At 38.9% G+C, this 121,896-nt stretch overlaps 1 protein-coding gene across 3 annotated transcripts; it reads right to left on the bottom strand.

Annotated features, from left to right (window-relative positions):
* Positions 1–343: 343 nt before the first annotated feature.
* On the bottom strand, positions 344–100,440 carry SLC25A13 (solute carrier family 25 member 13). Of its 3 annotated transcripts, XM_057432899.1 has the most exons (19): positions 100,337–100,419; positions 98,105–98,119; positions 76,183–76,236; positions 72,395–72,537; positions 66,001–66,116; positions 50,371–50,510; positions 43,692–43,838; positions 42,001–42,139; positions 41,082–41,175; positions 40,824–40,908; positions 38,578–38,662; positions 37,970–38,128; positions 31,028–31,080; positions 29,903–29,983; positions 17,525–17,665; positions 6,510–6,648; positions 2,637–2,795; positions 2,467–2,557; positions 344–1,561 (listed from the first exon to the last, which is right to left on the bottom strand). In XM_057432899.1, exons 1-19 carry the CDS (start codon positions 100,346–100,348, stop codon positions 1,372–1,374), a joined length of 2,043 nt encoding a protein of 680 aa, XP_057288882.1. In that variant the 5' UTR covers positions 100,349–100,419; the 3' UTR covers positions 344–1,371. The 3 variants fall into 3 exon arrangements, with proteins under 3 accessions (XP_057288882.1, XP_057288885.1, XP_057288884.1); XM_057432902.1 differs by lacking the exon at positions 98,105–98,119 and having other exon boundaries at positions 100,337–100,440; XM_057432901.1 differs by lacking the exons at positions 98,105–98,119; positions 100,337–100,419 and adding an exon at positions 94,305–94,346.
* Between the last annotated feature and the right edge of the window lie 21,456 nt (positions 100,441–121,896).

Genomic DNA, 121,896 nt, shown 5'->3' with positions numbered 1-121,896 from the left:
TCCCCCCAGAAGTAAAGGTCACAGAGTCACAGAATTGTTAAGGCTGGAACAGACCTCTGGAGATCATCTATTCAACCCCCTGCCAAGCAGGGTCAACATATCACACCTTAGCCCAATCCTGGCTTTTGACTGAGGAGAGGTTTCTTTTTTTCAGTGTCACCTACACCAACAGATGTCTTTTCTACAGAGGGGAACTCAGGAATTTGTTCTCAAGCTGCAGGTGTTTTTGTAGGCTACATGTTCCAAACATTAACTTCATCTTAACCTAACTTTGTAATTGAAGTTGAACAAGACATTTGATGTACTATGCTATTTCTGTAACAGAATACCTACCATGTGTGCATCTGTTCGAAAGGTTTATTTCTATCTTCATAAATACATAATTTTCTAAACACTGTGCAAGGCACCAAAAAATTAAGTAAAATCTTTTCTGTTAGAGTATTTTAATCTCTTTAAACTCAATGAAGTAAATAAGAATCTGAAACCACCTATTTGCCAATTACAAGCCAGCAGTTAAGGCAGGTACCATTGATACAGTGCATGAATTTTCTATTGCAGTTATTTAAACAAGCAGCGTTTTACTATAGAAGTGCATATACAAACTGAATTCCAAACACCAGCAACCCAAGATAGGCACCTAGTTATGAAATTTCCTTGTACGTGTAGTAGAATGCCAAAAGTTCTGCCATAAAGTGCAAAGACTATGGAGAATAACACTTTCTTTTGAGCATTTTGATACCAGTAACATAATACAACGGCTAAACATTTATAAATGTGGTTTCCATTACAAAAACATGTTCCACATAAAAGCTTCATAATACAATCCAGAAACAGACCTTGTGCGTGTACATATTTGAAAAGTCAAAGCTGTACTGGCATACTTAGGTACCGGGTATATATTTGCTGACCTCTACAGACACACACTGAGTTTATCACTGATTTCCATGTACAGTTGAAACCATTCCACTCTGAGCACCGTGATATCCACTGAGTTCTTCCATCTGAGTGACGATGTGCGACATCCGCCCTGGTGATCTGCAGTGGAGCACTGTCTATAAAATGATCTGGTTCACAGCTCTCACCCAGCCCTCCCTAGCAAACAGAACCTAAAATTAGTGTCTTCCCAATGCAAGCACATGTCAGATGTGGACAAATACATTCATGGTCCCAAACTTAAAACAACTGGTAAGAATTTCACAGTGATCTGGTTAAGGAAGCACAAAGACAAATGATTACATTTCAGATGAAAATTATCTTAAAACTCAAATGAAGCTAAACTGTTACATGATGAGAAGCTAAAGGAATAAAGTATTTACCAATTAGAAAAGTGGCTCTTTCCCAACTAATAACAAAAAACCTACGGCAATAAACTTAGGGTCCTACTGCTGCAGCAGCCTTTGAGGTAGGTGGTGATGGCTTAAATCGAGGTAGGTAAAGTCCAAACTTGTTTTCAATCCCTGCAAAAGTGGCAACTGCCAATTTATAACCACCAACATGGTCAGGGTTAGGAGCAGGGAGCGTGATCCTAGATTTAGGAACTGGCTCTGATCCAGCTGGTTTTCTGCAAAATAGTAAAAATAATAAATTAATTTCCGTGGAGTAAAATCAGTGCCCACAAAAAATCTCCTCCATAAACTAAGCTGAATGGGACATCTGAGTGTACCTCCCAGTAAGTAATTAAATTAAATGCTAAAATGCAATGAGAAATACCCTGGTTTAAAACCTTTCATTACAATTAGGCACCTTCATGTTGATTGAGTATGGTCAGATCTAGGTAAAATTTGTACTGCATTAAGCAAAAGTGCAATGTAGGGGAGCAGGGGTTTGTACGTCTCTGCTGCAGTGCACAACCAATCCAGGAACCCAGTAGAGTTTAAGTAATTTTTGTGGTGGCTTTCAAATTACCGTCCCCAAAGATTCATAAATGGCCTGAAGCTGCTCTCGGGATCACACTGAACAGCAATATCATCAACAAAGACAGGAAGCAGAGCTGAAGCTCCAGTAAACAGGTTTTGGTCTTGATAACACCTGTAGACTTTTTTGGATCTCAAATGCCCTGCCTAATGAGGGGCACAGCTCCTCCCCCAAACTAATGAGGACTAATGCAGAGCATATCCTGACCTGGCAGGCATCACAAAGGAAGTAGGGAAAAATTGCCAGCTTATGTTTCCCCTGCAGTTAAATCCTCAGCCCATTATTTAGCCTCTCACTGTCTCTGTTTACACTAGTACAGGTCCTCAACTTGAAATGGTGACGTAAAACACGGCAATGTTTTGCTGTGAAGCATGTACTGGAATATCATCCTCACCTCCACAAGTGTAGTGGCTTAAACAGTATTTACAAAGCCTTTGCCACATGTCCTCTGTAATAGCAAGACCCTGACTTTGACAAGCTGAGGAGCACCAAGACTCACAGTACCAAGCACAGCCTCAGGGTACCAGGCAGATTCAGACACCACATACTTACACTCCTCCGAAGTCCACATAAAACCATCTTTGCAGTAGCTCATAAGTCACCAGAGTTACACCAAACTGAGGAGAAGATCGAAACACACGAGCTTGAAAGAAAATAAAAGAGGTCCTCAGTGACAAAACCCACAACTGGAAATCCCTTTGTAACCAAAGCTCTTTACACACCTCCTGCTCCTTTCCACAGAGCCTTCGGACCTTCCTCTCGAAGGATCTTGGCAAAGCAGTCCACCACGCCGCTGTAGGTAGTCTGTCCTGCCCGGGCAGCCACCTGCAGTCTTGTTTTGATGACGTCTGCAGGGGTCACCAGGGAGGCTGCCGGCATACCTGCACAACACAGAAACCATCAGCGGGCATTCACCGACTTGCCACATACGCTACACGTCATTCACCCAGGGGTATCCCTGCCTTTCATTCTTATGTCAGGAGAATCCAGCCACACTGAGTTAAGCAGAAGCTGAGAAGGAGAACGAGCAACAAGAGGCAGTCACTGTGGATGTGGCTTCATCCAAAAGGAGCTTCTCCTAAAGGAACAGCCATATCTATCACATGCTTCCTGCCGAGCTGGGAGGCACTGGCTGGGTTTTTCAGTGCTAACCATAAACTTGCATAGTCAATAAGCACAAAGTTTTTGGAGGTGAGGTCGATCTTCCCCTTTCCTTTTCATGCCTCTCTGTGGCTTCCGGCATTCCGGCTGCACACTGTGCTAGAATTGCCTGCGCACACACACACATACCCCAACCCCTCACACAGCAATGTCACCGAGAACCAGATAATGCTGTGCATGCTCAGCAAGGCATGAGAGCGAAGGTTTAAAGAAAGGGTCATTCTTCTCATTAGGCATGGCAGACTGCTCGGCTGCAAAGCCACAGCTCAGATTCTCAGCAGAACACTTGGAGGAAGATTTAAATTTACACTGGCAGATAATCAACTGACAGCAAGAAAATACAAAATTGCCAATGGGTGGTATTTCTAAAACCATCTCTAGCCCAACAGGGGCTGCCCATGTTTAGAACTGAAAAAAAAGAAGCCAAAAGAAAAAATAAAGCACCAGGGCTGTACCCAGAAGACACTGTCTCTTATGGTTTTATTACTTTTCCATTCTGCATCTGTTCCAAACCAACTTGGTCAGATGTAGATGCATAAATCTTCTTTGCTTTTTTTTTTTTTTTAGTCTTAATAATTCTGTACCAACGTCTGTCCAAACCAGCATGGTCTGGCTTCAAGCACCAGAGCACCCTTCCTGCAGGCTGCTCTGAGAAATGTAAGCGTGTGCAGATCAACAAATAAGAACTCCTCCCCCTCCTCTCCCGGACCCCCCAAAATAACTCACATGCTGAACTTGCACAGCGGTCAGCCTGGCAGGCAAGTGCTAAAACCTGGCAAAGGTTTCTGAACTCCAGAAACACTGAAATTCCCTTCTGCTTAGCCTTACCCACACCAGGATACTGGTTGACTCTTCAATTTAAAGCCGGACTTTTGTCCTTCAAAAGCCAACCGGTGTTTTCAAGGAAAACCAAAGGACACACTTAGAAACTATTCTGTTCACTACATGTTGACTTTCGTCTCCTTATTCCTCATTCCTTATTACTGAGGATACGTTGCAGTTAAAAATGTTTTAATTCCTATTTTTAGGAGCTACGTGTACGGAAGACTTTACAGACCAACAGGAATTTACAGGTCACTGCCATGAGAAGCTTAGAATCACAGTAAGAAAAATGGCAGAGCAGGAGCTGACAATAAAAAAGAAGAGCAAGGGGAGGAAGTTAATGGAGGCAATAGGAAGATACAGCGAATCAATGAGAGATCCTGTAGCTGATGTTAGAATCACCTCAGAAAATGCCGCGTCACAATAGGTTGAGACATCCAGCTAACAGTGGGAAACCAGAAGCTAGATGACATGCATGTTGTATGTGTCCTTAACAGCAATGAAAAGGAAGAAAATACACTCAACACAAGCAACGCCCACTGGCAGAGGATGCAGGTGCACATCTGAGCACGGCCAGCTTGAATATCCCAGCAGCAGGGGCTGTGGAAAGGAGGAGTTTCCCACGCCCGGACAGAGCTCACACACACCTCTGAAGTCCATTGACCAGGCGAGATCCTCGGCCAGAGCAAAGACATCAGCCCAGGGACCAAGCCAGCGTTTCAGAGGTGATGAGGCTTTTGGTTCATCTTCCCCTTGACTTTCTCGTGACCAAACAACGCACACATACACCCCCACCATGCTTCACTTGTACCCAATAAAATAAATTCCTTGGTTTTGTAAACAGTACGATGAGTTTTGTATCTTTAACACTGTAATTTGTTCATGAGAGTTAACCTCGGATGGGATTCACAGGAAGCACTGGATAAAATTCACATTAGAGCTAGTTTGGTAAGCCATATCAGCAACAATAAAGACTGCTTCTGTGCCTGAACTTCAAAGGGATGGTTATCTCAGTCTGCAATCACCTGACAATGGCTAGAAAGAGAAAAATAGGAAAATCTAAGAAATGACTTGGCTTAAAAATGCCATCTTATGTTTCAAGTCTGTAAATATGATCTGAAGTTCAAAAATAGTTTTGTTCCATTAAAATGGGTGAGAAATAAGCTGGCTCTAAGCTCCTGTTGGGGGCTTGGAGGCTGGCTCTGGTTTGGGGTGGGGGAGGGGACAGGACAAGGGGTTTTTAGGCAGCAGTCTTTGAACACGGTTGGTTTTCCTAGCGTCAGGTCGATTCCTCTGGACTATGAGCTACTGAATACAGAGTTCTGTGCTTCAACAACACAAACCAACTGACCTTAGCTCTATTCTAAGCCCTGATACTGGCTATAAAAGGCCCCTGCTCCTTAAGAGACACAGCCCTGTGTATCTTGCCCACTAGCAGTTTCCCCCGGGAGAAGAAAGCTTAAATCAAATGAGAACACATAACTCAAACATCTCTCTATGCTGGATTTATGCCACTCCATCATTTTCCTCATCTGGCAGGTCACAGCAGCCTGTCAAGGGATCATGCTGGAGAACTCAGCTGCTGCTTGGAGAGACCAAGCAGCCCCCAAAGAACACAATAGAAATACCTGCAGATGGGACCCTCCTGCTTGCTACACGCTCCCACAAGGGTCCTGATGCACAAATTTTTCAATCCCATTTGCTTCCTAAGGGGAAAACCATGGGCACAGCAGGAGCAGGACTCTCAAGCTGCACATTCCAGAAGGCAGCTACCAAATGGTGGTCCCCTTTGGGAGCAGCAGCTGGGTGCCATGCCAGGAAGCATCTATGCAGCAGATGCAAAGTCAAGAAAAGGGTACAAAGAGTGTCTGTGTCTTTTCCCTTAGGCTCTGGTGCACTCAAGTTAAATGCATCTGTGACAAGTTAAGCATGATTTTGCTCTCCTATCTGCTGTGTAGCAAACTAAACCAAGTAAGTGCTCAAGATCACACTGGTACCTTTGTCGCATCTGAGTATGCCAGGACTCAGCAACCCGTGGCACAGCAGAAATGTTTTCAAGCTTCTCTGTTTTAGTATTTAAAAAACTGGTAAGGGTAAAATTCTCACGAAACCAAGTAATTGCATGGGATACTGTAGGTAGCAAGTAACTGTCATCATTTTGTCACGTTATGTCATGTACTCAGAGAGCTGTACTGCTAGCATGGCTTTTAGACTCCATGCACCAAAATTCAAGATTCCTTTGATCAAAGAATTTCACAAATGCCATGATTTTATTTATAAACCTTTTGAAAAAAACTTTCACATGTCAGTCAGACATAGCCAAAACCAGCACAGTAGCTTCATGAGGAACGATGTTATATGATAGCAAAACATCAGCACTTACATCTTTCCCTTTCTTTTGACTCCTGAATGTTATGATTATACCAGGATCTGACAGTATATTTTTAACCTCAGCTCAATCTACAGCATGGAAGCTTGCTGCTATTTGAGCACAAGATTGCAAAATTCAGTACAACTGCATATAGTTCTGAGCTTTTCCAAGTTCTCACTGCTGTAACTATTGCACTGCAGGTGCAATACAGTGCCATGCAGAAAAAAATTTGGGCACTTACCAGCTATTGATCCAGCCAACAGCAGATTTCCAGGGCTAACCCTCCCATCTTCATTTGCAAATGAAGCTTTCAAATGAGCATAACAAGGGAAGTAAATGGCAGAGAAGGGGATATCACGCAAAAAACACGCCTTAGCACCCTGCGTTGAAAAAGAGGACAAGTTTGGAGAATGATTAAATTTAACACAGTAAACTGAGTATCAGAGAACAGAGCAATATTGCAATTTTTTGTTTTGTTGCAAAGGGCTTATAGAAAAAGCAATTTATCCTCTCAAAATTTTGAGAGATTCATGTATTTCACCCTCTTGAGGAAAGCCTGTGTATTGTTTCTTGGTTCAGTAATTTCTGTCATTGTATTTATCTTGTCTACTTGTTCTCCCTCACTCCCTAGTATTGTAGTTATTTGCTGGTAACAGAGAAAATGTCATGTGTCAGAGTAAACTCTGATAACACCTTTGCAGAGTGTTAAATAGCTGACACTGCAGGCATACACCTGTAGTGGACGTTCAGGATGTGTCTGAAGTAGACTGAGCCACAGGACAGGTCTGTCCCCTTTCATTCCCACTTACAATAAATACTTCAGGGAAAATAGCGCCCTGTCCATGTATTTGCACAGGCATTGCAATTGAAAATGCAACAAGTATTGTAGGAAAGAGGGAAGCAAGAGAGAGGAGGGCCATAACACTAACCCTTTCATAGAACACTAACAGGATCGTTTACTTGTGATTTTTAAATTACAAGTTATCTGGGATACAGTTTGTTTCAAGCAAGTTTCAGCTCTTACTGTTAAATTTGCCTTACTACCAATTTGTCTAAGTGGTAGAAACAGCCAGTAATGTTACAAGTAATACAGCTGGTCTCAAGTCTAAGAGGGTTGCAAACTGGCAAGGGAAGTTTTGGGGTCGTAGCAAACCATCAGCTGATTTCCAAGCAGGGAGAAAAGCAGAAAAGCCACTGGGGAAGGTCAACCAAAACAAAATACCAGAAAATATCCATGCTCCAACAGCAGAAGGGACTTGCAGTCTACCCTTCCTCAATGTGGTGATCCAGAGGACACCAGAGCCTGAGCACGCCAGGACTGAGACCAGCAGGAAGGCCCAAACAGGAGGTGGCTTTGGAAAATGGATAAAATCGTTCAAGCTTGAGAAAGAAATGATTCATGAATGAGCCTAAGCCTCTTCTCTTTGAAGCATGGTGAAACTGCTTGAGGTTCATCCACAGCCCTCCTGGGGTGCCCTCGTTACTGTACTTTTCTTGCACACAGGTCTAAAGGGGCATGGCTCAGTGCCAAACATTTCACAGGGGACATACTAATAGCCACAGAATTCAATTAGATCTTATGATATGCCTGGATGTATCTGGAAGCCTAGCTTGTACTATAATACCAGTTTAAACATAGAGCTTATCCAAGTTGGATGCTGGTTATCAAGCAAAGACACAAGAGCTGCAAGGTGCCAGAAAAACTGCCTTTCAGCGAAGCAAGGCAGGGGTGGGCGAGCAGGATATGTGACAGGAAAACCAGGTCTTGCCAGACAGCTCTCAAGAGATGCTAATAAGCACACTCTGCAGTCAGAGAATGCCTCTGAGGAAATACAGATTTATCAAAAACCAGCCATTAGATCTTCTAGTCAGACCTTCCGTGTGTCACAGAGTCAGTCACCCAACGTGCTGAGCACAACCTGCCCTGCTCCAGCCCCGGCTGCTCTTCACTGCGCTTCCCGACTTATTTCTTGACATTTTCAGACGGAGAACTGACTGCCTCCCCTGACAGTCTGTTCGGAGGTTAATGAGTCCTGCTGTTCAGACCCTTTGCCTTGTGGCTCTGCTGGATTTGTCTGATGTATGCTGCCAGTTGCTGGTTCTCATTATGTCTTTCTAGATACACTAAGGAAAATGCCATAAAGGAACTCAAAGCGCTGCTGCTGCAGCCGCTCTGCTATGTACCCACGCCAAATGCGGTTATCAGCCACAGGACAAAGCGATGCTGGGCTGGATTCTCTTCTCAAAATTACCTGCAAAGCCCATACACTTTATCTGGAGGGCACACAGAACGTGAATCTTTTGTATTCACCAGAGACACGAGAATTCTGGCCTCTCCTGCCCAACAGAAACCCATTTTACAGTTTACCTTTAACCTTCACATAAAAAGAGAAGACTAGGGTTTAACTGAATTCTGCATGAAAAAAAAAACACTTTTGAATGATCAAATGTCTGCACTGTATTCACCTCGCAGAAAAATAATGAAACTCACTAACGAAACATTCACAGACCAACATGGTTTCTTCAAAGATATATTTTTAGAGTATGCTTTCACTCAGAGCAAATCTCCTCACTGCCTTTGCCCTCAGGACACATTACTTTTATTTTCTTTGCAATGCTGTCATTAAACACTGAGCACATTTTTTTTCCTCTGCATTTTTTTCATACTCTGAAATATCTTAACATAGTTAAAATAACTTACAGGAATCAGCAAACTCCAAATGCAAGCAACTCTTAACTCGAGCCAAGCTACTACTATTCTTCCCCCTTCATTAAAAGGCTCTTTTTCATGGGCAGAAATGGCATATTCTTAATATCACCAATAATATATGTTCAAGCACACAGAGAGGGAGGGATGTCCATCAACTTAGTTGGCTCAGTGTAAACAAAACCTGGATCAAAACTTGGATCCACTTTAATAATAACCCAGCTTGGCTCCCGTCCAGCATCGCAACAGTCTAAAGTTTCCCCCCATCGTTCCGTTTAAAGTCTGGGAAAGCATGTTTAAAAGCAGGCCTCATTTAACTTCAAGTTAATCATCCGCAACCAGCCTAGGCCAATTAGGAAGGCTTAGGGAGATTGGCCACAGTATCTTGAAAAGCAAAAGAAACATTTATTTTACTTCTCGCACCTTTTTGATGTGGACAACGTGCTGAAAGCCAAAAGGAGTTTTAATCAGTCCCCAGAAAGCTGTAAGGATCATCCGCCCCACGTTTATTCTGGCAGCCAAGGTGCAGACCTGCCAGGCATGAAATTGCTGGGAGATCCTACACACCGTGACATGCGCCTCCCTCACACAACAGCCAGTTGGCTCCCATCTTCAATCTCTTTAATAACCTTAAAGCTCTTAATCTCGGATAGTATCTCACTGAATAAACCAATGGAGGGAAAAAAAACCCTGATTGTCAACGATTCTGATAAATAAACCCAAGTCAGTGCCGGGGCAGGTTCTTTAGCATGCTAATTCCTGCTTATACCAGCTCTACCTGCAAATAAGGCTCTAAACAAACCATTTCTACTACAAGGGGAAGGTAATTATACTGACAAAGGCATCTCTGTGTCGGGTTGGGCAGAAGGAGCCGGCAGGTCTGGGAGACGCAGGCTTAACCTAGTCTCCTGCAGTGAATGCACATTGTCTAGTGCAGGGGGAAAAATGCCAGACTGAGGGGACCTAGCAGCATTCAAGACAACAGTGGTGCACCTTGTCTGAGAGGGTTATTTAATGCTTCTGGCACCTGTACTTACAGCCACCCCCTTTTTCTCCTTTACAGGTTTAGAATTTATTTGGCATGTATAATTGTTATTTTGATCCTATAGCTACAAACAATAGGCAGCATGTCATTTCTTGATCATTTTGCATTCTTCTTGGGTTTTACTACAGACTCAACCCTTTGGAATCAGAGCCCTAACAGCACCTAACAGGTTTTGTAACAGTCAGTCAAATATTACTGGCATTTGCTTTCAAGGGCTGTAATTTTTTATACTGTAAAATGACATTGCCTTTAAAGCTGCTATAGGGTTTTATTCAACTATATTTATACCAACCAAAATATGAAACTGATTTAGCGTATCAAGTTAGAGGAATAAACCGCCTGATTTTAAATGCTGCGCCAGAAACTCAGACTCAGTTTGCAGATAAAAAATACTGCACTTCCTAGCTGAAAGGCCCTTTTTCTCGGTTTTCAAAGAAAATTTCTGAAGAGCAGGTTCTCACATATGAGAACAGTCACAAATAGTCACAGTGGATGCAAATTAATGCAACCCAAACCTTTTACTAGTGCATTTCCTATGTTTATCATCCTGCTGTAAGCCCACAACTTCAAGAGGTGAAATACCTCAGCTGTTATCAATGCTCGGTATACATCCTGTCACCAGAGATTACACCTTCCAGGTCAACACACCAGAAGCGCGTTTATGAAGGTGTCAAACAAATGAAGAGACTTTTGGAAGCTTTTCCACTAGTTTTGGAAATGCAAATTGTGTTGGCAATATCAGCCACAGCACAAATCTGAGCTAAATACCTTCTAGCGATTGTAATCATTACTACAACCAACATATCCTTGTATCCTTTCCCTGAAGTATCATATACTAATGTATTATTTACCTTCTTCTTGGGATCACACAGTAACTTTGTTGTGCAAAATTATGCTCTGGCACTGTCTGTTATACTGTAAAGCACTATTCAGAATGATTACTTATAGAAGGATTAACATTTTATTAAACACTTTATGGCAGATATTTTATGGATATGAGTTTCTATGAGGTACAAAATAAGTAGCTGTACTTAGAGTACATATTTACATTAGCACTTTAAAGATGTCTTTCAAAACCAACACAATATAAATTCAACTGTCTTTAACGGGACTTTACGCATATTACTCTGTAAGACAGGCAGGAGACAGAAAATGTATTAGCTTATCTTGTACAATTACTTCAACATTCAACTGTGACCAGAAACTAAACGAAACATATTAAAACCACTGAAAACCAGAAATGTATCTTTTCCCATTTGTGCCAACACAAATGACATTTTGCATTAGGTTAAATTGTATTCTCCCTGCCTGGGATATGTTGTTTCTCTATTTTTAAGAATAGCTGTCATCTACAGAACATCTGTAGCTAAAGAAGAATTTACTAGTCTTAAGCTTGCATGCACTGGTGCTTTCACAGCAACAATTACTGGCAGAAAGACGACAAATAGAGGAAACAAATTCCTTCTGCAAAAGTGCTGGTTTGTGCCTCCCCAAAGAAGCAGCTGGGGCTTGAGAAGTACAGTGTTTTAAAATACTTATTTACACAAGTAGTTCAGAATTTTTGACAAAGGCTGAAAAAAAATATTTGCTTTCTAGCTTTAAAGAACTACAGGGGTTCCAGCCAGCAGTTAGCTTAACGAGCTGTACGTGTCAAATCATTTTATTGCTGGAATTCACATGTATTTCATTTCTAAGCTGCAGATCATTACAGAATTGCCAGTATCTGAACACCCAGTGAAGGGACAGTGAGTCTAGGAGGAAGCTCTGACTTTTAATTGTTGTGCTTACTATGACCCTTCTGTTTCTCCGGACCTACTGGTCTTTAGTTCTTGGTGGGGAAGGAAGAGAATCTAAACTATCTGACCTAGACCTCTATGCATCGTGATAGCAATTTTCCCCTAAATAAATACTCTTTGAGATAAAGAGGTACACCAAGGTAACACTGATCTTCAAGGACAGCCTCCTCAAAGCACTAGGATGTTCCAATTCACTGCGCAGAAAACTGAGCAACCATGTCAAAAGGCCAGCATGGATGAACAAGAAACTCATGATTGAGCTCAAATGCGGAAAATAAAAAGGAAGAAAAGGTGGGCATGGCCTACGCAAGAGAAATACAGAACCACTGCCTGGGCATGCAGCAATTGAGTTAAAAAAGCCAAGGGTCACCTGGAGCTTGACCCAGTAAGGGATGGAAAGGGGGAGTAGAAGGGGCTTCTGTAAGCACATGAGCAGCAAAAGGACAACTAAATAAATTGTGAGGCTGTTGCTCCATGGGGGCAGGAAATCACTTTTGCCTTGCTTTTTACTAGTAAAATCTGCCCTCAGGCCTCTCAGCTCCATGAGCTTACCAGAAAAGTCTGCAGGAGCACAGCATTACCTATAGACAGAGCACTTAAGCCATGTGCACATAGACAATCTGTGAGACCAGAACATATACCTTCAGTGAAGCTCAGATAGCTGGCTGATGTCATTGTGAGGCTGTTATTACCTTCAAAAGGTCGTCTCCCAAGGGGGTTCTGATGACTGGAAAAACATCACACCCATCTTGAAGAAGAGCAAGAAGGAAGATCTGGGAAACTAGAAGCAGTTTGGGCACACCTATGTCCCTAGGAGCTTTATGGAGCAAATGCTCCTGGAAGCCATTTCCAAGCATATGAAGGGCAAGAGATAGGTAAGGAAGAGCCTATATGGATTTACCAAATTGCAGCTGACCACCCTGTTTGCCAGACTTGTGGATGAGAGTTCAGCAATGGATGTTGTACACCTTGACTACAAGAAAGGATTCTGAGATTGCACATGAGCTGGACTCTCAGATTAGTGGATGATACTGCACTGGGAGAGTAGATAGTGTGCTATAGGGCAGGGCTGCTACTCAGAGACGTCTGCACAGGATGGAGAAACAGGTTGACAAGAACATCATTAAATTCAAATCAGCTAATGCAAAGTCCTGCATCTGGATTGGAAAGGCCCCTTGCAACAATACAGGCTGAGGCTGAGTGATCATCAGGTCTGCAAGTAGAGTGGAACACAGAGCAGAGATCTATCTCGGCAGAGTACTACTGTTTTGTGTCACTAGCACAATTAGAGCAATACGTTAACATGCCAATGAATGACTCAAATATTAATCTCACTAATTCAAAGGGGCATCAAAATTATGCAAGCCAGCTTCTCAGTGAACATCAAAGAGCTACTCATTTGGACTAGAATACCAGGATAATTATGATCATAATCAATAAAAGATTCATTCAGCTGGATGCAAAAAGGGTTTACACAGCATTTCCTTTTTTAATTTGTTGGCATGAGACAAGATTTATTTGTCTGTGCCTTGGTTTTCTCCGTTAATGCAAGACAGGAACACTGAAATTACCTATATAGGGTTGTGGGGGCATTTTATTTTAAAATCCACAGAAAGTGCTTCATAGGTGGAAATTAATGCAAAATATAAGAACTCAAACAAGCAGTGGACCTTGTTAAGACATGCAGGAATTTGCCTCATGAAGCTAAGATCGACATATGCAATTCTTTGCGTCTTCTGGCTGCAGTTATAGTTAATGAAAATGCATTCTTCCTCACTGACTACTTGCGGATTTTCACCTGAATTTCAACATTAAAGATTCACAGGAACTAAGCAGAGCATGCCAGGCTGATCTATGGTGCTAAGAACAGCCGTCATGATGATTTATTTGTGAACTGTGGAAAGAAAATTTTCACTGCAGTCCTTGCAAAACTGCAAGTGAAACAACACAAAAGCAGAGTGAGAGAAACAGAAAAGCCAGTGTGCCACAGACTGCATGACTAATCCTGATCTAAGAGGTTTGTAACTTACCAATACAGGAGTAAACTCACATTGATGAGCAAGGGAAACACTTAAGCCCTACTATGAGCTTGCAGACTGACTGGTAATGTTCTCATTCATCACAAAAAAAGAGCTGCTTAAAAATATCTGTATTTTAAAAAATTATCATTATGGTAATATTAGTCACAAGGTCACATTACATTTTCTGAGCTCCACTCCATCTTCCTGTTAAATATGTGATATCCCTCCACTGATTCTATCTCTGTAATAATGCTATTTTCTCTGCTTCTGGCAGTACAGACAAATCACTGATCTTTGCTCAACCATTATGTTGAGGGAATCCCTTTTCTTCCCATCTCAGAGCAAGATCTTTAAGGAAATTCTGTAAGCAACAGAGGATCCTGTCCCTCTCATATTATCCTGCCCTACTCAGCCTCATCTAGACAGTGGCCATCCTCATCTTTTCCAGGGACACAGCACTACAGGCACTCAATATCCGTTAATCCAGTCATGAGAAGTTAATTATTTGGCTAGTCATTGGTGGAAACTGCTATACAAACCTTCAGTCAACCCTTCCTACAGCAGTTTTACATGGATTTTTAAGAAGTCAAGTGAAAAAGGAGGAACATTATGGAATTGAAGAAAAACTTATAGAGTAGTTAAGGTTTTGTTGGTTTTGTTTTCAACCACAAAAGAAATAAAAAAAAAAAAATCAGGCCATACCAAACAGAAAAATAGAAAACAGAAAATTTTGTTATCAACTATTAAATTAAATATTGATTTACATTTTTTTAAAAACAATTTAAGGAAAACTTAGGGAAAAAAAGGCATCCATTTATTTCAAATGAAAATTACTGAATTGAAACATCTAGAATTTTGCTTTCAACACTTGCAAAAGTAAATCAGTTGGTCCAAAATCATGGCTAAAATAGGCCAGTGTTTAAACAGCTGGACTACTCACATGAAGAACCATTAAGCCTATAAATGCCAAGATTCACAAATAAAACTGTTTTCTAAAACAAGTACCTATTCTTGTTCTTATGCAGCAGCATGTCTTACTTAGATCTACTAAAGCAAGTACATTCAGGGCTTGAGAGACAAGCCTGTGTCCTGAGACACAAAAGACAAAGCTAAAACAAAGATTAAAGATGCAAATGAGAGCTGTTCGTGTTAAGAGTGAACAGCATGAAAAGCACTGAGATAAGACACAAAATCCTCATTCCTGTTTTATGGTTTTAAACCTATGACTCACTATGAGTAAAAGCATTCCAATGTACCAAGAGATTTCAGTTCTCATTAGTAGAACATTTATTATTATTTGATGCTCACTTGATCATTATGCTCACTTAATTTACTAGAAGCACCACCAGAGATGGTAGCACATACCAAACCTAGTTTTGCCTGAAATTCGTTTCAGACCATTGACTCCTCTGGGTAGCCTTTACTGGTGTTGGTGACTTTTATGCAATCAGTTATTCATCCCTGCCTAGCCTTACCAGCACCACCAGCTTCACCACAAGCATTCAGGAGAGGACTGTCTTTGTGCTAACGCTGCTGCTCCACAAGCATCTCAGGGGAGCACAAAACTTTATTTCTGATACAGACTGATGAGTTTGCCATGCTATGAAGCCATTCCTCCCTTTGCCTGGGTACAACCATCCTGAGGAGCTACAGAGTGAGTTCAAAATAAGCCATAATGAAGAGGAGTCTTTAGTTTTAATGAGTTTCTTGTTACAAATCATTATGTGACTGCACCAACTCTCTTGCTGGCATATGGGAAAGGGAGTAGATAGGATTGCCATTTGCAATTGGGCACAAGCCTTCTGACATTGCCTGTGTTGTGCTGCGTGGATGACTGTGACTGCCAGGTTAAATTCTCTAGTTTTGTCAAATCAGTCAAGTTTTTGTAGGCAATGAATCCAAACTGAACATAAAAAAGGACATGTACACAAAGAGCAGGGTGGAGGGGTGAGAGGCACACAGAGACAACAGAAGAGTAAAACCAAAACGAAACCTTTCTGTGGCTTTTCTTGTGGAGGTAAATGGACTTAATGAATGAACCAAACCGTGTAGCATGTGAATAAATAACTGCCTGTTTCAATGCAACACATTGCTGTAACCAGCTCCTGTTCAGCTATATTCCTTACAAATACTCACTGAGTTTCTACTCTACGAAACAGAAATAATTCATAATATAATCCAAGACATGAATGCCATTTAAAAATGGAAAACTGTAGCAAGTTCTGCTCAGCCACCAAGAGCAGTTATTCATGGGGGGAAACAAATCTAAAAAATGCTAACTTTAGTAAACTAGTTCATCAAGCTTTCTTATTTTATGTTCCATTTTTACTGGCCCAAGTAAAAATCAGTAGCTGCCCTCCACTCCTGCACAGCCTCAGGGATGCAGACTGTTTACCATATCCATGTTTTCAGTTGTAAATGTTGACCTGATCAACACTATAATGCCATTTACCAGGAGTTTACACAATAGCATCAGCTTCAGTAAAACACCTAAAAAATTAGCAAGTCAATTTAAAGGGAAAACCAACTCCTCATTAAATCCTATTCAGACCTGCAAGTTCTCTCCAGGCCAAAAGATACATACATCTACTTGTGAGTAGGCTTCCTCTTTGTAATGTTAACAGAACAATTCAAAAGGACTGGATGCTTAAAAATGGAGATGGAATTTCAATATTGTGGAGGAGAGGGATGAAACTTATTTGGTGTTTTTTGAAGAATCTTCAATTTACAGATGCACTGGTGTAAATAAGAAATAGAGGAATACTGACTGCTGCACTGAAAATACTGACACAAACAAGTGATGTGAAAGCTTCCTCCCAAGAAGCAGGCTGCAGAACGTGGACGAACACCACATGGTACTCTGCAGTATATGGCATTTATTATAGTTTTTGCTTCAATACTGCATGTAATGGCTATCTCAGACTACTCCAAGACTTTTCATACTCCCCTGTATCTTGTCTCCTTCATCTCAAAGTACAAGGCAGTACGTTAATCCTTTAAATTACCTGCAGCATGCATCTTATTAAACAGAAGATGTTTCTAATCCTGCTGCAGCCATTAAACCTAACTTTATTTCTACATATTTATGTATCTATGTGAGGACAGTAATGTAGAAAGCAGAATTGTAGAGTTTGTAGTATATATTCATAAAAGCAGCTTTTTCTGATATTATTTGTGGCAATATTCTTCTAAAGTAACAAGAAGCAGCTTGCTTTAGGAGTTTATTTTTATGCGGGGCTCCCACTGTCTGTATTTCTTCATTACTACTGTGCTGCAATTAATTCCCATCACCAAATTAACAATGACATCTGGGAAAACTGCTGAACCAAACACATAAGAGAAAAAGCACAGCTCCAAAACTGTAAGCTCTATATCATGAAGCAGATGAAAAATACGTTTATTTTTACACCAGGCAGAATATCAGAATTGCCAAACTAATCCTCAGAGAACAATACTTACACCTGCTGCAGTGAGAAAAGAAATCATAGTAAGATTCACAAAAAATCACATGCTTAAAACCAGACATTTTCTTCCCTCAGAAATGAAAACTGAAGATACAATTAGGCAGAATTTTTTTAAAGTACAATTATGTCCATCTATGAAAGTTTGTGAGAACAATGAAATGATACTTTGATTTGAAATATTCAGAATTAGCTTTTAGTTCATATATATACATAAAATCCATACCTTGTAGAGACCAAAGAAGCCTAAGTCCCGTAATACACTGAGGGCACTAACTCGTGGACCAGTAGTAATTTCTCCAGCCACCTGTAATCGAATCTTGACAATTTCCAGGGGATTGGTAAAGATCACTTGAGAACCTCCAGCCTGAAATAGAAGTGGAAGGCAATACATTAATGTGCGACATTATTCGTAGCCTACATCCTGGTACATTTAAGAGAAGACATTTTAAATCCTGCTGTAGTTGGTTAAGCTATTAGCAGACAGAAGTTTTAGTGTATTAGAGGTTGATGAACTGCAGTTCACCCCCACCATGAGATGACTGGTCAGGGAAAACAGAGAGGAAGCAGGTGTGACACCCAGGACAGTCAGCCACTGCGGGACACTGCAGTACATAAGACAGACACCAGGTCAACTCTTGCTGCAAGAATACATTCACCAAGACAAAGTTACACAATCCTGACAAGCCAAGAACACTGTAAAGCAAGTAACAAAGTGAAAGGCAAAATTAGTAACTTAGTAAAGAAACTGAGATGTGCATGCCAGTACACAGAAAGTGAAAACATACTATTGAAGAGCAAAAGTCTGGCAGAAGCGTTTTTAATTTCGGCATGACTTCATAAAACAAAGAACACATGGATTCCAAAGACCAGAACGTCAGATATACTGTACCTTTTTAAAAACCCAACCCCAGTTCAGTGCCATTAAATGCTGTCTGATTCAAGAGTCTGAGCTCATCATTATTTGTGCACCAGGTAATAAAGAAAAGAAGGTCTACAGACTGAAGGATTGTATTAATCAAGAACCACTAAATGTTGTTAATGTGTCAGTCTCCATTTGTTGGGAAGACATCATTCAATCAATTTTGAAAGTTACACCTAAAACACAACAGTGGCAATCATTTCAGACTCCCCACCAGTTCCCATAAGGTATATCTCACAATATGTAATACACGGCATAACTTTTCTGCTCCACTAACAGATCCCGAGTTAAAAATTTAAAACAAGGAAAAAAGGTAACATAAAAGTTACCTAAGTGTATTCAAAACATACTCATTCAAACATCATCTGGCCCAAATTCAACAGACTGTCATTCTAACTTCTCTTAATTTCTTAATTACGTGGCCCAACAGCTATGCCCTTCTCTAGGTTCTGAAATCACACAAACTATTCAAAGGGCAACCCTCACCCTCCCCACCACAAAACAGTGAGGTTTTATCTAGAAGGTAATGACTAAAATGAAACGAGTTGCATGTAAAAGCACTTGCATCTAGCCATGTCTAGTATGTAAGCACTATGTGCACATCTTTTTTAAATTATCCAAATGTTCAAAGAATTAATCATAGCTCAGATTAACTATCATTCAAAATCAAAAATATGTGCAGTAATATGGTTTAAATGATATGCTGAAGAAACAGCAAATCGCACGAACAACTATTCCTGCCTACCACTTAGACTGAGCATACACAGTGTGGTTACAAATTAAAGTCTTTACATAACCCCCAAAATATCCCAAATGTTTCCTATTTTGACCAGAAAAAGCATGCTCTTGTGTAACTCAACTGGGTTTGACTTTCAAATTGGCATAATTTAATTTAACTGCTTTTACCAAACCAGAATTCTGGTACGTATAAAACTGCTATTCTTGTTGCCATCAGAAATTAGACTGATAAATTATTTGGCACATATGCTGACTTTAGTTTTGAACTGAAACTGAAACATATTAAGCAAGCATTCAAAATAAAAACTTGTTTCTTTCACTTCTCCTTATGGTGAATTACAAATGCCTATAAAATAAACATTTTGCTCTATATAATACAAATATTAAGCATTCACACGTCATCACACATATTCTCCTCTTAAAAGGAAAAAATCCCAATTGCAGGTGATAATGTTCATTTGCAAGTTTGCTATACCAGAGCCCTCCTCCGAAACACACTTCTTACAAGGTACTACCAAGTGATCTATGTTAGAACAAATAAACTACTTTTCCTCAGTATGATATTCTTGAAGTTCATTGTGCCATGACTCCATGGGAAGTGTTCCTTCAATTTTCACTACGGGAAAACCATATTAAAATTTAAAAGATGACAACAAAATTAAGTTTAATGTATTATTATTACTGTTACTATTATTAATATTAATGCACCAGAACACTGAGCAATTTAAAAATCTATTAAAATGGTTTTTAACATTTAAATCTATAAAAATGTTTAAGTGAATGCCATATTTAAAGAATGGAAATAGAAACATCTATCTGATTTTAGAGAATAAAGGCAAATAATTTCTGAATTCAAACAGTACTTCAGGTGCTAGCACATATAAATGCTTATGTCTACATACCCAACCTGGCCACATCAACACTTGCAGCATTAGGTGTTTGTGGCTCTGGGTAAATCATACAAGACTTCCTCTTGAAAAATGCAGATGCTATTATTTACCTACTTTATACAGTCAAGCTTGCTGCATTCAAATTTTTAAAACGCCTGAGACCTGCATGCACCAGGCATTACTAGAAAGGCGGCCAGTTTTGCTGCCCACAAAGAAGTTTTGAAGAAAGACACTGGAAATTTCCAATGAAGTCTTTCCATGGAACTGTCCAGGTGTTACTGCGGAACTCCCTCAACAACCTTAGTCATCCTCTGAGTTTGATCAAAGATATACTCCAAAAATCAAATTGTGAATAACTGAAAGCGATGAGCCAGACAATACCTGACAGAGGGTCTCAGTAGGAGGGTTTTTACCACCTGCCTGCTTTGTGATGGGACAAGAAAGCAGCTTTATCAGCCCGTGCAAAGGCAGTTCTAGCAGTAACAAGTATAGTTGCCTGGTGGGGAGCTTTTATCACTCTATTATTTAACCATCTGCGCTGGTAACTGCAGCTCCTTACTCTTAAAATGGGGGGGGAAGCAAACCAGAGATGGCTACTATACTCTCTAATGAAATGATTTCTTGCTTATCTAGTACTGGTAACTCCTATTGTGTTACTCATCATCATAGCATCCAAGTGTCTCATAAATATTAATGGTATTTCCTCCCAGTGCTCCTGTGAGGAAAGTACAATGCCTCTGGTTTTACAAGAAGGGGATTTGAAGTAAAGGGGTTAATTGTACACCCAGTGCACATGTCCCCCTAGCTGAAACACACACAACTTTTAAGAGTCTCATGATATCCTGATCTCCAAATCAGTAGCTTGAATCACAACAGCATAGCTTCTCCCTTTTTTCTGAGTATTCGCATAGTGAATGCAATGAAAGAAACCTCATCAACCTATCTTTTTTCCAGCCTGTTCAAGGTGCTGGTATAAATGTTACTGAAAGAAACAGACAAACCATCATCAGCACATCATACCATCCTGCTCATTCATTCTATCTGGCCAAAAGATGACTTTTGCAGCTGAAAGTGTATCTCATTTTAGAATCCTGAAATATGCTCCCGAAGGTCTGAATTTAAAAACTACTCTTTCTGGCCAGAATAAACAGTGTAAGTTGAGGCTGCTCAAGCTTAATGATTACTCCACTAAGTGTCACAAAAATCAACTTTGTCAACTGTTTAATACAGATAGTTTCCAGTAACAGCAATTTTTGTATACTTTAGCTACAAACCCAAACAGCCTCAAACCTAAATCCCGTATCATCTCTTCCAATCATTTTTTAAGGAAACAAATGATCTGGCTATAAAAGCAAATCTATTACTTTTCAGTTAGCATCATGTGATTAAAATAAAAACTGCAATTTTGAGCTATTTATAGGAATAGATACCTAGAGGTACTGCAGAGATAATTATTTGTAAGGGCCCACAAAGGGCTCGTATGATTCCGAAAGAATTTAACATTTGACCTAATCACAAGCACTTATGTCCTTGTTTGATATAAAACAAGAAAACAAATGGGAAACACCTCTGTCATCCAAAAACTCCTCATAGACACACAGCTAGAAACGGGCATACCTGTAAGAGTTCAATGTGCTTTAACAAATGAACAGCTGGCAATGCACCCACCCACTTGAATTTTTAAAACCAAGCTGGGTTGTTTGGATTTTTTCCTCATTTTCGCAGTTCTTCAACTCTGCACTTGGTATGATATCACCCAACACCTCTCGATGGCAGTATAGTCTTGTACAGTAATACAGTACTATCACATGCCTCCTAATTTCGTACTTTACTGAACGGAAGGGAGAAGTAGAAATCATTGAGGTGGCTTTTTCTTTTCTTTTTTTTTTTTTGTCCATGGGGAAATAAAACCCACTCTGTAGTGAAAAAAAAACAAACAAACCCCTAGTTTAGTAACAACCACTTAACAACACTCCAGTTTAAGAACTCAGAATGTTTTCTGTTTCTTCATGTGTTCAAATAATTTTGTAACAAACTTTACTGGAAAATAAACAAATTTTCACCCACCCACCCCCCCCCACATTACACTAAGACACAAAAATTCCTGTTCTTTTTAATGTAACGACATTTTGTGCACTTACGAGATTAGATACGTAATGAGTGTACCAGACCCAGCTCTCCCAAGGCTTTCACAACTCCATTTGAAAGCTTCAGTGCAGGTTCTAAAGACAATACAGCTTGTAATTCAGGAAGAAAATTCTGTGTTTTCCATCCCAGAAGAGAGTACTACATTCTTTTCCTTTCACCATTATTGTCCATCAGATGTTCTTGTGCTTTTAATTAACCTTATTACCTACTTCAAATCAAAGCCTTTTTCCTGTTCTCAGCTAAGAGAATTTAGGGTCAGCCTAGATCTCTCTTCTCCATCCCATCCAACTTGTCACACATCACCTTTTAAGGTTTCATGGATGGAGAAAGGATTACTACTGCTGTTAGAGTGTTAATATTTCCCAACAATATCACCCAGGGATAGCCATTATGGCAACCATTAAAATACATAAGCAACGTATTACACAATTATCCAAAATCAACCTCTGCAAAAGAAACTGTCCACAGTGCCTTGGTTACTCATTCAATTTACAAAAAGCCAAGCAGGTGCAAGTTTCAAAATTTTTAGTCAACTCTTTATCACGTTCAGTCATTATACACTGTCCCAGGCCTTTACTCCTTGCCAGTTGCAGCTTGGTTACCTGTGCATTTGCTAACATCCATTAATCCTAATTGAAGTCAAGGTTCCTTAAGTGCTAAGCACTGTGCAGACACAAAGTATTGTTCCATGTCATAAAAAAAAAAAATAAAAAAAATCTAAACGAAAAATGCAAAAATAAAAGAATTACCATCCTCACTGTGTAATAAAGGGCAACTTACAAACAGGACTATTCAGTGATTTACCACAAAATCACATGCTAACTCTACAACAGAACAAGGCTTAGAAGCCAGATTTATGGAGTGCCACTGCAGTGCTTTAAACTACCTCTGAAAGTCTTGATGTGTGTATGGCAAAAGATCCCAAGAGCATCAGATGAATTATGCTGAGCTGCTGCCTGTTACCACGAGAGCTACCGAGTAACAGACATCTGTCCAAAGTGACTGTTTTACAGATTTCAAAGGTGACAACCTCAATTATGTGGCACTGCACGTCAAGGGCAAAGCATACTGGGTTCTCAGAAGCTTGATTCTATATTACCTTTTTTTCCCAATAAAGCCAGGCTTCAAAAATCCAGACAAGCCATCTCGTGCTATTTTGTGTTGTCTCATCTACGTTCCTATCAATACAGGATTCTGGTAATGCTCTTTAGCAATGGGAGTTCATATAGTAAATACCTTTTCTTCAGATCACAAGGAGATTTCCTGAGCCCTCAATCATCTGCTTTTCACTACCCTGACCAGGCTAGCACAGAAACAGCTTTCATGCTGCTCAGGCAGAACTGTGGTTTTCTCCAGCTAATCTCTTTTGCCTTCCGAGGACAGGCTTCTCTTGGTCTGCCTAAGGTTTTACTTTGGGCAGTGAATGCTACTAGAATCGCAGAGTCCTGTTAGTGTCCAAGTATACATAAAATTCAAAGCAAGCTCCCTCAAATGTTCATGTAAATGTGCTCATAAACAGAACTGCAATTAGTCTGAACAGGAGTATATTCCTGCTACTGCTTCAGACAGGTTTCCAAGACTCAGATACAAGTTTTGACGATTGTCCTGCAACAGTGTATTAATGACCTGGCTAAACAGAAACAAACACCAGTACGGTTTGGTTATAAGCATTGACCAAGTTTGCAGTGGGAAAAAAATTAAAACTGTGGATTTCATATTTTCCACGTTAAAGGTAATTCAGTTCTCAGAAGCCTAGCCAAAAAATCAAAGTGGAGCCTACTTGATTGGCATTATAAAAGCAATTAAGTTGCAGACCTGTCAAATATGTTAACGTTTGGCTCTGTCTGCTCTACTTGTCTATTTTGACTAGTTGTAGAATCATTTAATGATTTACAGACCTTTCAAGTCTTAAGGCATGGTAGCTGTATTAAAACTGTGGCCCATTATTTCTTGATCACATCATAAATTACTGTGACATCATAAATATCTTCCCTTTTCTCACAGAAAGCTAGATTGTAATTCCTGATTTGAGTTTGAAGCTTTGTTTTTTTGGATTGTTTTTTTTTTTAACCTGCACTGGTAAGCACTAAAATACTTTATTGCCAGTAAAAGAAAGGGTAATAGGAGAAAGGGATGCGTAATAAAACATAATTATTAAAACAAATATATGTTTTATACTGTAATGTATACAACTATAAAATTTTGCAGTCGTTATTTCTAATAGGGAAAACAAAGAATAGATTTCAAATGGAAAGACTATTAAGTATGTCTGTTGGAAAAAAAATGGACTTTAAGAGCTCAGAATTGTTCGGTTCTTCAAACAGAAACATATCAACCTAAACCTACTCATCACCATTTACAGTTTGAAAAATTCTCCCCCCCCCCCCCCCCCATCTCTCATTTTTCAGGGGAGAAAGAAAGGAAAAGGAAACAAAAGGGGAAAGTACCTCTAATTTGTTATGGGAGAACACCTTTGGAAAAAATTAAAATGAAAAAGAAAAATTCAAAATAGAGTGAAATCATGTTCTGCACAACTCCTCACTGCTTTCAGGAAAGGCCAGTTTAAACAGGTATGACTGGTGAAAATTTCAGCAAACTATTTTTTAAAACATCCAAACCTGCAAGGAAATATGGGGTGAGGTCAAAGAAAAGCAGGAACTCTACACCAGGAACTTCCCCACCCTTTGGTACAACCTCTTGGAAGGGCTATCATGTTACTGTATGTTGCTTTCCAAAACTTCACTATAAGGTTTAAATCGAAGATTAGCTGAAAATTAATCAGAGACAATGAAAACAGAGCAGTGCTGAAGTACTACAGGCTTGGAAACGTGAAGTCAAATCTAAGTCCAGATCTAGCCTGGGATTTTTGTGACAAAAGTTTACAATTAGTTTAAAGTATTTTCAGTATGTTAAAAATAGCTATGATTACAGTGGTTCAGAAGACTACACTGTAAAAATGACTAATTAATTATAGTATATTCAGTTACATTATAGTAATTATATTAAACAGACTTTAAATCTAATTAATTTATTTAACAACATCTATTTTATGTAAAAAGAAAATAGCCTTAAATTTAATCAAGGAAAAAAAACGTATTAGGAGCTTTTGAACTTTTCCTCAAACAAGAAATGTGAATGTTGGGCTTTTACACATGCAGGAAGAATTCTCCTTGAAAGTAATGGAAGTTAGATTCCCTGACTACAGGGAGAACAGACCTCTGAGAATAAATCTGTTAAGTGTTCAAAAGATGTATGCATTTGCTTTCAAATATAATATGAGCAATCATCAAGACGACCATCATTACTTAACTATCTCAATAAACTATACCAAAACTTTTCTTTCTGATAGCAACTGTTACTTTTTTCTTTTTTTTTTTTCCCAGATACACATGCATTGATTCCACACACACCCCCCCCCCCCCCCCACAACGCTCAGTTTCACTTTCCCTACTGCTTCGCCTCCCTTGCCAAACAGAACAGAATTTTCTTACATTTAGGTTTCTGAATAATGAAAACAAGAATGACACCTTCAGTCTCCTTTAGTCGACAACTTCGAAATGTCTGCACTTTTGCAAGAGATGTAAGAAGTATGGGAACTGCAGTCCATACACCCTCTACCTGTATTTTAATGCCAGAGAGAAAATGCAGCTCAGATGTGGACTTATCTTTATTACTTTATGAAACATAAATGTTGTAAGTAGCTCAATAGAACTGTTTGCACTGGATCAGTTATTTGGCACAATTGATCTGGAATTTCACATCATATTCCTTTGTAAAAATTAATTCTGGACAGGATTTTGCACCTTCTAGATGAACTCAATCTTAACCATATCTAAATTTTCTGTTCCATAGCAGGGTTGAGGTTGTCCAAGCTGATCCAATATGTTTTAACTTTATTATGATTACTATAAAGTCTCCAGAAATATGCCTAAAATTGCCTTGACAATTCAAATAAAAGCAGATCTGTACAGGGTCTGTAATTGTACTGTGCTACATGATTTAAACTGGCTAATAGTGAGCACACACTGAGCATCTGGGAAGAAAAGGACTGTGTATGCTCGGAAAGGGGAGGGAAAATACAAGGAAAGGTTAATAAACCAAAACGGTTTTCTCTCTTCTTGCTGAAAATAAAGCCTTTGATTTACCTATAGAATTGTATTAATATATGCAGACAGGGCAAAATACCATATAGCTATTTCTTTTAGTCACACTGTAATACTTCCTCTGGTTTCCTTTGTATTTGGTGTTTTATGATCACTCTTTATTTTGCATTTTTGCATCTCTTTCCCTGTTAACTTTCAGACACACAACGTTCTCTTTTCAATTAAATGTGAAGCTGTTTTATTTAAGGAACTAAGCAACATGACCATCTCACCTAAAAGCTTAGTGTTAAAGGCAACACATCAAAACCCTAAAAATAACATTTATGTCACTTTTACAAACAGAGTTTACAATTTGTTAATATAGCTCAAAATAAAAAGAATAATGGCCACTGCTGTATCAAAAAAGAAAAAAAAATCAGGTTATTTTTAACAGAAGCTTTCTGTGAATTAAGTTTAAAAGAAGCAAGCAGCTAAACTCAGTATGACTAGTGACTGTTTTGTATTTACAATATAAAAAAATAAAAAGACCATGAAGAAAGGTTACAGAAACCTCAAGATTATTACCACTGTACAAGAAAATGTTTCAAGTTGTACTTACAGCTTACCCAAGAGCATCCTTTTATTAAGGAATCCGTGAAGATAAGTTAACAGCATTAGCAGAAATCAAACCTAGCACATTTGTGCACTTTTTCATTAAAGGAGGTTAAGTCAGATTTGTGGTTTAGACACTCGGCAGATCCAAGGTCTACAGCATCATTACGTTATGTCTTGGAACTGAAGCTTTTTAGTAGTCTAATAATAAGAAGAACTATATAGGATTCGCATGAGTGATGAGAAACCTAAATGCCCAGCAGAGACCAAAGTTCATGGTGGGTGTCAGGCATTGTGCAAATGGGGAAGTTATATATATATTTATGGGTAACAAATACCACAGTCACTAGGAAAATTTCTTACAAAGGGGATAGAAACTGTGAGTTAGTAATTTACATAGCAACCCTCCTTAAGAGTCTGGATAAAAATATAAAGGTTACACCTTAAATTATATTCAGGGGGGTCTTCAAAAAAATAAATCTCAACCAATCTATCACTTTCATCTTTATATAATAAAAAGCTATGAAACAGGCTGTTAACTGAACTAAGTGCCAAAAGGTCATGAAGTAAAAGATCTATTTTCTTCTTTTCTTCTTTTTTTTTTTTTTTTTGAGGAGAGAAAACAGTTTACAAACAGAAAAAGGCTTGTTCAATGAAACAATCAGCTTTAGTTACAAGTGCAAAAGTCAGCCATGTGTACTAATTCTCAGTAATTATGATGCAAAGCTAACTCCTTGGGGACTTAAAAGTCAACGCCTGGCAGTGGTTGGGCAAACAGTGGAGTGGAGCTACACAGGTGAAACTGACCCCTTCAAAGCCCTTTGTGTTACTGAACAACCCAAACCATCCAAGTATCTGCTTGTTCTCCCTTTCTTAGGTATTAACACTATGCTGTACTCACAGGACTGGTATTTAAAACATTAAAATCTAGCGCACATCCCAGCACACAGCCCTTGCATAAGCAATGATACACTCCAAGGAAACAGAATCGCACAAGGAAAATTTAACATCTGTGTTTCTAACACAATCACAGCTGAGAATAAGACGTGGAGAGCAGAAAGGTGATAGGGCAGGTGTCTTTTACGAAATTCATCTTAGTTGGCTGCCCCTTTTTAGACTCTAACACATCATGCACTCCTGTCTTCTTGCCTCCCACACACGCGATTACCACATCGTGAAATGAGGTAAAAATCCAAGACTGAAAATTCTCAAAAGCATTCAACGGTGTCCTTATTGTTTCCACGGTGAAATTGCAGGTTTCATGTTGGCTTAAACAGGGACAAGAAGTTAGGCCAATACAAGGCTGAAAGCTATAGGAAAATGCATGTCTTTCATGCATGTGTTTACACCATGAGAGAAAAATTCACTCCAAAACATTCGGCACCACTTGTAATGGGAGTCTCTGTTGCTAGTCTGAATTGGGTTTAAAATTACAAAAAAAACCCCAAACCACCAAAATTCACAACAAAAAAAAACCAAACAAACAACCCCCAAAAAAACCAAAGACCACCTGCAGAAAAGACAAGTTGCAACCTATCTACCTGGCACTAGACTATGCCCTTAAGTGGAACACTGCAGTTAAAAGAAAACTCAGGGCATTCTGCCACCGCACGTCTACTGCTACAACTTTATGCAGCATCTCGTTGTTAACATATATATTTCAAATACCAAATAGGACAAGCCAACATTTACAGCACATTTAAAATATGTCTCAAACCACCTATCTCTTTAAAGCAGACTCTTAGTTTACAATGAACTACTGGCAAAAAGCTTGCTGCAGCATTCTCATGAATGACAGCTCTCTGTAAAGAGTGCTTTTCGTACTGCATTAAAAAATTCACAGCAGTCTGTAAAATAAAAACTCTAGATCAAATGACATTTTAAATGAAAATTTTGCTGAATTCTCTATGGCTGCTATGTTCATAAGACATTTTATTAGTGTAAGGGGCAAACACTTTTTACTCTGCAAGCGCTTTATTGCATTTTTCCTTCATTTACAACATGCTTTTTATTTAGGGCTTTAGAGACCCACATTCTTCTCTCCCTCCCCTTCTTTTTTTTTCTCCCCTGAATGCTCCTAAAGTTACAGAACAAGGGGATCCTACCTGGCAGTCTACAACAGGTCAGTGATCAAACAGAAGGAGCAGTGAGACAGCAGCCAAATCCTGCCCCATCTCCTGAGAATTACAGAAAGCCAGGGCTTCTCAGCCTGCAAGGCAACCAAGCCACTGCACCCTGAGGCTCAGATAATCGTAGTACGTGCTCTGCAAGCACAGACAGCACAAGTCTCCGCACCTACTGAGGTTAAGACACAAGCATTTGTTTTTAAGTTGCTGCTCACTGTAGTTTCTAACATAGGTAGAAGCTGCTTGAAAATGTGAGCTCATCAGTCTTACGACAGCAGAAACAAAGATAGATTGAAAATACACCAACATTGCTCTGCCCCAGTGATCAAAGCCAGTTTAAATAAACAGTGTTCTTTATCTGTAAAGTGCACTGGTCTTTGAACAACTATTCATTTTACCCAAAGTATTTACATTTGCTTGAACAAAATCAATACACCAGATAAAGTAAGCTGTAATATGAACAGACAGAACTAGACCAAACTGTGAAGTATTATCACTTACCCAGTAGTATGCCAGTTGTTCATTAAGATACTACTTTGTGCAAGCAAAACACTCTTAAAAACTTAGTGGGTTTTAAATACAGCCTACATTCAGGAATGCATGATGTACTGAGTTAAGATTACACAGCCTACGTCTGCTACGAACTCAAAGAAGCATGAGTAGTTTTTGCCATTTCAAAAATCCAGTATCACTGCAAAAAGTGGAAATTAGTGAGTGCAGTAACATATCAGGAAAGAAGTGACGTGGCAGAGTGGGTGCCACAAAGCAGTAAGTAATGATTAACTTCTGGAAAGGTTAGCATGAATCCTCTTTAGGCCATAAGCTACAGCCAACATGAATAAAGACATTCTTTAAGGAAACAACTCTAAGCTGTGAGAATTATATAGCACAGTTAAAAGGCACGATGCACAGAAACATTTACCCTTTCATCAAGCATGGCTGGCCTATCTAGGAAAGAACTGAGATGCTCTAGAAGAGTCTGCTCTTGAACAGGATCTGTGGTTAAACAGAAGCCTTAGTCCACATAGTTTATCTTACACTCAGCACTTTCATGAATCTCAGATGAAGGAAATGAAAGATACTTACACAGCCACCAGCAAGAATTTCTGCAGCCAGTGGGACAGAGCCATCTTTAGTCATGAACTTATCTCTCACAAAATCATTAACCTTTAAAAAAACAAACATTTATGAAAGCTGATAAATTAAAAGGTTGGAGAAAACACTCATTAGCTGCAAATTCTGTGCAACTGAAAATGCAAATACATCCATGAAGCTTCCAAACTCATACGCCAAACATATCTTAGATCTTAAATGAAATACTGTAAAGCTATGTTTTTCTTTTTAACAAAGATTTGCATCTTAATTATAAATATTTACTATTGAAAAAAGACACCAATCACTAATTAAATAAAATCATTATATAAAAATTAACGATAAAATCGGATTATAGAAAAGCTCACTGTGTTTACAAATTTAAATGCAATTTCAAATTGGTATCAGAATGTTCAATAATAAATTTTAACACAACAGTAATTAAATTAGTAGTATTAAGTACCTTTCTTTTTTTTTAATACATACTCCTAGCATTGGTGAATACTAGCTTACAGGCTAATAAAAAATACACTAAAATGGGTTATAAGAAATTCTTCAGTGCCTTAAAATCATTCAAGAAATTGCAGAATTACAGAAGTAAAACATTTAGGGGGAAAAAAAATGCATGCAACAAGTTCCTTTCTTACTGACATTTCACTACATGCTTATAGTATATCCTGTTGTGCTAAAATTAAACATACAGGACCACATGGAGATACAAAACCAAAAGTTCTCCAAGTCCAATTAATAATTATTCATTTTTGCTAAGAAGTGAAACCAAAGCCTGCACTACTTACAAACAAGCAGATGAGCTGAACAAGTTGAATAAGCTTGTTAAATTTCGAAGTGAGTCCAAAAATAAGTTTTCTATAAGATTCTTAAAATGCATTTGTATATATATATTTGCACATGAATTGTATGCCATTTTTGATGTTCACAAGTCAGACATAAACAGTTGCTTTGTGTTTTTTGCAATTAAGTTTGTATCAAGCAAAAATGATGGAATACACTCTGCTATGTTGCTGACACATTAAGGATAAAAATTGTTAACGTGGTAATTGCAATTAGGTACACTTTACAATGTGGAGAAATGTGAAAACCATCTATTTGCAAACTTACAGTAAGTTTTATGGCCTTCTCTGGTGCTACTCCTAACAGCTGCGGTAACAGACCTGTAACACGGAAACAGAAAATTCAATACATTAAGCAACTTGGTATTAACTAAACAAATCGACAAATAAATGTAGAGATCAGCACCTAGAAATGGGCAATTTTTACAGCAATTTTGTGTTATTAAATTTAATGAGAGTACTTAAACATTCCATTTTGAGAACCAACTTTGTGCTACTACTTCAGGTGCTACTGATGCCTGTATGTATTTGTTTCGGTTTTTAAAGCTTTTTTAAATCATAATATCAGTTCACTTTAGGCATAAACACTAATACAGATTTGCCAACTTTGTTACAGTATTCTGTCATAAACTAACATTTATTTTCTGCTTTATCACACAAAAATTAAGACTTTCTTATTAATTTTGTGAGATACATGATGACTCCAAAAATCACAAGTCTAATAACTTTTTCTGGTAAAAGCAATGGCATTAGATGGCAGGACCCAAAGGGACTGTAATCCAAATAATGCAAAACATTCAAACATGTGTGACTGAACTCTTGAAGTCTTTGCCCAGCTAACTTACTAGTTCTTAAACAAAGGAAATTATGCTGCTTTCTTCCCAGGTATGGAATTTCCTATTTGATTTTGTTAGCAGTGATGCACTACAGAACTGGAAGTAGCAGGAATCTGACTGTCGGCTTCACTTGCTTGAAGTGAACAGTGTGAACTGTCAGTATTTCGTAAACTTTTGGATGCCACAGCTTTAAAGTATGCAAAGCTTACAAACTATCTGGGGCTTGAATGGTGTTGCAGGCATTCATCAGCATAATGAAATTAGGACACCATTCGGAAATGCAAGAAAATCACCGCAGCTATTCCTGGTGCAGACCCCCTTTGTTTTAGTAGCTCAGGCAGTACATTTGGGTGCTTCCTACAAAGCCTGACATTTTTACCTCTCCACAGTTTTATTTTTTGGGGAAAAACAATATTTAAGGTTCCAACTCTAAAAGCTAACTTGCCAAAATGGCATTTTTCCAAAGAGCTCAGTTCAGAATAACAAAGGCAAAACTGTACGTGCACTGTGTACTTGTATTCCTCCATCCTGCTACCATCCATCAGCTTTACTGGTTACTACTGATGCTTTTAATAAGGAAATCATGTTGGAGAATAGCACCATTTGGCTTGCGGTAGCAGGAGGGCCAGCCCTATTTATATATTAACGCCTCTAAAATTTTGCACCTGTACTAGCATTTTTGGTTTTCAAGCTTCAAAAAGAGTAATACAGCTGATGTACATACACAGAACTAACATTTACCCAAGACAACTATGTTGCATTGTGATCATATGGCTGAATATTCGAAGAAAAGAATAAAGTAACACAAAGTTCATACACAGTTGCTCAAAATAAACAAACAAAAAGAATCCGCAGAGTAAGTTAAATTGCAAAATTTTAATTTCTTAAGCCATTTTAGCTCACAGATGACTTGAATCCAGACTTCAATGAAAAACTATTAAGACAGAACTGTGTAACTAAATACATTTTCTGCAGCACTAAGACAATACAAGGATATACAATGAGTAGGATTTTTCCAGTTTTAGCCTTATACAGGCAAAATTATCTTTCTCACTGCTATGATATTTACATCTTGCCATAAGACATCTGGCTTTGTATAATTAGAGACTGATACATAGATTTTATACAGATAATTTATATATATATATATGTATATATACAGACACTATGGCTAATGAATCTGTATCTTCAGGGATTAAAAAACCCATTCCATTTACAAGTGCACTACCTGATCCTAAGCCTAATGCAGTAGAATTAGAGCAGGTCTGTAAGCAGGTAAGTAATTTCAAGGAACCTGGAGATCATTAATTTAAAATCCCATATATAAACATATTACTAAACCTAAGCTATACATAACATGACTTTGAAGTTATATCAAATAAATTACAGAAAAAGACATTTTAAAATATCAAGATATAAAATTATAAAAATAGTCCAGTTGAAGCTCTGTATGAACCTGCAGTTTTGGAAGCAACATAAGCAGGACAAATCAGTTCATTAACACTAGACTGATCTGAAGATGGCCTTTTTACTAGTTTTCATTTTTCAGCTGCTAAGACACTGCATTTGTAAAGATACATATAAAACTGCAGGAAAACCACGTTTATCTTGGCACAAGTTATTTTTTTCCCATCTGGTCCATTCCTTTTGCACTCAAATCTGAATGGGACAACTCAAAACTTTCCATAAAACTTCAATGTAGAAAAGAAAGATTAAATAGAATAGGTAGAAGTTAAAACCCCATTGATTTTTTTTAAAATTATAAAATCAAAACCCAACTGAACAACCAAAAACCCAGAGCAATTTCCTCTTTGACTCTACTTCATACACAATTTTATAGTACAGAAGTGCTTTGTAAGTTTAATTGCAGATAATGCTCTATACGTCTACTGCAAGATAGCATACAGTATTCTAAAAAAGGCAACATTAATTTTAATACTACATTTTAAAGCCTTGCCAAACACCAGCTAGGCCTTCTGCCTCCAGAAGCTTAGGAAGGTAGAGGGACTTTGTTTGCTCTCATACCTATGTAATAAAGCTTTTTGCAAGTGGTACCGGTGCATTTTATATGTTATGACCACCAGAACTAAATTCTTTTTTCTTTACTGTTTTGATGGAAGCCCTGAAACACTGTTGAAAGATGTCTGAACATGATAAAGATGATAAGTTTTGGAAGAAAGAAAGCACATAAGGGGACACATAGGAAAATGTCATTTTCCTTTTGGGGTTATCCTGACACTCTGGGAATTTTCAGTGTTACTGTGCATTAGCAGATCAGCAATATGACACACACAGGGATGTAGGACAGGCTTCGAAATGTCTGATAGTGTCTTAAAAATGTATGCCTCTTACAACATCAGAGAATAACATTTTGTACATAGGCATCCTGCTACTATAGTACATTGCAAACATGTTATTCAACCCATTTTTATACATCCAAGGCTTTTCAGTAGCAATTACCATGTACCTCTTCATAGCTGACATATTGTTGCAGTTATAGAACTCTATGGAAAAGTAAAGGTATATGTGAGAGAGAGCACCAAGAGCTGCATTCAGTTTGTAATGTCATACAAGTTACGTGCTGAAAGCAGGCTAATACATGGTGAACATACACGCAATAGCTCCTCCAGCCCAGCTGTAGCCATGGCACCAAGAAAAAAAAAGAAATCTTATCTAGCCAAAGTATTTTTTCAGATGTGTAACAGTGAAATTTCAGTTTCACACTGTGTAACAGATGTGTCTGAAGGAGTTGTTCTCAGTCTAGGTAAAATATTTCAAACCATGTGAACACCTGATAGAAAGGAGGTAGTGGAATACTGCCAAATTTTTCTCTTACAGGATTCACACAAGAGACTGGACAACTATCGTCAGGTGCCATTCAAGCACAGCACTCTCAGACTGGAAATCAGGTATTTCTTGAAGATTTTCTGCTTTGACAGAACTCTGGGTAGGAGTAAGCTCCATTCTACAAAAATGGTACTTCATTGCATAGTTCTGGAGGAAAGTTTCTGCCACTGTCTTGTTGTATCATTAGCATGGGAGTGCATCTGTAATAATGAAAAGCTGGATGATGAATGAATGATTAAAATCTAAGATTAGATGGCATCTGGAGTCACTGCAGTGCTAGAAGAACAATTGGAAGATATAAAATGAGCAAGTTCCTCAATAGTTAATGATCACAGATGACAGTCTTCTACAGCATTTCCTGTGTTTCCCATCCTCTAGGAGAGTGACATTAACAACATGACTACTGAGCAATTTAATGAGCTGTATTTTATGTCTGGTACTTGCATTTCTCACAAAATTTCTATCCAGTATAGACGAAATAATCTCTATTAGAGGCACTGCTTAAGACTGTGAAGCATTTAGTGACTTGTCAGGTGGACTTCTGATTAAAGTAACAAATGTAGGTGACCTTATCAGTCAAAAGAGATGTTGACAAATCACAACTTCCAAAATTGTTTTTTATATTTGCATATATGTAAATACCTGTGAGTTTCTAAGTATGTATTTCAGGTATAAATGTAGACGCAACAGTAAATTACAGGTATATAAGATGAGTATTCTTTTCAGCCATGCTGAGAAACAGACAAATGAAAAATTTATCTCAGATGTACAGTCTTAAAAAAATAAATCCAAGAACACAGCATTCCAATAATGAACAATTATAAAGATTCTACAGAGGCTTATATCATGTTTATTTTATTGGCTGTTTTTTTTAAATCAAAGTATCTTTTCAATGGAAACACTGACTACCCTTAGAACCAAACTGACACTAAACAAAATTTAGTGCTCTCTTTATATCCACAAGATGGTGTAATTTATCCTTATCTGAGAAGGTGGTTGAGAACACGGTGGTTTTGCCCTTTTCAAGTTTGGAATAAAATAATAATACAAAAAAGAAAAATCGGTTCACTTCACTGGATGGAAATACGTGCCTTGCATTAAAATATCATCTGAAATGGCTGAGTTCAGAGCAGGGTTTATAATTTCTGCTTGCTTTCTTGCAGTGTATCATGACAAAGAGACCACTGCTCCAAATGTTTCTACTGTATTTTTTTTAAAGGTTTTACATTACTGTTCAGCTAAGCAGGAGAACTCTTACTACCCCCTCCTCCAGCGGTGACAAAACCCCACATTTACTTAACTCTGAACACACCACAGTGTAAGAAAGAGTATCAGTTACCCGTGAGCAGAAAAAATTAATGTACTCTGTAGTTTGCCTTACCTAGTGTAACATTTAAGACCAGAATGAAATGATTCTTGCAATTAGATTTACTACATTAAACTGGGTCAAGTAAACTAGTCGATAAAATGTTCCTTTCAGATTTTCTTATCCTCTGAAGCTTAACCAGAAACCTTCATTCTGCACTCAGTTGCTCAGCCTTCTCCAACGTCATCTCCTTAGAGAGCAAGCAACAGTTCGGATTTACAGAACTGCACAGAGGAAACTCCACATTTTTAAGGAGTTTTTCTTATTTGACGCTTTAAAAAGAGAAGCTAAATCAGGGTGCCCTTTAAGTAGAGAATCTGCAGAAACACAGGTCTCAATTTGCCTCTGAAATGATGGTATTCTATGCTGTTATGCGATTTCTACTACATAATCCAGAAATTAGATTATTGCCCTGGGTTTAGAAGTTCAGTTCCACCAAGCTGTCTGAGTTTTCACTATGCAGTACTCCTTGGAAGACTGAAAAGCAGTAAAGGGGATTGGGAACAGAAGGACATGCTATACCGATAAAGGTTCCTAAAGGTCCCCCAATTTAGACATGAAAAAAATCCCTCCAAAAACATGACAAGCAAATGGAATTAAGAATATGCATTTAAGACTACTCCGAGAGGTTTTTTTTTCCAGGTGAAAAAATTACTGTTTCAGAGGTTCAATATGACAAAAGAAGCTAACAGCGGAATTCTGCATATTTATTCTTTCAGGATCCCTGAAGAAGCAGACATGCTTTTGCAGGGAATAAATTTCATTCTATAACTGTGACTTCTTATGATTCTGATTGTATAGATCTTTACAGAATAGAAACCATGTCAACACTCCTTATCAAATTATTACTCAAAAAATTGCCTCAAACTCAGTCAATAATAACAGAGCCTTCCCATCTCCAATAATGATGAAATAATTACAGTCTGTATTTTGCAGAGAAGCTATTTAGGCAACCTCTAGTAACTCAGGTCATATGTTAAAGAATGCACATCTATCACACTACTTTGTTTTAATGCTGTTTCACACAGTCTTAACTTTTTTTTTTTTTTGAGGTGCACATAGCTTTGCCAGATCATAACAACATTTCATTGAAATCCTCCATTCTCAACTGCTTTCAGCAATTTATTTCTCCCATTACAATATTCTGATTTTCAAAAGTTAAGTAAAGTTTCAAAGCAAGATGGCCAAAAATGAAATAAGTAACACAAGTTTCAAACCCTCCCCAGTGAATTTAGCAGAGGGGAGTAAGAGATCTCAATAACTGGGATAATAGAAATATAATTTCCTTTATCTCTCTGACAGAGAAGAACTGCAGTCTTATGTCGCAGTTCATGATTATTTCTGACTACTTCTGTGTTACCTGAACGCACACCGTTGATGCCCTAACTGGGACAGGAACATAATAAAAGCTACCATCTACCTGCAGGCACTTATCCAAGATACCCAAGTGAGGATGATTTACATACTGAACACAGTAAATGAGCTTTTGGAACTTCCTCCCTTGGCTACAAATGGAACCTGGAACAGCTAACTTCATAACCTGAGTGTATTGGTTACTTATATAAATGTAAGTGGGCTGAAACCCAGCTAATCTCTCTGGCTGACTCAACAGTGAAAAGCTAAGAAGAGGTATACATGAAACTTGATAAAGATGACTATTCCCAATGATTAGTGAAGCACATGCAACTGGTTCAGAGAGACCTTTCTGTCACAAAAGGTATCAGAAAAAGAGTTCTGGTTAATAACAAGGTACCATATATTCTCTGTGGTTTTATGCTTTTAAATAGAAAGAAAACAGGCAAGAAAGAACACCGAAACAAAACCAATGATGATCTAACTTCGTACCACACAGGACAGAACATCCTTGATACTAAGGACTACTGAGGAAATAAAAACTTGACGAACAGTGTATTTCTGCTATAGGAAATTACTATTATTGCCCAATTGCAGATGAGAAAAGGACAGAGAGATCCTACTGAAATGTTCTCATTACAATGAAGTTTTATTTATCAAGTTTGCAAGACCTGCACCTATAACAGAGTATAAACAAAAACACAAACAAGGCAAAATTGAAGTCTTAAAAAAAATGCTTAAAATTCCAGAGTCCCACTGAACTCTTACTAGTATCTTATCATTAATATATACCGCCTTTTAAACTTACCTCTATAAAGCCCAAAGAAACCTTCATAACGTAGCACTTTCTTGAAGCAATCAAAGCTGTTTTTATACATAAGTTCTCCCACAAAAGAGCCTGTAGAGCGCTGGTTTTGCATTCGAGTTTTTACCAAATCAATTGGGTAGACAGCAGTGGCTCCAACAGCTGCAAATAAAAATCAAGCTCTAACAAAACATGATTTTGCATCTGCAAGGTTTGACTGCAACTTTTATCTTCCACATATACATCTCAAGTACCAGTTGTATGCTTTTTCTCCACAATATATTCTGGATACATTGAACTATCTCCCACAGTTCTAACAAAAAGCATTTCTCTGGCCATACCTTATTATTAATCTGATTCTTCTGAAACTGGTTTGGGGACAAATCAGACAGGAACACCACCTGAAAACTCCAATGTCTCATAAATTACAAAACTCTTGCAGACCACATGACCCTTCCACTTACAGTTATCCCATCCCTTAGACATGGCTCGAAGGGGAAGACTGAGAAGCCTTCCACACTGAAGTGAAAGGCAGAAGGGGAAGAAGAGCAGAAAAGAAGAAAAAACCCAAACAGTGAAGATGAATATTCTTTTCCTCAGCCAAGACTAACCTCCAGCAACTGAACCAAGGGCAAACCTGTATGCTGATTCTGCAATCTGGATGAGAATAGGTCGAGACACATCACCTGGAGCTTTCTGTCAAGGCAGGATTTAAAACAAAAGGAAAGACAAAAATAATCAGAACATCGTATTTCACAAGAGAACATCTCATGAACAGACAGATACAAGTACACAGACACCTGGAAAAAAATCCCACAATACAATGGAGATTTTGCTTTCAATTACTATTTCTTTTCCACTGGTTTCTAAGAGCCTTATACTGTAGCCTCTTCAGACTGGAATATCAAAGAAAATAAAGACTTATACTACAACTAAATTATACAGCTCCAAAATCAATAGTCTAAGTGTGCATATGAGGGCACACATATTGCATCTTAAGTAATTAATTTTCTACAGCTAAAAGCAACTCCAGTTTGGAATTTCTTTCTACTGTCACCAGAATCAGGTATAGCTATTACTTCTCAAGCTATCAAAACAAGTATGCAAGCACTGTTCATACAAATTAGCTAAAGGGAAATAAGGTTTCACAAAGCACCCCCACAATTTCATTTTGCTCACAGTCTATAAGATTCAATCTGATGAAAAATATATTTCAGAAGAGCTCCCAATTTAAAATTGCTATCTAACGAAAGAAAAGAATTAGGAAAACAGAAGTTCTGCAGGGTTGTTAAGCCTTCCATAGTTACTATCACTTTTTGTAATACTTCTCTTTTTGGGGGGGGGGGGGGGGGATATTACAAGGTAAAAATATTTATACAATTTTTTCCTGAAAATCTGTTTAGCTCTTAGCTAATATTCCAGTGTAGGTGGAGTTGGTCAGAAAGTCTTTTTAGTCTCGAGCAGCTGGTATTAAAAAGGAACTGGATGGTGACATATGAATGGACACATATGTAGAAGAAATAGTAAGATTCAAGTAGGTTTATATGTCCTAGCCTCTTACAATGGCGTAAATCATACTAGCAAAGACAATGGCCTCAAAGCAAAAACTGAAGAAGCTGCTACTTTCAGCACCGCATTTTTGGCTACATTTTACTGCCACCTATTGTAACTTATGATACTTGATATTCAGTCCAGTGTAAACGCTTTTAACTCATTTAGGAGTCTTCTAGGAATAGATGGTGAGCTTTTGGGAGCCAACTCATTTGAGTTCATCCCAGCACAGTCAACATCTAGTCGCTGCTCAAATAAACAGAAAACCACCACCCTAGATACTGTCTTAGAGCAGTGCTGAGGGTGTTCACATGTAGGGGAGGGAGAAGAAGAAAGAGAAACAGAAGAGACTCATGTGTACACACACACACAGAGGCCTGGCTTATGGCCTGGTAGTCCTAAAAATGTAGCCTGCATCAACTCATTGTGGTCAAACTGGCGTCTCTGCACAGACCCAGAGCAGGAAAAAAAAATCCCTAAGTCTCACAAGACACAAAGTTAAGGCTGCCCTAAAATAGAGACAGAGAAAGAGAAACAGAGGGTTAGTTTTAAACCCATCTGTATAGAAACTTGTGTCAATGAGAATATAAGATATGCAAAAACAATATGAAAACTAAAAAATCAACAGGTTTGACATTTAAAGAACGCTCCTATTTCTTTTCCCTCAAACACAACAAAAGTTCATTTGCTGTTATACCATCAAAAGTCAATATTAATTTGCTCTTTGAAATGCAGAGAATATTAATGCTTTTATATATTTTGATGCTTATATATATACACTTTTAACAGTGAGACTGTGAAGGTAGACTAAACATAAAAATCTCTCCTATACTGATATTCAGCAGAGCATAAGGCAAAGCAAAGAGTACTCTGAAGCCAGGAACATGCCTGTGTGTTCAGAACAAGAGCAGCCATCTAATAGGCTAGATGCTGAATTTACTATCCATATCTGAAACAGGAAGTCTTCTTTCCTCATTAAAAAGAACAGAGTGAACAGAATCACAAAACAGAAAACCTTAATTCAGTATACATCTAATATTTACTGAATGAGTAGATGACACTCATACATATTTTATCTTTCCAAAGTAAATTACATTTAACCTGTCAAAAGGCAGCTCGAAAAAGGGGCACAGAGAGCAGATGGAGAGCACATGACACAAGTTAAAAATAAATTCTAACAAAGTTTTCCTCACAGATATTCCAGAATACAAGAGAAAAGCAAGTTATCTGGCAACACAGGACAGTGGCTGTTTATTTACCTGGCACTGGAAACCAATAATAGCATCACACTGGCTTCTGTCCTTACCTGCCTCTGAGCCTCAGCCAGGTTATAGGGCAATGTCCCTTCCTCCAAAGGAGCAATTCTTTCAATATCAGCTAATGTCATGCGCCTGGGGAAATAGATTCAGCTTAACATTTGCTTAGAGATGAGTATACAGATCACAAGAAGTTACCAGCACATGGCCACTACATTACACTCCCCTGTTCCCCAACACCACCTCCCACCCCTTCCAAGAGGAGAGGAGGAAAGGCAAGAGAGGAGGATGGATAATTCTCCACTTACCCCCGTGGCTCATACAGATCTGCTAACTGAAACAAGATGTCAACTTCCATGGGTGTAACCTGACCAAATTTCTGAGCTGCCAGAACAAACTCCTCTGCAACAGAATAAAAATACAGAAAAGAAAAACTAATCAAACCAGAACAAATAATCCGGAGCACCCCAGAGTTGCCTTATATTTTAGTATAAAAATATATGTATATTAGTATGATGAGGGAAGGAGAAGGGGAATATGGGTGACCCACCACTACATAAATGTATGTTTTAAATGGTCTATCCTTCATGCAAGTAAGTACAACTCTCTGGTCTTAAAGCTTAACACTATCAGCAGGATTTAGGATATTTGACATACGGTATCAATCAGTCACAGGTCAAAGGGAAAAAAAAATACTAAAAAGCAGGCAGAAAAAAAACCAAAACAGGAGTCAAGAGACGTGGAATTTTTCATGCACAGTCCCAGTAGGCTACATTAATGAAACTTTGGCATTGCAGAGGGAATTCTCTATAAAAGTGGTTAGATACAGCAGATAACACCTTGTTCCAAGCTTGTAGATCAGCTTACTGTGCCGCCAATACAAGTTTATGGAATTCTTCAACTACCCTTCAAGGTCACTTTAATAGGCTGCCAATTTGGCAGGAGTCCTAGGAAGTTTTTGAAACTTTTAAATATCTTTACATACTTTCCTCACCCTGCCCCCACCGCCAGTTTACTGGGACCTTTTTCTGATTGAAACAAAATGGAAAACCTGGAGGGTGGACTCCAACAGGAGTGTACAAAACTGAGTGGCCTACCAAGGAACGCTAATGAGGCAGGCTTTCTCCCCCTCTCATTGATTTAAAAGCACACAGATGAGGTCTTTCCCTCCACCCACCCCAATCAAAGTCCCAAGGAAACTTCCAGACTGCAAACATTTCTACCAACCCTTAGTGACTTCCACATCTTTTCTATTCCCAGCCAGAGTACTGTAGATCTTTCTAATGAGCTCCATGTTGTTAAGGAGAGAATTAAATCCATTAAAATAGGAAAAGCTGACCTGATGGGAAGTGGTACCTCCAGCAGCCTACAGTAGAGACAGTAAAAGAAGAAAAGAGAAAGGAGACTGTTACAAGACTAAGAAAAATCCTTAAATAAAGGTTTCTAAACAATATTATTTTACAAGAGCAACAGTAGCACGGGCTGGCTTTAAAAAAAAAAAATTGCAAAATAAAGAAAACTATGAAAGATTCTTATGTTACCGAAACTAATCATGATCAGAATGTAAAACTCTCTCCACCCTACAAACCTAAACAACCACATATGCAGGATTATAACAACATAACTAGTAGTAATTTACAAAGTTCAAGTTTCAGTACTGCTTCAGTTGGAAATGTTTCATAAGTCGGCTTATTTCTAGTAATGAGGAAATCTACTTCTACATGTAAAGTGTATTACTATACAGAAAATTTCCACAAAATCAAAACATATTCTGAAAAGGTCAAATGAAACATTTAAATTCACAGGCATTTCAAGACATGGAAAACCAGCAGTAATCTCTCAGGCTTATATTGGGCAGTGAACTAAAATGGGAACAATAAGATTCAAACAGTTATTCATTCTCAAATGAGAACTGAGCCTAAACCTTCATTTTAAAGTGGTGTTTGGTCTACGCACAGAAAAATTATTGGGTCAATTCCCTATTTAAAGTATAAGATCGGTGATGAAAGAAATATCTGAAAACAATGCATAAGCTTGCCAAAACCTAACTGACCTGGAGGGAGAATCAAAAATCTTATCTCATATTTTGTGAGAGAGCATACAATCCAGTAAATCTGATAACAAGACTGAGGAGAGAATCAAGGAAGAAAGTATCAGATCCCACTGTCAGTCCCTGAGTCTTCTGGCTATGCTTTTTGCTGTATATATCTTCCAATATTCTGTCCAGGCTTTGCAGTTCTCATCACATCACACATCTCCCTGGAATTCTCCCTTGCAAGTCAAAGCAGAACAGATTTCTTTAAACCTGGATATGGCCAGACAGTGGATTACTTGGAAAGTGCTGCTACAAGTTGCAACTGTTGCCAAAACCAAATGTACCTCTTTTTCTTCCAGTGAAATTGCAGAATTGTAGTATTTAATTTGGTTTATGCAGTTCAAGCTGAAAAAAAGTACACTCAACTGTAACAACTATCAGTTAATATACAGTGAATGTCCTTTGGTGATGTTCCAGTTCATACACTGTCCCAGGTTCTCAGAAATTACCCTCAGGAGCTTAGAACTGACATTACAAAGCAGGACAGCAGGACCTTTGAGGATGACTTCCTAAGTGGGATGCAATGGCATTTTGACATATTTGACACAGTTTCCTATGACGGAATGACTAGAAATAGACAAACTACATTTGTAGGCCATTATTTTTCAGTCCATCTTCATGCTTTGTCCTTTGTCACAGCAGACCAGGAACACTGAGGATACATATTCTCCAGTAAGGGTTAACTTTCATACATGTAAATAATAAATGCTGAACTTAAATCCATGCATCCATACACTAGATTACGTGCCACATACAGTGGTTGAGGTATATAAAAAAGGCATCCCACATCCATATACCAAGTTGGAATACCAGAACTACTCACAGCTACTAGGCATTCTTCCACAAATGGTGTCAGCATGTGTGGCCGGATAGTGACCATAATGTCCCTGAAGTCCATAGCTGTGACTCTTCCAGCCTGAGCATTGTCTCTCTGCACAAAAGCTTGTTTAGCATGTTCTAACTGTATCTCCTGAAGACACATGGGGGAAAAAAAAAGTTAGCTTCAAAATCATCACCTTCATAGTTACATTTTATATTCCTAAAAGATACCTCATACACAAAACACAACTACATGTAATCTAATTTTAATTGGATATTGTATGCGTAAGTTTCAGACTTTCCTGTCAGTGGCATATTCTATCACTGAGTTCAGTATCTAGGACAACTATCGTGATTTCTTTGTTGTCTGGACATTAGATCATGCAATTCATTTAACTGAAAAATAGAGGACATGTATCAACACACCAGTGCAGGTAATCCCCACTCATGAACATTAAAGTGTTCCATGATGTGCATCATACAGTTTATTGCATGAGTCAGAGCAGGTCAAAATACTTTGTGTAAAAGCGTTTGCTACTCCCTGAACGAAGACAATGCAATGACCAGAGATTTTCATGTAGAGACCCACTAATCTTGAAAGCATTCCCTCAAAAGCATCCTCAGCATCCTCATTTAAAACATAAAGTTATTTGTCTACAAAAGACACCAGCAGTTTAATTTAGAACTCCTTGTATTGTGACTGATTAAAGATCAGTTCTCAATATTTCAGCAGTAGTAACAGGCAGAGATCAATCATAAGCATTATTTGATGCAACCACCTGATAATCTCATTTTGTGATTCAAATGTACCCCTGAGAGAAGAGGGAAGAAAAAAGGCATTTAATCTCTCAAAACTGTATCTTTTTCTACTGTGGCCTTCACCCTTTCTTCATAAATTACTGTTAGACTGCTTTCTTCTTATTTTTCATTTAAAAGGAACAATCCTGCACAGATAGTAACTTGGTAATACATGTAGGTCTTTTGTTCAGTTCTATAGGTTTGCAAAAACCAGAAATAGCTTTTGGTGATGATGCAGTTAGACTTCCCAATCTATATTTCTCTGCTGAATGAAGGAAAACAAATCATTGCCATGTCCTCCCTTTAAATTTCAAAGCTTATAAAAACTTCTTCACAGAAATACAGCGCTTAGTCTGAGTACATACTCATAATCAAATCAGTTATTCAGAAAATGGAATCAGAGCAAATGTATATCAGCAATCCTAAGCAAGTCCTGCAGTGCATCGTGACGCTTTCTGTTATTTCCATTATATTTGCAAATATATGCTTTAGAAATCATATTAAGCCAAGACTCAGGCTAGTCAAGAATCACCAGCACAATGTATTCACATATAAGTTGGTATTTATCTCACAGCAGCATCAAAGGGAATAGAGAGTGGAGGGAGAAAGGAAAATAAAGCTGGTGTAGGATTACACCTGTCGGAGGCCTGCAGCCACCATACCTCCTTCTGCTCATTCAGCTCATGCCAAAGCCATGGATGCACAGCTTTTTTCATTTCAGCCTCCTGACCTCTCCAATTTTAATCCTAATTTCTAACAAAAACACTGTACCCTGAACTGAAAGGCATGATGAAAACCTCCTAATATATTAGGCAGAAGGAAGAAAGGGGTGGCGTGGAAAGGACTGACCAATGTTTCAAAACTGCATTTCACTCACAGAATTATTTTTTTTTAAATGAGAAATGCTTGTGGGGGTTATAATTTGAAGTGTTACAATTTCAGTTCTGTCACGTTTCCTATACATTACAGCCCCCTACATGGAGGTGTTACAATTCAGCAGTAATTCACTGTGGCTGGATGCAGCCATGTAAGCTTATGCTTCACTCCAATTGTGACTGTAATTTCAACAGAAATTTGGAAGCGAGCAATTTTGGGAGGTCTACAATGGGAAGAGCACATGAAGACAGAAACACTTTGTCAGCCTGAGGCAGGCAGCTACTCGGGAGGCAGAGAACTCTGAAGAGGAATCAGGTACGATAACTCTTGTATTCCTAAACACTCACGCCCGGCAGGTGGAAATGTATGAACAAATAAATTTAATTTAGCAGAAGGATTATACGGGAAACTATGAACACTGCTTTCTTCTCTCATTCACTTTAACCACTAAAACTGCTTCCAGCATTGTGCTGGCAGAATCCAGCACTAAAACACAGTAGAAAACCTGGACACCACTTGCAGAAGTCCCATCTGTTCCCATCTGTGTACACCCGTCAGCGAGTTTGGAGGTGCACATACCGCTGGTGGGACCTTGGCTGACAGCAATGCCTCAGCCTCAGAGCAAAGCAGGGCTCATGTTCCAGAGAGATACGTTAAGCGCATGTTTCTTGTCATCACCAGCTAATTGCAAAAAGGCTGTTAGTACTACAGCTGAGCACAAGCCAAAACAACCCATCCCCTGCTTGCTAATGTGATTCCTTTCAATCTTCTTCATACATGTGGAATCCACTAGAGAGAAGAATTACCCCACTTGGTTAAACACATGGTCAAAGACTCAGTGCTTCCATTTGCCCATGTTCATGTCAGATAGGAAAGAGCCACTTAGCTGTAGATAGGCAGCAAGACAAAACTGAATAGGATGATGTCAGTTCTGGAACTCCCTCTTTGTACCTCCTCCTTAGTACAGAAATTAAATGGTTTAGGCATACTGCAAATAGATAGAGAAGATTCATCCCACCTTCTCAGAAACAGAGCGTCTTTTTAGGACAGTTATTTTGAGCTGTGCTATGCATTTTCCGGTGCACCGAGCAGAAAAAAGCACAGGGACCTTCAACCACATGGTATTGCCAAACCATGACAGCAACATGGCATACAAGACCATGAGGACCATTACATGGTAAGATGTTCAGTCTCAAAACTAAATTTCACCTATAAAGTCTGTCACAGAAAAAAGACATCACTTCTCTAATCGCTGTACATTGCATAACAACGTAATAAATTCCTAAACTGTTTAACTCAAAAGAAAGGTTATCTATTCCCTCAGTCTCCAAGTGTGAAAGTTAAGACATCTCACAGCATGACTAACTACATTTCAAAATAAGGCTCACTAGCTACTAGCAATTTATCACGGAAATCTTTATGAGATCTTCTAACACTGCCTACACTGTGTATATGCAGCTAATACAGAAAATACCACCTTAAAAATAAACAAAAAAAACATAAAGCCAGTTGTGGTGTTCAGAGATGTTATCTGACTTGCAATAATTTTTATATTTTCACCTATTTCAGTCCAATATTGTTTACCTAGACAGATTAAAGAAATACAAGCCTCACTGCAATACACATTACACTTCCTAAAGAATCTTCTCCAATTAGAGTTTCTATAAACTTATACATACTTGGAAAACAAGCTCCTCCTTGATGCTGGAAGTCCAGAATTCCCCCAGGTAGGTAAGACTTTGTGAAAAATTAATTTGCACATCATGGCAGGCATGCTGGCACCACAATTTTCATGAAATTATTTCCTATCTAGAGATTTTAGCTCGGCTTTCACTTACAGCTCATTAAAAGCTTCTTTATTTTCCCCTTAGACAAAAATAGATGTTTGGGTTCCATCCCAATGGATCCACAAGTCATCAGATACAGCATAATCCTTTCCACTGGAGTAGATCCTGGGGTTCAATTAGAAAGAGTACTACTTCATCAACTAATATTTTGGGCACAAATGAATTCCCAGACAATGCAGAAATGGATTTACCAGTCCCACATATAAGCATATGTTTAAATTTATCCTGCAGAATAGATTTTACATGCTGAGAAAGGGGCCAGTGTTGCGCTTTGTGAGACAGACTTGCCACTTAAGTGATGACAGAACACGGTCATATCCAAACAGATAAAATTGTGGAGATATATGAGCTAATTTTAAACTAGCAAAATGATAAGGAGGGTAAACAACACAGCTTGAGCTTTGAGCTGATGCAAATAGATTGTTAACTGTATTAAAGCCAAGCAGTTTGGAGGCTATACTTTTGGGCATCTCTGTTACTGTACACAAAAAAAAACTGCTGGTAGGATATAAGTATTCAGAATCCCATATAAACTCTTCTTACTTGAAGCCAGAAGAGTTCCATCTTGTGCGTGGATAAAATATACTACTGTTATTTTTCCACGTACCTTTCAGCTTTGCCAGAAGTGATGATTAGCCCAGATGCTGCGACAGATAATGAATATGTAAAAACTCTGTGTGGCGTAATAGGACCCAACGTGAATGAATTTGAATCTAGCTGGATTATTTCATTAAAAGTTGCAAATTGCATTGTACTTACAAAGCAGTACCTGAAGCGCCTTACAGAACCATCTGGTCCATGTTAAGTGCAATGTAAAGAGCATTCACACATCAGGAATGCAGAAAGGTAATTCGGTATCCGCTGTGGTCTCCTGCTGTCTAAGGTCCAAGGTCTAGACATCAGACCAAGGAGGCTGACTCATGCACAGGCAGAATGTCAGAAGGAAAGGCTGAGTACCAAAGGTTACAGAGCTTAAAGGAAGATTTCTATGCCTGTGAACATTAACTCTCCAGTTTGGGCCAAGTGTCATTTCTGTGCCCAAACTTCAGTATCTGTAACGCATTGCTGCAAGGGAAGAATCAGCAGGGAAACCTGGGTGCATCAAAGATTTACAGTTCTAGAAAGTGGATAAACAGATGTACCCAATTACTGTGACAGACTGAGCATCCTAACAGACTGTACTGATAGCAGACAGCTTCAGCAGTCTTAGGACAATCCACTTATGGGAAAGTTCTTGCTGTCTGCACCAATGGTGAGAGCATTTTTATTAGCAGCCTTAGAACTTTTTCTGAATGCATCTCACCTCTCTAGAGGACACCCAGAATCATCACTCTTATTCTCCGGATTTATGCTCTTCCTCCTTCTATAGATCATCACCAAAAGGGGTGCCTGGCTCACAAGGACCACTGATGTGCTCCAGCATCTTTTATTCTGCAAGGCAGCTAGCTAAGATTCACTTTTGCAGTAGAGCCAATTGAAAAATAAAACCAAAACAACAAAGAAAAAGAGGCAGGGGCAAGACACACCAAAAACAAATACAATTCTCCCCAGAATATGATCACATCCAAGAAAAGTCATTTAAGACAAGAAAAGAGGGATACCCCTCCACAAGGATGAGAAAGCCTGGTAGTTAGGACTCATCTCCAAAATCAGGAAACTCCTGTCTCAGCTCTTGCTTTTCTTAATTTAAAAAAAAAAAAAAAACAAAAAAAAAAACACCATGAAAGAACCCAAAGACACAAAGAAAGAACTCAATCTTTCACAGGCCAAGCCATGAGGCTACAGGCTCTTTGAGGTCTGTGGTTTTAATCCCTTTCACTGTTCTCCCCCCCCCCCCTTTTTTTTTTGTGAAAAACTGTCCTTTTCATTCTGGATTTTATTTCAGGTTTTCCTCAGATCTCTAAACAGACAGACACATGAGGCAAATAGGAGTGGTAGTCTGTTAAAACTGTGATTTTAATCCACCAAAATCAGGATACATAACCAGAGCTTATTCTGTTATTGCAAGGAGATCCTAGAACACCAGAACATGCAGTCAGAGGCATTTTTTCCTAATCTAGTAACACATTTACTTGTTTTATCCAAACCTGGTTCTAGTTCACTATTCTTCAGCTACTTAGGAGTTACAATAGTCAATACAAAACCTAAGGGAATACAGTTTAATCATGTGATACCTGACGTCCTCTTCATACCAAGTTAATTAGGCTGTTCTACAAAGTCAATTTGAAACATTTGTCTCAATAGCATTATCTTAATTATTCCTCATCAAAATGATACCACCTCCTACTGTGAACTAACATACTTGTGTAAACAAGAAAAAAAGAAACCTTGCAGTCTTCAAGCAGGTTCCCATTTTAAAACTCTCTAGTGTAAATACTAATACAAGCATTAAGTATTCAGAAGGAATACAAATAAGAAACTCACGTGTTTCACCACTTCAAGAACCACTTTTTCTACTGAAGACTATTTTTTACAGTACTGCTGAAATGCAGATAAACTACTTTTTTTTATTAGCACAATATTTTACGTTTTGTAGCAAAGAACCCCAACGTATGAATAGCCAAGAATTCCTTGCAAAAGAAAGATAGTATTTTATTCTCTATATACCACAAGCGAGGCTAAGTAGCATTTCTCTATCTGAGATACTCTTAATTCAAAAAAGGTCAAAAGTAAAGAAGTACGTGTAAAGGGCTTACAGCAAAGCATCTTTATTGGATATCACTGAAGTAAACACATGTTTGGTAAACATGCTGCTTACAGACAGAATTATTTCTTAATACCAGTCTGACAACTGGGTTCAAAATGCTCAGTACTGTCATGTAACGTTCTTTGAATCATGGATTTAAATATACAGGAGATTTTCAGAATTAGAGGTCTAGGTTTTTAATTTCATGTCTGTTTATACAACACTTTAGAAAAGATCACCCCCTGTACACAGCTGCCAAAAACAAAGAAGTAAAAACCCAGCTAGCCTGAATCAGCAGTTTTACCATAAGCATATTGTATTTAACAACACACTATTATCCAGCACTCTGACTGTAAAAGACTACACTTGGTCTATCTTTTAACTTCCCTACCAGCGTGGTACTTGACAGGTTTGAAATAGTTTCATTCTTACATCCTTCTTATTGTTCTTGACAAACTGTATTGTATTAGACCCACCAATAAAAACTGGGTGAACTCTGGGTATGTTAGGTGTCTTTTTCTATCCTTTCCAAAATGCAGCTGTACGAACTCTGAATTCCAGTTAAAAGGAATGTGCTGATGAATCGTGGTCTGGCCAAAAACTTGCTTAGCATCCTCTGGGAAGAAAAGAAAAACGTTCATTTAATAATGAAATAAAATAACCACAAAAGACAAGCATATAAACAAATATGACATTTTCTAGCAGGAAAGTAAATATTGTTCACATAAATTAATAACATACCATAAAGCAAACCTAATTTTTTTCCTTACCAAAATCATCATAAAGTTTCGAACACCCTCACAGTCTCTGAATAATCTTTGTGATTTTTATACTCAAAGCATTTGCCTAGAAGAGACTCTAGATACTTGAAGTTTCCAATTCAAGCAAGAAAAGACTAAAATTAAAAGTCAGCTTATAGAAACAAGACTAAAGCTAACCAATTTCCAGCATAACCTTTCCAAGCTGCTAACAATGAAAGTTTTGTGTGACTATAATTCAGGCTGTTGTCATTATTCCCAGAGTTTTCCACGTTCAAACAAATCAACTACAAAAATACCAGAATTTCAAGATCTGCTTTTCTGTAGTTGGAGCACTGACATGCAGGACAGAGAACAGGGGGACATGGCAGGCAGGAACACAAACTTATCACCTCCTCCAGCACTAAGCAGAATTTAACCCTAGACCTCTGCTACAAGGAGAAGGGCAGTGCAACAAGTTTGTTTAATCGCAACAAAATGCAAGCTTCATAGTTTAGTAGCCATAACTGGGCAACGGCCTGCCAGAGGTTTTGGTAATACATGGCATTTTTGGTAAAGAAACAACTATTTGAAACACACCAAGTTATACAATCATTAGTAAGTACCATACATTGCTGGAACTGGACATATTTTAACTAATGGAAACAGCAACAAGACCTGAGGAAGTACCCGTCTCACACGATAGTGCCCGCTTCAATGTGACAGTCTGTCTCAGCCAAAAAAACTCAGCAGGGAACTTCTGAAGACAGGGTTCCCAACTGCTACAAGCCTTCCTAATTGGTGTACAAATCTCTAGCAATGCCAGCCAAGAGCCAGTTCTTGTCTCCTGCTAGTTCCTGCGGGCTCGGAGAGCTGGTTCCCAGGGCACACTCCCTACCCACAGGCAGGGCCAGGAGCTGGTCTCCTGCTCCCTTCACGCTTTGTGGAATAAAGACCAGAAGCCCAAACCCCAAGCTCTTGTCTGTCTCTGTGAGCAGCAGAGCTGGAAGCCAGTTCCCAAGCATGGCTGGTGCCTGGGGTCAAAGAAATCACAGGAACTTTGTGTCTGGCTGTGTTCAGAACAAGCTGGGAGCCACCTTGCTGGAGCCAGCCTCTGCCTACCAGGCAGGCCTGGGAGCTGCCTTCCAGCTCACCCCACTGCCACAAGTGAGGGTGGGAGCCAACTCCTTGGGGCCATGAGGTCCCATCTCCTGCATAAGTTTTGTTCCGGCTTCTGGCTCAGGCCATGCCAGCCAGGCACAGCAACTGGGAAGATGGCAGGAAGTACCCTAGTGAATGAAGGATAAAGACATAGGAAAAAACGGTGAGGAGGTGAGGTGAAAGGGTAAGTGTCCTTCTGCACAGACACAAAAACACTGCAGCTTGCGTACAGCCACCACAACAGCTTGTTCTAAAGCGAGGGGTGCTTCACAGAGAGAGCAGAGATGATACTGCAGACCTCTTCCCATCCCTCAACGCAGTCAGTAATTTCATCTTTAAAAACATAGCCCCCACTGATCCCAAGGAATCAGCGGTGAAAAGACAAGCTGGATTTAATTTACAAAGACTGACCCCAGTTAACACCAAATTAATAAAATTCAGAACTTCAAGTCCTAATGTCCTATGAGAATTTTCTCCAGGCAACATCAGTGGCCCCATGACAGCATTGTTCATTCATGTCTTCATGCTCCATCACAGCCGGCTTGGATCTTGTCTGCCAGCATTTTCCAGAAGCAAAATTCTGCTCTCAAGGCAATAGCAGGTAAAGCAAATTGGTTCAGGGTGAGGTTCTGTCCCTCTACTGATAGTCTTGTATTTAGCATGCTTCCTACTGACACAGCTCAAGGCACCTTGTCACGTGTCATATGCAGTTTCTGCTTTCTGCCAGACTTCCTTCAAAGAAGGCAACCACCGTGAAGAAGACAAGCCTGTCTTATGCACAAACAGAAGAAAATAAAGGCTGTCTCTTCCTGGTAGGAACCATTCTGTTTCTCCAGAGGAATGAAGATATTCCCTGGATAACTCTGATACCTGTCTCTTGCACAGAAATCAGATGCTCATGTTTCTTTACCTTTCATCCCACCTCCAGAATTTCCCCAGAGCAAGATACTGATATTACTTGGAAGAGACCAGGAACGAGTCACTGTTTACCAAAATCTATGTTTGGTTTGACTCCAGACCTGTCTTTTTGAAAGAGAAAAGGCACTTTCTTACTTGATACAAGGAAAGAAATAGGAAAATCTCAGCTAGCTAGTATAAAAGCAGCCTCAAATTCCTTTTGATCAAGGCAGGCTCCTCACAATATTCACTTGTTAACATATGAAAGGTATGGAGTGTCATCTGATTGTACTTCTGTAATTCTATTTTAACTCCTTATCATACACTAGCTACCTTGAAGGAACAAATGCATCTCGATCCTCCAACTCTGTGCTTTGTAAATCCTCCTTAGTTGGGGCACAAAATAAAAATTCCAGCTCACGAAAATCAAACATCAAGAAGTTAAAAGAATGGCAATTTCAGAATATCAGACAAAATAAGATGTTTAATTACTGGCGTTACAAATAGCAAAAGAACCCACAGCAATGATACTTAAAACCTTATCAAGCCCGCTAGGAATACAGTCAAGTCTATATCCAGGGCGTTTGCGTTCCCTTGTCTATTTTAGAGATTAAAAGGCACATGCATGCCTCAGAAGTTCATGTAAGGACATATACCCCTCTGAACAGTTCAAGCAGAGATGTACACTTAATTTTTGCTATGACTTGGAAATGGCCAAGTCCATTAGTATAGGCTACCCCATTAGTATAGGTATGTCGCACAACAGTAAGAGAACTCCCTATACTACTTGACCTTCTCAAAATCATACTGTTTATTGATGTCAGTATGACTTGGTAACTAATAACAGATGTTTTTCTGACAAAGCACATGTTGGATTAGACAGTGCAGGCAGCTGACTGGAAGACTATTGTGCTTCTATTGATTCTTTGATGGCATAAGACAAGGTATCCTGTCTGCCACTGTCTTTTTACACATACGCTGTACTTCCTTTTTGCAGCTATTTATGGTTCACAAACTTCTACACATGCTCAGTAGACAGTTTTTCCTCTTTCCTTGCTAGGTCTCATCACCCATTTATCTACCACAATGTCACTGACTCAGTCTCATCTGTAGTCAGATTGCCAGATTCAGACATTAAAGATCATTTTAGCCTGTGATTTAACCATCAAAAGGTATTCAATTATGCACTAGAACTAACTCCAAGTTGTAGTTCAGCTCTAACAGTATCATCCCCTAATTATCTAAGTCCAGTATTAAAATGAAAAATGGACAATTTTAAAATGCAGTTTTGCCTTAAACCTGCAGCTGAAGTTCCATGGCTACCCACAAGTCACTGCACTAAACACAGTAAAACAGAGAAGCAGCAATGTCCTTCCGCAGCAGGAGTTATTTTGTTTGCTTAGACCTTTCTTTAAAGGAATCAGTTTCAGTTACAGAATAATTTGTGATGGAAAGGACATCTGGACACCATCTGGTCCAACCTACTGCCAAAGAAGGTCCAACCAGGTCAGGCTGTTCAGGGCCATGGCCATCTAAGGCTTGAGTATCTCCAACAACAGAGATTCCACAATCTCTCTGGGCAACTGTGGTTTGATCCTAAACTGGTACTTAATCAAAATATCTGATCTAGTTGAAGATGTCCCTACTCACTGTAGTGAGGTAGGACTAGACAGGATTAGATGACCTTTGAAGGTCCCTTCCAACCCAAACTATTCTATGATTCTATAAAACGGAAGCTTCTGAATCTATATTAAAACACTAATGTTTCATGTTTAGTTTTAAAAAGACAAAATGTTAATGCTCCAGTGTCTGAAGCCGTAAGAGCACAAGATCAAAATCTAGCAAAAGATATAACCATTTTTATGTTGCACTGTTTGAACCAGAGCTGTTGGAAAGCAAAACAAACAACAGGCTGAAGACTTCAAATACTATTTTTTTTAAATCCATGCTGTCATTTCTGTCAATCTTTAAAAAAATGAAACTTTGAAATTCAATTTTAAAATAAACTGCAAGGTTCTAAAACAAATAATTGTTTGTCCTGTGCTACCTCTTATTAAGAAACAGATACCTTGTCATTGGTTTCTGATCCCTGTACAAAAAAGTTGATCTATTTTCCCTCCAGGTGAACTACCTGCTGGTTCACAGTGGAGGTATTTGGTCTTTGGAGTCCTGGGGGCTTTCTTCTCTCCAGTGTAGTGATTGCTTATGCTTAAATGCTTACTGTACAAACAAGTATACTGCATTCACATTTCCATGCTGTGATTAAGAATTATAATAGAAATAACGCTTTGGAAATAAATAAAATACTTTGGAAATACTTAGAAATAAAATGCTTTGGAAAAACTACAGGGCACTCCTGACCTAAGAAAGACCACCAGTATTCCCCAGGTAAGAATTAACTATTTGGAAATTTGAAATTTAAAAAAAAAAAACTGAAAGTCATTATCCCACTACCTTTTACATTCAAGAAAGTCACTTGACAGAACAAGCTACTAAAACCTTTAATAGGAACAGTCCATAAATACCTGCTCCATTACATCTGAAATTCTTTCAAACTATTTGCACAAGTACATAATTTTTCCAAGCCATGTCATCATGAACTCAAACAAAGTTAATACTCTCTCAATGTAGAGCTAGAAAAAAGTCATCATTTACACATTGCCCTTACAAAACAGCTGCAATAGTTTTGGAGAACAGCTGTCATTGTAGGCTCTATTCTACACAAGTTGTATGCTCTATACACTCTATGTATGTTATACCTTTACAAAATAAGTGACTTCTGCATGGTATAGAAAACCTGAACCAAAACCCTGGGCCTTGAGAAAAAAATATTTTACCCAGCTGGTATCAGTAATAGCAACTTCTGTAAAGAACACAGGGCACCTTCTGTAAAGAGGAAAACAAAAGACAAATTTGAAAAGACATGAATTACCATAAGTTAGTAAGAGTTCCACATGCACCAGTAACTTTTGTCAAACCCTTCTGGAAGTAACTGCTTCCATATTCATCACACTTAAGGCCCTGAAGAGGAACAGGAGTATTATAGCTACAACTTGAATTAAACTAAACAAAATTAATGCAAAGAGTGTGGAATAGGTACTTTAGTATAAAGAGATAAGGTTTTTAAAACCTGAATATGCAAATCCCTGTCATTTTGCTCAGACAAAAGGTAGTACCTTTATAAAACCATATTTTGTTAATGGTTAAGCACCTCTATTCATGCATTTGGAAACAGTTTCCTTTAAAGGGCTGTAATAAAAAGTGTAATTTTTTACAAAATCACTTAAAATAAATTCTGCACAGAAGAAAAGCAAAGTAGGAAGCCCAGTCGGTCAAATGAAATTATTGATGAGAGTAGCTGTTTCATCACCATGACTAGGAAACCCCAGCACCTTGCCAACTGCCAATTAAGACATGACCTAAAGCTCAGTGGAGATGAGCACAGAATGATTTCACAGGCTTTGATCCTCATTGCCCATTTAAGCCAACTCCACATTTTCCATAAGCTTCATGACCCTCAGTGCACCACCAGGCTCTGTAGCCTCTTCCCCATGACCCACCCATGAGCAAGGTCCAGGCGAACAGCTGCAGGAGAAACAGCTAGGAGAAGCCTCATCTCAGGTCCTTGATCTTCCCTGCCTGAGCCATGCTGTAGGGTTTTCCTGCATCCCGGTGCCCACAAACCCCCAACTTAACTTCCCAGCCTCAGCTTGAACCTGCCTTGTCCCTGTGGACTTGTCTGGCTGATCCTGGTCACTGCACCAGACCTTTCTTCTGTCCTTACTCAGGGAGTGTGGGACTGCACCCCTCGCCAGCGAGATCTGTACCTATGCCCTGGCCTCTTGGTACCCTTGCTCAGCTGGAGGCCCACCTGCATGGTGGAGCAGCCAGGCCCTGCTGCTCCTGGCCACAGAAAAAGTACAATAAACTTGTACAAAAGCATGTGTATACACAGGCATGTGCATATATATGTCAAAAATACTCAAAATGCTCATTTTGTATTATCTTGTTCTACTGGAATTGCTGGGGTTTTTCCAGTGTTTGGGTTGGTGCTTTCTTTTTGTTGTTTGTTTGGAGTTTTTGGTTTGTTGGGTTTTTTTCATTTACTCTTGAGACCATCAGATGCACAGCTAGTTTATTTCCATCATGCTAAAGTCTGGCACTAAGTGTTCCATATTTTGGAAAACATATGTCAAGATCATATCTGTTCAGCTAAGATGTGGAAAGATGGGTAGTCCAAATAGTTGGTTGGGTAGTCCATTCACCCCCGTTCACTCAGGTGAGGTACAACACTCTGGAAGTACAAGCGCTACAGTGGCCTCCTTCAACTCCCTCCAGCTTTGCCAAGGAAACAAGTTGAAATACTTCATAAATTAAATAACTGTAAATTAAATAACACATTGGAAAGCTTCATTACTAAGGACTGCAAAGGAAAGGTAATCCCTCTTAACTTCCCTCAACAAAACAAGAGCACAAAAGGCTATCACAGACAACTTTTCCACAGGTTAGAAACCCTGAAATAACACATTACTGCTATATTTTCACTGCCTCTTAAGTCCTTACAAAACATGGACCACAACCTATTCTGCAATTCTGATTTTAAATAAATAAACAAATTGATTAAATTAGGTTCCTTCCTTCTTAAAATATTATGAGGAAAGTATCTGGTAGAATGTTCAAACTGAAGCTGGCAGAGTAGAAACGGAGCACATAATTTGAAGATAATAGGATTGTATTACACGACTCAAAAAGGGTGGGGGTTAATTGGAAAAAAAGATAGCAGCCCTGGTCAGTGCAATTTATCTGCACACTATTGTGTGGTACCACTACTGTTCTTAAACAGATTCATTCCAAACAGTGCAAAACCCTCCCTTAGTGCACCCAATCCATTTAGACTAATATCAGTTTCATCTGCACCTGAAAAATGTGGCTGCACATACACACTTGCATATAAACACCCCAAAGTCCCCTGTAATTCACTTCATTTGGTAACTTTGTGTACATACGTGTGCATGTGTAAGTGGTAGCTTATGTTTTCATAGGACTAGTTACTCCAAATTCAGAGAAAATCCCCAAAGACAAAATTAAATTCAAATAATAAAAATGGTAATTTTAACCAATTTAACTACATTGAGCTAGTCCAGCTGTGGATGAGTGCTGAACTGTAATGGACAAGCAGGGGTTTCCACTGCTTAACATAAGCCAGTGCTGTTAGTGTGTAACCAAAGCTGTCACATCAAATTCAATGCCTCCATTTCCATGTGGGTAAGTGAAATCACATCATCTGGACTCATTTCTGTTATTCCTATCATGGAGATGTTAAAAACGTTGGACTTTCAGAATCCAGACTGACTCAACACCTTTTTTTACACTGGCAAAGGCTAATTTCACAGTAATTGTCCAGGAATACAAATTTACGTAAGAATTCACGATTGTTTCCTACAGCAGTTTAACACACCAAGCAAAGGGATAAAAGCAAACTCCTGGCTCAGAGAAATTATCCCAAACTTTACACTTTACTTTCCAGTACAGACTTGAGAGCTCTATTTCTTTAACAGCTATTTTGCTAGATAGATGGTATTAAAAAAAGAAAAAATTCTTGCAAAGCATTAACATGCATTTTCCTCCACTTAAATACTTCAATTTCAAATGCACCACAAAATGTACTCCCACAACAGTACTGTATTAGTATAAAACTATTTTAGTTCAATTAAAATGTCTAACTATCTACCCCCAAAACTACCTAAACTGTAATTTTCACTTTCAGCACTTCCAACGTGTTATCAGTTTTGTTTTCTTTTATCAGCTTATCGAATCAGGTTCTGCACTCCAAATGTTGGAAAAAAATAGTCATTAACTGCTAGGTAACAGCAGATTTTCCAATTTAGAAAACTAAATTACACACACAGCAGAATTATGTGTATTTTGCTACCTGAAATTTCATACTAAAATTTGTAATAACAAAACACTTCCCTAGCTCTTAGGGCCTGATGAAGTTTTTACCTTCTAATCTGTAATTCCAGGACAATTTGAATAGAGGATGGGGAAAAAAACAATAAAATAAAAATAAAGCTTGAAGTGGTATACTGCTGCTGCCACAATTAAATATATTCTGGTGTGGAAGCTTCTGGTTCCTCCCCAAATGCTGCCTAGTAATCATGTTGGGCTTTTTTTTTTCCCCAACAGGACATGAAAGATGGCTAACCCTCAGCCTACTCTGAACCAAAGAGTGACCTCATAGTTGAAATCTACTCTCAAATGGCTTTTCCTCACCTTTTCCATACCTATTGTTTTTCTTTTAAAGCAGCATGAAGTAGCAGCACAAAGCACAATATTTTAGTCATCTGAGCATGTAGCATTCTTGAATTATCCCACCAACTGGAAGTGCTGTTACCTCTGTCTTTTAAAATTAGAGCCATTATAGTCAATCGTGCAAACCTAGAGTTAGCCTTTCATAAAAAGTGCTTTTTTGACCAACTGAACTGGAACAGCTTCTGAGCGGTTCTTCAGATCTCTGACACAGTACCATACAACACATGCATGCCAGTCTGAAATTGGTGTGATTCTACATTCAGTTGCTCAGAAAATACTGCTCATAAGTCATGAGAAAAGTTTCAGAAATCAGGGTGGTTCTTTCTGTAGTACAAACTAATCATTTAAAGAAGTGCAATAAAGCTGCACCTAATATCAAAACACAGATGCATTAACAATGGTTTTTCACCTCCAGGTAACATACTAACATCTGGAGCACATCAATGGAAAGCAAAAGGTTACGATACTTCTTCAGATGCACCCATAAAATGAATTGGTTGACTTGTCACTAATCCCCAGGCAGAAAAGTAACTGTTCTGCAACAGCCCCAGGGGCGTGCTGGCACTCTTAGAGGCAACCACAGCAGGGCAGAGAAGCAGGAGGCTGAAGTCTCTCACTTAGAAGGGCTACTTCCATTCAGATGGAAACCACATCCCTTTTGTGGCTGGAAGAAGCAACAGACACTGGGTAGCACCTGCTGTACACAGAGGTGAGACGAAAACCAGTATTGCTAACCAATATTTTCAGATGTCATAAGCAGACTTCAAAGATGACAACAACAAAAAAATCTCCCAAAGCTCCCAGCAAACCATAAAGTGCAGTGCGAATTCTGACAAAAGTTCAGTATGCATTCACTCCCTTTAGGAGAGAGGCACTGGCTACTGAACAAGAATTCATTTGGTTGTAACTTCACTGCCCTCTCCAAACTTTTCAACACAGACAGAGCAATCTTGCAGATCAATTTTACGTTAATGAAAACATTACCACAGAGAATATGCGTGTGTCTTCCATGACAAGCTTCAAGTTTCACCCCCTGCTGAAAATGTTATTATGGGGGTTTTTTATCCTCTTACCTTCCTCCTGCTCTGGTTGGCTGTGCTCTTGTCAATTCTAAAAATGAATTCACTTCCTCTTGACATATCTGTACCACCCAATTCAGCTTGGCTCTGATTTTTGACTGAGATATCCGAGCACTTCTGTTACCTCTGCTAAAATATAGCAAATACCCCACAAAAAAAAGCAAGCTCCTTCCAAGACTACTATGAATCTAAGCAGTTAAGACTCTGGATCCAAGCTTGCCTGCTGCTTCTGTCCTCCTTGGACATAAGGGGAAATAAGAATTTATACATGCAATATTACACACTTGGCTTACCAAAAAAGTTTTCATCATTTTTCCAAGATGCAATCCCTTAAAAATATTACCAATTTAGCTGTGGATAACTGTAATTGCAGCTACTGGCAACAGCCTTACATTTCTTTATTACCTTTCCTGGCCTCCTTAGAAGTGAGCAACAAACTGCCAGAGCCCGAAGACCACAGGTTTGGAAGGCACTAGGCCCCATGAGGGCATAAACACTGAAGTTACCCCTTTTGCCCTGAAGAATAATAAAGAACCCTGATCATTTCCACCAAGGTAAACAGCATAGCCTGGCTTGTGAAAATAAAATACCGCTTCTATTTTCTCCATATAAGACAGCTGGGGGTTGATGCACACAATGTGCAGGGAAAGGCTGATGGTATGGAGTTTTCTCTGCCTGGAGAAGGGTCGGCTAAAGGAGGACCTCACTGCTGTCTACAACTACCCAATGGAAAGGTGAAGGGAAGACAGAGATGCACAATGGCAATGGAGATGCACAAGAGGCAACGGATGCAAGCTGGAATATGGACAATCCCAACTAGGCATCAGGCAATTATTCTTCACTGAAACAGTGGCAGAACACTGGAAGATGATCACAGAGGCCACTGATGGCTGCCACAGTCCCCTCTAGTCTGAACTGTTTGATGATTCCTTGATCATTCCTTGGGTTTTGGTAATGATCAAGAGACTTGTACAGCCTTGAACCCGATGTCTGTCAGTAAACAATTCCGATTTAAAGACACAAACAAAAAATCAAACCAAACCCAACAACAAAGAACAAACCGAGATACCAGACACCTCAGCCATATTTTCTAGACCAACTGAAACACGACTGTGCAAAAGGATGGAGCTTCACCTATTATTTAAAGTGAAAAATGACCTTGTGGCTGAACCGGCTTTGTTTTACTTAAGATGCCTTCATGAAAGTCTGCTTGGTTACATAACATCTTAGTTAAAAGAAAAAAAAAGAACCAAAACAAAATAAGCTTGCCCAGCCGACATGTGTCTAGAAATGGAATTACCCAAAGACAGTAGCAAGAAAATTTCACAAATAATTTTCAAGAGAATAAATACAGTAACAAGTCTACCTTTAATCATCTTTTAATTAAAACTGGCCATTATTTGTGTGAAACCCAGTACAAGCAACAACAAATATCAGAAACTAAACAAATTTTGCATTTGTAATGTTGCTGTTGGGATCATCATATCTAGGCAACTCTCATTTATAAACCAACAAATGTTTCAGTGTACAGCTGTAAGCTAACAGATCACTAGCTACAAACAGCTTCTAACCAATTTCAACCAGCAATGGAAATTCCACTGAAAAAAATGTTGAATATTGAAGTTTATCAAGTGATCAAAGCTTACAGCCTTAACAATTTATTTTGGTAGTTCAAATCTAGCTTTTCCTTGCTCTGCATGGTATTGAATGTACCAGGGTGGGCATTACTAATCTAGTTGTTGTGCAAGAAAAAGAAAAGGAAATACAGATCCCATATGAAGAGTCATACCATACCAAGCAATGACAGGCAAAGCATAAAATAAATAATCCTCTCTAACAAAAGCAGGTACTAGCTCACATAGTCTGAACCTAATCCTTTGGTCAAGAAAGCAATTGTGAGACTCCTGTAATAACTCTCTGCAGTATCAGAGCTTGTCATAGAGGAAAAACTCTGAAGTTCATCACAATAGCTGTATAGTTTTTTAAACCTCTGTTAAGTGCTATGAGCTTTTAGAAAGTTTACAAACAAGTACTCAGGCAATTCAAATATCAGATAAGCAAACAAGAGTACTTAGTAAGATGTATCCTTCATTAATGTGTTTATCTAAGAACTGTACTGATACAATTAATAACAGAGGCAGAGAGCCAAAATAGCTGCTGTCTACATGTTAATAAAGTTGTTTTTCAGACAAAAGCAGAAAACATTGCTGGATTCTGCAGATGTTAAGCTAAACAAACAACAACTTTGGTTTGGGGTTCCCCGTTCCCTTCAGTTTTTGCTGGGTTTGGGGGGGTTTGTTTTCCTTTTACATTTATTTTTACTTATTTTTCAATTAAAGGACAACTTGTTTTAAAGCATACTCTTATTTCTCAAAGCAGCATGGCACAGCATCCATTTTGAAAAGGCTCCAGGTTGAATTAGGGGACCTTTAAAAAAAAAAAAAAAGCCAACAAACAAAACCAAAACCAGAACAACAAACACTATACCACAGTTATATTTTGTAACTTAAGAGCAAAAATTTCTGTCTGGTCGGAAATTCTACTTTAAAACAAAACAGAATAGAAAATCTTTAATGCCAGGTTCTGCTTCCATGGCAGTTGATAGCACAGACTCAGGCAACCACATCTCTTTTTACGCCTTTCATTTCTCTGTGAGCAAGACCAACATGATCAACACTTATTTTGCCCTTCACTGGAGCTGTGAGAGCTGGTGTAAGAATAGGAAAGTCCTGGTCCCTGGATATCGCCACTGCGTTATTCACAGCTCAGAACTGTTAGCTTCCATGATTTCATTTACCCATTTGAAATTAGAGATGGAGGTTAAGATGACTTAGTTTTTAAACACTGATGTTTTTACCCAACCATCTCACCTTTTTCTAAATGCCATCTAGTAAAGAATTTCAAAGGGTTCTGCTTCTTTAATGAGGCATTAAAATACAGTCATACGACAAAAAAAGCAACTCTACTAAGTCTCTTAAACCCCTGGACTTACATTATCAGCTTTTATGTGCCTGTCAACACTCAACAGTAAGAAAGCAATGGTTTGCTCTTTGCCTCGAATTTAAAAGCCAGCTAAACTTCCTCTCGATTTCCTGCTGAGAGCTTTAACTCCTTGCAAACTGTCAAAGCTTTGACACTTCAGCAGCAGGTAAATCTACGACATGATGCAGCAGCCAGGTGTAGTCTCAATCAGCCGCTGGCCACTAATTTACTAGTGGCCATTTCATTCACTTTGAAAAGCAATAAACTGGAATACACCCTCCTCCACATTCCCACATCACTTGCGGATCAGCTCTTTTCTACAGATACGAGTTCTGTCAAAGAACCAGGTACAGTTAACTTTCAGCGTGAAAGAAACGAAACATCTCAAATTGTAGAGATGTTAACATATGGCTAAAAAGCAAAGGTACTTCTAACCCAGAAGATAAGGTAAGTGAAGCATGTTCAATGGAATGTAAGTACAAAGAATTAAATACTGAAACTTCTTTATCCAGAACATTTCTCTAAACATCCACAGCCTGATGTGGCATTCAGTATAATAGCTCATTGAGGTTAAGCCCGTTATTAATTTCTTACAAAGGTGCCAAGTTAAGTGCACCTGCGGAAGAATAAGATTTGGATTGTTTGCTGAGCAGAAAATGTGAAGTTCACAGCTGGGAAGCCCTATATTCCATTTGGTATCAGCTAAAATATTTGTACCGCTATCTCAGTATACAGGAAAACAATGACTGCACAGATAAGCCATGCCATTTCTCTGCAACAATAAAATGAGATACAGACTTACAATGGGATCCTTGAGATACTACACTTAGCAGTATAGTGAAAAACAATCCTTTCCCTTTTCTTCTGCTCCTTTCACACTGTAATTCCACAGTATACAAAACCCCTATTTAAGTCTCCTAACCTTGATAAGGACTTGATCCCACTCTCATTCAAGTCAATGGAAAAAGATCTCATAATTAACCTCAAAGATGCATGACTGAGGCACTGAGTGGCAAAGTTACAGGATAGCATTGTAATAATTTATTTGTGAAAATACTAGGGCTTTTTTTTCATATGGGGGGAAGCATTCTTTTCTTATGTGATAGAAAATGGAAATCAGCTTTGTCTAAAGGTCAACTGCTTCTGCTGAGAATGCACAAGTGAGACAGCTCTCCCATCCTCCCCACTCCTGGCGTTTGCTGGGGTGGTAGCTACAAGGTACTATACAGAAGTTACAAATGCATTTATGCTTTCAAAGGGGGAGAGGAAGGAACTAAAAAAGCTATCTGAAGTTTTGCCAATGTTGGCATGTCTCCTCCTTCAAATATCTTAAATACAGCCTGGCATAGGAGTTTCTCTCACTAGAAGGACTTCAATGAATCTCAAATGCCAAAAAAATCCCTTGAATCACTGCGTTGAACCCCAAGGGAAGCATTTGCCAGCAGGAAAAATAGGAACAAGAATGCCAAGAGTTAAAAAGTTAAGTCGGACTGATTCAGCATTCAGATCAAACGACTACACTTCTTCCTAGATTATTAACGGGCGCTCCAAGCAACCGGAGGCTCTGACGCAGACAAGAACCTGCACATCACAGGCATTCCAGGAACCCTGGTTTGTCTGCACTGGAACAAAACCTCTGCAAAATATGCGCACACTCCTGATTTAAAAGCATGCCATCTCTCGTTGCCTCTCTGTTCACACGCATGACTGTTAGGCATAAAATACTTCCTTCATCTAGGTTACAATCAGCAGAACTTCTTCCTGAAATTCTTTTAAATCTTTTAGCATCCATAGTAATTTTTAGAAAGCTGTTCTAACAAGTAATACTTCACACAAAAAGCACATCTTTCATAAAGCTCAAAGGCAACTAAAATAATGAGAAACCAAAACAGTCACATGAAGGGACAGCAAGTCTTCTCACCAGCCACAACTTCAAATACAGATTTTGGAGATGGTGGATGGAATACAATGAAGCTTCAAGCAATGGTAAAGGGATCTTGTCAGGTCATATGGTAAAAGCTTCTTTAACTGAGCATAAAACATGTGGGGAATTCTAGCAAAAGACGAAGGACACATGAACCACACATTTCAGAGAGACAAAAGAGTCAAAGTCACCTAACTTTCCTTTTACTTACAACTGTTTAATAACCAACTAATAAGACATACGGATAACAGTGTCCAAATATAGCAGGTTAGAATCAGCAATTCTATTCAGTGTAGGTACTTAGACAGAAAAAAATATCCTTCCTACTTTTTGAAGTGCAAGCTCAATATCTGAAGTTATTCAAAACTGCTAATTTGTGAATCCTTCTTTCAAACAGAATGGCACCTATCATTATGCAGGTCCCAGATAGTCCTCCAGGTATTAAGAGCTGTCTCTACACTATCTAGAAATAAACAGTCCCCATAATCAAGTTTTAAACTGGCGTATTTCCCACGCTGTAAGTGCAAACCCCACACTTTCAATGCACAGCTGAATTCGGGTTTGTGGAGGTGATTAATAATGAATTTATACTGTAAAATCTCACAGAAGAAAGTTTTAAGCCCTAAAATGAAGCCAATTTGAAATATAGCCAATTTAAACAAAAAATAATTCATGGTAATTTCAGACTCAACATTCACCCAAACCTTCTGGCAACTTTCTTGCGGTTTTAGAATCACTTCCTACAGTCACCTTTGACTGCTGTTCTGAAGACCTGCACAAGCATGCTGGGGAAGAGAAGTGACCAGCTGTCCAAAGAAAACCATGAGGATGACTATGACCTTGACTTTGTATTGTACACATGTAAATGATTAAAAAAGCTTAGCCAGAAAGTTGCTTGGCACTAGTGTAGTTCCCCTACCAATCGCTGTGTTTCCTGCAGTAACAGAAGGTGAAATAGATTTTGGCATAAGTAGGATTTTTAAATTAAGAGTGCACATTTAAGAACAGTCTTACCAAAAGTAACTTCTCCTTTGCCAGTCTTGTCAAACAGCTGAAAGGCTACTATGAACAAAGCATCTGGAGCACACAGGACTGATTCAAATGCCACAAACTCTTGAAAGGATATCAACCTAAGGAATGAAGGAAAAAAAAACAAGAACTATGAAACTGCTTGCTTGAAAAAAACTGAAATACAATACAGCATAGATTATACAACAGAAGTAAGACCATAACTACAATGTGCACAATAGGGATTAAGATTTATCCTAAAATGCCCTATCATCAATGCTGTCAGGAGGCCTTTATATCACTAGATGGAAAGGACTTTGTTGAACACGGAACTATTCCTCTCAGCAAGTCACAACAGAACATAAAATAAGCAAAGCGTTCAGCGTGGCTACTCACCTCAGCTTTCATGTCTAACTGAACTGCCCTCTGGGGGAGCCTACCTCCCTCCGCACCCAATAAAGATATGAGTAACTTCCTTCAAGACTCAGTACTTAAGGCTTTTGGAAGCAAATCCATTCAAGACCTACATGCTGCCACTCACTTCAGAAGGAACTGATCACAATGTGTTATCTGTTTCCTAGAAACTTATTAGTCATCCATCACAGCTCTCCTCTAGTCCTGCATGTTGACTCACAAATTTCAAGCAGTAGTCTGCATGCTCTTCCTCAGCCCAAGAGCACTTTATTCAAATTCATTTTCATAGCCAGGTTCCCAATACACAGGCACAGTAGCAGAGCACAGATAAAAGCAGATGTGCCCTTCCTTAAGTTAGTTAATAAGCAAAAATACATGAGACAACTTAGCATTGTTTCCAGCAGACGATTTGATACAGCAAACACCCTAAGCAGTTCTAACTTCTTAGAGTCACACCCAAGGATTCAAATGGAGAATAAACTTCCATTCTGAAAAAGGCAAAAGCCAACCATTCATTCTTCTGTTTTGCTACTTCTTTAATGTCTAGGTTGTCGAGTTTAAAACCGTCTTCAAATGTGTGGCTGCAAGGCCTGCTGGCAGTCTGGGAGGTTTAAGATTGCCCTCCCTGAAGGCTGCTTTTTATCAGTGTACCAAGCGCATAGCTTTAATGGGTTCACATGGCAGTAGCTTGGGAACAAAGTTTCATTTCTGAGAAGCACAAAATTCAGTGTAACAAATGTCAGGAAACACACATGAAACAGTTTTATTAGAAACTAACTCTATCCTCGGAACTTTGACTCAGAAAAAAAAAAACCAAACCTTGCAGCTGGTTCTTCAATTCAGTATGCAGCAACACGGAAGAACAAAGTGCTTGAATAGGTTGGAAAAGACAGTCACTCCATCAAGTTATGACGACCCATGACTACACAGCAATTTCAAGACTGACTGTCTTAAGGGAATTAATTTCAAGTCACACAGAAATGTGCTTGCTGCAAGTCAGCAGCCAAACAGCCACAGGGTAAGAGAGGCTGATTTCCATGAAGAACATGAAAACATGAGATGATGAACAAAAGAGAGCATTAAAAAAAAACAAACATGGCACAGAAAAGGCCAAAAAGCTGTTCTACTTTACTTCCCTCAATATATATGCACTAAATAAAAGTAAACAAAAGCACATATAGAGTCAGAAATAGTCTAACAAATAATTAGCTCTGGGAATTTGCCACCAGAGGTTATTATATAGTGTGAGAAATAAATAAAAAGAAACCTCCTTAGGTATTCTTAATATTAAACTCACAACTCGTGATGCCAGTAAACATATAAGCATGACTTAAGCTTTACTGGCAAGGACAACAGTGAGTTGTTACATATGCACGTTAGCACAAGGGCAGGCCATTGAGTCGTTTATTTTAAACTCCTTGGCAGTTCTCAGTACTCCCCACTGTTAAGACACAGATACTCAGCCTTCAAATGGAAGAAAACTTCCATCTCTCCTAAGCCAAAAGAAATTTTAAAAGATACATTTCCTTCAATTTTAAACTAATATATCAAAAGCTACTTAACACGCATATTTATTGTTACTATGTGACTAAGAGCTTATAAAAGCTCACCGATTATTACTGGTTACATACCTGACAACTTCCACAACAGCAAACAGACACAAGCACTGAGTTCTATAAAGTCCACACAGAACAAAACAGACAGCAGGCAACAAAACTCTAGAATACAACTGTTTAGAATTAAAAATGTAAAATATCTGCCAACATAATTTTGATAAAACCACATTTTGTGTGGAACAACAACCAGCATATGTCCTTATCAACAGACCCCAACATAGTGATGAAAGCACAGAAAAGATACAGTGCCTATCCCAGCAGAATCCAGCAGCACACTAAGAATATATTCCATGTTATTAGGCCTGGATTTGATTAAACTCTTTGTACTAACACTGCTTCAATATTTTATACTTGAAGCATTCTTTGTTAGCACTTGCAAGTAATAACCCCCACTAATAAGTCAGATAAAAAGAACCCCATATCCATTTAAAAAAAACATTATTCATAGTACTAGGAAGATTAAAAGTGTACAAATTGTGTAGTTCTAGCCAGGCTGTTAAAGAAGAGACATTAATATCTGCTGTGCCAGCTGAATTCAAATTAACCCAATTTTTACATGTTAATTAAACCAGCTATTTTCTTCTTATTGTATTTTTGCTCCCTAAGTAGACTAGCCTGCTAGTGATTCCCAACAGATCTATTCTAACAACGACGTATTCATTTACTTCTATTATGACCATACAATACAGTAACTGAGCAGTAATTTTTCACAGTCAATTACACATGTGATTCTTAATGCTTAAAGATGCTGAAATAATGTGTACTACATAGCCATATGCTCACTTCTCTATACTGCACAAGGGTAGTTGCCTGGGTAACACATTTTCTCTCCAGTTTAGCATCACCATTTTGGGTTTTGCACAACCCTTCTCTGAATATCATTAGGTGTCATTAAACAGCACATATTAACATGGACTTCAATATACTACTTAGGAGTTATTTTATCTACCTAAACAAATGCTCATTTATGTTACAAAAGCAGGGAAAAACCTAGTGATTTTAATGGCACAAAGAAGGGGAAGCAAAAATGTTTACAAAATTTTACTTCAGTCTTGAAGATATCCTACCCAACTGGTAAAAGTCTTCCTTCACCTTTACATCCTCATTATCAGTGCAAGTATTGCATGATTTATTCAGGAAGGCTGGAATCTTGATATTTTAAAAACGTCCACACATGAGAGCTACAGACCAAACACAGTAACTGGGTATGGTGCAGCAAAACCACTATTTACTACTCTCTTCTTTCTTCCATGCTGCTTCTTTTGGTGCTCACACCCATGCTATCTAGGCAGCAGGTAGACAAAAAGCATTCCCACCAGAGAAAGTCTGCATGTAGCCATGCAGAGGAAAAAAAGCCATTACATGCTGTAATAATACATACAAATGCAATGACGAAGAGGTTTCTGCAGAATCCACACATATGTTTTAACTGTATCAGCAATTTAAACACGGTAACATAATGGGACACAAATTGAAGTTACATCTATTACTTTACACTACAACCTAGGTAAACTAAGTATAGTGTTAATTGGTGCATTAGAAGATAAATTTATATCCAATAGTAACAGAAAATGCTAGCATTTCCAAATTTTTTTTGAGTAGCTTGTCCTAAAAATAAAGCACACAGTATTTCTCAGTAGAGTGTTAGTTACTTTAGTTCAAACAGATTAAGTGCAGTAAATACTTATTTTTGTTAGACTGAAAAACAGTATGTTACAGTAAGCAGGATGGAAAATGCTTGGCCTGTTGCTGATAGGCCTTGAGAAAAGCACTGTATTTTGGGGGAGTTTCTGATCCAGCTGAAGCCAAGTAAAGCCTTTTTTTTTTTTTTTTTAACTAAAACTAGGAATTAGAAACTTAAGACCAGGAACTAGTAAAGGATTTTAAGCCTCCTTCATACAAACTACAGCCACATGAAAATCTATGTTATTACCCATCAACTATTTTGACAGGCTTCTCCAGCCATCAGCAGGAAAAGCATTTCTTTTTCTCAAAGGAAGCCTGAGATTGTACATAACACCTATAGTTCTTTACACTTCACAGTCAGGATTTCTTCAGCTCTGGGGAAAGCAACTCTGCCCATGTATTTGCTCTGCTGATGAGTCAGAAGTTCTTGTGCTGTCTGCCTTTCACCAATGTAATTTACCCATGTTAGTATCTCTCACTGACTACACTTAGCACCTATACCTAACTTCTCACCAAAATTAGAAGGAATTGAAAAGTATTTGTAAAAGTGCTAGGAACAACTCTAGTGATTCTGGGTTCAGACCCTTTCACTGAAAAGTGGTTGTGCTTACCAGTCATGAAGAACAGATGCTTCTTCAAAGTAAAACAGGGATCCAAGACAGTGGATAAATGCTTCTAGAAATATCCTAGCAGTACTTTCAGAACCAAACTACTTTAAGCCATTAACGCTGTAACAAAATTGTCACTGCTCTTGCAAGCTACCTTCTATTTTATGCTAGAAATAAAGGTAAATTATTGAACAGACTCTCATGACCTTAAACACGTGTAAGTCTCTAAATACATACATACCAGCCGACTAAAAACAAACACTGACAAAAGCAGTTCCGTACCTCACTTTAAAACTAGGAGCTGTGGACTGCCAAGTTGGAAAGAATTCAATAGGAGACCAGTAGATCCAATTGCCATCCCTAGATTTCATGCCAGGAACCAAAAAGTGATTGACCCTTGCTTTACACAATCACCCTGCAAATTACTTTATACACCACTAGAACAAAGTACCTGCCTCACCACATGGCAAAAAAAAGCTACAATGGGAGAGAGATGATGCTAATCCCTCTCTGAACTTTCCCATTCTTTCAAGTATTAGTGAAGCAGCTAAACAAGAAGAGAGCCTGAATACCAGAAGAGACTCTCCAAAGACACACTAGGAACATGCAGTTCCCTGTCACTGCACAGTCTGCACTGCAGAAACAGTCCTCACCCATGGCAGAAAGTATCAATTAGAAGCCTCAACACTACACCGCAAAACTCCTACAAGATCACGCCAAGTTATGAAACCCCAACTTGTCAACAAGTTCACATAGGCTACAGTTTTACATTTCACTCTTCCTAACACCAGCTTCTGCTTGTGAAGGAGATCCAAATCACAAGGTATGGATTATACTCTCAATCCTTTTATTACAAAATGGATTTGAAGCCGTGCAATTTGGAAAATGCCATTTTTGCAGGCATCAAACCAAGGGAAGAAATCTGAGAAATGCTTAACATTTTCAGTCAAGCGTTCTCTGAAGCCACCACTTTCTTGCTGCCATTATGTCACTGTTATCAATATAACCTCCTACATAAATCTTTTACCAGGTGTAACAATCATCACATTAACTCACCTGCAAGGTTTAAGGTGCCCAGCTGTCAGTTACATGAGGCTAGCTGAGCAGCTGTGCCCTCATTTAGAAAAGAGAGTGCAGAAACTATTGGAAAAGTTCTCAGTTATGCATGCATCTGTTCCCTAGGAAGCCTGCATTCTCTAGTCATGCTTTATTTATCTTACATTTTAACTCTCTGCAACCACCAATATGAGTCACACCTGAAGTTTTCTGGTTTCTAAAACTGCCACAACTACAGACTTTAAGTCCGTAGCTAATTATTCTAAAGTTTCTCTAAAGATACTTTAAAGGCAGGGTTAAAAAAATGCATTCATAAGGGTGAAAAGACAGCTTGCCTGGGCAAGTACCAAAAGCAAAAGCTAGGATTTCATTAAAGAAGTGGGGAGGAAGATGGAGGGGTAGCTAATCTTGCCTATTGGCAAAGTCAGCTTTTCAAATGCAAACCATGTGCAACCAACTTCACTGCTGTCTTCCCAAAATTGCAAAGTGGCTCCCTAAATACCTTATGTGCTCCTCCTCCCTCCTAAGGGAAAAAACAGGCAAAAACCCTTAACAGTGCTACAGCAAAACAAAGCAGGGGCACTTTATTGGATGACCTCTTCCTACACCATCTAAACTTATTTTGGATTGCTATTTGAATGCGCCTGTGACAGATATACAAAGTAAACAGAGACAGAAAGACTGACAGAAGGAAAGAAAAGCAGCAGTTAGGGGAGCCAGCCAACAAACATGAAAAGTTCAGTGAATTAAAAATACATAGTAGACAGAAAAAGCTTTGCTCAGCTAAGTGGCACCTGCAGCCCAAAACCTTGTTTCTACTCTTTCCACTTAAAGGATACTGTATTCCTTTATGTATCTGTGGGGGGAGGTGAGGACCTGGGAACCAACCCAAAACAAAACAAAACCCAACCCCACCACCCTTCTGGGATCAGACTTTTCTAGAAGAATGGTTTTGTGTTTTTCACATGAACAACAGAAAAACATAAGGAGAAAAAAAGAAAACCACAAAAAAACACTTACCCATCTTTTGTCTGATCCACCACACCTGCAAGGAGCTGTACAGTGCTTGCATTAGGCAAACCGTCTCCAATTATCTTCAGGTACCGTGTGACAAAGTCATTAGGAGACATGAAGAATTCGCCATTCTTCTCCACACTTGCATACTGTTAAATGAATACAATATTTAGTGCCTCAAATACATCCTTCTCAAGGCATTTATTACCACCACCATAGTTTCCAATCAGGAGCAGGCTTATGTTACAGTAGATGACAGTCCTGTTCTGAAGAACCTACAGCCACTACACCCAAACAGGAAGGAGTAAGTGGGGAACACTCAAGCAGCTGAAGTCTTGACTTCCTAGCCAGAAGAGTGGCAGATATATTATTTTTTGTTTAGCATGTCAACAATTTCTTCATGGCAGTCTAGAAACGCTCCAGTACCAAATGCTTTTCTGAAGTAGAACAAGCACACGCGCATTTGAAAACATGGATTTGGCATCTCAGGCTCACTGGAAGACTGACAGCAACAGGATACTCCAGCATGTCTTATTTGTATGAAATAATTCCTTTGTGTAACCATTCTACCTTGGGATGAGAAAGCCAGTTTAGACACTGCAGCGCTAGTGGAGTCAACGATCCCACAAAACTATCCACCTGGGGGTGCTGTTTTGGAGGAACACAGCATCACCTTCAGCTACAACTGATCCCTAGTAAAGGAGAATCTACAGATACTCCTCCTTGGTTGTACTGCTGAAAGGAGGCCAGAGAACAGCATTTTTGCAGAAAAATGTAATAGCAAACAAGACCTTTGACAGCTCAGCACACTGCAGAAACAACAAAAGAGGTCCAACACCTTACCAAACACTCCTGGCATACATTATTCCTGCTTTATACCATAGCTAATGGCACACTACTCCAGAAAACAGCTATCCACAGACCCAAGCACGTTTGCTGCCAAGGGAAGCCTCCAGTAACATGTTACATATCAAGGAAAAAGCATTTTAAGATATTTTTAAGATAATGCATAAATAAATGAAACTGCGTTTCATACCACCCTTACACTGACTCCTCAGTCATTGTTCAAATTTAAAGCCTTCGCTTCTTGTACAGGGTAAATCTGAAATCAACCCAGAAATGCTTTTTAATTAATCAAAGAAAAAAGATAAGGACAATAATTAAGAGGAAGAAAACCCAGGCAACATTTGCAGAACCATGTGTTAGTTTTAAGGGAAACGGGTCTGTCTTGGGATGACAGATGTGCACTGAGCACAGGGAAACAACTGCTAATTTCTTTTTTTTTTCCTAGGGCAAGGTAGGATGATAAACCATTGTTGCAGCCCCCCACAAAGCATTATCTACATTGAAGTAGTAAATAAATTAGATGCCTATTGCTATTTTGTAGTGTGAGGGAAGGAAACTGCCAGTTTTCATTTCACACTGCCACACTGGTGCCTGCAGAGTACCGTTATACCTGCTGTAGGTATATAACTCTCAGAGGGATGCCAAAGTGTAACAGTAAGTAGAATATTTTCTTCCAGTGCTATATAAATAGAGACTTCAGATACAGCAATATCTTCCAAAAACAAAGCTTCAGAGAAAGCCCAAACAAAACATAACTTGCTCTGGCATCTATATATACTGGTTAGCATTTAAGAATTCCTATTTCAATAGGTGCTGCTTGTAACGCAAGCATTCTAGTTGATACTCTGCAAGGAATTTTGAACTGTATACTTTTATAAGAACTAGCACAGACCAATTGATTCCACTGTAATAATTTGCAAGGAGACAGAATCTTTCAGAATCCCAGTCTCTGAAACTTTTAACACAGCTGCTATTGAGAAACAAATCAAGTAAGTCAGCCAGCCTATGCTTCTATATTTCATTTTTTTCATGCAGGCTAACCCCCTGCTAGGGCACTCAATAACAGAAAACAGCACAAGGTTTCAGTGTCCCCCTGTTTCTTGTCATTGTGATTTACTCAAGTGTATTTGAAATCCAATCACGTACTCTATACTACATATAGAAAATGACCTTGGAAAATGTCAGCTTGATCACTTTGACTAAAATCTAATCTCTTAAGGGTTATGGTAGAAGACTTAGAAAAAGTAGAGTTACTCTTGGAAATTATCATAACAAAAAGAGAAAAACATCAATTCTATTGGTTTTGGAGAAGAGACATTTTAAAAATGGTTCTTCACAACTGTATTTTTCCCCACTTTGGCAATTATACCCACAGAGAACTTGATATTATACAATAGTACTTAATGGCTTTTTGGTAACTTATTTACATACATTTTAGATAGTCAAGCATTAACCAGTTCAACCCCATTTTAAGATAAGATTTGCAAACATTTTATTGTGGGTTTGATGTACTAAATATTCTAAGTTGACTGTAACCACCTGTATTTAAACTGACAGGTTCACAGAGAGTACCATTCCTACCTGGCAATCATATTTTTTAATTCTTAACTGAAGTAGAAATCTTCAGAAACACAAGTGAGGTGAATACCCACAGGCAGGTAGGAAACAATTTTCACACTATTCTCAGCAAGCCATCGAACCAACCAACCAAGCCCCACCACAATTGAGCACTGCCTCATATTGTAAAAAGGGACCAGGCTTCTCTCTACTGTGTTTATGCACTTCCTCAATGCTACTGTCTTCTTGGGTCAGCAGTCTATTCCCTGTCTGCCTTTCTTGCTGCCTTGCTCCTGATCTTCATGCGTTTACCTCAGAAATTACCCCATTCTTTTTCAAGTCTTTCTGCTCTCCTGACAGATACATGTTCCAGGACTTAGTAAGTTAAATCCTGGCTTTCTCAACTGAAAATCTGATTTCGGAGCTATAAATACTGACAGTATATGATAAAACTATAAATACTGGCAACATACATAGCGACACCTACACATATTGTTAATAATAGCTCACAAGGGACAATGGAAAACATGCAAAAAGTACACTGAGAGTGGGGCATGAAGCTGGAAAGGGAGGGTGGAGGGAGGAACTTGGAAAAGTAGGAGCTCTCTTAAGGAACAAAACACCTTCATAGATATAATACAGATGCAACAGCACCCTGTAGCACTGTGGCACTCACCTCATATACACTCTCCAAGCCCACCAATATCTATACTCTTTTTTCATACCAGACTACCAAACGAATACAGACACTGTATTAGTAAATCTTAGGAAGGCTAGGAATATTTCAATTCCTTAATTTAGGGATTTAAATTTAGGAAATGGGTCAAAAGCCAATTTCGAGCAAAATACTTCAGCACCCTTCTCTCAAGTATACAAGCAAGTACTCGAGTCATTTCTTTACTTGAATACTTCTACAGCAGGCCAACACAGGCGCAATTTTAGTTAAATTATAAATGCAGCCACCACTTCACAAGGTGATCCTCCCAACACTTCTACTATTCAGAGAAGCAGAGATAACCCTGAAGGAAGGAAAGAAGGAAGAAAGGATGGGAGAAAAAAGTTTACCAAGTGGTCTAACAGCAAGGTGTCTACATGAACATCTTACCACATGTACGAACAATATTGAAACTCCCACCACATTCTCTGAACAATGAGTTTTTTTTCTAAGATAGTAATACTTCTTCTGAGTCAATACAATAATCACTCAGGAATGTATCTGATTTCTTGGTGAGCATTGTTCAATTCTGATAATGGTATTTAAGTCTAACATGGTAATAATACAGTGACTGATTAATGGTTGGAAAAGCTATCAAGAGTTGTATGCTGCAATAACAGAGCAAAAGATATGAAAAATTTAAGCAGAAGGAATAAAATATTTACTTTATACATACCTTCAAAAATATTGTTTTCAACTCAGCTGGATCAGCTCTCTTGGTTTGAGCCACCTACAAGTAAATACAATTACATCAATATGCATAATTTATACAAAAGATGTCAAAGTGTCATTTAAAAGGAAGCATTCAAACAACAGAACAAGTGATGAAAATAAACGATCACCTTAGATAAATTAGGTACTGCTTTAGCTGGCCATGCTTATTTTATTCATTTCACATTTACATTGTTATTCAACATCTTTGTTGTAACTGCTTCTCTTATGCAACCCTGCAATTCTTAAACAAGCACACATTAACAAGTCACAAAGACATTCAAGTATCAAATCTTTCCAACATACCTCTCTGCTGGGATTCCGCATTATACCATTTTTACCATATGGATTTTTATACTTCCAGCATCTTTCATCTAAGGATTTCAGAGTACCATATGCAGCCCCCAACTGATAGATGGCAAGAATAAAATACTCACAAACTCTTCCAAAAAAGCAACTTCCTAAAAGTCTGAATTTCAATGTAATTATTTGGTTGATTGGTACTTCTGCCTCCTACTTGCAATATTTTAAACTATCTAAACTTACAGTGCAGACCCTTTTGATGAGGTAAATTTAGAAAGCACATCATTTAGATTCTTCTGCAGATCAGACAACTAGCCAGTTCCAGCTAAAATCTAAGTTACACTTAGCACCACAAACCCAAAGTAGTTAATTTTTTTCCCCAAAAAAAAATACTGAATTAAGAAATATTCTATATTCACTATGGAGTAAGCCCATCAGTATTTTCTTTGTTGGCATACCATGCCTTCCATTTGCTGCTTTTGCCATTAAGTAAATTCATTCCCTCAGTCTGTGCCTGCTATAGTTTCCCTTTCCTCCTTCAGGATTCTTTGATAAAATCTTGTTTGCCAACACAGTAACAATCATCTGATAAGTCAATTCAGCACATCAATCTAATTTCTTAAAAAAACTACTTTGCAAGCAAACCTGCATCTTAAAGAAAACTTGTAAAAATTACTCTGTAATGGAGAATAAACAGCCATAGGGCAAGACGTAAAATCTTACCCTCTCCTAAGAACTAAACATCAGAAACATTGTCAATAAAACATGACTCCTACTTCTCTGCACTCTCCAGAGCAATGGTAGACCATAACAGGTGAATGTGACTGCAAGCACATTTCTAGTAGCACACTAGAGTACTGCAGGAAATGGTAGGAAACTGTTCAAGTCTTTACAACAGCATCATATTCTCACATGTACCAAAGAATCTTTAGTAAGCTTTTCCTCACTCTAAATGGGTCATTTAAAAACTAAAAAAGGAAAAAAAAAGACAACATTCCCTCCAGAAAAAACCCAGAGTGTTTTTAGAATTTTAGAATTTAGAAATTTTAGAAGCTTGGGTTTGTTTTTTCTTTTTAAAAGGGAAAAACCCCACCTGAAGTTATACTAGGACTCAACTGACAGAGTCCACAGCTGGAGCTCCAATTCTGTGTTTGTGCAGAAATCTGAGAGGAGGCAGTTGCAAAAAATCAAAGTGTAATTGTGAACCTGGGAATCTGAAAAAGTGTATTTTCTAAAGTACAAGCTGTCCTAAATGCAACCACTGTGTAGTAACCAGAGATTTAATTTAAACCCATTTGTAAAAATCTGCCACTCTAGAACAATTGGGAACTTTGCGGAAAGAAAAATACCCCAAAATTTCTATACTGCTGCAATTCAGAATCTTGCCACTATATAGGCAAACAAAAGATGCTCCAAAGACCTTTAGCCTTTAAAAATATATCAGCATCACACTTCATCTGCCTTCAAGTTTAAATTTTATCCTGTCCCAGAAATCTAAGCCTAAAGAAACCAGGGATGAGACGAACAAAGGAAAAGAGTACATGCTGGTAACTGAACTTACTCTTTTTCCTTTGGTTTCACTGACATTAACAATCTTGAGAAACTTTGGAGACAAAATGTGCTCAGAACCCAGCTGCCATTTTTCAGCCTCCTTTTGACTATAGGGGCCTTCTCATGGCTTTTTTACGGTAAGATTCTTTCAAACCATACACTGAAATATATTGAAGCTGGCCAGGTCAATGAATGCATTGAGGTACTGCAGACAGGCATCAAAAGCAGCAGCTGTGGACCATGGCTTCCCTCCATTTCCCACAGTCTATTTCCATACTCTTCCATTTCCCAGGACACAGGAGAGGAACGAAATGGTTAGCACCATGTTAACTGACTTGTCCATGTGTCATCCACCAATCTCCATTTTGAAAGGCTTGCTTGACTCCAGTTAAGGAAAAGAGCTTCTATTAGGTTATGTTACACATTCTGGAGGACTGATGATCATGCAGCCACACAGAGCTAACAGGAGAAGTACGTAATTTAGCCTTTCATCCACCCCCAGCTGTGGGCAAAGGTGAAGATGCACACACAGACACAAGAACCGATCCCGATGACAAGCAATACTAGCAGATTCCTCTTCTGGAAAAGGTCAAAATATTGCTTTCAATACCATTCTGAAAAGTGTTCCCACTTATGTTAGCAGCTGAAGGTGGGCTAAGTAACCTGATGCCAACAAGACTGCAAGTCAACAGGTAGTATGCCTGCTGACAAGCAACCCACAGACACAAGCTGCTTCTCCTGTCAGTCAACTCAGGTGATATTTACTGATTTTCATACAACTGGGCTTAGGTGATATTTTCTTACTAGAAACAGTTCTCCATTTTTTACTTTATCTTATCTCTAAAGACAAAAACCAGCCTGAGGTAAAACCAATATGAGCTGGTAGGCATGGGTTGTGTGAAGACACGTTTCAGAAAGCAGATCTGAGGGAAATATGTTACTGCTCTTTACAAAGAGATGATTTGTAACAGACACTAACACTTCAAAAAAAACACCAGTAACCTTCATTAAGTAAGGTTCAGTGAAGAAAGCTCTCCAACAAACAACATGTATTAAAAAAAAAACACAAAAAATAGAGACAACAGGGAGTACAGAAACTAAAGTGCAGGATTATAACAAGGTCAGGACATGCTATGGAAAAGACTGGGATAATGTACAGAAGATGTCAGCAGGGATTTTCATTCCTAAGGTAGATACTTGAAAGTTAGCCAACATACTAGGTGTATATGTGCATTATAATGTATCTGAAGAACAAGTCAGCACAGGCAATATAAGAACTGAATTTTAAAATGTTGAATCCCTCCCATTAGCAATGATGTTCAGCAAAGGGAGACAGAGGGTGCACAAAGAAAGGCAAAGCTCTGTAAAAGTGAGGGACAGTAAAATATGGGTTGATTTGCACGCTGGAGCTCTTCATATCTTTAAACTCCCTTGCACCTTGATCTTAATTTCAGCCCATTTTCTCCAGCAGAACTCTTTTCTCCTTGTTGACTTATGCTCAATTTATACTGACATGCATTTTCAGTTATCATTTTCATCCTCAACAACAAATGCGAAATGACTCTTCCCAGAAAAATTTAACTTTACAACAAAACACAAAAAAACAGAATCTACACGGAATCAAAGAAAATTATATTACATTTCCAATCAACTCTATTAATATATTTGTCATACACAATACAGAAACAACAGGTTGTCAGATGGTAAGTGGTATCAAAAGGTACAAAAGAACGAACAAAGCAGTGAGTGTGCTCCACCCAGTAAAGAACAACAGCATGAGTGGGCATGAGAGAAAAAAGGCAGTAGGAAAATTAGAATAAATGCCAATATAGCATTAACCTAATGGCAAATATAAAATGTCTGACATTCTCACCTGATTGTAAAGACTTACTTAGTAGCCACCACTTGGATAGAGCAGAAAGGTGACTGGGATCCAGGAATACTTGGGATTTGCTACAGTATTTCAGAAGGTTTATTGGGACAACAGCAAGTCCCAATCAAAGATAAAGAGGTAAATATTTCTTATATTGTTTATTCCTCATTAATCTGAACAGAGCTCAAGTGAGAAGGTGAAAGCTGACAGAGGTACATATGTCCCCCTCTACCTCACTGCCTGTAAAAACTCCTGACAGCAAGCTGGTAAAATGCTGGAGAGTAGCCCTCCTCCAAGTAGAGAACTGGGACTGTGGTAGGACTGTCTCACTGCCAGGCACTGGTGAGCTCAGTCTGCTTAATTCTAGAGAACACTATCTACAGGAACATAGAAAGAGAGAAAATGTTTTATTACAATTGATCACAAGCTCTAGTAGCTTCATGAAGGGGGCCTATAGGGATGCTGGGGAGGGACTCTTCATTAGGGACTGTAGTGATAGGACAAGGAGTAATGGGTTAAAACTTAAACAGGGGAAGTTTAGATTGGATATAAGAAGGAAATTCTTTCCTGTTAGGGTGGTGAGGCACTGGAATACCCAGGGAGGTTGTGAATGCTCCATCCCTGGCAGTGTTCAAGACCAGGTTGGACGATGCCTTGGGTGATACGGTTTAGTGTGAGGTGTCTCTGCCTATGGCAGGGGGGTTGGAACTTGATGATCTTAAAGTTCTTTCCAACCCTAACTATTCTGTGATTCTATGATTCTATGTTGAAATTCAGATTATTTTTTAAAAGTTCTTCCATTCCTAAACATAACTAAAGAACACAATGTATATGACACCATTAAAAGACTTCAAGTCAAGATTGAAAACTCATGTCTTCTAGAGGTATTCTTTAGTCTCATCACAAGTTATTGAGTCCACCTGTAACACAAAAACAGATGTGGCCCAGTTTATGTAAAAGGTCAGATTAGATCATCGTAATGATTCCTTCTGGCTAAAAGTATACATATACACTCAAAATGTGCAACTCCAAAGGAGATCAAACCAGGGCCTGACCTTACATTCTTGTTTAAGTGACTGACTGGAATATTGGAAAGCAATTAAAGTGCAGTTGCTGGCTGCACTCCAGTTTGCACTGCAATACAAACTTGCTTACTTAGATGAGAATTGCCCTTCTTCCATATTTACAATAATACTACCACAAACATACACAACCATTCTTCTAACCTAACAACTCCCCATGGTCATTTTCCATCATTGCATACAGCATCAGAAGTTATAACAGTTCTGCACCAACACCTGCCCAGGCCACTGCCTCCTGTTTCAGCTGCACAAATAACCATTTTTCATTAGCCCAACATGCTTCAACATATTCTCACCTCAGGAAAAGCACTGCTGTTCCTTCTGCTTGACAGAATCCAAGTGAAAGAACTTGACTGTGGTCTGCAGTGGAAAACCAACTACAGAGAACTCAGGATCATGGGGAAGTTTGCAAGCAAGTTGTGGATCAGCTCACCAAACAGGGAATCAAGCAACTGCCAGGAGAGCTGGCATAGAATGTAGATCAAAATGACCTTCTTGCCAGACCTCCCTAACTGTAAGCTGAGTATTTCTCCCAGGACAACATAATCAGATGGCATTTGGCATACCTACCTAAGGCTTAGGGTAAGAAGCACTGTAAAAGAAGTTGTTAACTACTAAGCAGGTACACTCAGTCCTACCAGTCTGCACACATCCAGCCTTGAGAACCATTTATTTACTAGGAACAGTTCTCATCCTGAGTTGAACATTATATTTTGCAAAAGTAACCCTCCCCTAAGTAGCAGTTACTGCATTCCTTTGTCTAATAACACCTAACTAAGCTAAGAAATGTTACTAACACTAATCAACAGTCTTCTCAGATCCTACAGCCCAATTCAGTGCACAAAGATACAGAATGAACACAACTGAAGCCAGACAGTTGTTATGAGTCTACCCCACACAATGCTGAAGCGGAACAAACTTTGCTAGCTAACAGAAACAGCAAATCCCAAGCAAAAGTATTCACATCCATCTTCACTCTGTCACAATTATAGATCTCCAGGCAATTCCCAGTCTGGCTTCTGCACCATGGTAAGTGGAAGCCTCACTTCCCCCAAGTGCATCAAAGCTAACAGACATACTTTATTGGGCAATTACCTGCTAGCTTTGATCCTGCTTTCAAAGTCCCAAAGCAAATGCAGCTGTCTTGTTCGTAAGACAGTTCTCACACAAGGAGATTCCCTATAAATTATACCATTTTTGCGCAGAAACTGATCACAAACACATAGGAAAATGCTTGTCCAGTTTGCACAATGCTTCCAAGCACGCAGAGAAACCAAGGTGGGAGCAGTATATATCTTAAGGAAAACTACCACAAGAATTTCCAAAGACAGCTAATTAATGCTAAAATACATTTAGACTGCATACTTCTACAAATTTCCTACTTAAAGACCTGGAAAACAGAAGGACCAGACCATAAAACTAGCCTGATGATAAGGTAAAAGTAGCTAGGCATTGCCATTGCTCAGCAAAATTGTTTAACAAGAGTCATACTGTGACCAATACTATCCACTCCAAACTTTAAGCATGTATTAGAAGATGCAGTTAGGAATAAAGTGGACTATTAGTTCATAGTAAGTCTCTGGACTAGGACACAGAAGCAACTGCTGTCATTCCTACAACAGAACATGATGTACTACACTACAGCGAGAAACTGAACCTGAAAATCAACTCTTTGTGAAAACCAGAAATTTCTCTTTCACTTTTTCATGTTGCCATCAGAAATACCAGAAAAAGGTCAGCTTTTCCATTCATTCACTTTCTTTACCTATCTATGATAAAGTGCTACAGTACTCTGACTGTACCAGTCTATATTCTTCCTCAAAGTAATATTCCCTACTGTTTCACAGCTCCTCTACAACACATTGTTACTCAGATGATGTTCAGGACTGTGATCCAAAGATACACAAGCAAGTTACTTTGCGATGGCGATCATATAATACTAACATACCCCAATGTATCTCGGCAAACCAGAGCTCACCACTCACTTTCAGAAATGCAGTAATCACACATAAGACATATTAGGGGCTCTTCAATAAAACAGTTTATTTCCAAATGAGCTGCTGAAGTGAATGATCAAATGACATTTCCATTAACTCATGGATATTTTTCAAAAAAAAACCCTCCTGCTCACCATAAATGGATGGGATGACAGATGCTAACACTCTTACTTTGTTCTCCCTCTTGCTTCCTTACACCTTTCAGAAACAAAGGCATACCTAATCATGATGAATGTTGACCTGCTGAAACATATTTAGCAGCTACCTCACCCCAGTTTATCGATGCTCCCTTTTGATTCTCTCAGCGTTTGTTATGTTACAAACAGTGATACTGTACAACCAATGCATAGATCATAAGCTCAAGATACCAACTTCCTCACATTTGTCTTCCAAAAATAGTCACCCCAGCGCTGGCAATTTGCCTTCTAGAGCTAAATTTCTGGCTTACATCTGGCAGGAAAATAGTCACCTCATCCAAAGAAGCAAAGGATAGGAAAATTCTCCAGCGTAACAGCAAGATCAAAAGCAGTTCAGGAGAAGTGGCAGACTATTAGAGCATCACTAATTTTACCTGGCACCCAATGTTATTAGCACAAAACATGTATTTGGACCAGGATTAAGCAACAGGTAAGCCACAATTAAGACAGAAGGCTGTCTAACAGCATGGTTCTCACAAGGTGGCACCTTCAAGAAGCATCATCTCACAGCTGTGCAGAGCATGAGTGAGCTCTGGGAGAGCCATCACTGAATGGAACATAAAAGTTACAAGGCTCTCCAAAGTCCCCACACTCCTGGTGCTCAAGGTTCCAAGACACCTTGAACAGTGTTACAAAAGGTTTCACCATGATTCCTGGATGTCAATGCAATGGAAGTTACCCTGTGGCACAAGGTCCCAGTGAGTGAGCAGGATCATTTGCAGCAATAAATAAAAACCTGCTACCCTCTGAAGAAAGCAAACCTGGAGCAGTGCCATACAGGGATATCATAACAGAACGTTCTGCTCTTAAAACAGCTACTAATTCTGTGATAAGGTAAAAAAAAAAAAAAGAAATTATATGGATGTGCAATCCATGCCTGTAAATTGTGGAAAGGTCTGCCTCAAACTCTTGCTAGAGTAACTGCTGCTATTTGCAACTTCATGCTTGTGAATAAGCAAGGAAAAGAAATGTGCTGGAGAAAAGTTCCTATACATTACATGTCTTGACTAATAATTGCGTGACAGGAATTATGTAGGAATAACTTGACAGTCAAACCTATTTTGTTTTCATGTTGTGCTTTCTTCTTTGAACACAGAAGTTCACTTTTCAAGATCCTATTTATACTCAAATCCATCTATTCAACTCTATTCAAAATGCTACACCTCAGCAGCTCAGAGAACTGGGAAGGATGTGGGAGGGGGCATAAATCCTTATGTGTGCAAGGATCCAATTCTACTACCTTAAAAAGAACACAGAGACAACTGCAGAATGGAAACAGCATCACACACACAAAGCAAACTTAGTAGAAGCTATAAATGATGAGACTCAAAAAAAATCTTAAGACCTGTGGTGAGGAACCCTTCCTCAAAGCTAACGAAAATTACAGCAGAAATCCATCACATACTTGGGCAAATAATAACACCATGCTACTTAATAAGGAAAAAGATAATTTTTCTATTTTATTTTATTTTTCAGCTGCACAGCACTCAGCACAGTTGAATATTGGGTCATGAGGTGCATGGGCATACTATGCAAAAGCTAAAGTAGTCAAAGTAACTATCCACCTTTCCCAGATAACCATGATTTTCCCAGTCAACCTGACTATGGAAAAACTAGACTTTCACATAACAAAGTATCTGTCTCCCCCTTGAAAATTTTTACCTGTCATCTCAAAATACATATGCCAAAATATGAGTTTGCAAACATACTCTTGCCTGCAGACAATGTTATCACTGTTTGTCTGACTGCCATCATATGCGTTTCAGTTTAAAATTACTAGTTCATCACTCTGCAGACAGGGCAATTACAAAGTAAAGGCAGTTTAACATTTTATTTTACAATTCAAAGGTCAGTAAACAAATGTTTTGTGGGTAAATTTTAGCAGATTACACAGTTGTCACAGGCCACTGTGAGCACATGACCTTCACAGAATCATAGAATGGGTTGGGTTGGAAAGGACCTTAAAGATCACCCAGTTCCGATTCCCTGCCGTGGGCTCCTTCCACTAGACCAGGTTGCTCAAACCCCGTTCAACCTGGCTTTAATCTTTGTTAAGGACCCAAACAGAAAGCTGAACCTATCAAAAAGGGTACTTGGAAATAATTCACAGTTTCATATGGGAATGTCAAATAATCTAATGGAGATCTAAATCATTTATGTAAGGCAGTGACTGTAATACTAAAGGTTTACCTGCCACTGACTTGCTGCAACTAGTCAAAATTGTTAAAGAGTTCACAATAACTCTCCGTGATTCGCACAGTTGTAAGATACCTGACAACAATAATTAAAACCTTCTCATCTTCTTCAGAAACTGCAGAAACATTTCCAGCATTTTAATACATTTTAATGAGAAACCATTCTGATTTTAGTTTGAATGATTTGGGCTTCTCATCTGTGAGTCTATTCCACTACATATATTTGCACAAAGCAATAACAGTTTCATTAAAACATTAAATTTACTCCTACTGCATTTCCTTCAAAATATCTTTGTGAGATCATTTGGCTGCAGTGGAAACGATGATGATGTCAAACTGAGCATTCTGATTTAAAGATAGGAATTAAGAAAAAAAAGTATCTCTAAAATTACATTCAGGTAGGCACCCTTAGCAGAGGGGAAAACAGAATTAAATATAATTCCTCCCCCACCTCCCGGAAAGGTACTTCCATCTTCTTTGGGGGCACTGCAGTTAAACCAAGATCTAAAAATACCAGATTAACCAAATGCAGAGCAGAGTTTAAGATACTACAGGAATTCTGGCACTATTCTTTCAATATCTAACCAGGAGTTCTTCCATTTAATTCCTTGGATACTTGGAATAATGTCAGCACCCTGACCTGAATTCAGAGCAATACATCTGTCATCCCACAGTATGCCACTGGTATCAGTTGACAATGTAGTTCACTTTTTGTCATCAATCTTCCAAAACAATTAAATTCCATAAACTTTTTCCTGACCAGTTGATCCAGCCCTTTGAAATGCACAAAAGATAATGCTGTGCCTCATGAAAACTCTGGACAATCTATCAGTGGTTACTCTTCACAGCTTTCACAACCTCTGCCAGCCCAGAAAGTCTTCAAACAGCAATGAGAAAAGCCAGGAGACCTCACACTAATTTTCATGACACATCCCTTTGTTTAATCAAACTGTGGGTCACACACAACACAAAGTACACCAAGGCTTTCAAAGCCATAAAAGAACTGTAGACTCCCATTCTGTATAAAAGTTTCTAAGAACACTGAAGGAAAATAGTGAATTTTTGTGCATACTTTGCTAAGCTCCTTCCATCATTTTCAAAAGCTCATTGCCCTCTTTCCACCTTACCCCACCCATCCACAAGAAAAAGGGAAAAAGCTGGTTTACTATCTTTAATTTGTCAATGGCATACAGAATAAGGAAGTAATAAGTGCTATTTTAATTCTACATTATTTGGGTTAAATATTTAAACACTTGAGAATTAAGTGGGTTTGGGCTATTCTCATAACTGAGATACTGAATCTGTAAGTTACATGCAATAGAATACCAAAAGCAAATTGCAAGAGGTTTACAGCTGCTATCATAGAATGGTTTGGGTTGGAAAAGACCTTAAGATCATCTAGTTCCAGCCCTCTGCCATAGGCAAGGACACCTCATATTACACCGTGTCGCCCAAGGCTCTGTCCAGCACTGGCCTTGAATGCTGCTAGGGATGGAGCATTTACTACCTCTCTGGACAACTTGTTCCAGTGCCTCATTTTCTTTACTGTGAGAAGAGAGAAGCCCAAAACTTTTGTAGCACAGTGTTTACAATGCAGAAAAGCCTGAATCCACTGCTTCACACCAGTCAGTCTTGAAAGAAAAGATGCAGACCGAGTAACTGATTTGGGCGTGTGAACAGAGTAAAAGCATTTGTAGGAAGTTTGTTGTTGTCATGTTTTTCTTCCTTTTAAATAGCATCAACATGGGACTAATTCATGATCTTTACAAAGTAGTTTCCAGTTAGACTGACACACAATGGCACACAGCATTAGACAGGTGAAGTGACAGGAAGGAGGAAGGCTGACTTGATGTCAGTGACAAAAACTATTTTAATGGAAATGTGAAATTATTCAAAAATTTCTTCCCCTAAACACGTGAAGATTTCTCTAGTCAGATTCAGACTGCACAATGGGCTGAGAGCAGGAATCAACCAGACACAGTATTTTTACATACCACAGTTTTTTCTAATGGCTTTTCATACTCAGTGCCTCACTTAAGGGCTTCTTCTGCTAAAGATTTGTTAAATCAGTGATGTTCCATCAAACAGTAGTTGTCAAACATGATAAAAACCTACAATAATAAAATACGTGACCAAGAGGTTTTAGTAGCCTGGGTTCCAGGGCAGACTGGAAATGGTTCATACTCCCAAGGCAAAGAAAGATGACAATAATAATGAACAGCCTGCTGTTAGTTCAGTAATACTAATTTTCAGACCTCTTTTCTGCTATCCTAAAATCAGACCTATCTATCAGGTCATGGGATGGATGGATGAGACAGGAAAGTCACTTAACAAAGCATACATGACAACACTAGACTGCTACTGCAGAAAATACCTTTAAATTGAGTCCTGTAAATAGGGAGCCTCCTGCCCTGGTAGTGATACAGGACAACATCCTAGTCTCTTTCACACACCGGTCCAGAGACTCAACTAAGAAGGTGTAGTGGGCATCTGGCATACATGAATTGCAGAAAAAAACCCACAAAGCAACACCAGAAACACACAAAAGTTGGAAGAAACATTAAGGCAGGAGATCTCCCTTCTCAATGTAGGAAACCACCATGTGTGCACACATTTGAACACAGACCTCCAAACTAGAGCTGCATGCACTGACACAGAATATCTGTGTCAGGATCCTACCAATGGCCTTTTATGTTTTAGAGATGTTATCTGCATTTTGATTAATACCTATCAGTCCTTGACAAAAGATATAGTCAGATGCCGCTCAAGCTACTCCAACACTGAATAATTTGCTCTGATTTATTCCTTAAAAACTATTCTATTTTACCACTTCACTTAGATGAAGTGAGCACATTTGCTAACTTCCTAGAATTAAACATCCATTGAGTGAGGCAAAACCCCAAAACCCCAAATAAGTGATAAGTCTATTGCCTGAGAGAGTTCAGGCAAGTTGGGATAAGAAATAGCAACATAAATATGAAGACAATTAGAATTTCTTCCTCCTACTGGCTGGATGATTGGCATTTGGCTCGGGATCATCCTTGTGAGAGCATCCTCCCCTGTTGACTAGGAGCACTTTTAGGCAGCATGCAAACGCCATCAGGAAAAAGGCAGAAAAATGTGTGCTCTTCTATGACTCTATATTCTGAAATCTACAGACATTTTCCCCAGTGCACAAAGAAAGAAAAACAAAGAACAGAATGCTAGTTGTTGTTCTCTCCTCATCTCCTTGCAAAGCTAGCACTAGAAAGAAAAAAAGACTCCAACCTGCCAAGGAACCTTCTTTGAACCTTCCATTTCCTGTTAAGTTTAAACATATTCTCTTTGACAGAAATGAAACTGGGCTCTAGGAAGGAACATTTCTAAACCCTCAGTAAATAAAGATCAGGTAGTATTCACCTACAGAAACCGAAATATGTTAAAAGATAAATACAAAACTGTGCATGAAGCTGGAAAAATCTGTGGTCAATGGCATTCACTACAATAATCTGAATTCCAGTAAATCAATTTCACTTACGAAGGAAGTACCAACAAGATTACAGTGGCACAAATGAAGAGAGAGGAAGAATAAACTCTACTGGGGAAATAACAAATGGAATTCTCATCCTTCTCCTGAAGTTTTCAGATAAAAAAAAATTTGTTCAACTATATCAGAAGCATTCAGAGTTTGATCCCCTACACTTCCCACCCTGTACAGGTCCACAACCGCTCAGAAATGTTGTTTTAAATTTGCTCAGCAGATGTTTAGCTCAACAGCCAAGGTTTTAACACTTCAGAGCACTAATTACATAAAGGCATATGAAGGAAGAGGGGGGAAAAAGTCTACTTCTACCCGTTTATAAGGTTGTCTAATAACTGTGGTCATCTAGTTACATGACACTTTCTTCCATATCTCTGGAATTAAGGTTGCTCTTTGCAATTCTTCAATTGCCCTAATCATCAAGGATATAAAAATCATAGCTGTAAAAAGCACATGTATTACTCTTCTGATAGGTTCCCATAATTGCAAAAATAGCCTTTAAAAGCCTTGAAATTTTTATACTCATGAGATTTATTTTTTTTAAACTAGAGTTTAAGAGTTTGAGAGTGTATTATCTTCACATGGGATTGACTTACGGTGGGACCTGAAGACTGGAAAAAAATTAAAGACTACTGCTAATACCCTTCAAGTAAAACTATTTTCTTAATATTTCTGTTTTGAACAGAACACATAATCAAGTTCCAGCTATATAAATTGTAGCTAATCTCAGCTAATGATAGTTCAACAGATAACTACAACTCTAGGATTATCATTGCTGGTTTACCAGAATTTAGACCTTGGCAGGTGAATTTAATTCTGTATTCTGGCAGCTTTTAGAAAACAGGATAAGCTAGTCTAGAAGCATTTAATGCACTTATTTAAAAAGGTCAGGTTTTGAAAGACTCTTCTTCAATTTACAATGCATCAGTCATCATCTGCCTCCCTGACCAGTCTGTTTTGCTGTCAGACATTCCTGTCTCAGATACCCAAGAGAGATGCTGAAGTAGTACATTCATCTGCTTCCTGTGAATCACTGCACTTCACAAATAAGGTGATCCTCCATGTCTGAATAAAGACACACCTGCGCATTTCTCCCCACATTACATCAAATCTAATTAATCTAGCAGTATGCTGCATTGTCAACATCTTTTTTCACTCTTTGCACCTATTTTTAATCAAAGAGAAGTAACAATAATTAAAACAGCACTAATATGACTGGGAAGTCTTCACCTGCCATAAGGACAGTTTGTGGAGCAAGAATTAACAGTTTCAAGAACTGTTATCTGTCCTATTTGCTGCAATTACAACTACCCAAAATATTAATGGTAAGAATGACAAAAGTGTGGAAAGACTAAGGAGACAAAAATCTGGAACATCTACTGAAAACAGGAGGCTATTTGGACACTAGTTGACTGACAGCTTGGGTGAGAACCAAAATTCTCAGCTTTCACAGCAAACACTGTGGCGTAACTATGCCCTACCTAAAACAAAATGAAGCTCTAACTGATGGCAAGGCCCAGATTCCCAAAAAGTCTACATCTAAATTCAGTAAACTCAAGCAATGGTGCTTGAGAAGAATCACAAACTGTGAGGCTGAATCACAAACTGAAAGGCTGCTGTGGGGACAAAACACTCTTTATCCCACATGCGGGAGATGTGGAGAGTAAAGAAAATGTGTCACTTAAGAATGGAAACATATTTTAGAATAAAGCAATCACAAGTTGCAGTAATACTATTTATCACGATAACCTTAAATTGGATAAATTTTGGAAATATATTTGAGTTTCAAAAAAAAAAAACAAACCACACAGTAAGGACTCCTATAAAAGGTCCAGCTGCCTGTTCTCAAAGGGATATTAACTTCCCCCCAGCTCTGGTCCAAAGTCTTTGAGACTGAGTCTCCTGCTGAAGGGATAAATAAAGCAACAACATTATTTGTGCTAACATGGACTGGCTGGTAGGGAGCAAGACTGACGTGATGTGGAAGTCACAGCCATAAAGGCAAAAGTAACCTTAACACAAATGCATGAAATGTATTTGTAACTAGGCTCTTCATTTTTCTCTTTATACATTTTAATATGGATAATTCATAAAATGCCATATTGCTTAACAATTCACATGTGCCATCAGTAATACAAAATCTACCAATCTAAGAATAAAATCATAAGGATTACTGCATCATGTGCAACGTTCCATCATCTTCACCATTAATGTCACTCCCCTTTACTCTCCCACATTTTTAAAGGGAGAAAAATGCCTCTGAGTTAGGATTTCACCAGCTGCCTGACTCCTGCAGCCTAAGACTGCAGTCATCTTCTGTGTGTGGTGTTTAGCTATAATTCATCAGCACCGCTAGAAAAACATGTAGGGACCAGCCAGGCTAATCAGAGCAAATGCAACCATAAACTTGCCTAAAACAAGAGGCAGTTATTCCTTCTACAGCAAAGTCAGTTCACATTTGAATGCATAAATAAGCCAATCAGAGACATATCTTCCAAAAACCAGAAACAACACAACACTAAATCATTTGCAAGGGCAGTCTGATTTTTTTATTTCTGCTTCCATGGAAAATTCACATCACAGTTTGCCTTTCAAAAACGCTTCCATCAGTACAGTTACTTGGCTACATAGAGAAAATGGGACAAAAGACTTTCAAAGAATTTAATATAAATACTTAAGAGGAAAATGGTGACATAGTTTTCTTGGTGTTTCAGTTCCATTTTTTACTTTCCTGCTTCTGAACATTTACACTGACTGTTGCCCACTGGCATTTAAATAACTAGTGGGTGTATCAGTTGACCAATTACTTCTATGACAACCTCACAATTTTGCCTATGCAAAACTTACAGTTACATCCCCATGGCTACGCTCTTGCACCATGCCTCTTACATTTAGGGAAAAAGCTCTAGCATCTCTGTGGTTATAGCACCATGAGACAAGCACGAAGGGCTCTCAGTGAACAAACCACCTGATCCACAGCAAACAGCACACCTAATTCTAGTAAAAAAAAATTTCTTCTCATTTCTCTGCTGAGCAGTGGAAAATGCACAAATATCTATAAATGCAAGGCAGTAAAAGGTTCTACAGTTGTCATACAAGACAACCCTTTGCACATTTCCAGCTTAAGGCATTTCTGTGCTCAGCGCTACATTAGAGCATGCCATCCACATAACTTTATGGTGCTTTGCTAGAAAAGCAGCATATTATTACTGTTATAGTTTCATATTAGGGAACTGATATGATTTAAAGAAAGCAAAACCAATTTAAGTATATATATTATAAAAAAGAAAAAAAAAAGCTGGTCTACTTCTTGCCAAGTCAGTTAACTACCCTAAGTACTCACTCCAGCACCATTACATTACCCTACTACTGCTACTGAATGTTTACTATTATCCATGTTGAATCACAGCTTCAGGTCTACCACTGGCTTTTAAAAATCACAGTAACCTGGTTCCTGGTTCAGGAAACAAACAGGTATCTCTCCATGTCAACCCAACCAATAAAACAGCTACAGAAAGTTCAGCCAAGAGACAATCAGCCCAGTATCATTAGGAAGGCAAAACAGGCAAAGAATCAGTCACAGACGCCTGGTCCAGCCTACATTTGGACCCCCAAAAAGAACTGTCATCCTCCTAAAACTATGAAAGCAATGATGATACTAAGAAGATATAAGAATTATTTTTAAAAGAGTTGGCTGTCTGGGCACAAGTCTGCCACTCTCAGTGCACTCTATATAAATAAAAAGTATGTTTGTGTATTTGCAAACTCCACTTTGCTCGGCCTCCAAGGGTCAGACCCATCAGCACGCTCCATTACCTCAGTCACAGCATGATGCAAGAGACAATCCTTGTATTAGCAGAAAGGTACATGCAATTTAAGATTTACAGGATGCCAGAAGTCCCACCAAGGTGCATATCCAGAACAGCCACAGGCCTGGCTCAGCATGTACAGACAGTTCAGGCCCACTGATCAGGCATCCTCACTCAGCCCAGCAACCATGAATGCAACACATCTAATGTGCATTGGCTTAGCTGTAGCAAGCATCAAGCACCACAACCCTCTGAAACTGTGGCATGTAGACGTAACATGAATGCAAAATACATAAACACCACTGAATCCAAAAAATCCAAATCTTCCCCCCTCCCAGATAGGTGCCCTAATTCTTAGCAACAGAACTGGGTTCTGGCCCACTCCTCTTTTTGCCTTAGTCCTTGTATTGCTAACTACAACAGAGATTAAGCCTTGCTGTTTGAAGATCCTCCTGGGACACCCCCAGCTTTTTCATTTCCCATTGGCTGACTTAGATGCTCCCTAGTCAGCACACTGGCTGTTGTGGTATCTGTTCCAGGCCACCTCAGACAGGTTTCCTAATTCTACTTACAAAGCCAAGTGGATAAAAGTTAGGCAGGGAGATGTTCATCTAGAGAACACCAAAAAACTCTTATTCGCCTAAACTCCAGGCTCTGGTTTTCACATGGCCAAAAGTACGCCACGGAGTAAGGCAGATCTTCAAGGAGACCCAAAAAGTGAACTTACTGGTCAGTATAGAAACAGTTCTTGCAGGTTGCCTAGGCATGCAAGACATCGGAAGCATATGAACCCAGCAGCTGAGGTTGGGCACCCCACAACTATCCAACCAGAGTAGTCTGATCAGGCTTGTGGCAAACTCTGTTCCTTCTGTCTCTTCTCCAAACATAGTTTGGTGTACACATGTTCACTCCTCCACTCTTGGATGTTTCTTTTTTGACTACTTTAGAGAAGAAGAAAAATTCCAACAACCCACTCCTTATGGGCAATTTCATCTTTTAACACAGTGGATTTTGCGCAGGCCAAGTAACGTTTTTGGTAAAGAGTATAACTGCAATTGAATGTTTCTAAGGTACTGTAAATAGCATGAAATTATTTTAAAATGTTATGAAAACGGACAGTGTTCCTTTAAGTGTTTTAACCAAGCTTAAGTTGAAATTGCTTTATTCCAAAGCAATGGAAGATAGAGTGTTTTTATAAAGACCTCTTATCTCCCTGCAAATGACTGATTTACAGATACTTGCCAAAAAGAGAAGTCACCAGAAAAAAATGTAACCTTACATTTTACTATCCTTAGTTATCGCTAGTTATCTACCACCATAAAATATCATGTTTCTGAATATCGTGCTGTAGCTGAAGCGAAGTAGCATGATTATCAGAGTCACAGTAGTGCCCAGAGGCTTCATGCAAGTTCAGGTTTGGCACCATACAAACATACAGGCTCTATTCAGTATGATGATGCCATTCTACAGCCAAAGCAGAAGCAATTCCACAGGTCAAAAGCAAAAATTAAGCTAAGCAGCATATTCATGCCATCTTCCAGGAAATACAGTACCACATACCTCCTTCTCATAGTCCTTGGACAACATAGATAAATAAAATAGATACTGGCCTAAACAAGCTGGTCAGAAGACACACTGTTATCATTCAGGGCTGTAAGCTTGTCTACATTATAGAATCAGGGAGAGCGCCTTTAACATATCATTTGAAGCACACTTGGAAGAGCTTCTCTAACATCCTGGAACACAAAGCTGCATAGAAGGAGAAATTCACTTCCCGAAGCAGTAAGATCCAGGTAACTTTAAATGCTTTCCCATGGACATCACAACAGACGAGATGCATGTAAGGATATACACATAAGTGCTGGGTCCAGTAACACTCTGCTAGAGCTAGACATGAAGTGAGGTCATCCAGCAAATCCTCTTACAGGGACATCATAATGGAAAAGAGCAAGTTTCAAAAAACTGTAACAACTACTGGCAGCTGCAACACGTGATCCCATCAGTACCTCTCTAACATACTAAAGACATAAACCAACCTCTTTGACCACCTCCTCTTGCCCCTACCTTGCTCTGACAAGGAAGGGAGGAGGAAGGGGGGGTGGAAGCAGCACAAGGAAATATATAAACTCAGTTGAGGCAAAACCCCCAGTGTAATAACTCAGTGTTCACTGCAGAAGAGCGCTGTATGGATTTTTTCCACAATAGTTGCTCCATGAGTGTTTTCCCTGGAATTATTCTTGACACTGGGCCCCTTAATTTGCTGTGCACCTCATGGCACTAGGACTCAAGTAGTCCTCCTAGGGGTACATGTCATAAGAAAAGACCTGTGCAGTAAAAGAAACAGAATGAAACCAAACACACAAACAATTGTGTGATTTGTTTGGACAAAGGGAAGAGGAATAAATTATCTGCTTTCTCCTCTGTTTCAGTTACAGACAGCATGCATACTACTTTGCACTTAGAAAAGGTCTTAAGTTATCAGCACTCACAGAAATACAGTGTCCCTTTAACAGGCAAATTCTAGTCTCTTAAGAAGTCAAGATGCAGTAATAAGTCATAAGCAGCATAAATACATGTTTTTTTTCTGAGGGGGAAAGTGGAAAAAAGAGTTTTATGATACATAAGGTGTCTTAAGAATTTACACACTCATGTGCAGTTCCAAAACTACACATCAATGAGTGATGTGTGTAACTGCACATCACTTTCCACATGGATCTTATGTGGTGCTATCACACCACAAAAAATTTACTGTGGTGCCATTAAGTGTCATGATGCTATTCATTCTAGAGTACACAAATTCATTGATGCTTCAGGGAAACAGATTGCTCTCTCCTTACTCACCAACCACTTCCCCCATAATTTTGATCTCACCGAGCAGCTGGAACCTGTCCATAAGGGACTCTACTCCTCTCATGGACACAGTAGCCCATCACAACCCTAAGATCCCTCACCTGTTCCTTTCTGAGGACTCAACAAATCCACATGCAATGAAATGCAATGCAATTCTTCTCTTCCAATTTGCTGGAGGAAGGGAAGAATGGCATCATGGAGAGCAAGAGTGAATTCAGTCTATTCTCAGGCACCCCCACCCTACTGATAGCACAGGGGAGAGGAGCACGGGAGGAGACGAATGAAGAGGCATGATGGAGCTGTAAGATGCACAAAGGGACACACCGGGTGTGAATGGAAGCAAAATAATCAAGGTGGCATGGTTGCACCAGCATCTAACAGTTCTGGCATTGTTTGAAATCATATTCACCTAGAATTGAATTGCCATGGTGTTTGTATTTCAGCTATTGCTTATCCAGACCTCATTAATTCATACCATTCAGTGCAGGAATTGGATCATTTTGGACACAAAAAGGCCCACAGAGCCAGGGGCAGTGGCATCAATATTTCATCAAACTCTAATTCATTCAAGGTGATGCCTCTTGCAGGACTGGGTTGTTTAGTGGGAAATGTCTGACTACATTAACACCAAGACATACAAGGAACCTGTGATGGCGACAAACTATTTTTGATATTTAAAGTTTAGGATTTTATAGGTAAATATGGCAGCAACCAGAAAGAATATATAATTGATACAGCTTTCTTAGGAAATAGCCCCAGAAAAACACAAGCACAAAGAGAACTAAAAAAAAAAAATTGTTAAATATAAAAAACCTGCAAAACAGATATTCTTTACTTTGCATTAGAAACATTCCAAATATTACCATGTAAGTAAAATCCGCAACAAATTTCTTCGTGTTACCCTACTGACATATTTTTGACAGGCATTTGTTCTTCAGAAAACTTACACATGCACTTAAAATTAAACATGCAAGTAGTCCCACCAGGTACTGATGTAAGGTTCATGCCTTCATTTGAGCAGTCATGCTACAACTAGATTTTTCACATGTAGTGTCGGTGTTCACTTTGTTCATAAGACAACAATCTTAAAATAACTCATACATTCTGAGTAATAGAGGTAACCAGTATGTGCCCAATGGATAAAAGTTCACCCATGCACAATTACATTAGAAATCAGAGATATTCCACAGTATTTAAATATCAACTCATATATGAGTACTATGCAGTTCAAGACAAGTGTCAAAATTTATTCATACGCTGTCCATAGCAGAGATGAAGTTTAATGGAGTACAAGTGCTTCCAAGCTAAATCCACTGCTTTTACACAGTTTCCAATTGTTTATCTACTTTAATCTATCTATCTATTGAAATTATTTAAGTTTGGAATTTTCATTAATGCAATTTTTAACTGTTCTGAATGTAGCTCAGTGGTTATGAAAGACAAAGTTTAAATATAATATATATGCAAGCTCCAATCATAAATAACCATTTCTGATCGTAAGTTGAACAGACAAAAGTAGCACCATGGTAAAGGTAAAATTTGCTGTGGAAAGAGGTCTCCTTGAGAAGTACCTTAGAACTTCCACTGAAAATAAGTTTATATTTTACCAAGCAGCAGGACTTTAGAAAGATAGCAAATCACACTTGGCACATGCATAAGGTAACAGCTATACCCAGAACTGTGTAGCAGTACATGGACCAAAGGTAGTTTACATTCACACAACAGGCACAGTTAATTTTTCTGTAAAATACACAGCAGATGAATACCAAGGGCATTAACTAGACTATGTAACTTCTCTTTACAAGTATCTGGATAATGGGCAAGGAAACTTTATGATTACATTGTTAAAATGTAGTCACACTCAAAATGAAGAACTAGAGCATGACACACTACATAGAACATAATTATTGCTCTGTACATTCATTACCATAAAGGCTTTCCACATAGCCTGTTTTCCCTGCAATTCAGAGAAAGAAGCCAGTACCTAGGATGGTAATTTAGTTACCAATGGGGTAAAAATTTACTGCAACATCTCAGCTGTGTTTTTACTGGCAATTTGTGCAAATATAATTTACGGTGCAATTTTCACAAAACACTTTCAGAAAATGTTTTCAAAGATTAAGAAAATATACTGATGTGCACTACACACTGTTTAAAACGTTGTATAAATTGCAAGACACTGAGTAACATACAACAAAGAAAATAAAATGGCATTGTTGGGGAACTTTAAAGATTCCATACGTAAACATTTTGCCCATTTCTTGATACTTGAGTGCTTAACTATGCGGCCTTAACAGTATCCCGTTTGGGTTTTCCTTCTGACAGACTGAACTCCTGGAGTCTGCTTAAAATGTCAGCATTTGAAATCTTGCAAGTGAAGCACAATTACATTCAATCCCAAAGACTCAAATGTCTAAAATGTTATAATAAAAAAATTAAAGGTAGCAGTCATGCAGGATACTGACAAGGAAAAGGTACTGAAAGGATTTTAGAAAAATCATTCGACTCACCAGTCCATTGTTTGGCTGAGGTGAAAAAGGCAAACATTACTGAGATGCATCAGTGGGGAAGTTAGAACACAAATCAAGGCCCGTGCCTGCAAGCACATGTGAATAACTTCAGGCCCAGAAACTCTTTACATGGCAAAGTTATTCATATGTGTGCTTGCAGAACCTGAGCTCAGACTCAGTTATCAGAGTACAAAATGCTACTTACATTTTGCCAGTGACTTCAATAAAAATAGAAATTCATCAGTGTTTAACAGCAACTCTTTCACCTCAGGAAGATAAAAACCCTTGAAGTCTCACAAGGTAACTTAATAATTAATCCATTCTAGCTGCTCCTAGTTCTGCTTTTTTTTTTTTTTAACATAAGTCTCTCAAAACACGTTCAAGCCTGCAGCTAGAAGCCTTCTTTTGAAGCTATGAGGGCTGTAAACACTGCAGTACAAAGCGCTGTATCTCCATCTTGCAATGCACCAAGGATGCTCATGACACTAGTGACAACCCATTACTCTCTTCATCGGGTATTTCTCTGCCAAGCCTGACATAATCAGAAACCTACGATATTCAATTCAGTTCCTCCTTAACTGTGAGCCTTTCCAACATATGCTTGTATAGATTCTGGTGATTTGAGCTGTGTCATAAGCCAAGCCAAAAGAAGGACACCATGCAACCATGTATCATAGTGCACACATTTCTACCTGATTAGACAAACATTTATCACATGTACCACATTTTTAAAGCATATGTGACTAGTGTGGATTCAAATGCATTGCAGATTAAGAACTGCTGCTTGGAGAGGAAAAGATGAATAACAGGTTCATAAATTCAGTGAATGGAAGACTTTTAAGTCTTTTAGCAACGATAGTTTGGTAAGATGCAACTGATGCGCTGTGTGCATGAACCAGTGGGCAATCCAAAAGAAAAAAAAAAAAAAATCAACAAAGCTAGTCAGGGCAATTAAGATTTATAAATAATAAACATAATATTTGGGGATGACTGTTTCATATACCCTAGCAAAGAGGAATCCCATATTGCCCAGCCCATTAAAACAGCACGCATTCCCAATTACCCAAGTTATTAGTGAGGTAGGTGCTGACAGCAGCTCTGTCATGGACTCACCGAGACAGCAGAATGCATGACTGCTCACACCAAGCACACGTGAAGCTTTGCGTTTTTTAGGGAAGTTTTATGATGTTTTCTTGATGCAAGTCTCATCACTGACTCCAACAAGACCAGGATATGGCTCAATTTAAGTCTCAGTATTCAATAAATGAAAGCCTAGTAGTAAGTTTTGAAACACCAAAACCACACAGAATTTTATCTGCCATTAGAAGTGGAATACCTAACTTTTCATATGGCTTTGATCCAACTAAAGGCTAATTTTATTTTTTTTTCTGAGGTGGAAGTGTGTTATTAAACAACTGATTATAAAGTATTTCAATTAATTTATCCTTCTGAAACAGCAGAAAACCCTAACAGGTATCAGACAGGAGAGCATTAAGAAGCAATACTTTTTGGAAATTATAACTGAATGTGAAAACAGAAGGTAAAAACAGGTATATGGGGAAATGGGAGAAAAAGCAAAAGTGGACCATCATGCTAAGACCTGCAAGGGCGCCAACATCACTACCTATGGCGAGCCCCATGAGGTCCTGACCTGCCAGCCGCTGTACTAAGGACCTGCATCCTCTCCTCAAAAAAATAGGTGTGCACATAACACATACGGATATATATGTTTATACATGTCTATACTGTGTAAGTATGTGTCCAGAGGGGCCTTCACCGAGGCACGGCTGGGCCTAACAGCGCTCGGAGGAGCTGCCGGCAGGACAGCGTGGGGGCCGCACCGGTGAGGGCCGCCCGGCCCGGCGGGACCAGCTACCTTGCACCCCGCAGGCAGCACCCGCGAACGGTGCATGGCGAGAGAAGCGCAGGCCCGCTCCCCGCGGCTGGCAGGTGGGGATCTCCGCGCTGCCCGGCACCCTACCCGGCCCGGCCCGGGCGCCCCTCGGCCCTGCAGCCCACCCGTCTTCTGCCTCCTCCACCGGGGCCGCGGCGCCGCGAGGAGGAGCAGGCGCCACCCGCCGGGTTTCGCCAAGGACAGGCCCGAGGTCAAACGCGGCGGCCGCCTGCCTGCCTCCCGCCGCGGCCCCTTCCCCGCCGCCAACGGCCGCGCTGGCGCACGCCGGGAGCTCGCCGCCCGCGCCGCCTCCCCGCCCGCCGCCGGCGGTGACTTACCTTGGCAGCCATGCTGTGCCCGGCGCGGCCACCCCCTTCCCGTCCCTTCCCTTCCTCCCCTCCCCTCCCTTCCGACCGCGGCAGGCAGCTTCCCCGCCTGCGCACCAGCCCGCCAGCGCCGGCCGTCACCGCTCTCCCAGGCACGGCCCATTGGCTGCACCCCTCCCGGGCCGGCTGCGGCCCGCGTGATCGCCCGTCCCGGCACGGCCAGGCCCCGCGGCGGGTAGCGGGTCTGCGGTCAGCGGGGCGAGGCGCCGGGAGGTGCGGCCTCAGACAGCAGCCGGCTGATGCCGTTTCGGGGCGGGCATTGCTTCTGCCCGGTGAGGGACACCCGATTTGCCTCGTGTCTTCTCCTCAGCTTATGGATGGTGGCCTGGCATCCTCCGGGTCACCCCAAGGGCACGCGGAGCCCTGAGGGACTCTGCAGCCCCTCTGGCTGCTGGAGAGACCCAAGTGACCGTGTCACCTATTACTGACTTCTATTATTTACACGAGGAAATGCCTCCGGACACCTGGGCAAGCAGTGGAAGGATGGGAAACGCCTTCACAGAGGTGATGCTGGTGTTGCACCCCTCAGCAAATCCTGCCCAGAGCTGTGTACCTCTGTGCAAGTCAGACTGCTGTTTGAGGGATCTTTTATCCAATTGCTGTATCCCAAGGCTTCGTTCTAGGATGTCCCAAGAATGAGCCATACTTTCAATGCTGGTTTAGGTCCTAACCCAGTGTGAACGTGACACGTAAGCAGCCCCACTAGAGTCCACAGCTGTACCCAGGGTGACCACAAGTATGGCACACTCAGCCTCACAGACAGTCTGCAGACTTGTCTACAGACAGCCTGTCTGCGCGTGTTTGGCAGCATACCACTTGGCACACAGGCTGTGACCAGGGCCCTCCCGATGCCCACTGTGACTGGCCTCAGAGCTTCTGGCTCTTTAGGGGATTTTAGGCTGACCTGAGGTTGGTAGTGCGGACTTGTGCATGTAACTAAAGGGTACTTATAAGAGTAGCTTAGGGGTGAGGTTTTGTGTTTATAATGGGGTATTGAGTTAGTCATAGCTTTGAGGTAGATCTTCCAGCATTTTCACTAAAGAGAGTATCGTAAACATATTAAAAAGGTGAAGGATCTCCAAGACAGATCTGTTACATTATAAATCAGAAGAGTTAACTCTTTAATTGTTTTTAATTGTTTAGAGGGAGACAGTATAGAAATGGTGCAGATTCATAAATGCATCTGCCCACTATAAATCTTTGCAGGATGGGTCTTTTTATGTTTGCTTTCAATCCAATGATTAAATAACATGATGGTTTTCAGCAATTTGTATAGTCTTCTCATGTTCCTTGAAAGTTTCTTCCATCACTTGCAAGGCCTCCTTCAATTTTAATCAGCCTTCCAATCTGCTTCTTGTAAAAACCCTCCCACTCACTGCATTCTCTTCTGTTTTCTACCTGCCCCACATCCATGTGCCTGCTGCATGTGCACAGCTGTTCCCTGAGACAGCACAGCCTTTTTCTTCTTGCTGCATCTCCCTGACCCAGAAAACAGTCATTAGAGCAGCAGACTTGGAGCCTTCCTCCAACCACACCTTTTCAAATGAACACGAAAAACAGATTATGTAGTGCCTATCTGCAAACTAGATAAGTAAATACTGTCACCTTGTCATAAATGAATAGATAATAGCAGTCCATTTATAAACAACAGAAAACAATCTTGGATTATTTTAATAATACCACTAAGAAGAGAAAAATGACAGGGAGAAAATAGCATAAGAATTGTCTTAGAATACAAACACAACATTCTGTGGCTATACAGAAGCCAGGATATTTAGATATGAGGCTGAAAGTCTGTCCTATTGAGCTTTATTTTTGTGCAAACAGGCTTCAATGGGATTTTTTTTTCCTCGCATATTAATACTGCTAAGAAAATCAGTACAGTTTAGAGCCCAGTCCAACCTGACCTTGACTGTTTCCAGGGATGGGTATCTACTACCTGTTTGGGCAACCTGTTCCAGCGTTTCACCACCCTCACTGTAAAAACTTTTTTCCTTATATCTAGTCTGAATCTACCCATCAGGTTGGATGGGGCTCTGAGCAGCCTGGTTTAGTTGAAGATGTCCCTGCCTACTGCAGGGAGAGTGGACTAGATGACCTTTAGACATCCCTTCCTGTATTAAGTCTGAATCAGCTTAATTTCCCAGTCTTCAAGAGCTCCAGCTGCCCCAAGTCCTGCCTTCAGCAGTGCCTTGGTCCTGGCAAGGACCTTAGCCATTGACTAGCTTACATGAAAACCTGAGTGCAATCAGCATAAAGGGTTTGGCCTGGCAGGTCTTTGACCATGTCCAGGTTCTTTATCTTCATAGAAAAGGCAGTGAAGACTACTGTTCACTTTTAAAATGGCATGCAGTATGACTGCGGTGGATTACAGCACTCTCTTTGGCTACATAAGCAACTTGTTTTCAAAGTCCGCTGTTGGCTGAGGTTAGGTTCAGGCCCATGTATCATACTCCTTTCAGTATGTGTTAACCACAAAGCCGTAGACTGCTCTGGGGAATAAGGGAGGAACATTTTTCATTCTTTCTAGTGAAGCTGTGTCATTGTGCAGAGGAGAATCCAAGAACAGCTGGACTGGAGAGAAGCATGACTTTTTTATGTTAAACTGCAAGGGGATGAGTTTAAAATTCTGAGTCAGTTTTCATTACGAAACATATAAACATTTCTTGGAGAAGTTAGGAGGTTGTGTCTCCTCAACCAACATCTTTGTCTTACACATAACACTCAGAAAACTGAGTGCACTTTCAGTCCAGGACTCCCCTCTGCAATGAGAAATGACCTAGAGTTAGCTCCTCCTTGTGCCGTCTTCTTGTTTGTAAATGTGAGAACAGGTTTTGCAGGACAACCTGTAGTTTATTACCAAAATAAGCCACAACCTAGTATCTGGACACTGTCATTGAGGTGAAAAATCAGGCTTTTGACTATTTTCATGTAGAAGAGAGAAAGATAGCTGATTCACAGCTTGTTGTTTTAACTATTAGGGTACTGTATAGCAAAACAACTGTATCTCAGTAGGTACGTACAATCTTTGTTGAGCTTATTAAAGATTAGCCTGGGGAGACTGACAGCCTGGGGCTCATGATTTTTAGCCTTCATAAAAGACTGATAAAGGATCAGCATTTTTCTGTTGACTAGTATAAGGAAGAGCTCAGAGTACTAGCAATTTTGGGTCTTGTTCTGACATTCATAACTCCTATGATTTCTCTTACAATGATCTGGATTCTGCACTGACAGATGTCTGAAATGTAGGCATTGCAGTATGTAGCTTAAAGGCAAGAAAATGTCTTCCTGGATCTGGAACGGTCTGAGGACATCTGGAGAGATCTGGAAAGAACTGGATCTGGAATGATCTGAATGCACCTTGTACCTTGGTGAAAGGTTGAGGTAAAGCAAAGACTGACCCAAGACCCACAAGACTTACGATAGTACCCAAATTATTGAGCTGTTTTCCTCAGTATACCTTCTGTCTGCCCCACAATGTAGTAACTGTCTTCCAGGGAGCTTTTTTGTGTTATATGGATAGCGTGCTCTATGATAACTTACCATAAAACTTGCACCAAGTATGTCTTCCTATAAGTGTAGCTTATTGTACAAATAAACTAGTGGCCAGTGGGAAAGAGCTGAATGTTTGAAAGAAATGAGCACAAGGTTTTCATAAGCAGATTTTATTTAAATAGTCCTTAAAACTCTGTTGACTCCTCTCCCTCAGTGAAGCCTCTAGGAAAGGCATGAATTAGCATTCCCTTCCTTAGGTCAAGGGTTTGGTTAGGGTTTTCTGTTGTTCTGTGTTTTTGTGTTTAGATTGGGGGGGAAGTTCCTTGGGGTTTTTTTTTTGTTCATTTTTAATAAAGGATGTCTGGCTGATGTGAGTTAGCCCATCAGTTCTAGTGAATCGTAGCCAAGAATTTGTGCTCACACAGTAGGCCTAACCCTGAGAATTTCTCTAATAAAATAAAGCATGACTCAGTCTGGATGGATCATTTGCAATTCTTCTTTCTCTGTTTGAAGCACAATCACAACAGATCATGATTTCCTCAAATATATTTGCTGGTTTTCTATTATTTTATAACATTGACAATTGTAATTGTTTCATTTTTTGCCTTTAACTTATTGCACATATTTGCAATTTAAACCCTGTTGTTTATCTGTGATTGCAGAGGTCAGCCAAACATGATCTTGTTTCCTGTTCCTTAGAACATAAGGTTTTTTCAAGTACTTTCACATGCATGACTAAAATTCATTTTCCAGTGAAAAACGAAACGGGTTGTTTAAATAGTTCACAGAAAAGTGAGCATAAAAGCAGCATGTAGAAGTATGAATTCATTTTGAAATCCATACAAATGGTAGCATATTTTCATGGCTTTCCCATCTCAAAGTACGACACTATCCCCCACTGTGTGTATTACGTCTTCAGGAGAGTAGAATTCACAAAGTTGAAAGGAGACAGCTGTGATTCTGTCTTATGGATGATAATAGCATTTACACAGACATTGCTGTTAAAATGGAACAGTTGAAAGCGCTTCACCAGGTCTGTGTTTTAGAAATGAATCTGAAATAACTCAGGAAATATTGATGCTGATGATGAATAGAGGGTTAATTCTTCCACTGGGGTAGATCAGTATAGCGGGTAGATCTGTTGCAATTTACATTGGTAAAGCCCAAAAAATAGAGGGGATACATGCCAAACAAAAGATGCTATATTTATTTCATAAGTGAAAAATACTTCATAACTCAGGCACACCATTGGCATGAATAAGTTATGAAAAATCTTCACAGCCAAAAGAACATAATCATCCTTCATGTATAACAGATTTGTTTATTCTGTAAAGATTCATTTCAGCTGATTAATTATCAGTATCTGCTGATGGTGGAGGTAACAAGCCACCTCTGATGAGAGAATCATTTTAGGACATGCTCAGAATATTTTATCACCTAGCACAAGTTGTGTATGCTTAGAATATTTATCACACTGTGTACTAATAGTGTCACATTTTTAAAGCTAAGTACTGAATGTAAATGGTATTACAGAAACAGGAGTTACCAATATTTTTCTTGGTTTGTCTTTAATAAGGGTAGTACAAAAAAATAAACCACAATAACAGTTATGTTTGCATGTCAAGTGCTGAACTGTGCTGCTGCATTAAATCATTGTTATTCTGAACCGGTAAAAGATTTGCATAAGTGCAAATGCCAGCTCCTAACAATACCATCAGAATTGTTTCTGCTTACACCAGATCCAGTTTGTACCAGCCACTTTGCACGCTCACTGGCCATTATTCACAGACGGAAGTTGACAAGATGGAAGTTTATCAAGGGGTAAATGACCTTTTTCTTGCAATTTTATTTGTTAAGTAAACAAAATTGCCACACAAAGTTAAAATGCCAAAAGACGAGTTAGAGCTTCTCAATTCTGAAGCACTTTTGAAGAGAAAAAAAAATTAATAAATCTGTCAATCATTGCAAAATAAAAAGCAAGGGTAGATCAGATTTTCAACACAGTATATTAATTTGCTATCTATAAAGTTAACCTAGTCACCAAAATGCCAGGAATATGAAGCATTATCCATAACAAGATAGACTGAAATCTGTTAATAAATCCATTTGCCTGAATGTTGGTATATTTGAATAGACACACTACTTTCACTAGACTTTACTCATAGAAGAAAAGAGGCATCATTTACTAGTGTAATAGTGTGTCTGTAAAGTGTAGGTATGAATATCTGCACACACTGATCATACATTGTGAGCAAGAGGTCAGCTGGATTTTAATTAGCCAAGACTTTGCAGGAAGTAATAGAACCTCTGCAAAGTTTTGTGCAAAGTTTTGTACAAAGTACTGAGTTTCTCTTAGCTTCAACAAACTTATGTGTGTCAAAATACAAATATTTGCTCATCTTGAAACTCACTGTTTTCTTTCATTCTCTAACCAAAACTCATCATTTTTTGTTTTCCACAGAGATACAACATTTGTTAGCTAATAGCTATTAGTACACATTTCCAGAGGACCCACAATGAGCTAATCTTTTTCCATTGCTGAAGAAAGATGGTCTAGTTTAAAATCCCATAAAGTCAGCTGAAGTTTTCCCTCCATTTCAGTGCTTTGCTTAGACTCTAAGGATGTCACCCACCTAGGTGTTTACAGCTCTAGTTACCAGTGTGTGACAGCTATTGGTATTTGCATTGTTAAAACAAGCAGAATAAAGACAAAAGTTCAAAAGGTTTTTAATGACTTACAAGACTGAAAGCATTGATAGCAAGTGTTTGCCTACAGAAGATGATACCTTCTAATTGCTCAGAGCACTTGTTTTTAATTTCATTACCAAGAAAAGCTGATCACATTGCTTTTGTAAGTGTCTGATCAAAAGTCAGCTGTTGGCCAGTTTCAACCAGGCCTGAAAAGTAGCAGTCTCAGAGGGTTTTGTAAAAGAAACAGCAACCTGGTAAAGAATAAAGACTTCTTACTGCATCTGCTGAAGGACAGACTACACATCTCTTAATAAGCTCCAAAGAATCCATATCCAAAGAGGGCCTAAGAAAGCCTAACCACAGGGGAAGAAGTCAGCCCAAATACTCTTTAAACTCCAGAAGAATCCACAGGAAATCAGACTTTCTGGGCTCCTCTGCTTGAATAGCTGCTTGTTTGGTAGATTGTTTCCTCTTTTCTCTTCATTTGGTTTGTTGTTGTTTTCAGTTTGGTTGGAACCAGCCTTGGAGAGGTGGGAAGAAACCATCTGGATCTATGGTTTCATGCTTCAGGCATATTTCAAGATGTGCCATATGATCAGTGGTGACTTAATAAAAATATGTCTTGCAGCTTTTGTGTTCAGTGGCTTAGAGCTTTTCCAGCCAGATGTCCACACTCTACATATCAAAAGGAGATTTTAGAGGCTTTCGGCTAAGTTCCTGAAAGTTGACCCGAGACAGATGTTTTGATTGTTTAGTCCACTATTTCTGTGCATAGCAAGATTTAAACAACAAATACAGAAAATCCACTGCTATGCTTACTGAAATCAATAGGAAAATTCCCTCCCCAGAATATGATTTATCCTCTATTAGCGATTGTGGGTGATATATGTGGCAGAGAAGAATTCATTCAGCTCTTCTTTTCCACTGCTTCTACTGCAGTAACAGATGTGAGTCACCAAAGTGTCCTTTTCCAGGGAAAGAGAGAAAAACTTGCAAAAGGGAAAAAGTGTTCATCTCTACCATGGTAAGGAGAACCACTTTTCCATTACTGCTTTGCTTGTTTATATTAATATAGAACGGCTTAAAGTGCCCATCATTGAAATGTTCATCACCCGGTGAGGGAATCCATTAATTTAGTCTTCTGTAGGAGCATCACAAAAGTAGTCATAAAATGCACTGGAGTCCTATGTACTTTCTTCTTCTTCTCGTATTTTCCTTTCAGTGCAGAGCATGTGCAATCACTGCAAGGCTCATTACTAGATCCAGCCAGATAACGCAAATAGGTAGTGTATATTGACTGAGAGAACACATGAAACTTTTGCTGAACCCTCAGCCACAACACAGATACTAAAATGATAACCAGCACAGAAGAGCTACAGGTTGGTTATTCTTCCATAAGAGACTGGCACTTTCTTTGAGTGTGGATCTACTCACTTGCATTTTGCCTCTTTAAGAACATAGCAGTTGCACCTGAAGAACATTTGGAACTTCAGAAGAGTATTCATGACTATTTAATTGTATGGCTTGTTGGGGAGTTGTGGCTTTAGGAGACTCCTGAAGAAGCCTCTAATGTTATATTGCTCAGAAACTTATACAGAATAGCACTTAGCAGCTGGAACTCTGATACTGAATGAAATACATCTGTCAGACTTCTTGAGTCTAGGTGGTTGCAAAATGCAATGCTTATCTCTCACTCTGTGAAGCTTGTATTGGTTCCGAAGAAGCTCCTAGGTATATACTGAAGATTCTGGCCTTGTTTATTTAGTATTTGACCTTAAAAACTAAGCAAACTAACAACCTTCTCTGTATTCCTTTGTTGTACTTGATATCAAGTAGGAGACCCATATCCTGAAAAGGCTGGGCATGAGCAGAAAATAACCTTCAGCTCCAGCACATACTCTCCTTTTTATTCTGAAAGGCCTGAGTTTGCTAACCTGCAGTGCCTGTTGCAGAGCCTGTTGTTCAATACTTTTTGGACAAGAACTGAGGAGATAAGTTCTTATCATTTTTTGTGGGATTGTCTATATAATTTTGCATTGGCATATTTTAAGTGAAGCTTAATGAAACAAATCTTTTGAGAGTCTTATTAGTCCAAGTTGAAGTATTATATCTGGAGGAAAGAAATATTCCACGAGTGATTAAGTTGAGCTTGAGCATCTAAGATACCACTCTATATTTCAGTGAGGAACTTCAGATACTTAGGTCGAGCATCCCAATAGTTAAGCTTTCAATTTTCCTTCAGGCAGATCTATATTCTTGCTGCTAAAATGAAAGTTACTCACTTTGGTGCAACCAAGTTTGAAATGCATATGTAAATCATTAACACAATCATTACGTGGTCTAAGGTTGATATATGGAATCTGTTAATCATTACTTGTCAGCTACTTTCTGCATATCAGAGGGGATTCTAAGTACTCCTGCCAGCTTTTCAGAGGTCAGTACCTCCGCCTCTCTTTGCATAACTAACCTGTATCCAGCTTCTGTTAGAGGGTCTGAAATGTCTAGTCAGGTCTTTTCGTAACCTGCCTCGTACTACAGAAAGAGATAGATACCCTAAATTCTCTGTCTCAGATCCATTAAATGATTGGGAATGTGATCCCAAAGCTGTTTTTTTTTCATTAATAGAGTCTGGCGGCATTGCAACTCCATAGAAGCGACCCTATACAGCTCTGCAGGCATTCAGGGTGATGTATGCACTCCTGTCCTTACCTGGCCTGTTTCTGTTAGAGCAGAGCAGCTTAGTTCATAGTTCAGCCAAGGTTTTACGGGCCAGGGATTAGCACTGCCTCAGAGGGCTTGATCCATCGTGGACTTTGGACACTGAACAGATTTTCACACAATGGTGTACATGACAGCTTGTGAAAGCTTCGGAAATACCTGCAGAAGGAAATTGCAGTGCCCACCCCCCCCCCCCCCCCCCCCCCCGGTTGCTTGGTGGCTGCTGATTTTATTTATTCCTAACTCATTTTGCTCTGGTGCAGGAAATATCTTGGTCTTTCCCCAACAGCTCCTCTTTATGAAACTCCATATCTGACCAATTGCCTTTTTCTTCTTGGTGCCAGTTTCATTATTCCTGCCTCTGAGCGGCCTTCCCCACTCACTTCTGATCCTGGTATTTGCAACCTCATTCCTCTTCAGTTGATCTGGTTTCCTTAGCCCAGTGATTGAAGTCCTTTGCCATTCCCTTTACATCTTTTCAATGACTCCTCTCCTTCAGACTCAGTTTTCTTACCTCAAACTCTGCTGCTGTTTCCCAACACATCGGCTCTGAGTTGTTTCTTTTGTTCCCTAAATGAGCCATTTATCCTCTGTTGTTTACTGGAAGCAGAAAAGAAACTCTCTAATTTCAGTTTGGATCTCAAGTGCTGCGTTAGCCAACAACAGCAAAGAACAATCATTCCATGGAAATGCAGAGAGCCTACATCCTTCCCCTGCAGGCTCAATGTAGAACAAATATTTTAAGAATTTAGCTACCAACCCTGACCAAACCATTAATGCCGATCTGCAGATTTCACATTTTCCAAAGTTTTCAAAATCTTGTCCAAATTAAGTCGTTTTACTGGCATGTGGTACTAAAGCACATCCTTAATACAAGCATTAAATGTGTATTAGTTTTCGTGCATGTATTCCAAAGTATGGTGGATGCCACAGGTAACTTTCTGAAAATTCCATACCATTGAAAACACATTCTTTGCATCTTGTTCTTCAAAATGACTGCATCGGTTTCTCTAAAACTCTAAAAAACTCAACGGTAAGCCAGCCAGTTGCCATGGAATATTGTGGCCCAGAGTGATGGGTTAATCTGTAAGCAATAGAAAACAAGATCTTATAACGGAAAATGCCATAAAAACATCTATATTTTAGCTCCAATTGTATGATGCATAAGTTATTTGTATAATCTTTTTTTTTTTTTTGCTTTATTGCATTCTTTTCGGTTTTTGAGACACAGAATGTAAGTAGGTACAATTAGAAACAGTACAACAGCAGAAAAATAAGTGTGATTGCTTGTTGTATCAAAGGGCTAGATGAGAGATTCCACTTGCTTTGAAGAAAAGGACAGGTTACACAAAGTAGCTCAGAGAAAGAGCAGTTTTCTTGTGGGTTTTTTTGTTTTGTCAGAATTAAAATGCTTTGTACGTTCAGTCTTCTAGAAAAGTAAATGACTTCACAGAATGGGCTGTGTAGACAGTCTTGACATCCCTTGAAACAATCATTGATCAGACACTGTAAAGTCTCAAACAGAGGTACATTTGTCCTTAGAGAATGACAGAAAATTAAAACACATTAAGAATATTTACTTAGCAAGACAGAACCAAAGATTCTGAAGCAAAATGGTTTTTGAGATAGTTGTAGAAGTACTCATGTAATAATCAAAAGCTTTCCAACTAGAAATGGGATTTGTACAAATCACTAGTTTCTTTGTTGCCTTTTGCTTCAGCTGGCATCCAGTTGTATTGATGTAGTTGTTCTTAATTTCGAACTAATTGTAGATGTAGGGTGCAAATGGGTTACAAACCTATATTTGCAAATGCAAAAGAGGTATCAATTCTACACTTCTGGGGGAAATAAAAAACACTTACTTGAATACAACTTCTGATGTTAAAGTTATGATCCCAGATTTAAAAACAAAATCTCATGGACTGCATGTGCTATTTCAACACTGATGTTTTAGCAGTGTTATGTAGGGATACAATGTTTCTCAATGGTTTTATCACAGAATTCATTCCTCATGATGATCAGTACCCTAAAGCATAATTAGCTTTGTGGTTGAAAGTGGCGTAGTCCTGAATTTAAAAGTTAGTGTTAGAAAGAATCACAGATCCCACCTTTAGGTTTGCACAATCCTTTTGCTGAGTAAGTAAAAATAAAAATAGATTGCATTGACAATACACACCATTTTTAGTTGGAACTGACTTTTCACTGTGCTGCAATGTATTCCTACAGTTCTCTGGAGTGGAAATCACATATACAACTGTTTTCATTTGATGCCTGGGAAGAATTCTGAGTTCAAGCTGCAGCAGCCAGGCTGTTTAGCTGGAAGTCGAGGTAAAAGATTTTGAATAGATGCACAAAAAAATTATAGTTAAAAGCTGCTGCTGTTGAAGAACAAAGTTAGCCAAGAATAAAAAGAATAAACCAAAGGCTGACCTGAAAGGTTTGATTTCTTAATTACAGATTATAAATTGTTAATGTTCACTACTCCTCAAGAAACAAAACAAATAGTGCTCTTATTTTAACCTGAAGGCATCCTTAACTGTAAATTGTAGTTCTCATTAACGCAAAGCAAATGCAAAAGTATTCTTCCATTACAGATATCTATTGATAGTTCTGAGAAAATCAGTTTATCTTCAGTGCATCACCTTCAGTGAAAAGGACCACTTTTCAAGCTGAAGGACATTCCTGAATACTTTTCTTTTTCTTCTGTTTTTCTGCAACCGTTTCTGTATAGCTGTGATATTTTTAAGCTGCAGATCTCCAGTGTTGTTTTCCAAGGGAAGCTATTTTCATGGCCTGAGTGAGTGAACTGTGCAAAACAGTCCACAGAGCAGGAAAAGGAGAATGAGCATCGGAAGGAAAACAACCACAGCTATGAACAACAATTGCAATGAATGAACTGGGGGAGTCTGAGGTTTTGTGACTCTCTCAAACTAGCCTTTAGAAAGCAAAAGTGGATTCAGGTCACAAACATGTTTACTCACTGGGACAGTTTTGCGATGTGTGTTTTCCTTAAGGTCCCAGGCAGGCAATTTCTGCCAAAGGGTGTATGACAGCATAAGCAATGCTTAGAATTTCGGATTTAAAGATACGCACAGCAAGACTTTGTTAAGGAAACAACTCATTCTCCAGAGCAGATCTAGTGGCCTTGATTCATGTGAATTAATATCCTTCTGAAACCAACAGGATTATTTGCTGGAGTGGAAAAGACTCTAAAATAAAATGAGACATTGATCCAAAACCTGTATACAGCCTACAGCTTTAAGTAAAGCTGATATTTGCCCACACTGTATGTTCTGGCATTTATAGTAGTTGACCACTAGCTATGAAAATGCCGTGACAGGGGTATCCGCTTCATCTTCACTCATATGTCCTTCACTCATGTCATACCATAGTCGTAACCGATTCAGGAAGCAGTTTTCAGAAGTGTGTCTCCTCAACTGAATAACCACAAATTCCAGCATCTCTCTGATGATTTGCTGTGAGCTTTGCTTAGACAAATCCACATTCATATAAAGGATCATGTCTGCTTGTCTAAAAGCTGTCTGTTGTAAATCCTAGAAAGTGGAGATAGCAATGACTATTTAAGCCATTTGCATCCAAAGGATGGGACCATCCTATTCAGTTTCTTAGTGGTTTGTCTAGTCCAGCTGGAATGGATTCGAGTGATACAGATGTCAACATTTACCTTAGAAACTGGTAAGAAATTCTGCTATTAAGAATATATTCATAATATTACACCTAAATTTTCTTTTGTTTATATCTGCATTTCTTTTGCCTGTTTCCAGCTATGGCTAGCTGAAACAAGACCACAGGGATTCCTTTTTGAAGTAGAAAAAGGGGGAAGAGGACATGTGCATGAAGGAAATGGTGGGGAGATCCCTTCAGAAGGTTAAGAACTTGACTCCTTAGGGTCTATGGGAAACAGGAGTGATGGTGAGCAGGAGGAATGTATTTTAAATGCTGGTCTGTGTACTTCCTCTCTCTCTGTAAAGGCTTTCTCACTTTGTGAGATTAAAAGAAATGCAGAAAATCGTTGTGAAAAGGTACCTGCTCCTTTTAGCCCACTCCATCTCACGTAGAGTCCTTAGACTGCTTTCAGCATCCTGCTAGAAACATCAAAGTCTGCCAGGGAGAAAACAGAAAGCAGAAGCAAACAACATGGAAGGTTGTTAAGAATGAAAGCAGATAATAGTCCATATAATATATCTGGAATTATAGCAGTAAACCATTCTGGCATTTCTGATACAGTTGTACTTGTTGATATGTGACTGTGGATATCATATCATATTTGATTTCCATCATGTCAGTCGCAAAACACTGATCCAGAAAAGCAAGCAAAAGTCAAGGTGTTAGAGGACTGAAAAGAGTCTGAAGGGACAATGAAAACAACTGAAGGTATTCATTTCACAAAGGAGATGGTTGTTATATTGTAAGAAAAGGATTGTTGCAGAAAAAAACATGATTTGGTAGTCTCTTCTTTCTAAAAAATGCAAGAGCATATTGACTTTCAAAGAAATTGAAAGGTAATAAATCTAAAACTACAAAAAGAGATGCCCTTTTCCATTGCACATAATTGCATTTTGGAACACACCACTACAAAATGCTGCTGCATTAAAGTACTCAGTAAAAGTCCAAATGGATTATTATTTTTTGTTATGAATACTAAAGATCCCATCCTGTTACGTTTAGTAGAATAAAACTGTTGAGCTCACAATTTGTGTTTGAATTTTAGAAAATGCTGCTGGAGCCAAGAGAAGATAACTTCTCTCCAGTGAATTTTTCTTTCTGGGTTTTTGTTTTTGTTTTTAACTTAAAATTGTGTTCTGTAGGTAATTTTTATTATGATTTGAAAGAATTACTACTTTTGAGTAATAAGAATACTGTATTGCCTGAGACAGACTGTTGCTGTGCATACATCCTGAAATAAGTTCTCTTTTTACATTGCGTCATCATTTTTTCCCTTCTTTTGGATGCTTTGTTCATCAGATAAGTTACCTCTTTACTTTTGGGGTTGATTGCAAATACTTGCATTACTTCAAAAGACCTGTTAACTTTATGATCTCTTTGATTTCACTTTTTCCTAAAGGCCATGAGTTTCTAAGCATTTCAGTGCTCCAGTCTAGGTTGTCAGGTGTTCTTTGCTACTGGTGTTCTCTTTCATTCCTTTTAGATTAGCAGCAGTGACTCCAGCAGAGACTGGGCCTTCACTGTTAGGTGTGATATAATCAATCAGTAGGATTTTAAAATGTGATTATTTATTTATTTAAAAGACAAAAATATGTATGTAATTTATAAATTATAAATTCTGCCTCATCTAAAAAAATATTAGAGATCTGCTTGTCATTTTCTTTATCTTTGGAAATAACTCTGAAACAACTTCTGTGGAGTGTTTGGCCCTTTGGTCACAGTTTTTGTTCCATTTATCTTGGGTTTGAGCCATGCTGATGAGACAGGGGTGTTGTTCCACTTGCATCAACATTGGAAAATACTGACTGTATTGCTTCTGATGTCCAAGTTGGTTTGTTGGGAACAAGTAGCGTCTTCTCTGCTGGTAATACACTACACTATGTGAGAATAGCCTTTATGCCAATATAAAAGGGATTTCATTCAATGGAATTATCAATAGGCAATTATTAGTCATGTTCAGTAATGATGAATTGTTGTAATATAACCATTTTAGGCACATGTTGGCCCTTCTATCATCACATCATGTGAAACTATTGTAGCCATGTGGCTTTGCAGCACTGGTTTGGCTTGTTGCCTCCCTGGCTTGAAGAAGCCTCAGCTTCTGCTTTGCTCTATTTAGAAGGTGCACTCAGTTCTCAAAGGTGCTCAGGTCTATGGAACGTCAGACTGGCTTCACAGCACAGTCCAGCTACCCTTTCACACATAAGATCTTGAAGGCAATGACAAAATGCATGGCCATGGTGGCCAGAAGAATCCACATCTGTAGTCCACTGAGGTCAGCTGAGGTCATTTAGAATCAAATCTAGGGCTGACAGAGTTTTTATAAACTTTAGAAGGAATAATGAAGTTTTCCACAAAAGCCCAGAATCCACTTTCACTGTAAAATAACAAAAAGTATATTATATAGCTGACATTTTAATGGACTTACTATTTTGGACGCAAGGATGAAAATGATGCAGTTCTTCCATTTTCCCTTTTTCTAGACTTGCATCGGTTACACTGTGGTAACCAGCAGACCAGAGACTTTTCTGTGTAAAGTGATGAGCATTCAAAGACCTACCACATGAAGTCCCGGTTCTGCAATCAGTCACATGGGGAGAGCTTCCCATGTGTCCCAGAGCCCCACTACAGCCAACAGAAACATCAAAGATCAGTTTTGAATGTATAAGTGCAGAAAGTGAGGCAGATTTACTTTGAAATTTTCCTTTCCTCTAAATGCAAACATATTTTATATTTCTTTTTTCATTCATCTCTTTAATTTCTACTATTGTTATTTATCTAAGATGCAGAAAAGCTTCTAAAATACAACATAAGAGAAGTGAAATAAAAATGTATTTTAATTCCTAATATGGAGGATTATAATTATGTGATTCTATGATTTTTTTTTCCTTCCCTGATGTTTTCCAGAATGTGCTATAAAAATAAAAACTTACCACTGTCTCCTGGCATGTGGTAACATGGTACTGGCTTGCTTTATTTTTCTTTTCCGGCCAATTCAAAGTCACTATTTTGAAAAATCAAAGTCTTTTTATTTATCTTCCTCTGGATCACTTTGTCCGGAATAAGTGTCCAACATCAACAAAGAAGAGACGTAGTAACTTAGTGTGTCCCTTTGTTCCCCCAGTGAAAAATGACAGCACTATACATCTTTGCTCCCACTGGCTGCATGACTCTCAGACATCAGCATACCAGCGATTTTGGAGTAACTTTCTAAACACAGTTCATATTTATCCAGACTAATTTATGTGCAACAGAGGACTCTTACAGTAAAGGAAGTAGAGCTCCTGAATAAACCAGCATCTCCTCTCCTACAGAAAGCTGGAAAGACGAGTTAGCAGAGACATTTTTTATCAATGTTAGCTTATAGAAAATAACATAAAAATAAATTTTTTATTGATATCTTCCTGCTGGCAAGGTGTGGAAAATCATGTCATTTCAGACACTTGAAAAATGCACATGTATTATGATAAATAACTTCCGCAAAAAAGTAAGGAAAAACAAAGCAATGACCAATGAGTGAAAGATAATATGGTATAAATGCCATACCTCATGATATATATGTCACCGTATGACCCCTTAGAAGACAAGACCTTCTTCATCTGAGTGCCTGAGAGGTCTAGTCTTAATGACTGCTCACATTACTGAGATACCCTAAGCCCAGAGAGCTGGGTGGGCTTTTGCAGTGAGTACACGTGCCCATTCTCAAAAATAGGTGTCTGCCCCAAAGAACTTCCAGTTTCCAAAGGTCTTAATTTGCTATCATGGAGAGGGCTTGAAATTCAAACACTTGATTAAGTCATTAGCAATTATACTGTAAGAGGTTTTGTAGTAATTGTAACATACAAATAAGCCTTTAGGCTTTAAGTATATGATGTTTTTATTATACTGTAACTAGTTTACCATTATGTTTCCTTGTGACGGATTATTTTCTTCCCTTAGGGACACAGCCATCACTAACGTTTCCATTATGCTAATATTCCAAGGGGCACTTATTGATATTGACATCACAACCTTTTTGAAAAAAGTACCATTAATTTTCCTAGAATGAGTTAATTTTTTATACCATTAGCATGTCAATTACTTGAGTCTCCATTGATTACCCAGTTCCTGTGGATACTGCTGTCTGTCACTGCTGCTGAGCACTGATCACTATTCAAGACCCTGTCATACCATAGAATATTTTTGTAAAACCAAGCTGGTTTGCTTCAGACACACAAGACCTAGGAATTCAAAAGCCCAACCCCAGTCTCCAAGACCTAAAAAAACCACATAGCTGAGCTCAGATATGGAAAACCCTGTAAACCAAACAACCAGCTCAGTGTACACAGCAAGCCAAAAAGTCTTCCACATACAGAGCCAGGGCAGCAGCTGAGAGTGGCTGTTGCTAAACAGGACAGCGTGCAGGCAGGAGCTGCTTAAGCTAGCAAGAAGCAGGCAAGAGTGCATAAGACAAAACAGGGCTTAGCAAGGCAGTGATGGAGTCAGTGACTTGCTCTGCAACGTATATATTGTCAAGATGCTTCTTGTTTTGTCCTCGGTGCTCGTGGAGCAGGAGCTCTGCGGGAAGAAGTTGGCATGAGGACAGCAAGAAGTCTTGAGTGGAGGTGTTCCCCAGGCATACACCAGCATGGTCAGGAAGAGCTTCTTGCAGTTGCAGTACAAATAACTCACAGAAACAGTTAATTTTGCCAGCTTCCTCACCTGCCTGGCCAGAAGCTGAGCTCCAGGATGATCTCGCAGTATTTTCTGGTATTGGTGGTCACCTGGGGCTAGGAAGCCTGAGGGGGCAAATGAAGAATAAGATGTCTAGCATGTGTGAATGCAGAGGAGGCAAAAGGAAGAGAGTAGAGAGCTGGATTAAACACTGCCTGTTACAATGAAAAGTCTTGGATGAGAACTGTTGCCATTATTAAAAATTAATGTGATTATTTGAACAAGTTATGTCTTTGAGAGCGGTCATAGGAGTAAGTTCCAAGCAGAAATGTCAGTAAGACTGTGAAACAATTTCCAAAAAAATACTGGTTCCCAAAGATTCCTTGTTAAGAGTTCCTTTAAACTAATTTGGACAAGACACATATAAGCAGGGAGGAAATAATGCATAAAATAATGAACATCATTTCTTACCTAGTAAAGCAACTGCCTAGAAAACAAAACAAAACCAACTTTAAGTGTGCCAGATTGAAAAGAAATGTACTGGGTTTAAGATCTCATTGGTGCCAGAGGTCAATATCTCTTTATACCAGGAAGATATATGCAATATTTAGATTCCTATTGTTTGTGTGGATTCTGCAGACCATCAGTGAGACGTTTTTCAAAATATAATAATTCCCTAAAAACTACAGCGTACATAATTTGCTGTGACCAGCACATAACTTTGCACAAATAACTGTCACATTAGCACAACAAATGCACTACTCTGTCAGATGTCAAAAGACTTTTGAGGAGCCATTCGTCCATTCATTTTTTGACCTGTGGCACTTATTTGCTCTACTTTTTTGACAAATTTTATTTAATAGCGTAAGAAAAAAAGTCAGTGCTCGTGTCCAAATTTCAGAGAAGGGCCAGAATATTAAGGTGGTTGTTTCATAGCAATTCCAGCACTCACCATTATGCAGTTTTCATTCCTAATACTTCCTGGGCTATTCCTCACTTAAGATTATTTTTAATGTAACATGAATTTTAACTGGGTAGAGTTAAGCCCAAACTACTCTGCTACAGATTTCCATTTGTGCCTGGGAGCTATATGTTTTTTTAATGTACTTACCTAGCATAAAATCTTGGTTAGCAGGGTAGCACCTTCAAGCCCCTTTCACAGATGAATAACTGAGGTCCATATACTGCAAGTAACGTTGCCAAAATTATGTAAGTTGTATCTTCAAAAGCAGGTTATAAACCCAAAAAGCAAATCTCAGAATTGTATGGGCTGTCGTCTCCTACTAAAATAATTGCGAATTAGCCTGGGACTATCTGAATATTGCAACCTTGTTAATTGAAAGTCACTAATATTATCACTTACAAGCTCAGAATCAGAAGAAAACAGGCACCCAGTTCCTATAGTCAGACCACTGGCCCTTTCATTAGGCATTTATTTTACATATATACCGCTAAGGGAGATTTGTGTACTTCAGAATAGGTGTCTCCATGTCTTTTGCAGTACCTTAACACTGCTTAAGCATTTTAAGAAAACATAAAGATAAAAATTCAGGCCCGTATGTTCCTTAGGTGCCTCCAAGGTTAAGCTGTAGTTGAGCAGGAATTGGCAGGATTGCAGTCTCTGTCACGAGTACTTAAAACCTCCCTAAGTTCCATTTTAATCACATAAGCCTTTTTCTAGATCTAGGCTTAATGTCCAAATCCCTCTTGGAAATTTTATCCTAACACAATGTCCTGAGGTCATGCAGAAAACCTATGAGAGAAGGAACTGAAATTAAGTCCTCAGATAATGCTTTATCTCTCTGAATGTTTTCTAAAAAAAACCACTTGCTACATGTTGTAATATGCTAACGGTGATACTTGGTGCTCTAAACATATCAGGAAATCATTAGGAAGCTACCCATTTTCAGAGTAGATGCAAGATGCCTCTCAAAAAGGCATACAGACTTACATCCAAAGGCTTTTTGTCTGTAAGGAAGGCAGGACAATGCACAATCCCAGATCATTTAGGGCATATTTGCTTTGCATGAAAATCATGGTTAGAAGGTCAGATGGAATCAGGAGTGGATTTAGGATGTCTCAGCATGAGATATTCACTGTGGCTGTCAGAGCACAGTGGCAACTGTGAGTGAAAGGGAAGGTGAAAGGACTACCTGAAGGTGGCCAGCAATATTAAAGCAGATGATGACTCCCATGGTACACATACCGGAGGGAATATAGAGCAACATTGTTCCCTTTACCCTGAATAGGAGGCATGGCTGAACACGGAGAATGAGCAAAGTCACTTGCTGTAATTACAAAATATATTACATGTGGTTCATGTCTCCTTTCAACTAAATTAGTGTAGCATTCTTAATACCATATGCTAAAAATACATAAATGATATAGTCCTTCACCGAGGACAATATAGACATGGTACTTTACAGTTTTATGGTTAGGCAAGTTGAAAAGAAAACAATGGGAGTCTGGTGATGTAAATTGCTCCTGCCTTAGTGAGGTCAATGAATGGTGACAGTTGCAATGCTTGAAGATTTTCCTTCTCTTTCTAAATAATCTGTGTTTATGAAAACAGTATCCTAGATCTGACAGTAGAAGCAGCTATCCCACTTAACACCAAGGAATTAGGATCAATTAATGCTGTGTCTGCATAAAGTTTAGTCTTCTAGTTAAATGTGAAATTGTTTCTAAAACATATCATCTGATGTCGTATGTTCAGTTAATGCAGAAAATGCCATTACTGCACTTCAGTTTTGCCAAACCTTCATTAGGTCTGGATAAAAGCTGATGCCAAGTAATAAAATTATATAAATGCGAAACCAAAAAGGAGGTTACAAATAGTTTGGTTTTAACAAAAAGGGGAATGAATTTATTTTAATATTGTTTATTGAATAAAGCTTCCTAAAGTAACTTTTAAATGTAGCCTGTGGATTTTATACCTTTAATCTTTCTTACTTGCATCCTTTTCTTTCCAGTCCTGTGTATGAAGCCATAAACACTCTTTTATTAGAAGAGGAGGAGGGAACTAAAAAAAATGTGCAGTTAAAGAAGCCTTTGCGTACTTGTTTACTCTCAGATCTCTGAAAAGTAGCTTTTAAAATAAAGCAGAAAAGATGGCTGTCTGACATGCAGGGAAGATTTATCATTCTTCAAATACATTTTAATGAATGTGAAGGGTTTTAAACTCTCTGACTGTACAGCTTGCTATTCCCTTTGAAAGTAGTTTAATTTCTATAAGCATGCAGGGGCTGCTGAGACTCTGAGACTGCTAAAACAATTACAAACATACCCTGACTTGCGATACTAGGGTAAAAGGTCTAATTTTATAAGGAAATCTGTTCCAGTATCTAAACTTTGCTTTTATTAGTTGCTTATTGCATGAGATCACAGGTCAATAGACTCAGGGACCAAAGTAAAGACTCCCTGCTCCACGCTTCGCCTACTATACTATTTGAAACTTCAAAAAGTTGCATACTTAGCACATCAAAGATTATTTTTTTAATACAGTACAGGTATATAATGGGGCTTTTGTGTTTTCTCCCGAAAGTTAATAAGCATCCTGAACTTTCAACATAAACAAAATCCTGACATTAATTCAGTTGGGCAAATTGAGCAAATCCAATGTTGTGACATGAAACAATCTCTTGTTCTCATCAGATGGAAATGAATATCCAGGTATTTTAGGTGCAGGAGCCTGAAAATGTCACAGGAATTTGTGCCTATGGAAAAATTTTGTGAGGAAATGCTATCAATAAAGAAAACCAATGGATTGATTTCATAATACACATGGTTTTATCATTTCCACTTGCTTTCAGATAGGCAGCAGCTCATACATTGTACCGGCCAGCATCCCAAACAGTGCATGCTTCTACCTGCAAAATCAGACAGGGCAGTTAGGAACAGTGAAGAGTATCTTATTGCACTGCCTCCGGTTTGATGATGGCACTTTATTATCCAGCTGACACGACATGTCATCGTGATATGGAGTGTACATGGCTTGATTGATCAAATGTGAAGAGACTTTCCTGAGAGACCAATAAAGTGCTGCAGCTCTGCATCCTCCAGTCCTCCAGTCCTCCTCCCAGCAATGACAGGCACTGGTAGCTGGAATCTTGAAGGCTGGTGAAAGAAAGAGTTCATGTGGACAGTTTGCAGTGGTAAAGGGACAGTGTGAATTTATCAGAACTGGTGATATAAGACAGCAGAAGTGCCTCTGCTTTGGCCTTAGCTAGTCTTGTAGTTTGAGGGGGAAAAGTTAACAAATGCTTCAT

Source organism: Pezoporus wallicus, unplaced genomic scaffold (assembly GCF_028554395.1).
Source record: "Pezoporus wallicus isolate ANWC-B61680 ecotype Strahan unplaced genomic scaffold, APGP_CSIRO_Pwel_v1 scaffold_2584, whole genome shotgun sequence".
Taxonomy (NCBI): domain Eukaryota; kingdom Metazoa; phylum Chordata; class Aves; order Psittaciformes; family Psittacidae; genus Pezoporus; species Pezoporus wallicus.
This window is presented reverse-complemented; position numbering and strand designations above follow the sequence as displayed.

What these genes read in the sequence shown, in the direction of transcription:
- SLC25A13 (XM_057432899.1), bottom strand. An exon ending in CAAAGGAGAAGTTACTTTTG is followed by an intron (nt 50,511 to 66,000) that starts GTAAGACTGTTC and finishes TTTTCTTCCCAG; the next exon opens with AGGATGCTAAGCAAGTTTTT. An exon ending in TGGCTGAGGCTCAGAGGCAG is followed by an intron (nt 38,663 to 40,823) that starts GTAAGGACAGAA and finishes CTGCCTTGACAG; the next exon opens with AAAGCTCCAGGTGATGTGTC.